This window comes from Lygodium microphyllum, chromosome 6 (genome assembly GCF_053477565.2).
Source record: "Lygodium microphyllum isolate KBCC chromosome 6, Lygodium_microphyllum_v1.1.10, whole genome shotgun sequence".
Taxonomy (NCBI): domain Eukaryota; kingdom Viridiplantae; phylum Streptophyta; class Polypodiopsida; order Schizaeales; family Lygodiaceae; genus Lygodium; species Lygodium microphyllum.
In genome coordinates, this window is record NC_141140.1 from 123,650,950 (window position 1) to 123,795,128 (window position 144,179).

At 38.9% G+C, this 144,179-nt stretch overlaps 2 protein-coding genes across 5 annotated transcripts; one reads left to right on the forward strand and one right to left on the reverse strand.

The window, feature by feature from the left end:
* Window positions 1–30,667: 30,667 nt before the first annotated feature.
* Window positions 30,668–61,397, reverse strand: LOC148035069 (protein SHOU4-like). Of its 4 annotated transcripts, XM_087679985.1 has the most exons (6): window positions 60,896–61,382; window positions 59,083–60,224; window positions 58,745–58,839; window positions 58,056–58,211; window positions 31,475–31,686; window positions 30,668–31,351 (listed from the first exon to the last, which is right to left on the reverse strand). In XM_087679985.1, exons 2-6 carry the CDS (start codon window positions 59,762–59,764, stop codon window positions 31,159–31,161), a joined length of 1,338 nt encoding a protein of 445 aa, XP_087536111.1. In that variant the 5' UTR covers window positions 59,765–60,224; window positions 60,896–61,382; the 3' UTR covers window positions 30,668–31,158. The 4 variants fall into 4 exon arrangements, with proteins under 4 accessions (XP_087536111.1, XP_087536108.1, XP_087536110.1 ...); XM_087679982.1 differs by having other exon boundaries at window positions 58,745–60,224; window positions 60,896–61,384; XM_087679984.1 differs by lacking the exon at window positions 60,896–61,382 and adding an exon at window positions 60,644–60,818 and having other exon boundaries at window positions 58,745–60,224.
* Window positions 37,141–37,830, forward strand: LOC148035070 (uncharacterized). The gene has a single exon (XM_087680446.1). The coding sequence runs from the start codon at window positions 37,249–37,251 to the stop codon at window positions 37,828–37,830; it is 582 nt and encodes a 193-aa protein (XP_087536572.1). The 5' UTR covers window positions 37,141–37,248.
* Window positions 61,398–144,179: the final 82,782 nt, after the last annotated feature.

Below are 144,179 nucleotides of genomic sequence, written 5' to 3' on the forward strand. Positions count from 1 at the left end.
GTTTGGCATTCCAAGATTTTATGTATGAAAAAATTAGGTAGCCTTGTGTGTGAGCTTCAAAAACTAGATGAGCTTGTTGCCAATGTAGTAGCCTTGTTCTTTGAGTAAAGCTTTGGGAACCATCAAGTTGGATTTAGGATATAATGTTTGTGTTGCCACAATACTTGGTTAAGGATTAGTATTCGCTAGGGATGCACATGCAAGCGAGCACATTGCCTTTGTCTATTCATTAGGAATGCACGTGCAAGTGAGCACATTGCCTTTGTCTATTAAGTGTTGGCACCCACTCTTGATGGTTCATATTGAATGGATGTACATGACTAGTTGGTCTATCATGGTTTGGCTAAGCTTTGAGCAATTCCATTGAGAAGAGCATCATTGCTCTTTTTAAGGGGTAAATTGGGATGTGTGGGGAGCATAGGTAGTGCCTTCTCCATTAAGGCATGAGTACCCTTATTGAAAGTTGTGATGATCTTGATGTTGGGTAACTCCAAATGGGTATATTGTAGTTTGAGGTCGACTATACACTTGGTGAGTCGTTTAAATGGGCATCCCAATAGTACCTCATTACCGACTCCTTCGATGTTAGGGAGCATGTAGAAGATGGTAGGTTTGATGATCAAGGTGATGTGACATTTTCCTACTAATGTATAAAGAGGCCCCCCATATGGATTTACTTTTACAATCATTGGCATGAGTGGTGGTTTCCCAATTCCTATCCGCTCATTATATGTTAGGATGTTACAATTAGCACATTCATTGATCAAGTCAATGACATGGCAAAATATCCTTGTAGTTAGGGTGATACTCAAGTAAGCCACAAGTATGGGGTTTTCATTCATAGGGTCGAGTTCGATGATTGTAACTACCCATATAGCAATGGGTGGTAGTGCCATTGGGGCTTTGTATTATAGAGGGTGTACAGGAGGTGGATAATATTTTTTGACTCGGCTTCTATTGAAGATGTCTATGCCTTCACTGTCCAATGCTTCAAGCTCAACATTACCGGTTCAACTAATTGCATGCAGTCGGAAGGGACCTAGACCTTGAAATTTCATTTTCCACTTATACCCTCAAATGAAGTAGAGAAACACAAGGTTTCCCTTCCCAAAATCTTGTTGTTTGATGTGCTTGTCAAACCATGCCTTCCTTTGTACTTTTTTGCAAATAAGAGCATGTGTCGCCAATAATCAACTTTTTGATAATCGTTCCAATTCTATTAAACTATTGGTCCAAGCTTTCCTACCTTCCTACCACTCTTGCACTACCACTCTCAATCTTAGGAAAAATAATTCAAGTAGCATAATTGCATCATTAACATAAGTCAATTTAAAGGGAGTTTGGCTAGTCGTGGTCTTGTAGGCTATGTGATAGGCACAAAGCATTGCTATTAGCTTATTGTCCTAATCTCTTCAAGAGACAAAGATGGTTTTGGTTAAGACATTAATCAAGATTTTGTTTGTAGCTTTAGCTTGACCATTTTCTTAAGGGTCATATAGGGAGGATTTTCTGTGTATGATCATGAATGTGGACAACAAGTGTCGTGGTCTTGTAGGCTATGTGATAGGCACAAAGCATTGCTATTAGCTTATTGTCCTAATCTCTTCAAGAGACAAAGATGGTTTTGGTTAGGACTTTAATCAAGATTTTGTTTGTAGCTTTAGCTTGACCATTTGCTTGAGGGTCATATAAGGATGATTTTCTATGTATGATCATGAATGTGGACAACAAGTGTGAAATCACTTCATTAATGAAGTTCGTACCTTGGTCTCTCACGATCTCAATGTGGTAGCCAAATCATGAGATTACCTACTCCCATAAGAACTTTGCTATCATTCTCACATCGTTTTTCCTCGTGGCCCTAGCCTCAACCCACTTGGTCATGTAATCAGTAGCAACATGATGTATCTAACCTGAGAATACTGAGCTACTACGCTTATAGGTCCTATGAAGTCTATCCCTCACTTTTCAAAGGATTCTCATGCGATCACTGATGTGAGCTCCATCTTATTCTTCTTGATTGGAACTTTCATACATTGGCATTCGTCACCCTGTTTGACAAATCTTGCAGCATTGTGGAATAGAGTAGGCCACAACAACTGAGATTGCAAGATTTTTTGAGTTATCAAATCTTCATCAAAGTAACCCCCTGCAATTTGTGCATGCACTTCAACCAAAACGTCATGCATCTCATGCTTGTCACAAACACATCACCTCAAGAGGCCATCAACTAATACAACTATCAGACAATCAACTAATAGGGTTGTGTTTTGATTATGAGTCGGCAAAGTTGGGCCTTTTCTAATGGTCTATTAGGTATTCAATTTTTTACCAACTCAACAATGTCATCAACCCAATGGGGCTTGAGGTTTTCTTTAAAGGGATCTTCTATTTTAGATATATTGAACAAATGTGTATCTGGCAAGTCATCTACAATGTTGTTGTCTACTACCTCTCCATTAGGTATTTGGGACAAATGGTTAGCCATTTAATACTACTTCCCCTTTCACACCACAACTAAGAAACTTAAGTAGAAGCAACCACCATTGGGCTATGCAATCAGTAGCATATGGCTTATTAACAGATACAGTAGAGTTTGGTGGTCTATGAAAAAGGTGAACGGCATCGCTAGCAAATAATGCCAAAACTTCTCTATGGCAAACACCATTGCCAACCCTTCTCTTTTAGCAATAGAGTAGTTCATCTCGATATCCATGAGTTAGTGATTGGCAAAGCTAATTGGGGTAATCTAGTTTATTTTCTCCAAGTTGGCATAACATTGCTCCCATAGCAAACTTCGAGGTATCAATATGCACGTGGAAGGTTATGTTCCAATCTAGGGCCCATAAAATTGGTGCTATAGTTAGAGCCTTTTTTAGCATTTCATAGGTGCATTGGCACTTTTTTATCCATTCAAAAATAATCAATAGCTTGTATAGAGGTTGAGCAATTAGTGTGTAGTTTAGTACAAATCATCGATAATACCATGTGTGGCTAAGGAAGCATTGAACTTCCTTGTAGCTTGTTGGTGGTGCCAATTCAACAATGAATTTGACTTTCGCAAAGACTGTTGCAATGCTATCCTTTGAGACTATGTGCCCTAGAATGCATTTGTGTTTCACCTAGAATTGGCACTTCAAGAGGTTCAAAGAGAGACCATATTGCCTACAGTGTTTGAATAGTGCTTATAGTTTCTTGAGATGATCTATCCAATTTCTGTGTACGTGGAGATCATCTACAAATATTTTCAACCATTTACAGAGTCTTTGAAAATTGCACACATCAATCGCATTGGAAAGTGGTAGGTGAGTTGGTAAGGTTAAAGGGCATTATGATATACTCAAACGCGTCCCATTCTGTAGCAAAAGTTATTTTATACATGTCACTCAAATGAACTTGTACCTGATTGTATCCTAAAACTTTCTTTATTGCAACTCTTTCCAACATAGTTCTATTTTCATGGTTGCGTTGACTTTCTTGCAATTTATGCACTTTCTAATTTTTCCATTCTTCTCTAACACAACGATAATGGGAGAAACCCAATTTGTGTGCTCGATTTTGTAGATAAACACAACATATAGAATCTTATCAATTTTCCTCCTTAATTGCATTGGCATGCTTTGGATTCATTGTCTATAGACATTGCTTAACTAGCACTACATCAAGCACCATGGAAATGTTATGGGTTACAATATTGGGATCTATTCCCTTGAGCTCCTCGAGTGACCAAGTGAACACATATTTTCTCTCATAAGAGATGCACAAGATTAGTCTCCTCATCCTCAGTGAGATCATCGACAATGAAGATATGTCTAGGTTTATTACCCTCACTGGCTAAGTTAATCTCTTTCGGACCCTTAATAGGTTTAATATCTTATCCTTGATGTTTGGCCCCCAATAATACTACTATTTGATCTCCTTTTTTGAATTTAGTAAATCACTTAGGGAGGTCCTACAACTTTATCTATTTCTCAACATTTGTGTCTTTTGCCTTCTTTCTATTCTCCTCATTTAACCTTTTGCATCGCACATGGATTGGAAGATCGTCTTTGGTGTGTCGGGTTTTAGGCACATAAGGAATTTTTGGGTTGCTATCTAAACTTATCTCCGATTCAATTAAAATTGCATCCTTTTCTAGATGAGGGTGTTTCCTCTGGTGGTCACAACTGAGAAGCAATTCTAACTTCATACAATGCTATTGAATTGGCTTGGCTAAGGCATGTTTATGCATAATCTAATACTTCCAAATATTCTAGCCAAGTCCGATCACAATCCATCTTGACTACATCAACAAGCAGTGCATGCATTTCCCTCAATTTGGAATCAGTAATTATTTTCTCAATTGCGTGCCCATCAATGTCATAGTCTATGGTTTTGAACTCAATGGTTGAGGCCTCTTTTGCTAATTCACAATCCATGTATGTGCTTCTTGTGTCTTTTGCATCAGAGCACTCATCACTCGTAATTGCTTCTTCTCACCAACCCTCCTCTCTGTCGAGGAGCACCCACTTATACAACAAATTCAAGTCATGGACTTTAGTACATTTCCAATGTCATGCTTCCAAAAGCTCTTTAAGGAATTTTAGGTATACGCTAGGGTCACCATGCAGCTTCTCTTTTAAGAAGTCTGGGATCTTCATTAAGTCCAACTTACATGGATCGTAGGACATGCCAAAGGCCACTAAGGGATGTCTTAGTGTGTGCTGCCATCATGCAAATTGGAACCGAAGGTGGTATTTGGTTTAAGTCATTCTTCATCTCTCCTTGTTTCTCCATACTACTAGCTATATCGGCTACTTGCTCATAATCATCATCATCATTCCAAAAGGGAAATTTGATGGTAGTGAGGATATGCATCCAATCTCACTCATTGTTCACATGACAAGGGGTGTATTTAGTGGACCATAGTTTATTGTGGATTTGGTGTCACCCTTCAATAAGGTGAAGATGGCATCCATGTCAATATGTGAGGTCTTCCATCTCAATCCTAACAACTTCTGTGCAATTTCTAAAGAACATCAAGCCATTACCCCCATCCTCGATTGCTTAAGCACTTCTCATCTCAAGGTCAACCCAACAAAATATCATGGTCAACTCCCTTCATGAAAATAAAGTTCATTGAAAATATGACACTTGTAATTTTATAAGTCAGTCCTCCAACACACCAAATGATCTAACCTCTATTCCATTGGCTAATGTAATGTTAAATCACATAGTTTCTAGAGGCGGGTTGTCCCAAGCTTACAATACTATATGGCTGAGGATACTAACTACCGCTCATGTGTCTACAAATCCCTTTCTGGTGGAATCTCTCAATGTGGCAATAGGAAGTATTATGTGCATTCCTTTCTAGAAGGCATTTACTTGAAGTTTCCTATTGTGGGATTTAGATTTAGACTATGTACGTGTGTGTCAACGATATTGCCTTGGGTGATAGTGGTTCTAGCTATTGTGGTCTATGGATCCACTCTTTTAATGCATTCCAAAGTGAAGGGCTTTGCTTCAGTATCAGTCCTAATGGTAGGGACACTAGCAGTAAGGTCAAAGCAGCTAGTAGTCCAACATCCAGCCTCTCATGCACACATTCATTGATGTCTTGCTACTAGTGGTCATTTTGCAGTTGATGTTGAGCTATGGCCTTACTTGCCTAGAGAGGAGTTGTGCCGGGGTTGTGGTTTTCTCCTACTCCTATATAGGTAGTAGGAGAAGTGGGTGGACTCATTGTTTGTTGACAGGTCATGCAATCCTTCGCCCAGGATGGGCTCAACATCCTCAAGGTGTGCTTGAGCCTCTTTTACCCATCTTCTGATTTTATCAATAGCATCAAATTGTTGCTTGGGATTTAGGTATTCCCCCACTTTAGTGCTCCCACCGACATTCATTTTGGAAACTGAAGTCTTAGTTTCAGCATTATAAGGAATTGTTTGCCTCTTGGGTTAGCCCTGGCCGCAGGTCACACGGGAGTGGTTCAAGGTTGAGTACAAATGGGCGGCTAGGATGCAAAATGGTTGACTGGAGGCCTTAATAGGCCACGTTCACCCTTCCTAGGCCAAATCGATTGATTAATGCCGTCTAAGTCTCGGCCGTCATCAGCTTAATCATTTAATTAATATACACCCTGTAAGTCAAAATCGGCCCATTAATGCTCCTATTCCGCTGTTATTACCCCAATCGGCCGTCATAGTGGCCGTATAAAGTTGACTCGGCTCGGGGATGGATCATGGCACTGAATTCGGCCAACTCGATTGTCATGGCACGAATAAGGCTTATCGAATCCCAGATTCGCCCATAAGAACTTTGCAAAGAAAACAAGGTCTAGAAGATGGAAACTCTCCGTCCAATGTTGAGAGGGGAAGGGCAAGAGCATCCATAGCTCCACCACATACAAGATAAACAAGAAGAGCATATCTGAAAGCTTATAATTAGGTGATGGAGTTGTATTGCTCCACCACGTGGAGCAAGTCCCCTCTTTGCCTTCCCTTCCCCTCGTGAATGATTGTCTTCTCACATATCTCACCCTATTTTTATAGCTCCACTACTCGCCCAGTTTATACTAAAGGAAAAGCACAAAAGCATGGATGCACTAGAAAAAGCCAAATGGAAAGCAAACTACTCAACAAACCACAAGCTCCTCTTCAACCCCCTCCCTGTGGAAACCCTTTGCTTCATATTCTATGCTGACTGGTAGGGACTTAAAAGTTTTATATTTTCAAAAGATTTTTCTAAGGTTCAGAACCTTATGGTATTACTTTTTCCTTCCTGCAATTCTCACGAAAAATTCGCTACACCCAACCACAACTAAATTACCAACACACATGGATAAATCAATTACATGTCGATCTGTCCATCCTATGCTAATTCCCGAAGCGTTTAGGAGTATGAGCTCCTATTCCGTCGCATGGCATAGAGAGTATGCACCTAGTTGCTCAATTCTATGGTCCTGACAACGGAACCAAAATCTCATCACTCTCGCAAGCTAGACCATTGGGCTTACGGATTGCTTATTGTTTCAAGTGTTTTGAGCAATGTGGCTATGGCTATCTCTCACCTTATCATTGTTATTCTCCAAACAAGTGTAGCAAACTCACTGATTTACCTTCTCATTCTAGCCTGTCCATGGAATACTCATCAATGGCTCTATGAACCTTGTATTGTGTTGCAAGTGAGCTTCACCTTCTTTGCCTCAATCTGCACAAGCTTTGCAAGGAAGAAGAAGTAGAAGAGGAGGAGGAAGCAAGAGCTTCTCCAATCGGTCCTCTCTCTCTCTCTCTCTCTCTCTCTCTCTCTCTCTCTCAAGCATGAAGCAAGCAAGAAGCAAAAACATTAGGGCCAAAAACGCTTCAAAAATGGCACTTGTAAGAAAGTGATTAAGTTACTAATTAGTTGAGGTTTAGGAAGAATAAAACCTCTAAATTTGGTTGTCCATATGTGATTAATGAGAGAATATTTGGTTCATTGAAGAGGTCGGCCATTAATTGCCCTCATCTTTTAATCCAGGTCAGGGGTCACCTTTTCGACCGTTTTTGTCTTGAAACTCGAGAGATTTTGTATTTTTTAGATTTTTGTATGAAATTTGCATTAGTTTGCTCCCGCGTTTTCTTTCTACACACTATTCTCTTTTGCCATTCTTTTTGTTGCACTTGCTTCCTATCACTGTGAGATTCTTGCTCGGTTCATTTGCTAAAATGTCTAACAATACATCTTCAAATAACACAGGCGCAAGCACACGTAAATACAAGCTAACTATTCAGCTAGATCCGATTTACATATCTTGGAGAAGTATACATCATCGAGTATTGATAGATGAGATCGAAGCCAACAAGTTGTGAACACAAGGAATGAAGTATATAGATTTGTGGGTGGACGGAAATATTTATCCAGGGATCCTTCTACAGGTAAACCACCTCCTTTTTTCAATGTCCATGACTATATAAGATAAGTTGGAGAAGGTTACAATGGGATGCTTGGCTACTGTATGAGGTTATACTCTACATCTTACACATATATAGCTCAAATGCACGAAATGAAAAAAGCACTAGAAACTACACAAACAAATATTTTAGAGTTGACAAGTCAGATTGATGTTTTGAAAAATGTTAACAAGTCATTGCAGGATAAGCTAGCACGCTTGAGAGAAACTCTAGTAGGATTTAGAGAGAGGAAGAGACCATTAAAAAATATAACCACCTTGTGTGAGAGAGCAAAGAAAATGAGACTAAATCTTACAAAGAAATACGTCTCTAACATATTAGGCATCAATATCCGAGAGAATCAGGAAAGAATCAAACTTTTGAAGGAAACCATGAATAAGAAAGATATTTTGAGCATTCTTAAGTCACCAGAAAATGCGGATTTAAGAGATCCAACTCTCAAAGAGTTAGTGAAGGACTTAAAAGGCACGGTGAAAGCAAATGAAATTGTAGAGACGTGTGATACTGTGGGTATAAGTCAAAAAGGTTATCGTGCTATCTCTGGATTATGGTTTAAAAATCTTAAACGCAATAGGTTAACTATATTTGGATTGCCCCGAGCCCTTGCAGTTTCGACTGCAAGATTTGCCATGAATCGCAAGATTCCACATGTTTTTGGAGATTACATTCACATCGAAAGGTCTATGTCCTATGAAAAATTTAAAAAAAAAAGCAATTTTTTATTACAATGCGTTTAACAATATATGGGTTGATCTAAAAAAGGTGCAAATTGCAATGGTTCACATGTATAAAATCATAGTAGAAGAAAGTTATGGTGTTCTAAAGTTTGCCTTGAAGTTGGATGAAGCACAAATTCAAAAGGGACAGAAGATGGAAAGAATTAGCATTTGCCTCATGAACATGGCATTGGACCATAGCAATGGTGAGGGCCAAGCTCCATTGCATAAGATCCAATCCAAGATGGAGATTTGGTGGATTGGTGCAGCCTAGGTACTAATTGAAAATCATCAAATGTTGAAATGGTTGTTCAACCATACAGGTATTCCAAATATCATTAAGTCTCAAAGTGAAGGTGAAATGTTGGTAGTTGATGGGGTTGGTAATTTTAATGTGGAATGGCATATGAGTGCTGATTTAAAAACTATCAAATGTATGCTTGGAATATGTAATGCTGCAAATGCAAAATATCCTTGCATTTATTGCATGAAAAGTATTGGATCCAAAGATTGGAGTAGTTTGCGACCAGTAAGGAGAGCCCCAAATAGAGACTCTATAGATTTGAGTAAATTTAAAAACATAGAAGACATCTAGGATCCCATTCTTTCAATCTCTCTTAAGAATGTTCATATTTGTACTTTGCACGTAGAGATTAGAATAATCGATCAGCTTCTCACGTTGCATCTTGACTACGCATATTCCATTAAGCCATTATCTTTATCAAATGAGTGTATTGATAAATGTGAGGCATTACTATCAAAAATGGGATTTCATGGAGGCCAAGTTCACTTGAGAAAGGATCCAATACTTTCAGGAAAAACAAGAGATATCTTGGCCGATGTCTCTATGGGAGGCTCAAAAGCTAGACGATTCTTAGGAAACCATTCAGGAAAGCAGGTGAATGCGGCTTGGGAGTGTTGGAGAGAACTATGTGAGATCACAACAAATGTTGCAAGCACGCCGACGCTTGCGTTTCTTAGAATGGAGGTTTGGATACACCTTGATGTTTTTCTGAAACTCCTCAAGCAACATAAGACAGCATATACATATGCGGAAGAGTTCAAAAGATCAATCACAAATCTTGTTCAAGTGATAAAAGAGGCATGGGGAGAAAAAGATATCACTTTTTATCTGGTAAAGTAATAATTATTTAATATGGGTTTATTTTGATAGGCTTTTCAATTGGTATAAAATTAGTGTTACTTTGTATTGCAGCATATTCTTCATATTCATGGGCCTTACTTTGTGGAGGAGCATGGCCCCTTAGCAACTTATAGTAACCAAGGCATGGAAAAACCCCACTATCAAGCACGCACAAGTTATTTTTGAAGCACAAGGCATGGGGGAGGAGTTACAAAAAGCAATGCTTTGGAGGAGCTATTCAATTGGTTTTTTCGACGACAACTTCAAAGAATGCAGATAAAAGACGGCAATGACACATGAGCAGTCGCACTTTTATATATAAGAAAGAATATATACAAAGCCAGCTTTCCAAAACTCTCACATTCTCTTCCTCCTCAGGAATCTTTCCTCTATAACGTAGAAATTTTCTTCTCTTACAGCCAGCTATAGATTTTACATCAGTTCGGTTTGCAACCAAGGCGTAGGATGTGAACGCCAAAAAGTATCTTGCTCTAGAAGCAGAGTAACCTGGACCGTAGCCAAAAATCCTAATTGCTGCAGTCTTTTCCAAAAACATTGCTTTGTGGGCATTATATTGTAATCCTGAGAAACCTAGAAGCCTTGTAAGAGCTTTAATACAAAGTATGGGCCGTGCTGCATCCTCTGAGAAACTACTATGAAGTACTAAAAAGGAATCAGGGTCAATCCTAGCCAAGTAGTGGCCGAGTGCAATGTCTTTCAATGTACTACCACTAGCTCTCGATCCTTTGCTACGTTCTAAGAAGTTATCTGAATCAGCAATCTCCAACTGCAAATAAAACCCATACTGAATGAGTGTGAAACTCAAACCTACCAATGTGTAAAAGCAAATTCAAAATCATCTTACCACTTGGTTTTCATCATACTCCAATTTAACTGGATTCCATAAATTTATTGATGATGATGTTTCATTGGTGTTAATCAATTCTTTAACGTATTCAGACTCCTCTCTTCCAAAATTGGAAATCCCAAGTTGGCTTTGCATGCAATTGAACTCCTCATCAGTAATACTCAACTCTTTCTCGGCTTCTTTTGCCTTTTCAAAACAAAGAGAGAGGGCCTCACCAGCATCAATAAACTTATCATCCACAGTTTCTTTATCAAGTTTGAGTATCTCTTCCTTTGATTCATTCTCTGTGTCAACTATCCCATTTGCAGCATCAGAAGCCTCTGCAATAATGGCTAGACAATAATCTTCCCTAAGATTGAAAAGTTTTTGAATATCTAACAATAAAATGTACTCCTTCTCCTTGAAAGGTATAGATGGTAGAGAAGGAACAGTATGGTGAGAACTCTCATTAGTTTTGCAGGGTTTGCATCTCCTTGGCTCTCCTCAATGATGGTCTCAGCTTTGAAGTGAGCAACTGTAAAATATTACACGGCGTAGCGAACAGAATCTGAGAAAGAGATAGAGAGTACACAACAGATAAGAGGAGAATCAGTAAATTCTTTAACTCCAAACAACTGATACAAAGATGGCTCTGTCCACCCATGCGCTTCCACTGTGTGAAGCTTAGATGGCGATCTAGACAGAAGATAGGTGAAGAGCTTAAGGCTAGCTGGAACAACAACTCTGACTATCATATGAGCATATTCCCTTTACCATCGGGCCGGGGGCGCTGCCCCCGGACCACCGCCAGGGGGGCCGCTGGCCCCCCTGGGACCCCCCAGCCAGGGGCCGCTTCCGCAGCCCCCGGACCCCACAATAGGGGCCCCTTTTAACTCCCTTACCACGCAACTCAATGCAATGTGCCTCGAGTTGCTACCAACTTAACCACTCCGTCTAACCCAAAGATTAGACCCACAACAGTCACCTTTTTGCCATCCGGTCACATAGACCTCATCTGATATACAAGTCAGGACTCAACCAATGTCCGGGCTCACATTTGGCTTCTCCTCATAATGGGGGCCTTACAACTTTGAGCACCATGGATCATTGGTAGCACCTAATGAGGGTGGGGCATTGATCATATCTAACAGCAACATCCAACTTCTCAGCGAAGCCTCAAAATCTACATCTACAACCTCCTGTGTTTCCTTTTCATCTGCCAAATCATCTAACATACAAAAGCTAGCAGACTTTGCTACTTCCAACTGTTGCTTATCAGCTCTCAGAGGATATTTGACAAGGGTGAAAACAATAAAAGTAGCAGACTTTGACATAATCTTGCACTTCTTGGAATGAGTGGAGCACAATATGTCTCTTGCATAAAACCTATCTAGAGAGTGGGCACCACACCTCTTAGTAAACACTGACTTTTCATTTTATGTTGACCCAATGGGAACATGGACATATTCCTTTCTACCAACTTCAATAGAAGGACCTACTAGATTTTCAAAATCCAAAAATTTCTCCAAAAAATATTTTTTACAATATTTCAAAACACTTGCAAGGTCCCAATCAGGATTAAAGACATTCTTAACAACTCCATAGAAAGAGAGATCCATGCCATTCTGAAGGATAAACTCAAGAAGCCTCTCTGATGGAGTGACATCAATAAGCTCTGATACTCCAAGACCTCTCATTGCCGAATTTCGCTTCCCTGGAGATGTGCTTGGCATTCTGACACTGGTGGCAGAGCATGGGGAAGAAACAGAATGCACAGGCTCATCACATGTTAAAGCCCTTGAGCCTTTTGAAAGCCTTCTCATTTTCCCAGTTCCTGGCAAAACCTTAGAGCCCAAAAAATCTATAGGTTCAGACATGTTTCCAACTTTTGCTTGATACGGCGCGATGAGACTCAAACGCTAGACACGGATGTTCGTACTCGCGCCGTATCGGTAATGCAAACCAAAACAACTCAAAGCAAAGGGCCGCAACCAAAAGACGCGATAAGACAGAACCAAAATCAGTGATCACGTGCCCTCACGCAGTATCGGGTTAGGAGCCACGCCAAAGGAAGATAAGAATAGGTAAGCCCGAAACGACGCGAACAGGCAAAAGCACAAAAGAGGAACACTCGCTCTCGCACCGTATCAAGAGAAGAATGAGAAGTCCACAAAGAAAGCCAAAAAAGCCGTACGGATGAGGGACACCCTCTTATGTAGGGCATGCAATAATGCCACGTAGCACTAGCCGTTGGGCTTCGACATGTGGCACTAGCCATTGGTCGACACGTGGCCGACAAACACGTGGCAAACATGTAGACCGATCGTTAGTCGACACGTGGCATATGGACGTTAGGCAAACACATGGCACAATCAATGCGAGACATGTGTCTGACACGTGGCATGGTTGACGAGGGTATAGAAGGGATTATTTTGCTTACGTGTACACTTTACATTTCTCGAGCTCTTGCGCCTTGGAGTGATCCCAGTGTTGCGTCTACTACATAACTGTCCTCTCACTCGTATCGGTTCCCATCCTCGATTCAGAGCGAGTGTGCTTTTGCCTCTTTCCCGATTTCCTCATTTCGGTGGTCTTCCCTCGATGGCCCGATACGGAGCAAGGGCGTCCTTCATTGGTCTTCCCAATATCCATCTCGCGTCATATTGGGCTTTTCTATCTCGCTGTCCTCGTCTCCGATACGGTGCGAACGTGACCATCCATCTTGTTCGTTTGTTCCTTCTCGCGTCGTATCTTGCCTGCTGCATTCTTGTCAGATTTTTGAGAAAATTCCTATATCATTTTTGTATTTCTAGCTCTTCTATTTTCTCCTCTGTATGGCAAGGACAAAGCAAACTGCAAGAAAAGTTTATGTGGATAGGAGGGATAGTGGGGGAAGAAGAAAGTTACAATTTGATGAATCTGAGGAGGAACCCTCTTCAAATATTGCTAAGGCTGGGCCATCAGAGGCCCCAGAGCATTTTGCCACAGAGATCCCCCCTACACCAGGTGTTGGCCTAGCATCTTCCATGGAGTTAAAGCATTTCAGTGCAAAGAATGTTTCTTCTCCTAAAGTTGAAGAAGCAAAGGGTGAGACTTGCCCTGTGAAGGATTCATCCCCTCCAATTGCACCTGAGCCTACTTCTGCTGAAGCTAGTGAGCCTCCCAAGCCATAAAAGAAAAAGAGGAAGTCCCGGTTCTTCTACATGCAGAGGTGTTTCAGTGAGATTCGAAAAGCCCAAAGAGCTATAGAGCACGTGATTCCAAAGGCTGCTTTCATAAAAGTTGTTAAAGAGATCTCTGACAGATTGTCTAGAGTGGCGACTGTCTCTGGTCTAAATAAGAAGTGGCAACTCTCAGCAATTCTTGCTCTACAAGAGGCTGCAGAAGATTTTGTTATTGATTTCATGAACGATGCTTACATTGCTGCTGCACATGCTCATAGAATTACCCTTATGAATAAAGATTTCAACATGATCAGCAGAATCAGGTATAGGTTCGATAAAGTGTTGAGGCCCTTGCCTTCCAACGATCAAAAAGCCCTTGAAATCCTTAACATTCCCCCGAAATTGTCCAAGAAATGGAAAAAGCTAAAGGTTGAGGATGTAACTCACCTTTACTCTACAAGGGGTGCCACCCAGCACGAGTCTATCTTGAGTGAAAAAATTCAGGAGGTATTGGAAACTGAAGACGAAGTTTACAAGAAGAAAGCCGCATCACTTGCTCCTGTGTCCATGTTGGAGAAAAGGGATGTCCAACTATCTGACTCCGCTATTTTTTGTTGCATAAGGTAAGGCTTATAGGTTCAAGTATATTTTATATGTAATTTGTATTGATTTTGATCGATTCAAATAGCTTTTTCTATTGACTGCAGGACATTCGTCTCCTCTCTCACTCTCGATATCCGTAGAGCCATATATGTTGTTGATCCACTTCTCTCAATGGAACTATTTGCAAGATCTGGGTCTAATATTGCACCATTCTTTCGTATTTTTGATAGTGTGACAAATTACCACATCTTTTTCCCTTATGTAGAAATGTATTTTTCTTTCTGTAGAGGAAAATTTATATTCATTTGCTTTCACCCTTCTGCTCACCTCTATTTTGAATTTGCAGAGGGCATTGGAGTCTTATCTATATTAACTGTCTTACTAGAGAAATTATCTTTATGAACTCTCTCAGCGGTGTTCATGGCCAAGCACGAATGTATGTTGAAAGAAAATTACTTGCTTTGATTATATTTACAAAAAATATTTTGAACTTACAAAGCTTCCTTTTGTAGTGCTTGTAGACTGGTTTCTACATTTTTGGATACTACATACGAGGATCTTGCTGATCCTCAATAGCCTTATACGTTTCTTCTACAAGAAGTTCCATTGCAAAGCGATGTGCATTCTTGTGGATGGAGAGTTATATCAAATATTTGCAGAACAGTGGATTCAAAGTTGTTACAAATAGAAGGAGTGAATGTAAGTTAATTTCATTTGATTTTTGTGTAACCCTTATCATGATATCTTTTCACTAACTTATAACATTTATTCTTACAGTGTAGAGACTATCCTGATTCGTATGTTTGGTGGATAAGGGAGAGATGCATTGAGCTGATTTTGGACAAGGCAATCACACCATATGATCCTGACTCCCCTCTTCCACCCAAAACTTCAATGGCCAAGGGCACAAGCAAGGGAAAGGGCAAGGGAAAGGGTAAAGGCAATGGTAAGGACAATGGCAATGGAAATGGCAAGGGCAATGGCAAGGGCAAGGGCAAGGGCAAGGGCAAAGGCAATGGCAATGGCAATGGCAATGGTAGTGGTAAGTCAGCCACAAAGACTACTGCTACAGAGTCTTTAAAAAAAAGAATGCCAATGCTTTCTCCTCTGAAATTTGATCCATTCCCTCTTAAACCCCAAGAAAAGAGAGTACCTGTAAAGGTGAAATTCTTTCAACAATCAAAGAAAAGCCCTGTGAGAAAAAACGTCTTTGAAGAAATCGATAAAGAAGCCACAAAGCCAACAAAGGAGAAGGCAGCAGATAAAGAATCAAAAGAGCAAACATAAGCATACACAAGCCTTATTATTTTGGCTTTGTACATTTATATGGCATTTTTGTACCTCATGATGTAATGAACTTTTTAACTTATAAATCGAATGTAATGTACATTTATTTCTATACATTCGAAAGGCAACTTGCTTCATGATAGCTGTTACCGTGTTTCTGCAGCACAAAGGAGCGGAAAATGGAAAAAATGGTAATGTTACCGTGTTTTCGCAGCACAAAGGAGCAGAAAATGGAAAAAAGGGAAATAGCAAAAAAGGTGCAGGATAAAAGCAGAAAAAGGAGCCTTGACCGATAGCCAGTCCCTGAAAAATTCAAATGTTCAGGCACGACCCTCAGAGAGCTTCCGTGTCGGCCCGAGGCAACAAAAGAATTAAAATGCGGAAGCGCCCCCGAATCTTTGTAAAAGAGTGCCAGGCTCGCTCCTGTGTAAAGTGTATACATTAGCCGTGAATAGGATAAATTAGAATGGTGGGAAATGGGAAAAATGGCCTAGACTACGGCTGGCCATGTAAAAGAGGGAAAAGGGGATGACCACCCAAAAAGGATTTAGGGCTTTGTATATAAAGTTGAAAAGTGAATGAGAAGCTCATTCTTTGGTGTGTGGCAAAAAGAGTCTTCTTCTTTTTCCTCTCTTCTTCTCTCCTTCTTGCTTGTGTGTGCTCTTGAGAGAGGGAGTGTGAGAGTGTGAGGGAGTGAGTGTGTGTGAGAGTGAGGGATCAAGAGGGTGAAACTCTTCACCATCTCCTCTTCTCTTCTTCTCTTCTCTTCTCTTGCGCGCGCGGCTATGGAGGATGGAGCTTGGAGATGGAGAAGGCTTGAGGATGCTTGAGCTAGCATCAAGAATCGTGGAGCTACCGAAGTGCAAGAGAAAGGAGGGTACTCGATCGGGCATCAAGGTAAGCTCACTACACTCGTAGGATCGATGGCACGTCGGCTAGGTGAGAGATACCCATTAGAGCTCGCTTGGAACACTTGAACAATAAGCGATCCATGGGTCTTGGCGGTTGAGCGAAAGCTCCCCGCAGCACAAAGGAGTGGAAAATGGAAAAAATGGTAATGTTACCGTGTTTTCGCAGCACAAAGGAGCGAAAAATGAAAAAAATGGAAATAACAAAAAAGGCGTAGGATAAAAGAAGAAAAATGCGCCTTGACCAGTAGCCAGTCCCTGAAAAATTCAAATGTTCGGGCACGACCCTCAGAGAGCTTCCATGTCGGCCCGAGGTAACAAAAGAATTAAAATGCGGAAGCGCCCCCAAATCTTTGTAAAAGAGTGTCAGGCTCGCTCCTGTGCAAAGTGTATGCATTAGCCGGGAATAGGATAAATTAGAATGGTGGGAAATGGGAAAAAGGGCCTAGGCTACGGCCGGCCATGTAAAAGAGGAAAAAGGGGATGACCGCCCAAAAAGGATTTAGGGCTTTGTATATAAAGTTGAAAAGTGAATGAGAAGCTCATTCTTTGGTGTGTGGCAAAAAGAGTCTTCTTCTTCTTCCTCTCTTCTTCTCTCCTTCTTGCTTGTGTGTGCTCTTGAGAGAGGGAGTGTGAGAGTGTGAGGGAGTGAGTGTGTGTGAGAGTGAGGGATCAAGAGGGTGCAGCTCTTCACCATCTCCTCTTCTCTTCTTCTCTTCTCTTCTCTTCTCTTCTCCTCTTGCACGCATGGCTATGGAGGATGGAGCTTGGAGATGGAGGAGGCTTGAGGATGCTTGAGCTAGCATCAAGAATCGTGGAGCTACCGGAGTGCAAGAGAGAGGAGGGTACTCGATCGGGCATCAAGGTAAGCTCACTACACTCGTAGGATCGACAGCGCGTCGACTAGGTGAGAGATAGCCATTGGAGCTCGCTTAGAACGCTTGAACAATAAGCAGTCCGTGGGTCTTGGCAGTTGAGCGAAAGCTCCCACAATAGCTTATGAGTTCCCACTAAGAAATATCTTAAGGACAGTCAATCAAGATATAAATTCCTGCAAATTTTTCATTCTCAAGGCTCAGAACTCACAATTGTGGGAGACAAACAACTCGTACAAGAGAAAAGAGCGCTCGGCTCTTTTACCAATTGTTACGCCATTCACTTTGAACTTATATCTAGGGGATGTATTGTCTAGCAATTACAAGGTATCCCTCACATCTTTCAGACTCCAATTGGAAGTAACATTCACCTTATTTACTTCTTCATGCGGCAAAATGTGCACCACAAGTTTATATGGTGTGCAATCTGTATCGGAATCCAAGGGAACCCAAATACCCAATCTTAGTTTGTATCTCTTGTAATCAAAGCCCAAAGCAAGAGTTTGGCGAGGGATACTGTAAGCCAAAGCCAAGGATTGAGGGCATGCATTGCACCTCAAGTTATCACCCTTATGGTCGCACTCTCTAGATTTCCAAAGCGTCCTTATAGTGTTGTCCAAATCCTCTTCCGAAAAGTTTCTACTTAGCCAGGATACCTTCATTCTTTGTAAATTTGTTGTTTTGAAGCAAGCCACGAAGATATGAAGGGGTACAAACCATGATAAACGTATTCTTCTTGAGATCCTTCCAGTTGTCATGGACTTTTGAATATCCTAAGATATTTTGAATTTGAAACTCTACACCGTTACCTTGTCAAGAATCTCCCAGTTTAGAGATGAAAGGCTTGGCAATGGCAAATCTTCGATATTCCCATACATATCCGCTTTAGAGGGAACCACATACTGTGCATAATATATAAAAGCCTTGCATTCACTAAAAAAAGACACAATTTGATCAGCATAAATAATGTCTGTCAATACCTTATGAATGGCATGGAAAGTCCCACTTAGGCTTTCCACAGGTTGCCATTCAATACTTGTTGATGGAACGATATCTGCAATGACGAATCAGTTGTTAGTACTTGCCTAAATGGAAAAGAATTACATACGTTATTTAACTAATAACTTACAATGTGTTTGTTGGGGAACACGTTCGTTTGGAGGCAAGTGCATATTCCTGGCCATGTAAACGTGTTGCACCTTGACAAACTACCCTTTGGGCATAATTTTGAAGGCAATGATACGCCCCTTCCAGTGATGTTTTATATCATCTCGTTTTCTTCTTTTCACCTTATGTGCAAATTTTGGGTACCCTTCTTTTGCATTTGTCTAGACCGGCCTTCTCTTATTAACATATACCATGTACATTCTTTTAGCAGTTTACTGACTAGTTTGAAAGAGAGTAATTGATATAATGTATATGAAAGCAAGCCCGATGCTCTTATACAAAAACAATTCCAAGTAAATTTCTAATTTCAAAATTTGCAAGTTGTTTTTTTGTTTTTCTTTTTTCCATTTGCCTTGCACCTCCGTAATTTTTTAATTTTTATTTTGCCTTATTTTGCACATCCCTTGGTTGTGGCTTTGTAGATGGGGTTAATAGTAATCATAACATCTAAGCACCAAAATAGCATCACTAAAGCACTAAACTTGCATTATGAAGCTCATTGTTTGTTGTCCATAGGATATACAACATGTCTACATCAAATTGTGAGTCAATGGCTAAGCAAGAAATCTTCAAATGATTCAGGAGGGAGCAAGTTGAATAATGCCAAAACGATTGCCAAGGATTTTCAAAGAGACATTACACTACTCATGTTGTCAAAATGCAATGTGACCTTCTTGTCCATCTGTATACCCAAGTCATATAATAGTTTCAAGAGAGCCAAATTGCTTCGCATACAACTAAGGCTGCACCTTTATACTCTAGATTATGCTAGAGAGAGCAATTATAGGCTGCTTTTTACTTCTCCCAGCTAACCATCCTACTTCCAAGACTGAAAGCATGACCACTATTTGATCATATGTCATATTCACAGCTAATCCAATCAACATCTATATATCCTATCAATTCAAGTGACTTTCCAAACTCATAAAATAATCCATAATTAGAAGTACGCTTCACATACGTTATAATCCTCTTGACTACATCCAAGTGAGGTTTGCATGGCTTCTCCATAAACTGACTAATCAGCCCCACTGGATAACTAAGGTCACGATAAGTAATGGTATGATAGATCAGGTTGTCCACCATCTACATTGTAACATTCTCTATCTCAGTCCCAACATCAAATCCAAGCTTTACATTCTAATCTGGCAATGTTTCCATGGGCTTACAATCCATCATTCCATACTTAATCAACATATCCTATACATATTGTTTTTGTAGTAGCCAAATTCCTTGAGGTGTAGTCACTACCTCAATGCCAAGAAAATATTTTAGCTCTCCCAAGTCTATCACTTTAAACTCAACTTGTAACATGGATTTAATTTCAGCAATACCATGGCCATCATCTCCAATAATGATCAAGTCATCTACATGAATAACCAAGAATACATAACATATTTCTGTCTGCTTAGTGAATAGACTATGATTTGCATTTTCCATCTAAAATCCAAGTTACTATATATATGAGCTAATCCAAGCATTCCATACTCTTGGTGCTTATTTTAATGTATAATGTGTCTTTTTCAACCTACACACACGATTTAGATAATCAAGGTATACATAATCCTTAACTTGTTCCGTATACACTTCCTCAATCAAATCTCCATTTAGAAATGCATTTTTTACATCTATCTACCAAAGCTTCCATCCCTTAGATGTTGCCAAAGCAATAATAATTCTCATGGTTGTCATTTTTGCAACTAGGTTGAAAGTCTCCTATAATCAAGACCATTTTTCTGTGCATAACCTTTAGCAACTAATTGTGCCTTATATCTCTGCAAAGATCCATTTGCTTTTTGCATTTCACTTTGTAAACCCATTTATAATCAGTGTATGTTTTGCCTTCAAGCAATCAAACCAAATCCCAAGTGTCATTTTCAATCAATGTTGCATATTCCTCATCCATGGCTACATGCCAATTCTTATCACCAATTGCTTCACTAAACTTTGTAGGTTCTTTGTGACCCATCACTTTAGTCATGTAAGCAAAGTGTTTGGCTGAATACCCACTATAAGACAGCCTATCAACAAACTTTCTAACTCTCTCTAACCTTCTTAACTACAATGCGCTTTGTGATTCCCTCTCATGAGGTGGTACATACCTCCTTTGCCTAACTCCAGGTGTAGTAACAGACGGTATGCCAAGTTCATTGTCAAGATTGTCACTACCAGGTGACTCATAACCAGAAGTCAATGACCTATTAACATCTTCCAACAACATCTTCTCTTTGCTTTTATCTAATCTTCCCCTCACCAACATATCCATGTCAATAGACATAGAACCATAATTGCACAAGCATATTGATAGTAGAAGACACATCACTATAGGTCCACTTATTGTAGTACTAGTAGAACGATAAATTTCAACATGAGCATTATTGGCTAGTCCATTAGAAACAATGACATTTAGACCACCATACCACATGAAGCTAATTCATCAAACACTGCATCCCTACTAACCAATGTCTCATGGGTAGTTGAATCGTAGCATTTATAGGCTTTTATATCCTGTGCATAGCCAATAAAGACACACTTGGCAGCCTTCGGATCTAACTTCTTCCTCTTCTCATCCTACACATTACATAAGTAATACATCCAAATACTTTAAGATGGCTAATATCCAATTTTTGCCCAAATACTCTCATATGGTGTAAAACCATAAATACTAGCTGTAGGAAATCTATTCAAGACATATATTATAGTTACAACTGCTTTAACCCAATAACAATTTGGTAAATACTTCTCATTTAGTATGGCTCTTGCAGCTTCCATAAGCATCCTATTTTTTCTCTATGCCACACCATTCTATTGTGGTATATAATTGAATGTAAGCTGCCTTTTAATGCCATATTCATCCAAATACTTGTCGAATTCATGAGAGACATACTCACCGCATCCATCAAATCTCAAGCATGAGATATAACATGCAAACTCTTTTTCAGCATGTGTTTTGAAATTCTTGGAAACATTTAGCATTTCATCCTTATGCTTCAAAATATATAGCCAAGTATATCTGCTGAAATCATCAATAAAAGAGACATAATATCTTGCACCATTGAAGGATGCATTATGCATCAAACTGCAGACATATGAATGCACCAACAACAAAGGACTAGTATTATTTCTGACATATCTGACAAATTGAAGTCTTGCTTGCTTTCCAAACTGGCAAGCAAAGTATACATGTCCTAACTCCATATACTTGAATTTTGGCAAACCAAGTACAATCTCCTTCTGCTACATGGTTTTCAACCATTGTATGTTTACATGTCCAATACACTTATGCCAGATTTTCACATCTCTAAATACTCCAATGTCATGACCAAGCTTGGCTACCTTTAACTCAAGAATAGTAGCATCCAACGTAAACATCTTGCCATCCCTTCAGCCTTTAGCAAACAATTGGCTTGCATCCATTTCCATACTCTTCAATAAAATAGCCATCTCACATATTCTACTCTATCCAACAAACAATAAATTTTTAGTGATATCATACATGCGACACATCATACAGACTCTTTTTCTTCCCATCATACATGACTAGTGATATAATAACTATATGCTTGATGTCATGTTGCGTATCATCACCAATACGTACAAACCCATCATCCAACCATTCTCCATGCGGGGTCATATGATTTGAGGCACTTGAGAGTCAATATACCACTTTTCATCAGCCTTGCCTTGCTTGGGCATACCCTTCAATATGTGTCATAGCAAATAGCCTATCTGACTAATCATCAATAGCATTACTAGAGGATGCATAGCTATCATGTTGTCTACCTTAGCTTTCATGTCAGCCTGCTTTTCATCAGCCTTGCCTTGCTTAGGCATATGCTTCCATACATATGTCATAGCAAATAGCCTATCTAACGGATCATCAGTACAATCACTAAAGGATGCATGGTTATCATGTTATTTGTCTTTTGCTTTCATGTCAACCTACTTTTTATGGCAGTCTTTTGTTATATGTCCATACCTACCATAGTAACGATAGCCTTTGTCTCTATTCGACTAGTCATGAGACTGCCAAGGACCGCCTCTACCTCTAGGTGATCCCCCCTACCTCAAAAGGATCCTGATCCTTTTTGGCCTTGAGCATTTTGATTTTTCTAAACATTTTATTGTTGTTGTCCATAAGCATTTTCAATGTCATCATGACTTCGAGAGGCTCCACGAGCCCTATTACCTCTAGCTCTTTGACAGGAGTAAAAGATGGTGTCTCTACTCTAAGAGGTACTTGAACCTGTATTCAAACCAAGTTTGACTTCTTCATGCGGCAACAATGTAAGTAACTCATTCCAATCATGGGGGTTTGGTCATATAGAAATCGATGTGTCGAAGGCTTTGTATTCCTTACTCAAGCCATTCAAAGTAATTGCAATCATGTCATCATCCTTAACCTTTGATCCAATAGAAGCAAGCTAATCTGCAACGTTTGTAATTTTTGTAGTATAAGCATGTATGCTTTTGCCATTTCTTGACATGTTATTGAACTATTGCTTCAGTTGAATTTTTCGTGCATTAGTGACATTACCATAGTTTTTCATACAAATCTCCCATGCATCCTTTGGAGTCTAACAATTAGTGATTTGCATGGCCATAGCATCTAATATGAATAAGGAGAACCAATGTAAAACTTCAATAGCTCTTTCCATCCATTGCTTATGAATAACGAGAACCAATGTAAAACTTCAATGGCTCTCTCCTGCTTAGGAGTAGGATTTCTATTGGGCAATCTCGGTTTAGCTTCATCTCATGTACATAAATCCCAATAACCTCTTCCAATCATGAAGTTTTGCATTCTGAACTTCCATAGAGCGGAATTCTTATTGTGCAGTTTCTCCCCCATAATCTAAGTGATGTTATCAGTTCCTATTGCATTAGTCATAATGCCACTAGTCCAGACAATGTAATACATTTTCAGTTAGGAAACAACAATGATTTCAAATAGTCTCCAAAAACTTGTTACAATTTACTAGTTGTAGCTATAAATATCATCAACTGCTTAAGACATAAACCAATTGTATTTACCACAATCAGTAGTAGTGTAACCAAGCTCCAAAATAGCAAATGCAATTCAGATCTGTAGTTCAAAAACTCCCATAAACATCACCATACATGTACATGATGCCCAAAGATTCAATACACCCCACCATTGGAAGTACTCAATCAATACCAAACTGATTTATGGATAACTTGTCCAAATGAGTGTTGGCTATAAATTAAATTACATCAAAAAAATGACGGTTAAACTGAGCTCAACATAGGCCCAAACCAGCTCAAAAATATCTGAAGACATCACCACAAACCATGTCCAAACGAGCATCAATAGATACACAAAACTCATGCCAACATTTAGTGAATCCTTTCACAGTCAATGACAAACAAGCAATCTATAATAACTAGCAGTGAAAAAGTCTATAATAATTGAGGTATTCTTAGCTCAATAGCACCTCACAGCATCTCAAACATTTTCCATAACATCTAGAAGTTAGAACATATCCATATGAGCATCAATTATTGCATGTTCAACATGTGTACTTATAGGCCTTCACTTTGTTAATAACTAGCAAATGGATGCGTTATACCAGCAATAAAACACCTCTAAAATGAGCAACCAATGCTCAAAGTATCTCTCACATAGCATCCCAGAACAATCAAGCATCATCCGGCCATCAGTGGACATTAACATGGGCCCTAATAAGCTTCAAACACTGAGGTATATGTTGTCCATGTGTGTATGAGAGCACCCTATCTCTGCAACATACATTTAATGGCTGAGCAAATCCATTGAATGTGGAGCTCCAAACCAAGACACCAATGCTTGGAGACTAACCAGTGACTTTTCCAAGGTTGCCAAAGTGTATCAGATGTCAAGGAGCATGAAATATATAATGTTCACTCATCAATTTCAAAAGCTTAAAAAAACAGGCGCAACCAGTGTAAATAGTCTTGCAGGGCATGCTACCAATGTTGCACACTAATGGTTGCTTAGGAAGCTCCAATGCATGCCAATGGAACCCCTCTTGAAGCCTCAATAGGCTTTGACAATTCTAGAGGAGAGAAACTTCAAGTACATCCCTTGCAAACTCAGGCTATGGCTGTCAATGCTTCAATGTATTTCTTCACAAAGCTGAAGGTCATATCTAGTTCCCACCTTCACACTCCAGCTCTCACAAAACCTTACTGTAATACAATGTTCGAAGGGAGGGAAAGAGATGTGACAAAGCCATGAATAGAGAGCATGATACTCTCTCTTCCATGATTCATTCATTGTAACACACAATAGGTACTAAGTCTAAGTCACACATACAATGTATGAAAGTAGGTCACTAATTGACTAGACACCTCTAACCTGACTTAAGTCTAACCGACTCATTATTATGCTAGACATGACTAGTAAAAAAACTAGCTAAAATTATACTAACTAGAGTCAATGTCAACACCACTGAGCTTGATTCTCAACAAGAGTGTATCAAGTGCTAAGAGCAAACAATGGCTAAACTAAGCCAAGTGTAATAGGTAGGGAGTAGCCCATAAAATGCACTAAAAATTATGGGTTCTTCCCTACTCTCTTTCCTACATACTACTAACCATAGTAGGGCCTCAAGCAATGCCCAAAAAATCTCTTTAAAGTCCCAAAATAAGCCTTGGAAGGTCTAGAATAGATGGAGACTCAATGTGTACCTCGGAGTGAATGAACCATGGGTGCCATGAAACTTTAAGTTGAAGCTTTATCATAGGCTAAAGGGAATGATAGATAGGCTCCTTGAATGGTAGGCTCTAATACCAATTGAAGGATGAAGCCTAAGTGGAAGCACGGGCAAGCAAAAGTAAGAGAGATGCGATCTATGGTGAATGGAGCAAGAGAGCAAAAGAGAGACACACACGCAATATGTAGGAACTCCAATAGTCACAATGTGTGACTGGCCTTCCCTTATTCAATACTCACCAAAAGAATAAAGAATGAAGTGATAATGATGGGTGCTCGCCACACTTGCAGTGTACAAGTGTGTAGTCACGATATGTGTAGTAAATACAAGGCTTCATAGACACATGCACCTTTACCCCCAACACAATTACCACTCCCACTTGACATTCAATGTCCAAAGCAACTCCAACATCCATATCAAGCTCCAACAACAACCATTGTTCTTCCCAGAATGGCCACCCCACTATCCCTAACATTCATTGTGTGTGATGCAAGCTAAAGCATGCTACCTCCAATGAAGAGTGGCAAGGGACTAGCACTCCACTAGAAGAGGGTAATATTAACTACAATTGTGAAATGATAAAGGCAACAAAAGCAACTCGTGGAATGAATAAATGGAAAGGCAAAGATAACAAAAGGCAAAAAGATAATAAAGATGTAAATCTAGGACACGTGCAATATGTCAGAATATATTAGAAATTAATCATTTCAGCCACAAGTACGCTCTTGCTTCACACTTTTCTTTTCTTCCCCTTCTTAGGTGAGAGGTGGATTGGAGGAGGGGTTAGATTGCTTCTCTTCTTCTTCGTATTTCCTATTGTGGATCAAGCACTTGAAGATTAGATTAGGAGCTATAGAGTAGTGGATGTAGATTGAGGACCACCACACAAAAATCATGGAGCCACATTCTAGCCTTCATGTTATGGCAACAAGGAGAAGGTGCTTATTATACCCTTATCGATATGTTTGTTCTTGCTTTCATGTGGTTTGAGATAAGGACTAATAAATCAATGAGAGTGAGAGATGTATTGGGTATGTGAGAGGCAGCCATTACAGAAATGGGAGAAACACTTGAAACAATAAGCATTATGTCAAGTCTGGCATCGAGCTTGGAAAAGCTTTGACGAATGTGATAGATCTACTCAAAGAATACAAGATAACAACATTAATGCCATTCCAATCCTCAGTTTAGTCATGAGTTAATTGGTAATAATTACATCAATATGGTTTAATTAATAGATCAAATACCCATCCAATTTATTAATAACTTTTTGCTATCTAGTAATGTGCCAATGTTAAAAGTTATGAACATAGATTAAATTCTATAGACCAAATTATCGAAATTCACAATTGGATATTTGGGAAAATCATGAACTAAAAGATATTATGAATTAAGTGACTTTTACAATAAAAGCCTAGGAATTTCTTGTGTAATATGGAATCACTGAAACTATTGCTTGTTATTGTTATTTCAATTGCAACTAGCTTGAAAGAATTGTTTTGGAAGGACTACTTGCTATGTTGTAAATCCAAAAAAGAATGTCTTTAAAATAATATATTGGTTGCCATAATTATAATTTAAAAAAATAGCTATTGATAAATTCATCCATACAAATGGTATAGGAAGCAAGTGTGGCTATTCCCAAACACACCACGAAGTTCCACCAACAAGATTTGGTTCCTATCTCAAGTGCTAGGATTGATCTTGTGGACAATATATCTCTCCATTATTGCAATTGATTTCAAGAGACTCATGATGACTAGAAAAGCTCTAGGGAGATTGTCACGAGGGTTGGAAGACTATGCCAAAGATCCCTATACTAGTTAGGGGATTGATTAGGTGGCATATCCAATTTACAGATGGTCTTTGGCCCAGTTTTAGGAAGGTTTGGCTTGTTTTGGGCAGATTTATATGTCCAACTCTCATGCAAGTTTGGACTTGGCTCATAATCTCATGAATGAATAATACTACCTTATTTGCAATAAGATATTTGTTTTGAAAGGACTATTTTCATTGTATTTGTGTATGTGGAATAAGTTTTGTGTAAGGAACTTATGCTTAAGGGATTAATTAATAAACTTGGTTTTGAATATCTCCCTTAATTATGATAGGTGATTAGATAACTAAAGAATGCCTTTGGGATGCGTACACGGGAAGTGTGTGTACAACTTCCCTGATGAAAGTTGTCCTACGCAAGGGTGGACCCAAATAGTTGGGTGGCTTCTCAATGAGTTCTGGTCTAGAGCTAAGACACTGACTTATATAGGGCCGAGATCTTAAATCCCAACACAACAATATTTTCAAGATGTCGATATGAGATTATGCCTTATGGGCAAAGGGATTGAAGTGCTATTCTCCCTCATTTCTCACTCATTGAACCAAGTGCCATGTTTAATTGCTTTGAATTCTAATCAATCAGACAAGTGGCTCTCTTAACTCGATGCTACTTTGCTATTTAGGTGACCTCAGTTAAGTCTACAAACCTCAAGTTGATCCTCATAGGGGCAAAGCGATTGAAGTGCTATTCTTCCTCATTTCTCACTCTCATTGAACCAAGTGCCATGTTTACTTGCTTTGAATTCTAATCAATCACACAAGTGGCTCTCTTAACTCGATGCTACTCTGTTATTTAGGTGACCTCAATTAAGTCTACAAACCTCAAGTTGATCCTCATAGAACAAGTTTGATGTCCCCTTTGCAAGGTAGATCCAAAAGCTAACTAATTGACTAAGTTCATGTGCTCCATGGGATTCGACTAGTGTTGCTTATAATACACAACTAGATGACTACTAAACATTACTCCCATGGTTTTCTAGGCAAGTATGTCTTACATGGTATTAGAGGCCAAATGAAAAGAGGAGTTGAAAATCCAAACCTTGTTTGATTTTATTTGGTTAAATGAGAATGTAAATTATGCCTCTTAAAAACTGATACAAGAACTTGGTTCTTTCCATGTCCTCTTCAACTAGCTCATCTACTTGGAATGGAACGATAATCTAACATTGAGTCAAGAAAGCCACTTATGTGATCAATCAAAACTTGAAACAAACAAGCATTGCACCCTTCATGTTTAACCAAAAGTAGCTTCGCCTCATTATCTTTGTATATCTAAGGTGTCTATCTACAAGTGAATCATGTGCTTCCACATAGAATTTTTCTTCGTGAGCTCAAAGTCCTTTGAAATACATAGAATTTTTCTTCGTGAGCTCAGAGTCCTTTGGAATTCATAGTCTATTATAGAAGTACAAATATCCATTATCCACATCACCATCTTTGTATTTGAGTTGCAAATTTGAGTCATTTTCCTTTTCTTGAACAACTTACCAAAGTTGAGCATGGTCTACATCTTTAAAAATAACACCAATGAAACTACTTCAAGAGTTGGATTGCTAGGCATAGAGACTAACTATGCTAAAACTTCTTCTCTAGAAGGCTTTTCAAAGATAATAGGATTTAGCTTCAAGCACCTTATGATTTAAGGCATCTACTACCACATTGTATTTTCTCGGATGATACTTTAATCTCAAAGTATTAGATGATAGCTAAATTGACATGCCTAGACAAGGAATTCTCAAAGTACAACTTGATACGACTCTTGATACAAATGAAAAAATCCTTAAAAATACGAACATATGTGAGCATCTTGTACAATTGAAAGACTTCCCTGAAGAGAATGCTATTTGGACAAATAAAACCACTCCACTCAAAGACCACCTCAAATTTCTCTAAAGATAAAGACATCTCGATTCCTCTAAGGGAAAAAAGATGTAATGTGCTTGTTTATGAGACTATTTTCCTCAACGAAACCAACTTATTTAAAAACCTTCTTGATAAGTTAAAATAATATTATAAATTTATGTTCTTTGTGCGACAATGAGATTAGTTTTATTCTATTTTTAAAAAATTCACATTGTATTTAAGTTATTTGACAAAAATATATAATATATTTATATCTAAACACACTTCATAAAATATTCTCAAAATTATTTTAACCCATCTTAGCTATTAAAAAATCACATAAATTTATTTTATTATGTGCACAATATTATTTCAATAGTTAATCATAGTTATTTAACCCAAGAATTCGTAGAACCTATACAAGTTCAAAACCTTAGAAAGAGAAAAAAAACATTAAAAAGAGAATACATAGGTAATAAATAACCTCACAAATATAAAAAAGATAAATAGTACATACATTATAAAAAGCTTAAAGATAAATATGAAAGATACATAATATATACATTATAAAAAGCTTAAAGATAAATATTAAAATATATGGTATATACATGATAAAATCCTTAAAGAAAGCAAGGCCAACCAAAAAATCAGCCATGCTACTCTGTACCCAAATATTCATGCAATCATTTCCCACATTCATGCAATCATTTACTTTTTTTTTGTCTCCTTAGTTGCTCCTAAACAATTTGAACACTGCATTTCCTATCCAATTGATCAAAATCACTTGGCAATTTGCTCCACAATATCCCATATAGCAATGCACTGCTCAAAGGTGAGATCTTGATGATATAGGACTCATATAACAATGAATAGTAGTAAACCAGGAGCTTGGGCTAATCACAACCCTCCACCACCGAAAAAGAAGTGATCATACTTTGTCTAACTAGCACTAGAATTGATATGGAGACCAAAAGAGAGGGTTAGCAACCTCTATATAAGAGGATAGAAGCTTTCATGGCTACACACAAGTTATGAGCAAAGACTGTATACTGTTGCAGTCAACTTACATCCTGTGATTAGCCTCAATCTAGCCCCTTCATGACTTCCATATCTTGAAACACCCCCTCCCCATAGAACTAGTTTGGTACCCACCATCTCATCCAATTAGATCAGGAAGTAGGTTGGCTTATTTTTGGGCTGAATTAATCTTTGTTGATCCCTATTTATAGTAGGGATTATTACAGAAAACACCCCACTAGATCAATGCCAAAATAGCCCGATATACCTATATCATACATGACACAACCAGTCTATGCCCGCCAATCATCTCCAAAAGATCCACTATATTTATAGCATGTTCTAGAGGTGAATTTAGCTTAAATTCATGAGTATCTTGAGCATCATTATCTGCCAAAAACACTTAATTGAACCATTTCTAACTGCAACACTCATCTCCTCTTGGCTTATGGCATTCATTAGCTATATGTAGTGCAATAATTTCAAATCCTAATGATGTAAATGTAAAACGGATGTATCGAAAATACATAAAGCTTTATGTTGACAATTAATATTTACTCACATAGATTACAAACTATATTTGCACAGGTTCTGGGACTCTTCTTATACAACAATTAAATATTAAGGCACAAGAAATCAGCTTCTGCTTTGATAGATATGCTCAATAATTGATACAAACAGGCTGCACAATGCTACTACTACTATTGTTCCCGTTCAGAGACCTCATATCAATTGCAGAAATGAGACCTAAACTAAACCTACCAATGAGTAATACATGTAAAATGAAAGGAAAAGCTTTGCAAGTGCATTACAATACTTCAATCATGGGGTGATGCGAACAAGGTCTCAAGACACATTTAGCCCCCCACACAAATTTTGCTGATACATGTATGTATACATGCTCCAGACAAAATGTGAACCCCTCACACAAACTTTGCTGGTATAAGTATGGATACAGCCTCCACACTTTGTCTGAAACTTGGGATCGACTTGACTCATACAGCTACGCCACTCACAAAGTTTTCTCGATAGATTTTTGCAAACAATTTACAAAGGACAATAGTCCAGGATGGACCATAGAAAAGAGTGCTTGTTGGCTGGCTATTCAAACAGGTACACCATCAACTTTACACATCTCATCACAAGATACGATCAAGCCTTCCAGACTTCTTGGTAGAAATAGCTTTCTCCAGTGGCAACCAGTAGAAACCGGCTCACACAGAGGAATAATCATCAGTACATTTTCTTGCCGTTGCACTACACCAAAAACAGTCACTGTGGTTCCCTCTTTGATATACCTGCGATGTACAATCAATCAACCATAAAATCATGTATTGCAGCTTAGTATGACTCTTCCACCTATTTCAAGAAACAGCAAAATGGAATAGCTTTAGCACACAGGAACTCTCCTCAAAACTTACCCTTCCTTAAGCCGCATCACCCTGTCGTCACAAGAAAGATTTCGTGAACCCATCCATCGCGTAAAATCTGCTGGTGGCTCTTTGTTTCTTGGGGAGATACTAACTACAGTGCTCTCTTCCACCAATGGTATCACAGTAGCACCATAGCCAGCTTTCACAAGTGCTCTTAAACCAGACTGAAAATCTGATATGTAAAAATCAACTACATGCCTCTGCAACAGCAATACAGAACCCAAATAAGGAGGGTATAGATCATGGTGCATCCAAAATTTTGTAGCTTCTTGTCATTGGAGACTACAAATCCATAAAGTTATGAGCTGTTTGCTAGAGAGCAACAAACAAAGAAAGGGTATGTGTCTATGCATTCAAAATACAATTGTAAGACACGAGTCTTCCAAAACTCACAAGTTAAAAGAGAGAGAGTGAAGCGAAAGGTAGAATATGAATCCTCCTCATTATTACAGCAGTAATTTTACAGGGTCTGCAAGGGGAAAAAGCTGCCAAAAGCGTATCTATGCTGCACTCCAGCCCATGTGCAATACTCCAAATTGATGGAATACTCTGAATGTCCTGTCCACAGCAGGTCCCTCATTAGCCACAGAGTCCTTTTTATGATCCACAAACCTCGAGCTCAATCTCAAGGCTCCACCAGAACACCCTCCTAAGGAACCTTCGAAAGTAAAGTGCAGCCACTATCTAGATCTAATAATTGGAAAAAAAGCAGTTGGACCCTCCGTAGGGTTCTGTAAACAGGGTCTTTTTGCCAACCAACCCATCATTCCTTTTGATGTCTCGTGTCAATACTTGAACAAAAGTGGGACATGAAGAGGTTGAATGTTTACAAGTCTAGAGTCAAGACTCAAAAGTAAGTTACAGGAGTAGCTCCAGTTGTTGCACAGTCATCAAACTTGTAACTTCTGTAGTGTAAGTATGTTGTAAGAGGGAAGTACACAAAGATATCTGCAAGAAGGAACCTCACCCCACAGCCTGTTCACCATTCTCTTTCCAACCAATCAAGCATCAAGGACTACTTTACACCATGGTGAACCACAGGACAGACTCCTCACATATCTTCAGCAATTCTCCTCCATATTTTCATTAAGTTTGGTGGTTGAAAAAATTTGGCCACTGAACCAAAAATAAAATACTTTGCTTGGCAAAATTGAAGATGAAACAGCCATAGGTGTTTTTGGAATGTTAATGGAGACACCTAGCCAACATTGTGAACGCCCCATGCAACATAGTGTGCTCACAATTATAACATTCGCTTTATTTTCAATACCTAACAGTTCGAGAAAATAGAAAGAATGACCACTTGAAGCTGAGAATGACAATTATTTAGAAAATTACAACCATAGACACTTAAAAGAAGCGGAGACAAGTTGATGGTTGAAGTTGGAAGAAGTGCTCCAAAAAAGGCTACTGTAATAAATTACAGGTCTATTGTCCTATAAAACAACATCAAGAGGAGGGAGAAATTGAGGGATATGATGATGGAGATAGCCAAGACAAACTTAGGGGCTATCTCAGTTCCCATACATGATTTCAGTGCAGGGAAAACTGATGTAGAATGAGAGGAAATGATCTCTTTTTATAGGAGAAAGAGAGACCTAGTGCAAAGGGGAAAGTGGAGAAGCACAAGTGTCCAACCACATTGCCAGTTCAGCTCGCTACTTTACAGCAGCCAAATGTTGGTTTAAATGGACAGGGAAACAATTTTCAGGCTTTACCACAGGTTTTCCCACCGACCTCTGTACATCCTGGGTACTTTGGAGGTGGATCTGTATTTCAGAGTATGGCTGGTTATGCGCCTGGAAACCAGATTTATGTACCAGGAACAGTGTTTGGGGGTACACAGGGTTTTATGCCAGACCCCATGTATGGCAATATAGGCATACAGCTTGGATTTCAGGGTGTTCAGGGCAGTTTTGGCATGCCACAGGGCACTTTTGGTATGGCTGGTTATCAAAATCAGCAAGCAAGTATTGTGTCTACAAGCCCTATAGTCAATGGTCCGGCAACTCCTATGTTTCAGGCATATCCTACGGATCCTTTGATGGCTCATGAGAAGCCAAAGCCATACAAGGAAGGTGGTGCAGCCGTACAGTTTGACATCTTTCGAGGATTTGAAGATAGGACTAAGGCTCTTTCTTTCTTACAGCAGTTTGATGCCGCATTTGCAGGAGGGAACTTTACAGAGCCTTCTAAGATTCGGAAAGCTACCACTTTTCTTAAGGATAATGCTAGTCAGTGGTGGTGGAGTACACTATTGATGCAAGGACAGGCTCCTACCACTTGGACTTACTTTAAGCAAGTATTTGCTTCTGCTTGGTTGACCAATGAATTTGAGATTGATGTTATGTCAGCTTGGCACAATTTGGATGCATCTAAATGCAAGGATCTGGAAGATTATAACAAGAAGTTTTGGCAGGCTTTGCTTCCAGTCACTTCTTACAGGGTTGTGCCATTGACTGAGCAGATAGAGAAATATTGCTGTGGGCTACCCAAGGAACTTCGGAATTATTGTACAAAGACAAAGGTCACCACTTTGACTCAATTAATTGAGAATGCTACCACAGGAAATGCATTATTGTTGGGACAGTCAAGTGGTTTTGGGGGCAGCATTAAACAGGACAAATCTGAAAATTTTTCAGCAAAGAAGCCATTTGGTAAACAGGTTTCTCAGATTTCTCAAAGCACAAGTGAATCTTGGCAGTTCAAGAAGAAGCCAGCCAAGTTCTTTGAACAGCAATCAAAGGACCAGAAGAAACCTTTTGTGCGCAAGTCTCCTGAAGAGAGAAAGGCTTTAATGGCTGAGAGGAAGTGCTTTATCTGTGAAAGCAGACTGGTCATATTGTGTCTAATTGTCCGGACAAGAATAAGACACCAACTGATGATGATAAAGAGGACAAGAAAGGAAAGAAGCCCAAACCTTCAGCAAGTTTAGTGCCAGATATGCTGGGAGACAAGCCACACTCGGATGCTAATGAGCTCTGCAGAGCTTGGGGTAAAGTTAGGGATCAACATGTACTCATTTTCTTTGATCCTGGAGCTAAGGCAAACTTTATCTCACGAGAGTTGGCTTCTACTTTGGGCATCAGAGCAGATGAGATGGGCTACACAGCAGAGGCAGGGTTGGCATGTCCTAGTCACTCAGAGTCTGTGACACCCATTCTTGGGAAGCTGCGTCTTCATATACAGTCTTATGTTGATGCAGAAGAATTTTATATCATGCCACTTGAAGGCTATGATGTCTTGTTGGGAATGCCATAGATGTTCAGAAAGCATGGTGTGTTGGATGCCTTTAACAAGACACTGACTTTGGAATATAGGGGAAAGACTCATGTGCTTGATGTGAAGCTTAAAGGAGAGTCTGTCCCTGTTGTATCGGCTTCTACCATTACATCTGTAATAAAGAATCATCTTTCTGCGTACTTGATTTTTGCACGTGGTGTCAAGGATAATGATGAGTCAAATTTTTCTATGTTAGATAGAGACAGGTCCGCTTTCTTGTCTCAGTTCAGTGATTGTTTTTCTGACTCATTACCATCACAGTTGCCACCAGAGAGGTCTAAGGATCATGCAATAGATTTGGTGCCACGCAGTAGCCCACCAAATAGACTTCCGTATAGGGTTAGTGCAGCCCAACAGAAAGAGATATTGAGCCAAGTGAATGAGCTCTTAGAAAAAGGGCTGATTCAGCCAAGTTCATCTCCCTTTTGCTCACCAGTGCTCTTAGTGCAGAAGAAGGATGGCTCTTGGTGCATGTGTATAGATTATCGAGCGTTGAACAAGAGTACCATCAAGAACAGGTTCCCCATTCCATGAATTGACGACATCCTTGACCGTTTGGAAGGAGCGTCAATTTTCAGCAAGATAGATTTGAAGAGTGGATACCACCGGATCAAGATTAAGCAAGAGGATGTGCATAAGACTGCATTTAGGACCACGTTTGGTCTCTATGAGTTCTTGGTAATGCCATTTGGACTTACTAATGCTCCTGCTACATTTAATCGAATGATGGACAGGATTTTTCATCCATACAGGCAGTTTGTTGGTACATTCTTTGATGACATGATTGTCTTTTCAAAGAATGAACAGGAGCATAGAGAACACTTGAAAGCGGTCTTTGATGAGCTTTGCAGTAATAGGTTGCTTATCAATGGCAAGAAGAGTGAATTCTTCTTGGAAGAAATCCAGTTCCTGGAGCACATAGTGTCAAAGGATGGTGTCCGAAGGATCCTGCTAAGGTTGAAGCAATTAGAACATGGCGAGATTTGAAGACTGTCCATGATGTTAGAAGCTTCTTGGGTTTGTGTTCTTACTACGGGAGGTTCATTCGCAATTTTGCAGAGATTGCTTCATCTTTACATGCTTTACAGAAGAAAGGAGTCTCTTTCCAGTGGACACAGAAAGAGATTTCAGCTTTTAATCTTCTTAAAGAAAAGATGACTTCTAGTCCAGTGATCATTCTGCCAGATCTTAGGAAGTCATTTGTTGTCCAGTGTGATGCCCGTGGCAATAGCATTGGTGCAGTGCTAATGCAAGATGGCCGGGTAGTGGCTTATGAAAGCAGAATCTTGCGAGGGCCAGAAAAGACTACGCAGGTCTATGAGAAAGAATTGCTGGCTGTGATTCATGCGCTTTCTTGTTGGAAACACTACCTACTTGGGGCAGATTTTGTTGTCCAGACAGATCATCAGACATTGCGTTATTTCTTAACTCAGACTAAGCTGTCAGGAAAGCATATGCGTTGGGCAAACTTTTTGTCAATGTTCCATTTTCAGATTGTGCATGTGGAAGGCAAAAAGAATGTTGTGGCTGATGCTTTGTCAAGGAAGCCACAAATTTCAGCTGTGTCAATTCCTTATCATCATGAGCTTGATGATATGAAGGAACAGTATGTTGATGATGAAGATTTTGCAAGGATCTTTGATCAGCTTATCAATGGACAACATCATGAGCATTATCTTCTCAAGGATGGTTTCATGTTGATGCATGGTAGACTATGTGTGACTATGCCATTGAGACGGAAAGTTATGACAAAGAGTCATTCTCCACCGTATGCAGGGCATCGTGGTATTGATGCAACAGTCAAAGCAGTAGAAACATTCTTTTATTGGCCTACTTTGAGAAGAAATGTGGATGCTTTTGTGCGGCAGTATTTGATTTGCCAGAAGGTCAAGTTTGACAGGCAAAAAGCACCAAGGCTTTTACAGCCATTGCCTATTCCAGATAAACCATGGGAAAGCATAGCTATGGATTTTATCTTTGATCTTCCAAGGACACAGACAGGAAATGATAGGATATGAACTATTATTTGCAGGTTTAGCAAACAGGCTCATTTCATTCCTGTCAAGAAGAAGATAAAACCAGATCAGATGGCACGTTTGTTTATGTGCAATGTCTTCAAGTATCATGGTATGCCACAGTCTATTGTCAGTGACCGTGATCCACAGATGACAAGTCTATTCTAGAGAGGCATATTTGAGAACATGGGCACAACGCTTAAGTTCTCATTGTCATTTCATCCACAGACTGATGGATAGTCAGAAGAGGCAAATTCTACTGTCTTGGATCTGCTTAAGTGCTATGTGTCAGAACACAAGTCAAAGTGGGAGTAGTATTTGCCTTTCGTCGAGTATGCATACAATAATACTGTGCATTCGTCAACAGGCAAAGCCCCTTTTGAAATTGTTGAAGGTGGTAAAAAGGTTCCTCCCATTTTGCATACAAAGGATAAGATCTTTCAGGCAGATCAGTATGTGCAGAATATGGGTGAAATGTATCAGAAAGTTAAGCATGCCCTTGAAAGGACTCGGGCAAAGCAAAAGAAAGTTGTTGATCATCACCGTCGTGAATTGTTGTTTTCACTTGGTGATTGGGTATTGTTGCGGTTTGAAAAGGCACGCTTAAAGAAGCGGAAAGGCAAGGAAAGTCTTTTCACTAAGCTTAGTATGCGATACTATGGGCCTTTTCAAGTAACAGAGAAGATTAGTGATGTCAGCTATAGGCTGAAACTGCCTGACAATTGGAAGATTCATAATGCTTTCCATGTAAGTCTTCTTAGACCTTATGTGGGTGATGTGCCAGAAGATATGCCAGCTGAGGAACAGCCCGAAGTTGAGGAACTTGATGAAATTCTTGTTCCAGAACAGATACTGGCACACAAAGAAAGAAAAGTGAAAGGCAAGGTTGCTAGAAGGTATTTGGTTAAGTTCAAGAACTATCCAGCTATAGATGCTAAGTGGATGGATGAAGGTAAACTTGCAGAGTCACCTAATGTGTTGGAACTTTACCTTGAAGCATTTCGCTTACAACCTACCTTGACCCCTTGTATCTCTAAGCTGAAATAGATTGTCAAAGTGACAATTGCTTAAGAAAGAAATTATGTACAGAAACAAATTTTGTACAGGTTAACACTTATTGTATCCATATGGTTTTCTCAGTGCTAAAGACGTAAGTATTGCTTACAAGAATACAGTTATTACTTCTATTGAATTGAATACATGTTGTAACAATGGTTACTCGATCGGGCATGTATTTTGTGAATTGACTCAGTGGGGATATCATTTTGATGTACCGGCCACTAGATCTCTAGTCAAGGTGATGTGGAGTCATCAAATGAGAATCTGCCACTATGGGGATATCATTGTGGTGTATCGGCCACTATATCTAGAAACAGTGATGTGGAGTCACATGATGATAGTCTGCCATATTTCACAGTTAGAACATACATGTGTTAACAGTGTGTTCAATACACAATGTTGACTGATAGCATGTATGTGTTGTACATGTGCTGCCAGGTGTAAGTTCGCTGGGTTAGCTGGAAGCATGTATAACATTCATGCAAACGAGGACGTTTGCAATTTCGAGAGGGAGGTATGTCACAAGACTGTGACAACTATTACCTTTTTGTTGATTTCTTTATTATATATTTTATTTGGTTTTTCTTTTTCGAAGGATCCCTCTTGAAATCTAAACGCCTAAGTTGTATGGCCAGTTTGTGAAACGGACAGGAGTGTGTTGAAGAACTAGCTTGGAAGAGACTAGTTCAAAGTGAAGATGGACAAATCTTCAAGAGATTAGTCCATGTGGGGTCATCAGTGGAAATTCACTTTCAGTTGAGCTACATTACAAATTTCGATGTAGCTATAGTCTGCAAAGATTGTCAGAAGACTAGTGGGGATGCAATGGAAGCAACTCCTAAAATTGAGGGAGTTACTATTTTTGGACCTCAGAATTTGTTCGCGTCATTATCTTCGTTTTTGCACGGGGATCAATCTTTTGGTCTGTGCCGAGGTCAAATTCTGCACCGAGGATGGAGAATTTTAGACCGAAAGGTTTAAACAGGAAAATTGTTACATGTATGCCATGTGTCACAATTTGGGCATAAATTCCCAAAAGAGAGAGAGAGGGCAGTACAAAAACGAGTTTCAATGCATGGGGGACTCATTTTGTGAAAGGGAGATGGATTGTTGCAAATGGAGAGCTCTTGAGAGCTGGTCTACCTTGTCTATGATGCACAGAGGCTTGAGCTTGCTTCCTACTCTCTCACTTTCTCTCCCTGATAGTATGGTTATACTACAGAATCAAGGGCCTTTCTTTTGATTCAGGTACAACTGTGTGGAATATGCTGTTTTTGCATGAGGCAAGAGCCTCTTTTCTCCAGGAACAAGAGCAATTGTTTGCTGCCCACAAACAGGAACAAGAGAGGGTGGTAACCTCACCAAGCAAGTATCTGAAACAGCATTAAATCAGTTCTGATTCTGGACTGTTCAGAGGTTTTTTTCAGAGCCCAATTGATGTCAGAATCAAGGGGCACTTGGCCCAGATGATGCAGGACAGTGCAGGGAACAATATGAGCTGAGAACAGGTATCAGAACAGGTCTGAACCAGTAATTACAGTGGGCTGAACAGTACAGGGAACAGTATGAGTTGTAAACAGGTTTCAGAACAGGTCTGGACCAGTAAATACAGCAGGTTGAAATGGTCAATTCTGCACTCCAACCAGAAGATTCAGACTTGGGCAAAGTTTCCCCCCCTGGGCAACTTTATTTGGGTCAATAATTGTATTGTTATGCTGTCAAATTTCACCCAGAATAGGTGAAAGACAGCCCATTGTACTTTCTCTTTTTAAAAATAAAGAAATACCGCAAGGGGCGCCTAACTTAGGGGCCAACAGGGTGTATGTGTTGCAACAGGAGCATTCTAGCTTCCTGTATGTCTTCTTGATTCTGTGTCTTTAAGTTCAGGTAAAGTGGGCGACTGTTAAATTGGGTGAAAGCATTCATTTATTTTGGTTGTACACTACCACCCTTCCCAGTGAACAGGCCGGTTACAGGACTACTGCCCACTCTTGCTTACTGTCTTGTGTTCACACACACACTCTGTGTGTGTGTGTGTGTGTGTGTGTGTGTTTTCAACAAAAACAGCCCCAAAACAAGCTTAATTAGTAGAATTACAAAAACTTTCATTGAAAGAAACACATTCCTAGAGAGTATCTATGTCCCATAAGCCAAACCCTAATTTTTAGCCTAACCCTAATTTGGGAAGATCTAACCATCTATAAATAGACAAGTTGCCTATCACTCAACCTTAGTCTCATTTTTGAAGCTTACAAGTGCCTTCTCACTACTATCCACACCCCGTACACGGAGGATATCTCAACTAGAATTGTTGCCCATCGCTGTCTACCATCATGCGCCCGTCTCCAAGCCTTCTACTATTGTTTCGAACCTCTCTACCAGTTGGCAACTGCTCTCCAAGTTGGAACAGCCTGTGTCTACTACTTCCACACCGTCTCTTGATGTCGTACAAGCTATTAGCCTACCACCCTACTACCACGTCAGCCCTACTACTGCATTTGACTAATTTTTGCATTCACATGACCTATTGCCACATCATCAGCAAACCTGTATTTTGCTGATATGCATCATCTCTTGCCCATCTATCATTGATCCAATCATCACAAGCTGTGTTTGTTGCTGCCAGACACATTCAGAGGCTGCCTACTACATCTTGGGATCCGTCACGGTACGACACTCTCTTCCACTGGTACTCTTTACCCCTATTCTCAAGATACTAGAGTTAGGGGGTCAATTTTCACCTTGCGTAGTGTGTTCACTGCATTTAACATTATATCTCCTTGTTCACTATTCAAATTTCATTATCTACTATGTTCATTGACTCTGTTTTAATGCAAACCCTAATTGTGTTTCTTCATAAGTCCACCATATCCTACGACCACTCATCAATGGTCAGCTCTAATGTACTTTTCTTTATATCTAGTAAAGTGCAAAGGAAACAAATTTAATGAATAATTAAATGTGCAAAATAATAAAAAGGATATAAATTCTTTTGTTGTTTGTTATGATGTACTTTGATGGGTACATCAATGGATATGGCAAATATATTCAAATCTAGTGTTCTATGTCTTGAATGCCAAAGTGAAACCAGCCTTCCTTCTCCAAGGGGATGGTAATGACCCGATTAATCAACAATTACAGCAAGCATAGAATTCATGCAAACCAAAAATGTAAACGTTACCACTTAATCTTGGACAATGGACAACCTGTTGGCCCCAAACCTAGCACCCCTTGCAGTATTTATTTAACTTGTATTGCTAAAGGTTGAAGTACACTAAGATCCAACCTGATCTCCTTCAATCTTCAATGCATCTTAATATCCATAGTAACCAGCAAGCCTTCAAACCAATTTGCCCCTTGGTTTGCTTGGGGCTTGGCCTTCAATTTGCTCCATAGATGACAAATTTTATCCCAAACTTAATACTGGTTGACTGACCTCTTGAAATCCTCTGAACCCCCATATTTCCACAAGAGCGTGCAATGGAAACAGGAAAATAAACGCAAAGAGGAGACAAAGAGAGAACACAAAAGAGAAAAGGAACAATGTGAATGCAATTTGAAGGTACAAGGTTGCAACAGTCAACCCCAACATGCAACTTTACACATCAGTGTGGGTTCCAAACGGTAACAGATGGATGAGAGAATAAGGAGGACTAAATAATCACAAAGGATGAATGATGGATTACGAGAATGGGAGGGCAAGCCACCTATATATAGGCAAACTATGGCCACAAGTGGGAAAACCCTAAAAAATGGACAAAAGTGCCCAAAAAGAAATGCACTAATGTGCCCTTCGTCTAAAGTGTCTAAAACACATAACATGACAGACAAATACAATGTCAGAGCTCCTAATGTCTTTGTCTAACTTAACACTAAGGCTCACAAGTAGGAAATGCCACACAAGACAAGCAACTGCTAACACCCCATCTTAGATCCTAGATGGGGCGCAAGGCCAAAGAAGATGCGGATCCGAGGGTGGCAGAAAGAGTACCAATACCAAAGAAGCCCATCGAATAAAACAGCCAGCCAAGGAGCAAGACCTCTCTCCATGTAAAAATCCGATCAAACCAAAAGCCACCAAAGGGAAAAGGAAACAAAGAGGCCTTCAACAAATCACTCTAGAAAATGCTAATCAAGGATGGGTGAGCCAAGCCTCTAACTCAACTAGGAGACAATAGCGAGGAACTATCGAAGGTGCCATAAGCTACATAGAAACAGCATGAACCAAGAGCCAACCAACAGGGGATGGTAGCTTAATGACGAAGAAAAAAATTTGCCATATAAGAAAAGGCCCAAAGTGAAGTGAAAACCTTAAAGAAACTCCTCACAATCTTCGAAAGCCCCCCTTGAAACATAAAGGGTAAGGAAATCCACAACCACATCACCAATATCATCCCCCTTTGAAAGAAACGGGAGGCATGAGGAAACCACCAAAGATTGTGGGAAATGGATGAAACTTGTGGAATAATTTGTGCACAAACGGAAGCAAATACAGCTATAGAAAGCTACATCACAGGGCCTTACACAATGGAAGGAAAATGGGGCATTGATAGCCCCTTCTCTTGACAACCTATCACAAAAGTGTCTCCTGTAAATGAATCCTTAACAAAAACGACCGGCTCAATGAAGACAATGTGGATCCCGAATCTAAGAAGGCCATGAATTGAGAGAAGATGAAAGCCTAAGTCCAGAATATGTAGGACCTCTAAAGCGGAGCTCAATGGATGTTCAGACAATAGAGGCAACGTGCCAACACCACGAATAGGCACTAAAGAGATGTCACCAGATACACCAACAGTGACAATACCCTTAGACGAACACTTTGCCACTTTGATCTTGAACAAAGAACAGCTTCTTGGCCCCAAAACCCGCATCCCTTGCAATATTTCTTTACCTTCTATTACAAATGGATGGAGTACAACTAAGATTCTCCAATCTCCTCCACTAATCCAAGTGCCACTTGCTATCAAAACTAACCAGCAAGCCTTCAAACTAATTTGCCTATTTGTTCACTTGGAAAATTGGACTTCACTCTAAAGTCTATTCCTTGAAAGACAAATTCAGCCCCTAATCTGATGTTGATTGGCTTGCCTCTTAAAACTCCCCAAAAAATCTTTAATTTCAACTACTGGAATTCAAATCCTAGGCCCTTAATTTTGAGATCGCATCCTAAGGTGTGTCAAAACTCTAATTTTTGTTGCAAATTAGGGTTTATAACAAAGATTCACTAATATCTCTTCCTCTAATGACTCAGACTACTAGAAAATGTAAGGGGTGTTGAGAAATGGCTGGAGAATGAGAGAGCATGCTGAAGAGAGAGAAAATTCATGCTTTCGTCACAGGAAAATGGAAAAAATCAACCACCGCTCTATCTCGACAACCATGAAAGCTGTCTCTACTAATGGAACACACTGAATACAATGTTTAGCTGAAACATCTCTCAAACTCCTGTCACCTACTACTGTAGTCTCTTCAAGGGATGCCACCAACTCCCCAAGGGTAGCAACTATGGCAACCTTCTCTCTATCTCTCTCAGCTTGCACAAGGCTGAAAGGACCCTCTCTCTCTCTCTCTCTCTCTCTCTCTCTCTCTCTCTCAAAAACATCTTTTCCACTTGAATGGGCAAGTTTTGCCGAGTGGAAGCCTTCTAATCCCATGTTCCAACATTATTCAGCTTATTAAATTAATTTCTAGTGCCCAAAAAAACGATTCCGACAGCCAATAATTAAAGTGCCTATACCAATTTGTCTCCAAAGTGTCCCTGAGCAGTTATTGATGACCCCTACATTGGCATTAATTAATTAATCTATACCTAGTCTCAAACGTTACCACTGACATTAGTAGCCAATAAATTGGTCCAGGCCACAATCTAACATCGGGTACTACTTAGAAACTGTCAAACATAACTTATTACAAGTTTTGCCTTTGGCACCAACAACTGATAGTAAGGGATTCTCGATTCCACATTGTGAAAAAATTAACTTGCACTTCACATGAGCAAGTCACATTAGCACATTTGATTGACTTGTAATCAAATGCTAAGCAAAGCAATAGAATTGTATATCCTCATGACAAACCATCCCTTGAAATTCTTGCAATCGTCCACAATTGCACTATATGTGCCAAAGAATCCATTGCCACTACTAGAAATAGATACTAGTATCATAGTCAAACAAAATGTGCATCTACTGCTTAACCATGCTCATGCCATTTGCATGTGAAATTCCAACCACTTAAGCCAGTTATAATCCACACATATGAATCATAACCACTAGCAAAACCATAAGTCATGCATCCACATGCCAAAACCCAACTATGTTTTGATCACTTAGGCATTGTAATGCATAAATTTAAGCATAAACAACAACTCATAGTAGTGATGTACCACATGATAGTCATGTAAAGCATACATCAACTACAAACCACATGTAACTTATGCAATTATACTTCTCTTGCATCACCTGCAAATGTATATCGCATGCCATCAATGTATCCCATACATGCCTTGCAAATGTACATCACATGCAAATGTACATTTCATATATTCCATGCATGTCAATAGCCTTGCAACTATATAGTTTCAAAGCCTAGGTGAAAACCATACACATTTGTATACCAAACTCATAGTAACTAGTATACTGAATAATGATCCCAATGGCAAAAATACTTACAGAGTACAATACCCTAGATGCAAACCAAGTACATTCAAGATCCACTACATAACTGAGCTGTCCATCACTAGGAAAGTGGAGATACAACCTCCCTATCGAGCATCAAGCAATACTCTAGACCTTCTATGCTTTGTTGAGCCTGTAAGAGCCCAATCTAAAACTGGCTCTAATTGAAACACATCAAGGTAAAATGTATCACTGAGAATAATCTACCAAGTCATCCTCCCCTATCCAATTACATGATTTCAAAGGTGAAACAATGCCAAAGCTTCACCAAGAAGCACATGGAAACTTTATCTCTAACTTTACTTGCCTTGAAACCTCCACAAAATTCTAAGTCTTTTTCTCTCTTGAGTATTGTAATGCTTTATACTTTCACATTGCTACAATTCCAACTTAACTAATATGCAACATTGCATCTACTTGACTAGCCCCTCCTGTATACCTGGCATGCTAGAGGCACCGAATGCATTAGGAAAAACATTCTCATTTGCACACTTTGGACCATTGCCATGTGACTATACATGAAAATTTGTATACTAGTAGTCATACCAAGATACATTTTCCCATATATTGCATTTGCATTTACCTCATGCAAGCATTACTAGATACATTTTTCCTCATAACCAGTACTATATGGAGCATTTGCATGACCAACATCAATACCATGGGTCCCAAACATAATGGGCTATATATATGCATTGCCAAACTTGTCACTTTGTGCCCCAACGTCATGCCAACAATGCTATACATGGGTTATGCATATTATCAACCATACCCAAACACATTGGGCCTTGCACACCATGCATTTGGTTGTTGTATACCGTAAGGAGTTATGCTATACATCCCTGTGTACAGTCCCTAACCCATCATAGCATGAAAATTAGTGCCACCACCAAAATACCTTGGCTGCCCCATGATTGCATGCATACCTTGCTATCCAAAAAGCACCGGATTGGCACTTCTAAGTTGGTCTTCTATATGCATCAATTGCCCCATTAGCATCATTGGCTTATACTCACTACCCACATTCGGAACATCATACTTCTGTATTGCCACTTTCTTCGATGCATCTTGCTGTCCGAAAGCTCTTGAAGACGATTTCCTCTTCTTGCCTTTGCTGCCCTATTCTAAGGAGTTCAAAAAGTGCATCAATTCAGGATCTTTTGCCAATTGTACAAGCATTTTAGCTGCTATCCTCGGCTGATCTTTAAACTCCTCATCAAATTCCTCTTCCTCTTGCTGGTCATCAACTTCAAAAGACCTAGAAGGACCCACATTTTAGTCTAAACCAACATTATAGCTAGTTGTCCATGCTACATGCCTTGTCCAAGATCAAGCATTGCATTTTCCCCAACACTTTGTAAATTTTCAGATTGAGAGGCATCGTCCTTGCTTGATCCCATCTCACCATCTAAAGACATTCTTGCTATAATGGTCAACTGAATACAATTTCAACACTAGAGCAAAACTTCTAACCCTTAATCATGTGCCTTGGGCGTACTAAGTCAAGGGATTTGATGGTATCCCAGCAATGGAACCATGAAACCAGCCTCTCTTCTCAAAGAGGGTGGTAATAACCTGAAAAATCAATAATTACAGCAAGTATAAAATTCACATAAACTAAAAATGCACATTTTACCACTTTAATATTGGACAATGAACATCCTATTGGCCACAAAATTGACGCCCCTTGCAGTATTCTTTAGTTGTTATTGCAAATGGATAGAGTACAGCTGAGATTCTCCAATCTCCTCCGCTAGTCAGACTACCTCTTCTTGTCAAAATTAACCAGCAAGCCTTCAAACCAATTTTCCCTTTGGTTCGCTTGGGAAATTGGCCTCCACCCTGCTCCTTGAAAGATAAATTCAGCCCCAAATCTGATATTGGCTAGCTAGCCTCTTTAATCTCCTCCTTGAAATTCTTTGATTTTGAGCTGCTGAAATTCAAGTCCTAGGCCCTCATCTTATGCACATATCCCAATGTGGCTATCAAAAATCTAATTTTTGCTATCTCTTCCTCTGAGGACTCAAACTACTAGAAAATGTTGAGAGGAGTTGAGAAATAGTTGGAGAATGAGAGAGAATCCTTAAGAGAATCCATCACGAGAAAATTGAAGAAATCAGTCACTACCCTTTCTAGACAACTATGAAAGCTATCTCCACTCATGAAACACAACGAATATGATGTTGTTTGACTGAAACAACCGTTGTAGTCTCTTCAGGACATGCCACCAACTCCCAAAGGGTCTCTTGCTAGCTAGAAATGTCCTATCAACTATTGTAGCAGCTATGACAGTTGTCTCTTTATCTCTCTCAACTTGCACAAGGTTGGAATGCCCCCCCCCTTCTCTCTCTCTCTCTCTCTCTCTCTCTCTCTCTCTCTCTCTCCAACCTCAAAAACGTATTTTCCACTTGCATGGGCAAGTTTTGCTAGTGGCAGCCTTCTAATCCCATTTTCCAACATTATCTAGTTTATTAAATTAATTTTCAGAATATTAATTCTAAAAAATAATTTAATAATTATTCTAGTGCCCAAAAAAATATTCCACCAACCAATAATTAAATTGGCTAGGCTAATTTGTCTCCCAAGTGTCCCTCGGCAATTATTCACCCCTAGTTTGGCATTAATTAATTAATTAATACCTAGTCTCTAACGTCACCATTGACAATAGTAACCAATAAATTGATCTAAGTCAAAATCTAACACTGGGTACCACCTAGTATCTATCAAACATAACTTATTACAAGTTTTGCATTTGGCACCAACTAATATTTTGGAGTCCTAGTTCCCACACTATGAAATAATTAACTTGCACTTTATATGTGCAAGTTACATTAGCACATTTGATTAAGTTTTAATCAAATGCTAAGCAAAGCAATAGAATTTCATATCTTGATGACACTCATACCATGTGAGAGTGCACAATGGAAAGAGAAAAGTGAACACAAAGAGGAGACAAAGAGAGAATGCAAGAGAGAGAAGGAACAATGTGACTGCAATGGGTGAAGGGACGAGGTTCCAACAATCAGCCCCAACACACAACTCTACACATCAATATGGGCCCCAAACGATAGCAAGGGGATGAGAGAATGAGAAGGGTTGGTTAATCACGAAGGATCAATGATGGATAATCAGCATGGGAGGGCAAGCCACCTAGATATAGGCAACTAGGGCCAAAAGTGACAAAATCCTAAAAATTGCCAAAATTGCCCAAAAAGAAATACACTATTGTGCCCTCCATCTAAAGTGTCTAAAACACATAAAATGATAAACAAATACAATGTTAAAGCTCCTAATGTCCTCGTTTCTGACATAGACTGAGGCTCACAAGTAGAAGATGACCACACAACACATGATTGCTAATAATTCCAACTACTGGATTTCCAGTACAAGGCCCCCATTTCCGATGACTCTTCTCAAAGTGGTTGGTAAACCCTGATTTCTGCTGTAAATTAGGGTTTAACAACAAAAATTCTTCAATTACATCCACTTGGGACTGAATTTGGCTTAGATCTCTTAAGGGAAACTATGAATTGGCTCAAAGCATGGAGAGGAAGCTAAAAATTTCCGCCATGCTAGAATGAGGCCCAAACAACCTCATATAGTCTTTCCCTCGCTTGTATGGAAAGGTTTTGCCAAATGGCAGCCTTCTAGTTGCATTTTCCAGCAATTTTCAGTCCAAATTTAATTAATTTTCAGAATATTTACCAACCAACAGTTAAATTGGCTAGGCCAATTTGTTACCCAAGTATTCCTAAGAATTTAGCCCTTGAACTAGCATTAATTATATAATCAATACCTACTTCCTAATGCCACCAATGAATTAATGACTGATAAAATGATCTAGGCCAAATGTAACCAGGTACCACCTAGTGCCTGTCAAGTACAACTTATTACAATTTTTTTCTTTGACACCAACTAACATCTCAGGATCCTTGGCCCATCACTGTGAAATAACTAACTTACACATCACATGTGTTAGCAAGTTTGTCAATTGATATGTGAGCCTGTGCATGCCTATCAAGGCTGGGCACATTGTCTTTTATCTAGACATTATTTTAGTGATTTTTCTGCGGTATTTGTGGCATTTTAATACTGGCCAACCAACTGCCATTTTAGGCCTATTTTATGCCTATTTACTCTCTAGCTCCTCCTCCTTCCATTCAGTCATCATCATTCTTCAAGTGGTCTTCGTGTTGGAGAGAAGCCAGTGTCGAAGCCCACACAGCCAATGACTCACTATTGTATATGTTATTTTCGTGTTTGATATATGGATTCCATTTCTTGAGCACATCTCTAAGTTCTCTTCTTTTGTAGTGTGCTTTTCTTTTCTCTTTTGTCCTGTGTTCAACAGTTTATTTCAACACTTGTCCATGCTTCCATTGCTGCATCACTTCTGACATGATATTAGATTGCCAAATCTTGGTTTCTACTCGATTTTTCAGCTGATTACAGGTCTCTCTTCCCTTTGCTAATCAAGCGGCCTGCTGCTGCTGGTTTTCAGCCTATGTGTACTCAGCTACTGCCTACATTTTCAGACTAGCAACCTGTGTTTTCAGCCTACACCTGGATTCCAGCCTGCAATCGTCAGTTTGCTGCATTAAATGCAAGACCAGCCTGTGTTTTTTGGTTTTGTGGCCCTAAACATGGCTGGATGACTATTAGCACTAGCCGTTTTTGCTATTTCTGGCAATATTTGACTGGTTTTTCTTCATTTTGCAGCAGTTGCCCTTTGTTTCTGATCAGATTTTTGGTTGCACTACATGTGAACTCTCATTTTGTGAAGTCTTTGCTGTTGGCTTGGTTGTATTCCCTCTCCGTATTCTTGCTATCCTCTATCTTCTCTTCTTATCCTCTCCTGATGGCTCCTCCATGCACTTCTACAGATGATAAGTACATGGATTTGACTATCTTACACAGAGTGCTGTGATGAAAGCTTGGTTTGTGCAAAAGTTGATTTGGTACATTGTTTGTGGAGCTATTCCTCAATCTCAAGGCCCTTTTTCTCTTTCCGAAGATTTTGACGAAGACAACCATGAGAATGCTATAACCACCTTCCTTCCGTGGATGGGTGGTAAATCCCCGATTACAACTTAATTACGACAGCCAACAATTAATACAAATCTGAAAATACAAATTTACCTACTGATCTTGGACAATGCACACCCAATTGGCCCCAAAATTGGTACCCCTTTCGGTATTTCTTTAGCTTATTGAAGAAAAAGTTGATTTACAATGGGATTCTCCCAATCCCTTTCGGTATTCCGACTCCCCTTGCTGTTTAAAATCACCAGCAAGTCTTTAATCTGATTTGTCCCCCTAATTCAAGCAATCAATTGGCCTTCACCCGCTTTGATGGAGATGGAAAATGCCCAAATTCAATTATTTGCTAGTCCCTCCACTTAAATAGGCTAAAAACAGCTTCAACCCTGTTGAATCCAAGTCTTGGAGCTTTCAATTTCTGGCACGATTCCCAAGGCTGCTATAAATTAGGGGTTTTACAGTAGAGAAATCTTACATTTCTCAGCCTCCAAGGATCCAAATGCTGAGATCTTCAGAGCAAGGCTGTAAAATGGCTGGGAGATGAGAGAGAAAGCTGTAGAGAGAGAAAATTCAGAGTTTTGTCGCGAAGAATGACTGAAAATCTGTCAAATGCAGCTGCTGCCCTGCCACAACAGCTTGTAGATGCAAAGAACTGAAGAAAATCAATCATTATCTGCTGTTGCCCTATCTTAGCAGCTTGTAGATGATGTCTCCTGCTGTTGATTGGTCTTCTCCAACCCTTGGCGACCTCAAAAGGTCCTCCAATGGCTGCAAATTAGACCAACAACCTCAGGCTGAATTTATAAAAATGCCTCTCTTCAGCCTCTAAAGACGTTTTTCAGTCTTGCATGGGCATTTTTGACAAGTGGCAGCCTTCCCAAATGGTTTTTCCAGTATTCTCCATATTTACATATTAATTTTCAGTCTTTAAATACTGAAAATTAATCTAATAATTATTTTGGTGCCCTAAAAAATATTATGACTAGCCAATAATTAAATTGGCTAGGCAACTAAATGTCTCTGCGCCATCTTTGACCATCAAATCGGCGTTAGGTACCATTAAACGCCACTTATGGCCAAATGAATGACCTAGGCCAACAACTGGCACCAGATACCACCAAGTACCTGTCCGACATAGCTTATAGTACCTTTTTCCTTTGACATCCTGTGATTTCTTCGGGTCCCAGGCTCGTAAATTTACTTTAACCCCAGTTGCACCTCACATGTGCAACATTTACTTAATCATGTGATTAAAATTTAATCCACAAGTTAATTGAGGTTTCAAAAATAGGTTTCAAAATACATGTCCTCATGACAAATGCTATGCTTACATGGGATTTGAACAATGCACATGCATATGCTGCACTGCTTCAGTGTATTTCCAAAGAAGTTCTACCGACAATTACCTCTTGCAAGACATCCCCAAAAATATGGTCGAAGTTTCAAATGATGTACGAGGCACCTTCCACTATGCGTGCCATGACTCTTTATGGACAACTTCAATAGATAAAGTTTGAGCCAAACAACACCATTCAATACTTTTTGCTCCGTGTTATACAAACATAGGACCAACCTCGACACATGCAATCTCCCCTTCCAAAGGCCCATCTCGTGGGAGCATTCCTCTACAAGCTCCCCCTGAAGTTTGATGGAGTGACCAACGCTTTGCAAGCACTGATATCCTCTACACTTGTGAGCTTTACACATATGTCCTTAATGCTGCTTGAACATGAGGCATCTTTGCATTTACAAGGGCGGCTTCTGTCTCATTAGCTTCCATCTCATTATGGAGATTCCAATGAGGCCTTTACAACTTCAGACGAGGGTGACACAAAGAAGAAGTCGAAGACCCAATGTTGTCATAGTGGTCAAATGGAACACTTACAGGAGAACTACAAAGAGTTAGCAACCTCAGGGAAGAAGAAAGAGAAGCAAAGGAAGTGGAATGCGGACTCCTCCTTTCTAGTCCAGGGGTTGCGGTTATCCCTCACAACTCTCTTATGCCAAAGAGAGTATAAAAAGGTGGTCAGATAGGGCAGCCAAGCCTCATCTATATAGGTATACAACTGCACATGCTCCAAAGATGGATGTCCCTAACACATCGACAAAAGTTTGAAATGTTCAAATCTTAGAGTTGGGATTAACATCCACGGTTCATGATGGACTGTTATTTAATAAAGAGCAGGATTGGCTCCTAGTCCGAGCTCACATAAGGAGACACTTTGGCGGTAGTTGGCCGGAGAATCCATGGTCACATATGTTCAAAGGCATTTTATGACAAGATGGTCTTGTATGCTACTGCAAGACACAAAGGTCTGTTATGACTCTTCTCTGTTTTCAAGAGCTAGTACGATCGACATCAACATCAAGTTCTCTCTGAGGCACCTTGGTGGTGGCTTGATCACCCACTGCTTAGGAATCCATGGTTCTACTCTGGTGGTTCTTTGTTGTATGGACTATGATTAGCTTTTATTATTGTATCATTGTATTGTATCGAATCCCCCATGATCTGAGAGAGGATGTTAGCAAGTTTATCAGCTCATGTGTGAGTCTATGCATGCATGTCAAGGCTGGGCACATTGCCTTTTATTTAAGCATTATTTTAGTGACTTTTATGTGGCACTTGTGGCATTTTATGCCAATCTGTCAGCATTAAATGTCGGTTGACCAACTACCATTTTAGGCCTATTTTATACCTATTTGTTCTCTGGCTCCTCATCCTCCCATTCAATCGTTGTCATTCTTCAGGTGGTCTTCCTGTTGGAAAGGGGAGCCAATGCTAGTGCTCATGCAGCCAGTGACTTACTATTGTATGTGTCATTCTCGTGTTTGGTATATGGATCCCATTTCCTAATCTCTCAATTCTCTTCTTTTGTAGTGTTCTTCTATTTTCTTTATCTTTTGTCTTGTGTTCAACAATTTATTTCAGCACTTGTCTATGCTTCTGCACCACTTTTAACAATGTGCATCTCACATTGGCACATTTGATTAACATTAATCAAATGTTAAGCAAAGCATCAAAATTTCATGTCCTCAAGACAATGAGAGCAACTTGAGACAAGTTCAAAAGCACTACAAATCTATTGAGCGAAAGTATTGAGTTGGAAAGCTGAGATCGGAGGTCCAATGAGTAAGACTTTCCAAAAAGTTATACAAACAATTCAACAATGATAAACAATGCCACAAGGCCCAAGGGATACCAAGGTTTGGGGTCAATCGAGATTGAGTGCTTGCAAGCTAAAAGTCCTTTGCCCTTTGGTAAATTAAAGGCCGATTTCAGCATTCTTGCAAGACCTAAAAATTGTTGGCAATGGATACCATAGCAAGCCGCAATTGATTTGCAAACCTCCTATTGAAAAAGACTAAGTCCATGTAGACACTATCTTGATCTTTGGAAGTTTCAAGTGCCAACACTGTCCAACATTATTGGAGAAGTCCACGTGAACATCATCTTGGTCACTTGAAGTCTATTGGTGCCAAAATCACCTAATGTGATCCTATTATTGGGTAAATTTATCACAAACGATTGATTATGGCTCACAAGACTAAAAAGATAACATAGGACATGAGGAGAAACATTTCCTAAACATGCATATTATTGCAATTGCGTAACTCTATATGACACATTTTATTCAAGTGCATTGGGAGCAATCTATAAAGTGTTCACATACCTTATAATTCACTTAAGACGACTTATTTACACACATAAGCATAAAACATCCAACCATATTGACAAAAAGAAAAATCTTCCTATTGTATTTGCCACACTTAGACAAGGCAACTTGGACAACTCCAAATGTGCATGTAATGCACTAGAGCATAACCACATCAAGTTAGACATAAGAAGCAACCACATCACACATTGAACAATTAAACATGTAGGTGCGCATGTGGGATACTAGTGCATGAACAACATACCCAACACATTCAACAATATAGCTCACACCAATGGCAACCAAAATGGGGCAATCTTGTTTGTACTAAATTGTAGACTATCATCTTTGAATATTTGTTCACACAACTCACAATTATAACATCCTTGAATACTTGTACTCAAGGCTAGCTATCCCCGAGTGTCCAATCCCTAGGCTAGAAGCCTCAAGGCCAATCATCCCAATCCTCAACGCCAATCATCCCAATCCTCAACGCCAATCACATTGACTTGCTTAATCTCCTACATATTTTTGTCAAAGTACAATGAATGCGCAAGCATATGACCGGACTAAAAGAAAGAAGTGGACACAAAGAGGAGAGAGAAAGAGAGAGAGAGAGAGAGAGAGAGAGATGGTAGAAAGATGATTTCTGCAGACAATGTATGCTGAATACTGAAGGCAGATATATATACCAGCTGTGTCAGTATAACCAGCCGGAGATCTCTCTCAACCTGCACGAAAACTTAAGTGTGCGTGGCATAGCAGCCTAAATAAGCCAGAAATAATACATTTATTTCATCAGGTTGATGAGTCAAAACCAGCTGACTGCCGTAGAAACAGGCTGACTATAAACAATAAAATAATGAAAAAAAATGCTGTGAAAGATGGCACCCTGCCATGTCACAGATCTGTCTGCCCTGCCTGCCCTGATCCACATTCCCAAATCGCTGCCCAACCCTGTCGACTGCCCAAAACTGCTGTCGAGCCTGCTCCTGTACAATGTGACGGTGCACAAACTGTCCTAATCTGCCCTGTACATGCACGTGCATCTTGGAGGTGAGCAAATCTATAACACCCCCTCTCAAATCCTGGATGCAGCTTAAGGCTAAGGGATTTGGAATGCTGATGAAGAACAGCTTCGTGGGAAAAACCTACACAACTATCCTCAGTCTTGCAATACTCCACATCAATGCTTCCATCCAAGATCTTGTCACTAATCAAGTGATATTGTACAAGTATTCAAGGATTGTGCAACTCTCATCGTCGCATAGAAGATTGTGCAACTCTCATCATCGCATAGAAGTGTAGTAGACCCTATCCGTGAACAGCCAAGCTTCTCCAACAACCTCCAAACCCAGACAGTCTCACAAGTGGTATAGCAAGCCCCTCATTACTACTCAACCTCCATAGATGAAAGGGCAATTGCAGGCTGTTTCTTGATTGTCCAAGAAGTCACACTTGTACCTAGAAGAAAGCAATAGCCTTTCGACAATCATCAATGATCATCACCATCAATACTACCCAACCTCCAAAGGGCAATTGCAGGCTGTTTCTTGATGCTCCAAGAAGGCACACTTGTACCTAGAAGAAAGCAATAGCCTTTCGACAATCATCGATGATCAACATCACCTGCCCAATCTGAATCTGTCCAATCTTGCAATAGCAAGACCAAAGCTCTTGCATCTACTAGATAAAATAGGCCTAGATCAGGGGTATCCCTCACAAACCACAATATCCATAAGGCAGCCTGCCAATGAATCTTCTTAGGTTCACTAATAAAACCTACAAGCAAACCAACTGGAAAGCACAAAATCAATCTAAGTATTCAAAAGCCAAATCAACAACCCAATCAAGTGTCTACAGCAGGAAGTATCCCCAACAATGAATCTATGTGAGCCGTCACCTTCCAATTCAGATCCATGGGAGTAAAAATGGTCCGACACTCTTGCATCTCAAAGGTGATCAAGAGCTCCTACATATACTGTTGCAAGAAGAGAAAGATCCCCCTCTCAATCTACTCTATCTCGTGCCCTAAGAAGAAATGGAGAAGACCCATATCTATCTTCTCAAACTTCTCACGGAGTGCTTCCTTAGTATGCTTGACCATCTAGGCATGGTCACCTAGCAAAATGAGATCATCCGCATAAGGCACAAACACTACATACCCCCCAATCGATGTGTAGACGTACAAGTTTGGATTGGAGGTAGATCTCCAATACCCCAACCTATCTTGAAGGAATGAGTCTTATCTTCTCATTTCAAACACAGGGAGCTTGTTTGAGGCCATAGGACACTCATGTTCTTCCGCTTCGATATGCCATTCTCCTAAGGAATGTTGGTGCTATAGCAAACTCCTTACAAATCCCTCAATCTACATAGAAATGAACTAATTCATTAGAGGTAAAATCTCCACCCTTATCAAATCCCACTGTCTTAAGCTTCCGCCCTATGTGGATCTTCTCGAAGATACTCCACAATCAACATAAAGTAAAGACTCCCCTTAGGGAACTCCATCCGCATAGGCAAAATATGCCCATGCATCGGACGCATATGGGCAAATACCATCTAGAGAAGCGATCATGTGGCAAGAAGCACCATTGTCCACAATCCACTCTCAAGACTCTAGGGCCATCAACGCTGCATCAAATGGGTCCTATGTACAAGGCTCGATAACCTCTAGGAGGAGAAAATTTGCCAATGAAGGAACTACCACCACCCTCAAGTCCTTTTGATAGTCTTCTTTTCCTCCTTAGTGTCCTTATCCTTATCAAGGCAATATTTCTTCCAATGGTTTGTCTTACCACAAATGTGCAAGTGGACTCCTTGTACTTTCTTGTTCTTGTCATCTTTCTTCCACTTCTGCTTCCCCTCTTTTTTTGGAAAGCCTAACCTATGGAAGCCTCATATTTCTAAGAATCTGTACCCTTCAACAACTCCTCTTCGTCTAAGACCATAGGAAGCAACTCCTTCCACTTAAGGGTCTCTGTCCACCCTAAAGCAATTAAGGTGAAATAGAATACACTAAATCTAGGGGGCAATTGCAACAACAAAATGAACGCCATGTCCTCAAAGGTAATTGCCTTGCCTACATTCTAAACCTACATTTGTAACTATCGAAGTTCACATGGTCACGCATGGAAGCGGACTTGCTTGGATTCAAAGTCCGCATTTGCACCCACAAAGATACCCTCTTCATGACAGTCATCCTATTATAAAGCTAATCTATCTCTAACCATATCTCTCACGCGTTGATCAAATGCTCAATGTGAGCAATCACAACTTGTGTGCAATAGAGAAATAACACCAAGCAAATGTGGGTATTCAACTTGTCCTAGTAGGCCTGTACCTTCACCAACTCTACATTCTCCAAAGAAGAAAGTTTGGAAGGATCATTGGCCATGGGACGATTAATGGCCTCAATCACAAGCTCCACCAGATCATAAGACTCCAAGATGGCAAGTATCATCACCCGCCAAATGCAATAGTTCTCCCCATCTATATTTTGATCATATGGAAGAGCTGGTATCTCCAAGAAATTATACTCCATGATAGCCTGAAACTCCATGTCAATTTTGAAAGACATGGTCACCCAAATAACCTGCACAAGAAAATGGGAAGTCCCCCTCTAACTCTGAAAGCAAGCTTCCTTTTGCTCGTCACAAACCTGCTTTAGCCACTAGAGGTGATTAAAATCTGAAATCTGCTGCAAAAGGCAGAAAACGCAGCTTTTCCTCCTTCCCAAACAGCAAATTCTACACAAAAACAGCAAAATCACTTCCATTCCCACGCAACTCCGGCTCAGCCTTCCATCATTGTACAGCCCTCCCACTCGCCCTCAAACGCTGAAAACGCAACCTTGGTGTTGTGTTGAAACCTGCTCTCCAAATCAGCCCACAATCAATCAGCGCTTCGACTCTGCTATATACCATGTCAACGTGGAACAAATACAAGAGCCTATGACCGAACTGAAATAAAGAATTGGACAAGCAAGGAAACCAAACCTACACAAAAACTTCAGTGTGTGACCAGGGGCAGGCCAGCCTAAATAGACCAGAAATAATTCATTTATCTGATCAGGTCCGCCACTCAAAACTGGCCAATTGCTGCACAAACAGGACTGAATAAAAGCAATAAAATAAAGAAAAAATGTTGCAAAAAATGCAGCCTGCCGCACGCCAGATCTGTCCGCCCTGCCTGCCCTCATCCGCATGCCCAAATCACTGCCCAACTGTGGCAACTGCCCAAAACTGCCGTCTGCTGTACAATGGTATGGTGCCCAAGCTGCCCTAATCTGCCCTGTACATGCATGTGCCCATCCTGGAGGTAACCAAATCTCTAACAATTTTTGGTTCATCAAACACTTGTTGGCCAATTTCACCTTTATTCATCTCTTAGCGTCAAAAAGCTAAATGTCTTGGGCACCAAATTTGAAAGGATAATGAAGCACTAGCGTACAAAAAATGGAACTCATATTAATATTTCTTGTTTATGTAACATAATACATTTGCATGCACACATTTTACCACCTGACCTTATTCTTTGCCAATGGCTTTTAATGTTAACATGTAAGACTATTTACAATAACATTTTTGCTAAGACAATCTGTATATAATGCTGGCTAACAAGGGGCATACCCAGTTGCGATAAACTCAATAGCTTGAAGCTCATTCTGAATCAACATAATTTAAATTCACCTTGCACTGATGACTCAGTTGCCATGATCCCTCAATGAAACGAACATAAAAGTGAATATCAGACAAGTAAATCAAGACAATTAATATATTACTGGCTCTTTTTACTAGATCGCAGAGTATGAAAATTTGCTAACCAGTAAATGGCATACCTCAAAGTACCGTAGCCCCCATGTAAAAAACCAGTGCCCAGGTTTGGCAGGCTTTGACTTCAACCCTCGGTATTCATAAAGACTAGTAGATGTGTATATGCATCGATTCACCCTCTGGTAAGATGATTCTAATGGCACACTGCCACATGTAACAACCTACAAAAAGCATATGTATTTCTTCCAATTTCAGGAATACATGATCCAAAGACATTATCCTCCTAAAATGGGCACTACATTCCATCCACAATAACACTAATCACTTCATGCAAAGACCCAATGTATGTGTGATTTATGGGCAACACAAAGTTGCTAACCTTTTGACTAACTGCCTGCAACCACAGAACTCTTGGGTCAACTTGCGATAAAATAATTGATGACAATCTCTTTGTCTAAACAGGCCCTCTCTAAATAGGTAGTTCTTCAGACTAAAGGGATTCAAAGATATAGTTTCTAAAGCCCAGACTGAAAGTTAAAGTCCAAAGGAAGAAAGAACTGGTAGCACCATTGACACAGGAAAAAGAAAAGGAAACCCACCAGGAAAACTGACATCAAAAAACAAGCCAAAGACCAATGAAACATCACAAGTATCAGCAGTGTTGGACATGGGCCTTAAGCATAAAAACCAAGATCTCTAGAGCTTTTAAAAATTTAAGAGCACTGTATACATGAAGCTTTGGAAAGGACCTTACCCCTGTTACTTTCACATGTTGGCCATCCTTTGCATTTCTTAAATCTGCATCCTCACGTGAGGCCAAAAAGTCACCAAGAGATGTGTTCCCCATGCCTAGTAGATTCCACCCCACAAGAAGCAGAACACATGCACAAAGGCCACCAACAACAACCAGTAGGATTGCATTATGCACAGTTACAAAGATGAATCCCCCTGCTATGAATCCAATTATAAACAGAGGAATGACAGTCCATAAAATAACCCTTGGCAGGCTTCTCTTTACAGCAGGCCTGTGCTGGCTTATATTGTTGATAGCATGCCGTGCGAATAAACCATTTAACTGCTTTGTGGGTGTACCTGATGCATCTAGTGGCCCAGAATACTTCTTTTTGGGAGTTCCACTAGAATTCAGTGGTCCTGAGGTCACTGGGCCAGAAGTTATAAGGCCTGTTACTGGCAGCAAGCTTCCTGAGTTCTGGCGTGCAATAGGAGTAGCAGATCCACCAGAAAGTTGACCTGAGTTTTTGCGACTGTTCCCTGATGACCCAGGCCTGGACCCACTGGCTACAGCAAAATCCCCACCCCTTGTAAGAGGCCCAGAATGAGACACCTGGCTTCCACCTACCACCAGGTTTCCGCATAGAGGTCCAGAACGGTTTTGAGCTGATGAAGCAGAGTTTTGTCGTGGCAGTCCACTGGTAGTAAGAGGCCCTGAAATTGAATAAGCAGATCTTGCAGCTCCACTGGAGGACAGAGGCCCCGAGTATGATGAAGTTCCCCCTTGACTGGCCTTGTTATTACCAGACACTGGAGTTGTAGACTTCTTGGACTTTGGAGGCTCTATGACTGGTATGTCAAACATCTTGGCCAACTCACCAGATTTCCTGATATCACCACCCGTGTAAGGCATAGCAGATGAGCTGAAAGTTGGTTGCCGCTCCTTATATTGCTCTGGATGACCAGAGACATACAAGCCATTGCTGAGCTGATGCGAAGGAAATCTGGTGGCAGGAATATTTGAACCAGAGCGGGTTCCCATGGTTTTTTACCCTCACTGAACAAAGCTGACTCAGTTACAAGAATACAAGCCCATTGTACATGAAAAGCCAGACTCCCTCCTCTGTCATATGGGTGAGAGGGAGCACAATACCAGACATGCTTGTATTTGATACAACACCCTTACTGCTGCAGAAAGCGAATAAGCTGGGCATCAAAACATTATGCGAAGAGAGCCTTCAAAAGTACTAAGGCTACAGGTAGTCACAGGTAGTCAAAGGGGTCCCCCATCATCTACTTAGGCCATTAAGTCTAATACAGCCACAAGATAACATGGGTACGATGTGATAGATCCCACTGCTTCACACACTATGGTTTCTTGAACCCTTGACAGCAGAAAGATAATAATTAGCCTTTGAGGAAAGGGGAAACATTGCTTCAAGCAGAAGCCTTCCACCAGCTGTTGAGAATTGTTGGTTTATGGAAGCATTTGTTCAGAGATCCTGCACACATAAGCAGAACTAATGTCAAAAACAAAAATGATGTGGGCACACTGCAGCATTAAATATGAAGAGGCAATGAAGTAGAGGAGTGCTTTGTAAAAGATACTTTCATGAACTTCCATACTGCATGGTATTGCATGCTAGTGGAAACTCTCTATATTTTCCACATATAAACCTCATTCAAATTCTTTAATTCCATTCCGAACATATACACAGTGCATTATACTTATCTAAGCATTGCATACTACTATCCTTAGTTTGTGAGCAGAATACTGCTTATCATCCACATAATTTCTTCCTGCTCATGATCCAATAGCTACTGGGACTAGATGCAAGAATGAGCACAATGCAGACACTTGTTTTGCAAGCACAATGTATCGGGTAAAATTGCTGCTTTGCAATTTTACAAATAAACATACCATGTTCCCCTCGCCCGCATTGCAGTCTATGAATAATGTATGCTGGTTCAAGCAATCTATGCAGACATCATATTTTGCTAGATAAAGCACGTCTAATTGCAATCAAGCACATATTGTGCGAGAGCTAGTAACTCTCATACATGCTGATTCAAGCACCCAATGCGCCCACCATGTTTTGCAAATCCGAGCCCTTCAATTAAATTGAATGCAGCAGGAAATCATATTGTGCGAAAGGGCTTTAAGAGATGTTACCTCACAGAAGTGCAGAGGCTTGATCCGAAAACTGTGCTTGGCCGGCGAGCCCACCTCAGTACCAGCGGAAAAAGGAGAAGGGCAGGGCATGGGGAGCACAAAAAGAAAGAAGGGCAGGGACGGAACCTCCCTGCACACGATACCAGTCAGAAGATGGAAAAGAGGAGAACCCGTACCATGAACGGGGCAAGTCGAGGAAAGAGCCCATGTAGACAAAAAAGGGGCAAAACAGAGGCACAGTAATCCCGGATGGGAAAAGACGCCAAAGTCGAGATCTTTTTCCTTTTCTAATGTGGCTTGGGGCAAAAACGGAGGAACAGTGAACCCAGATGCTTTTTCTTACGTAGCCTATGTCAGGAGAAACCCAAAATTGTGGAAAAGCAGCGTCTCTCTCTGGCACTGGAAAAGGCCTCCTCTTAACTGTGGCTATGGCGATGGAGGAGGAAGAAAAGTATGAGAGCGCGGGCGTGTGAGGGCGCGGCGAGGAAGTGAGTGTGTATGCTATTATAGCGGGAATCTCCAAGGAAGGTGACGGTGATGAAACCAAGGCCCGTGTATCTAAACTATAGATATATTAAATAATAAAATAAAGCGTCACATACGCAATGTTGCAAATGTTAGGTCTCTTCACATCGCATCCTTTTTGTAACTAGAAAGGCCGTCGACTCTTGAGTATGGTCGGGTTCTATTTCTTAAGAACAGACGGAGTCAACTAATGGTAAGGACAGTTCATGTTTGTACGTGTTCTTTGCAGGGGTCACTCATAAATATGTAAGTATATCACTTCAATTCAAAAGAATAGATTTGTTTTTTTTTTTTTTAAGACCTTATTTGCATTCAAAGGGGTATTATTTAATGGGAATATTCATAGATTAAATAGGAAAGAGTGCATTTTTTTTCATGATAAATTTACCAATGAAGGATTTTAAAATTAGGTTTTGATAGTAAGGGTTAAGCATGTTCATGATTTTTCATCATGTAAGTGTGGATGAGAATATGACTTTAGCCAAAGGTGTTGGATCTATTAAATGAAAGGCAAAAAGAGTGGATTGAGTAAGAATAATTAATCTATGTACTAAATTTTATTATTTAACAACACTCGTAGATTTCTGAAGCTAATAAGATCTGATGGAAAACATGTCCTACAAGTTGAGATGTTCCCTTGATAAAGAGTGCCTTGCAAAACATAAAACAAAAACAAAGCAAGTTACTTGGTTAAAATGTCTAAAGTGCAATGGCCTTGACATTTTACTATTTTTTTGCTCAAGAATTTGGACAGTCACTCAATTGCATATTCTAAGCAACATCACATAGATCCCATGAAATGCATAGGCTTGGTCAATTAGCTATGAGAGTGAGAAATGAGGGGGAATAGGATGTCAATCCCTCTGTCCATAAGGTATAGTCCTACATTGGCTCCTCAAAATGATGTTGTGTCAAGATCTAAGACTTGGACCCGAGGGAAATCAGCCTTTCAGCTCTAGATCTAAACTCGTTGTTGAGAAGCCGTCTGATTAATCTGGTTCACCCTTCCATATAATAACTTCCATCATGGATGTCATGGAAGTTATTCAGCTTCTTTCCTTACATGCACCCCAAAGGCATTCTTTAGTTATCTAATTACTTAATTACCACAACTATGTGATACATTTAAAACTAGCTTCATTAATTACACAAAACTTAGTGTATGTACACAAATATAAGGAAAACACTCCTTTCAAAAGAGATATTTTATTGCAAGTAAGGTAATATTGTTTATTCATTGGACCATAGAATACCAAATCCAATCCTACCCAAGAATCGAACATATAAATCCTCCCAAATTGGGCCAAAACTATCAAATACTTGACCAAAAACCAACCATAAATTGTACATACCACCAAATCTAGGGAACTTCGGACCTCTTTCGGGGTTGTAGTGCATTCTTTCCCAACCCTTGTGTGATAGTCTTCTTAGAACCCTACTAGTTGTCACGAGTCTTTTCAAGTCAATTACAACAATGGAGAGACCTCTTGACTATGGGGTTGATCCTAATGCTCCAGATGGAGCTAGCTCTCCTAATGGTTGAACTTAGTAGTGTGCTTGGGGATAGCCACACTTGCTCCCCATGCTATTTGTATGGATTAATTCATCAATATTTGCTTTTGCAACCACAATCATGGAATTCAATGCCTTCTTTTAAATATATACTTTTCAAGATTTACAACATAGCAAGCACTCCTTTCCAAAAAAAAAAATTCACTAGTTGCAATTGAAATAGCAAAAATAACAAGCAAGATTTTTAGTCATTTCATGTTACACAATATTTTTTAAAGATTCTCATGGTTCTAGCTTAACCCTTCTTATTAGTTGTGATCCCTAAATATATTTTAGATGTCTTCAATTTCCACAAATCTAGTTATAGTGCTCAAGGCAAGACCATCCACTTGAGTTTAGTAAGTAGCAAGACAAGTCCTAAGTTCTACACTTAATTCTTGTAAGGATCACTTATGTCATAAGATCCTTTGGTTTAGGGTCATCCCTAACTTCTAATTACAAATTTTGGTAATTTGATCTATAGAATTTAATCTGAATTCATAACTTTAAACAATTGTTCCATTGTGAGATAGTAAAAGTTCTCAGTAAATTGGATGCATAGTTTATATTAATTAAACCAAAATGATGTAATGATTGCAAATAAACCCATGACTACACTAAGCCTCAAAGTGGCATTAATGTTATTATCTTATATTCTTTAGTTAGAACTATTATATCACCAATTGTTTTTGTTTATACTGATTCTTATGGCACCTAATGCATAAGTGATGGAGGTGTTACTAGGACTGCATGGTAGTTGCAACAATCAATTCCACTTGTACCAAGGCCATGATGAGCTCTCTTATGTTTGCATGATGTTTTGGAGCCATCAGGAACAAAATCTTCTTACGAACACAATCTCGTTAGTTGTAGGTTAGTCAATAGCTCCACACAATATAGCCGACAACTCCACTAATTTTCAAGCATGGGTACGAGGCCTAGTTTAACTAAAAGGAGAAAAGCATCGTTAGTCTATCTCTCTTAGTGGACCTCTGAGTGGTGTTACAACAGTTCCACTGAGTGAGTGAGTATGCAAACACCAAAAGATGGTTGTATGTTTTGATTTTGACAAAAATGTATGTCTAGGAATGAAGGGAAGTCCAAGTTTCCATGATCAACAAAGTTTTGTTTAGACGTGTGCATCCACTGCAATCAAGAGCTTTGGGTGCTCACCAAGAGGGTATCTTTGGAGTGGTTGCAAGGGGGTTTACCTCATAGCTATGGTGCTTTTAAGACAGGATTTGATGTAAAAAAGGTAGGACAGAGGTAGGATGCAATGGTAAGCAAGCACCTAGCCTCTTAGCTACTTCAATAAATTTGCAATAGTTTTGGCCCCATGCAAGCCAAGCAAGAAGCACATGATAAATTTTGGAAATGGTTCAAGCTCTATGGCCTCTCGTGGTTTATGGCAATTCATGTTTTTGCTTATGTCTTCAAAACCACTAATATACATCATTGTCCCTCTTCATTTGTAAGGATATAAGTAAAGGCTTCTTCATTTCTAACTTTGAAGAAGGATGGGAGAGGTGGGGTGGGGTATATAAAGGTGACATCTTTCCATGTGGAGTATTGATCCATATTGTTGCATTTTGTTACTTGATTGCATGTTTATCATTATATGTGTGCTTCTATTACTGATAATGAATGAAGAAGATGGGCCAATGAATTCCCTTGGAGTCTAATTAAGATATGGGACAAACCTTTGATCTTCAAATTCATATGCTAGATGGAATGATTGAGTTAGTCACAATGAGAGATTGTTGGATCTTGTTGAATTTGCAAGAGCATCATTGACTAATGGAAAACATAAGTAAGTATATAGAGCTAAATTTTGAATTGGTGGGGGAAAGGTGAGCTTGCCTACTTTTTATATTGCTTGTTGAGTAAGGATGATTATGTTTTGGAACCTTTTTTAAAATTATTTTAGATGGGCAAATGGACAGAGACGAACTACATGGCATTAATGCTTTCCAACAAACCACAAATTATGTGGAGCTAGATGATGTATTTGAAATTCACAATGAATAGATTGAGGGCTTCTATTTTTTACTTGATTTCATGTATTTTAATTTGCTAACATTGTATACTTTGTTGTATTTAATTTTCATATGTTTGGGTCTTTTGTTTTTTCTTATAGGAATGCTAGATTCATTGCCTATATAAATCCATGACCAACTCTCTTTTTTACTTTTCAACTTTCCAAATATTTCTCCTCTCTCAACACCTTTGCCTCTAACCTCCCTTTTGCAATGAAACCTACATTTGTTAGCTTCTTATAGTTCCTTGAAGGCATAAATTTGTAAAGATATCAAATGTATACTAGTCCTTTTCTGTAATACTGACTACTATGACATGGTGTTGTGGTATGCTCCCAACCTAGAATACCTTCTTCAATATCCATGCTAGCAATCACCCATGAATTCCCCCTTGTCTTAGACCTCTTGCCCCTTGAGTATTGGAATCTATAGCTTGAAGGCATTTAGGGCATAACAATCTCTCTTGAGGATGCATGGACTCAACAATGCATGTTATAGTTATGGCACCCAAGAGTTCAAAGTTATGCAAGCCACATTTGTGGCTAAACAAGTCCTTATGGAGGATATGTACCATCGAGCACCCTCCATTGAAAAGTCAAAGTTGAGTCAAGACGTTTAACAAGCCTCCGAGATCAACATTGATGAAGAGTAAGAAGTAAGGATGATAAATTTTTAGTTTTGGTTGTATTAATATGTACATAATTTGCATATTTATGTGCTTCAAGGCAATTTGTTGTCGATGATCACAAGTTTCATGTTAAGCATAATAACAAAAATTTTGGTAATTGAAATTGGATATCAAATTTTTTTGTGAAATTCTATGATTTCATATATTTAGTAGCAACCTAGGAGCTAGGAAGGCTATAATACATGAAGAACTAGCAAAAACATGGCCAAGCCCACAAGCATCATATCTGCCACAAAGCCTCAAAGTTTACAATGTAGAAAAAGTTGTATGTGGGGTTTGAAAAGAATTTATTCAGTTAACAATGTACGCAAAAAAATTTAATATCTCTATAATGACAATCAAATGCATATGTACGTACAAACGTAGTGTGGGGAAAGTTGCAATACCTATGTGATTCTTCATACATATAGCAAATTTAAAATACGTCTAAATTAAAGAACAAATTCATGACTTAAAGAAATGGATGAAGTAATAATGATTTGAACTTGAGTGCTTTAAAAAAATACAAAGAATCAAAATTTAATTATATTGTGCAATGTAAGAATAAGAGGAAGATAGTAGAATTCATAAGGGATTAGGAGGACAAAAGAAAATTTAAAAAGAATTTCAATGTGTATTGAGCTGAAGAAGATTGTGTTTTAATTTATTATTAATTATTAATCAATATAAAAGAACACTTAATAATTTAAGAATTATTTTGAATTCTAAACACAGTAGATACAGTAAAGCACATGGTTATACAAAAGATAAATAATTTCAATAAACCATCACTATTGGAAAGGGGTATATCATAAGGAGTACCCTTTGAGAGATGGGGTGAAGATTTAGTGCCTAGTTTAAAATAATAGCCCTAAAATTGAGCCTTACCATTGCATTGATAGGTGATAAGCTAGGAGTATCCAACCCTATCTATCAAAATTTGAAAGAAAAGGATTAACTATCTACAAGTAGATTGTTTGTATTGTTGGGGTAGCCCTTGGCTTATTACTATTCAATTGAAGGGGTGCCTATGGCTTTGGCAATAGCATGTGTGTGGAAGATCTCATTATTCATTATTGGGGTATTATCCTATTTGACTGTTTAAATAAGGCCATAAAATTTTTATTTAATTAGAGAATGATTTTATTTTGTATTTTGCACTAGGGGATTATAAGATTAATGAGAATTAGTGAGAGAGCATGAAGATCATTTCTTGATGAGCTATTTTTTAGAGCTAGCTGAGGATCATCAACACCAGATCTTGAATTTAGCAAGGGCTATTGATTTGGTAGAATATGCTTGACATTTCAATCCAAGGCTTTATGTAGACTTAGAACAACCTTCTACTAGGCAGAGGCACAATCCATGTGTTCCTTTCTATCCATTTCCAAATAGTAGAGGAGGTCCAGTTTGATACCATTGTTTGGCTTATCTATTCCTCGAGATATAAAATAATTTAGTATATCTACTAAAAGACTAATTTGATCCGTAGAGAAGCTCTTGAAAAAACAATAGTTTGGTATTAAACCAATTATTCGAGGAAGCGGCCATGATTGCACACCGATAACTAATGAAAATGAGGTTGCAATTAATATGAATAAGACCAATTGAAAGGCTATAGTCATAGCAGATATTTTCTATCTATAAAAAGCAAAAAGTTTTGTACCATGTAATCCCCATCCTTATCATTACGATTGGTACCATAGGTATTCATTTAGGACTTATAAGTGAGTTGATTGGAATGATACAATATCTTGGCTACAATGTCGAGAGGCAATGCTATTACTTTTGATGATAGGAATTTAGTAAAGGAAGAAATCTTAGGTTTAAGATCAATTTGATTAGAGGAAAAATAAATTGTGATGAGTTGAACTATTATATAAAGAGAATTTAGTCTTACAAGGTGGATAAGTGTAGGGAGAAAATGTCAGCTTTAACCATTTTGAGGTGTAATAATCATTGTGTTGCTAGCTTGTAGCTCAGTAAAAGTGATTGAGCATTGGTTGGTCATTTTTTTGAATGTTTGTTGGAAGAAAAGTAAACTAAAGAATGGTAAAATCCCATAGGATAACTATCTATGTTGGGATATGTGTTAATGGGGTACTATAAGCGAGAGGTCCTCTATGTGTTGCTAAAGAGGTACTAAGTCAAAAGTGATGCTATGTGTCATTCCCAAAAGTGACAATATAGTTAATGCATGTGTTGAGAATAGGAGACAAGCACAAAGGGAACTTGGAGACAAATGAGCAAGAGAACGAGTAGCCAAACAAGAAGCTTGGTTACTAGAAAGATTAGAGAAAGTAAATGCATTTTTTGAGTTAGGGAATAGATGTTGCATCCATATTGAACGAGGTATCTTTTGTACCTAACACATGTTTGGATAGAACCCCTTCTAGTGTGAGTAAGTGATATTGACTCATACTATTGGGAGGGAATAGATGTAGTGAGTGATATCTTTTGTACCTAACACATGTCTGGATAAAGTATCCCCCAACCAATGAAGACAAAGAATCCCCTCTAACCATTGATGTAGTGATGAAGGGACCAACACAAACCTAGGAGGGGGTAATTCTACCAAGATTACCAAACTACCAAGCTATGGTGAAAAGGAGACAGAGGAAAGAAAGCTATAAAAGTCAAAAAGTGAAGGTAAGAAGAAAAGAATGTGAATGAAAGTAGATGCATGCATGGCAAGTAAAATTGAAGGGGGCACCATTGTAAATTTAAGCCATTCAAAATTTCCAAATTTTACTATTCCATGTAAAATTGAACAATGCACTCTCTCTTGTGTAAGTTATATTAGAAAGAAAATAGAGAAATTTTATGGCAAGCCATGAAGGTGAAGACAAAAGATCAAGTGTTATAATATATAAGATGTGTATGTATATGTGCCAACTTTGGTCTCCATTCTTTATTCTCTTCCCTTCTTCCATTGCACTTGAGAGGGTAAGAGAGGGAGCTTCTATATTCATCCTCATGTCTCTTCTTTTATTTTCTCTTCTTACTCATATAGGAGATCAAATCTCACAAAATTCACTTAGAGTTGGAGAGCTTGGAGGCCTTGGAGATTGAAACTTGGAGGCATTGCCTTCGAAAGGCATTGGAGAACTTTAGAGGCCACACATGGATCAATGATTAATGAAATCTATCCCATCCCTTAGACTACAATGGCAAGAGCAATAGGTTTAGTAAGTTCAAGACCTTTCTATTAAGGTTTGACTTTTTAAGTAGGCCTCTTAGATAATGTATAGCTTCCTTGCCTAGGATTAAGAGAGTGGATAGGGAACATCCTAAATGAGAGATAGGACATTGATCTAATGTGGAGAGCTCTCACTTAGGATGGGGAATATCCTAACTGAGAGATAGGACATTGATCTAAGGTTGAGAACTCTTCATAGATAATAAAGTTAGCTATCTAATCATATGACCAGTTGTGTTGAATGGTTTGGAGAGATGCATGACTTGTAAAATTGAGGTTATGTGTAGACATGTGATGATGTTGAAGCTTGGGTTTAGCATTAATCTATGGCCCAATCTCTATTCTTAGAAATGTCCATCACTGTTTCCACTTGCCCTAGATCTCCAGGATGAAGGGTCTATCCTTTTCATCCAATATGTGCACATCGTAAGTTTGACATTATAAAACCTTATTTTGTGATTTCAATTTCATAGCTTCCATGAACATGGAACCTCGATAATTTCTTGATAAATTTATGCACATCACATATCTACCTACCTCAGATTGTCTCAATGCTTAATTATATGAGCACATCAACTTACATTTTGCTCATGATTGCCTTCTTCACAAAGCTTGTAAGACATCAATTGGAGTCATGAAGAGCCTATAGGTTACTTGATCCACTCACAAGGATGCTAAAGGAATCCTTTGATTCACTCATTTTTTCCACATATCATATAGTGGCCACATCAAACAAGTTGAGACAAGTTGGCACTTGTTCTTGGAACCATATAGCTCCCTCTTGATCATGCACTATGAAATATCACATTTCATTTTAGACACCACTTCAAATTCAACATTCTCTATTTGTTGTGCCTTTTTAGCATGTCCAATGTCATTGTTTTGCTTTTTCAGTGACTCTTTGAGCTTGGCCTATAAAGAAAAGAAAATGAAGGCTACTTGTTATGTGTTTGGTGAAGATCATGCAATCAATATCTCCTTTTCCAAAGTGTCATCCATGAAAGGGGTGCATAGATCATGCTATCTAGAAGACTAAAATGGATGACACTTCCATTTGTCCATGATACCTTGTTGTTCTACACACTAATGGAAGTTAGACTAGAACGGTCTTTGTTTGAGATACCTACTACGGTAACAAAGCCAAAAGAGTGATATGAAGAGACAACACCTTTGATCTTTTTCTATACAACATCAAGCTCAGATTTTTGGTGTGGAAAAAAATTGCCAAGTATGAAAGGCACATACATTAATCATTTTTCGTTTTGTTTCTGTCCAAACTTGTTTAGGGGTCAAGGTGTCACATTACCGAGGGTTGCTACCTTGGCCCATTTACCCTATGTCAATAGAACTATGTATCCTAGGGATCTATAGAATGATCACATACCTTCTTTTTAATAGTTTGTTAATAAATACATAGCACTATCTTATTTTTAGTAAAAGACAAGATGGAAAATAACATTGAGATGAGAAAGGAATTAAAATGTGGAGGGATATATGGGATTTTAACTATAGAGATTGGACTTAGATTGACTAGCTTCTTAGAATAGATTGATTAGCTCAAAACACCCTATCACCTCTTCAACTAGGATCTCCATATCATTTAGGAAAGATAGAGGTGCTAGGATCTTCAATTTACCAAGGCCATCTAGCTCAACATGCACTTCAACCCAAAAGGAAATTGCTAGCAAGACGATAAACCCCTACTACCACTCCCCAACATCTCCAACAGGAATAACAAACTCAAATACAAGCTAAATAAGAGATAGAATCTCACTTGGAACCTTGAGCAATGGTTCTACATATTTCAAATGCTCTTGAGTAGGTGTATCTAACAAAATATATTGTATTACATGGCACATACTATTTAAAGCAAATTGGACCATTTCTATGGTAGCTAAAATATGATTGGGACCAAAATATGTCCAAGATGCCCCACATAAATTCACACAATTTGCTATCTCTATATTGATTTATAAAGGTAATCAAAATGTTATGAATCTGTTGCAAGTTCTTATTTCAACATACCATCCCCCCACACCCACCTAGAAGGAAGTATTGATAAGAGAAATCTATGGATTGCCTATCTTCTATTTGAAATTGGTTGAGGAGACTTTTATTGTGGGGTATTTGGATGAGTAGAAATAGAGCACTATTCAATAATGAAAATGTTGACCTTGTTCATGGTTTTAAATTTGACTTTTTGATGTAGGTATGAGTTGACAAAGATGAAATAATAAAGAGCACAATAAGTGGACTAAAGACAAAGCTATCAAATCTGCTACATTGCAATCTTATTGGACATATAATATATGATACATGGTTGCAAATACTAGGACTACTAAATAATGCTAAACCCACTCTATCGAATGCATATAAGGGGCTTAATTATCATGCTTTATATATTAACAATTAGCCAAGGTTAAGCTTTCCCTAAAGACATTATGTGTAATTATCTCGTATTTTTCTTTTTCTTCATTAATACAATTTATAGTTTCCTTTGAAAATAGGAAGATTTGAGGTCTCAAAAATGCCGTGTAAGAGATCTTAGAGAGATAATATTTTAAAAAATCATTTTGTGATTTTTAAAAAGTTTATAGTAAAAAGTCATCACCAAAATATTCTTGTGGCTTGTCTCAAACCTAAAAATCTAGGCTGCCCCCAATAAATGTGACAATGATTGATTTAATGAAGATTTGATATTCTCTTAAAAAAAGTGAAAGTGAATATTCAATTTGTATTTTTTAGACATTTGGTTACCTCCTTCCATCCTCGTTATCTTTTTTCTTTAGTCTTCTCCTTACCAGTTTCTCATTCTTATTCTTTTTCCAACTCACACAATTTTGCCATTCAAAGTTGTTGATCACACCCTTAGCTATGGATCAATCATTTAACAATCTTTATAGCAATGGTAAAAGAGCTCTCTAACATCTTGACATTGAGCTAGAATCTAAGTATGAAGCAATTAGGAAAAGAACAAAATAAAATACTATTTTAGAGTCCATGAAACATGTGTTTAGATTTGAAGGAAAGAAAAATTTTGATCTCTGGCTAGATGGAAGGTTATATCCCAAATGTCCTATCAAAAGTAGTACTCCTCCTTTTTATAATAGCACTTCATTCATGAGGTTTATTGGTAATCATTATAGGCTATACCCTTAATCTTGTTGTAGAGAATGATGTTCTTAGATTTGAGAATCACTTATTGACAAAACATAGAGATGAGTTATTGCAAAAACTACAGGATTGTCAATAGAAGATCCATTCATTTGAGAAATATATCAAAGCTTACCAATGACAAAAAATATTTTAGATCTTCATATTAAGAATCTCAAACAAGAAGGAGGTGGCAACAGTAAAAGAATCAGAGCAACAAGGTATACCTTTTTACTTGAGAAATGTTGAATATAACTTTGGTTATATAATATTTGAGTTGTGATATTGACCTTGTTTAGGTCTCTTATTCAACTAAATGTAAGTAAGAGAAATGCTTCAAAGGCATCTCAAATTTATTATCACCTTTTGTTCTTAATAGTCTTGAAGTATATTCTTGATAAGAAACATTTTTAAAAAGAAAAGAAAGAATGTTGGATTCTTTCATTAAGCATCATTCTTTGGATTTTGAGCTAGTGTAGAAGACTTTAGATAGTATCATATTAGTTGAGATGCATATATACAAATTTGCAAGCTAATGCAATCAAATATGAAACAATGTCAACTACACAATTGTTTACTTCCAAGGCTGTCCATAGTAAAGTGTATCAAACAAAGAGTTAATGATAAAGTGATGGAACTTTTGGGTGAGTCTTTTCATATCAAGGCCAATTTTGAGAGCAAGAAGAAAGAGGTCATTTTTAATGACTTTAACAACATTTTCCTGTATAAGGAATAGCCAAGTTTATGCGATTAAACTTGATGAAAGTGAGATTTTGAAGTGTACAAAATTAGAGAGGGTTTCCATTACCTTCATGAATAGAGCACTTTCATCAAGTCTTTGTAGTGATTCAATGCTATTTAGTGTTCAATCCAAACACAATATTTGGTGGTTATGAGCTTTTAAAGGGAATATAGAGGATTTTGATATAGTATATTAGATTTTTCATCAATCTTCAATACTAGCACGATTAGGAGCTAATAAGTAGGAGAAGAGCTATTTATCAAGGAATTTGGGAGCGACAAAGTCAAATGGCATATAGCTAGTGACTTGAAGACACTACAATTAAGCCCAAGCAACTAGAATAGAGCCCCCTCTAGGTATATCAAAGATTGTGGACTTCAAGCTAGCTTTAGATATTCCTTTGGCCAATGTTCATATCTACATACTTCATGCACTTTATAAAATGATTTAAAAGCCCATTCATCTTTACATAGGGGTCACTTGGAAGCTAAAATTCTTATAAGCTTGATAAGATACTATAACAAAGATTGAGCACGTTTTATTTGCAATTGGTTTGCATAGAGGTAATGTTGTTATTGAATTAGATCCTCGAAAGTCGAAGGATAAAGACTGTACTTCCAAGCCAGTTGTTTCTCAACATCTTTGCGGAACATCTCTGCTTTCTTTTCAACCTCTTTATCTATATATGCAACATCTTTTCCCTTCTTATCTTGCACTTTATCTGAAGAAGAATGTTCCATATATTGAATGTACACAAGAAATCCTATACCTTTTTGGATCCTAAGGGTAGTTTGTTTCACTCTTTCTAAACTCTTCATTAATAAGTTTCTACTTGGTGAGCAAAGTTGTCTTGGGAGATTTGATTTCCTGAATCACATAATTAAAATGAATATAATTGTCAATTGTAAGACTCTCTGCATGTCTAGCATTATATTTCTTGTACATGTGAAGTTTTTCTTCAAGATTTTCCAAGAGCTCTCTTGCAAATCAAAAGGAATATTTAGCATATCCTTAATGTACATAAACTTGGATGAGTTTCCTATCTTGTGAAGAAAATCAAAGAGTCTATCATTGCACGTATTCTCTAATTCTTCTTATTCCATTCCTTCTAGAGAAAGTTTCATTTTTTACATTTTAACCCTACAACAAGTTGTAAAAAACTCAAATAAGAAAGAAAGATATCACCAAATCTTATATAATGGAAAAATGGATGGTCAAATTGAGTTTATGATGGTTTATCATACATGAAACACAAAATATAACACTTAAAGAGAATCACATACAACTAAACTCACATTTTACAATACAAACATAGAAAAATAAATTACTTTGTTGCCTTTAGAAATATTAAATGTAAAATTAGTTTATGTAAGCATGGGTGACAAGAAGAAAACTCGCATTTCACAAGAAATCTAGCAAGAAATAGAGTTGAAATGGTTTTTTACATGTTTTAATTTGTTGATGCTATGGAGGACTAGGTGCTGTGATGTTGTGCTTTTGGTTACACTAGTGCATGAGAGGATTTTGTTGAAGCTTGATGGAGATACAAGAAGACTGAGCCTGAAGATAGAAAGCTAATGTGAGATCTTGCTTTAAAAGGACTTGAAAATAAAGCATTTAATAATAGATATGTTACTTTTCAAACTTTTTTCCAAAAGGCTATTTATTGACTTGAAAAGATATCTATTTTGAAAAAACTTTTTTAGAGGTATCCGCTCATGTGTGGGGCTATTTTTGAGGCGTAAAGAGGGGGTTGCATGAGTATACATGCAATTAAATGCCACTTTAATAAATATTTTCAATGTCATTTGGGAGATGGCATGTTTTGGACTAATCTATTGCAAGGTTCTCTCAAAGCCAAGGCTAGAAGCACAAGCCACATGCAAACACAAAATGATCACCTCAAGCAAGGGTGGATCCAAGGAGAATATTTCCAAACATAAGATATATATGCCAATAGATTCTTAGGATAAGTCTAGCTCAGTGGAATTGGCTATCTTACATGGAGAATTCAACATCCGTCTCTTTGAGCACACTCCTCTCTTGTGCAACAAAAAGAAAAACTTAGTACTTGATGGAGAGGATTGTGGAGTGCATTCTCCCAACTAGGGAGCCACCTTTCCACACTGAAGGAAGCTAACTACTTGGTGGGGAGCAAACTTCTCCATTCCACCAAGAACAACTCTATCCATATAGAGTCTTTTGCTTACTCATCGAAAGCAACAAATCTTGCAAACACAAGGTATGGGCCAAAAACACCTCAACATTTGATTATTATTTTTTGTTTCATCATCTCCCCATGTCAAGTAAATTTTATTTCAATAGCGAAACATGTCCTTGCATGAAACACAAAATGTGGTCTACTTTATCACTTAGGGGCATCATATTTGTGTTCCACACATCAAATTAATGAGTTTACATAGTCCTTCATATGAAATATGATTAAGTTCTTCTTTATCCCTTGCTTAGTCTATTTGTCACATTTCATACGTTTTCTAGTAACACTTGAATTTTCGTGGTGAGTTGGTGTCTTTATTTCCATCAAAGTTGATAGGTAAGAGAGTGTATCATATGAAACTAATAGCATGTGGTTTTGTATCCTTTTTAGGTTTGTTTTCGTATTTCATATGTTGACATAGACATTATGGATTGTTGAATATTGTTGGAATTTTTTCGTTTTGTAGATGATGAATATAGCTATGGTAAGAACAAAAGCCACTGTAAGGATGCAAAAAGTTGCTCTTAGGAAGATTGCTCAAAAGATTCAGCAAGCCTCCAAGCCATCTAAGCCACTAAGAAAATGTAAGAGAAGATTTTCAAAGGGTGAGAGATGTCTGAGAGAGATTAGAAAGGCAATGAAGGCTCTTATCAACACAGTTTCAAAACTGTCATTCCAAAGACTTCTTAGGGAGATTTGTGATAAGGATAGTCTCAAGAGTTTCAAGTGGATGAGAAGTACTCTCAACTATATCCAGGAGGCTATAAATGACTTTTATTTGATTTTTTCTAGGATACAAATATCTATGATGCCCATGCACATAGATTGACACTTGTGGACAAGGACATGATCATCCCAAGGGCAAAATAGGTCCTAAAAGCAAGGATATCACATATGAGAGAGATACGAGACTACATGAGAATGAGAAAAAGGATACAAAAGAATAAGCCGAGAAATTTAGGGAGCATAAGAGAAAGAAAGTAGAAGAAAAAGAAGCAAAGCAACTAGAAGCATTAGAATATGAGCTCTCTGACATGCTTGAGGGGGTTAATCTAGCAAGCTTCAATGTATATTGCTATTTACGTGGTGACATAGGCAAGAGAAATAATATTATTAATTTGGACTCAGAATGTATTCAAATCCTCAAGGATAAAAGAGAGAAATAGATGATTCATTAGGGAGAATATGGACTAAAAAAGAGCCTTTTAGCTTAAGAGTTAATGACTCTCCTAATGACAAGAGATATAAGGTGGACCAACGGGAGAGGGGGTGGTGTATACATTTTATCCACTCCCTTTTTTCCCTTGTTCCTACCACTTATAGGCTTGTCCCCCTATGTCCTCTCCCCCTACCCTACTTTTACTACCCTATGTCAGGTAGGTTCCAATAGGTGTCAGAAAAGGTGACCCAAAATTTGAAAATCCCCTCTCTTTCCCAAAACCTTTTCTTATGACATGCATAATTTAAAAATTTACATTTTTGGTGTCTTTTTGCGAGACATGCTTCCAATTTGGTCATTTTCTTACCTCCATTCCACAAATTTTCTTATCTTTCTATGCGCCCAGCTTCTCTTAGCGATAGCCACATAGTCCCCATTTTCTCTCTACCATAGCCACATAGCACTCGACTTCTCTCTTTCTTCCATGGTCATTCTTTTACCTCCATTCCATAAATATTCTCATCTTTCTTTTGTGCATAGCTATAGCTACACAACCCCAATATTCTCCCAAGCCATATCCACCCAATACCCAACTTTTCTCTTTCTTCCATTCCACAAAATTTCTCATCTTTCTATGTTCACATAGTCATAGACACATAGTCCTCCTTACTTCCATTACCATTCTAATGGCATCTCCATGTCAATAAATTTAACCCCACAATTCCATATCTTTTGTCTATATACACAATACAAAGGATGAACATGGCAAATGGGAAAGAGCATTGTTCAAGAAGCATTCAGGGGTCTACCTATAGCCTTTACCAATAGGGCCTCATCAAGCTTGTTGTTGTGGTGTACTATTAAATCATTGGAAGGATAGAGTGCTTGGGTTTTGGGAGGCTCAAGATGGTGGTCTTGTTGCATCAATTCAACATGTGTGTAGTGTGAAGGACTTCAAGCTATCTCTTGGGACTACTTGATAATTCTTCCCCTCAAATTGTAAGTCATTACTTTTATATTCTTAACTTCTCATATGTTTGTGAGGTTTTTACTTCTTCTCTTTTGTCAATCATTTTTTCTTTGAATCTTGTTAATGATCAACCTTTGGGAAGCTTGTCTAGGACACACAAAGTTCTATACGTGGATGTGGGTGAGACAATGATGATTGGAAAGTCATCACAATATCTTTTACATCGTAAGATTTTCTTCTATAAGTTCATATATATAGTGCCAACATTAGTTGATTCATATGGTTCTCTTGGGATACTTCATTGTCCACCTCTTAATACTTTGGAATGCCCCATTTTGAATGGGTAGACTCTTTAGACATTTAAAAGTAAAGATCAAACATGACATTTATAGCTCATTGAGATTTGAGAGAGATTCAAGATTAGTAGGTCTTTCATGGTTTGTATCAATTCATGTTTTTGCATATATATATATATATTCAAAACTACTAATATGCATCAATGTCCCTTTACATTCACTTATAAGGGCATAACTAAAGACTTTTCTACTTTCAATTTTGAAGAAGGATAGCATGAGGTGGGTGGGGTATACACAAGTGACATCTTTTCCTGTAGAGTGGTGGTCTCTAGTGTTACCTTTCATTACTTGATTGCATGTTCATCATTGTACATGTGCTTTTATTACCAATGTTGGATGAAGAAAGCATGTGAATAAATTCCCCTTGGAGTCTACTAAAGACATGGGACAAGCATTTGATATTCAAATGCATATGCTAGGTGGAATACATAATGAGTGATTGTTGGAGTCTCCTAAATCTATAGAAGCATCTTGTCTTGATGGGAAACTTTTGTATGGAGAACTTAAATATCTGTATTGGTGGTAGAAAGGTGAGCTTGTTTAATATTGGATTTTTTATATTTTGGTTGAGATATAGTATTTCAAATATTATATGGTTTTTTATATTTCAAATGGACAAAAGAATGGAGAATAATTATATGTTATCGATTGCTTTGTAACAAGTCAAAATTTGTATGTAAAATGATATATAAAAAATTTACGAGGATAAATAGATCAAGGGACTTTATTTTTGAATTCTTTATACATATTTTAGATTCTTTAACATTATATATTTTGGATTTTTTAATGGTTTTTTAACTTTTCAAAACGTCGTTTAAAAAATTTAATGGATTTTTAAAAACTAAAGCTTTAAGTCCATGGTCTATAAAAACCATTCACTTGTCCTCATTTTCATTTTTCAACTCTCCAACCAATTCTCCTCTCCCAAGCACCCTTACACTTGCCTCCTACACCCCTTCTTCCACGATGGATCACACTCTTAATAGCTTCATGCAATTCTTTCATAGCACAAAATTCGCCCTAGGGGCTTAGATCTTTACAAGATCTTTTGTCTCAATATGAAGTACTATGATATGGTATTGTGACATGGTCCAAGCCTGCAATACCTTATCGAGTACATAAACACATACTTATGAGAGTGTATCATGGGGTTCAAGGAATGGGTGCCATGCAATCTCCTGAAGTACATTAATGGCACACATGTATTTATAAACAACTACTTCAAGCATCTCACTCTTAAGCAGGCCATGGAATACAACTTTGATCATCATGGCACAAACTACCTCTCATGGCCTGCCACTTTCATTTTGTTACTCAATGAAGGTCAAGAACCCCTACAATCATAGTGGACAATGAAGAGCATGTAGGAGGCTTGCTGAAGGATATCCTTGATCCAAAGCCTTCACTAGTGGTGGACAATGCCATAGAGGAAGTAGAGGTTGTAGAAGACGGAACATCTCTAGATCTTATGGTCGATAGAGCTATTGTTGTTATGGATAGTAAGGTGGCTCAGGTGAGTAGGAGGCCACATCCCTCTCATCGATACAGATTGCTGCATAGATAGCATGAGTGAAGTCTTTGTTGACGATAAAGAATTTGTGTTTCTCCATGATGTGGAGAAATTTTTTGGAGTGAGGGGGGATGAGGTGTTGTTGATGCTAGCAATCACCAATGACTTCCCCCTTGTGTTTGATGATTTGCCTACGAAGTACAACAACTAGAAGTTGGAAGACATAGACGGTGCACTCATAACTGGTGAAGCACGCCATGGTTGGCACCCAAGAGTTCGAGGTAGTGTAGGCTAGCTCGCTAGCAAGATAGGTGTCCTTGGAAGAGTACCAACCCCCCTTGATCAACGAGTCCAAGTCAAACCAAACTCTTGGAGGTTGCCATCGATGCCGAGCAAGAAGTAAGTGTATAAATAGTTTGTCTAGATACTTTATTTTACTATGCTTATTATTTTAAGCTAAGTTTATGTTAATGTGGCCCGTACTTGGCATTAATGATTTTGTAAGTTGCTAGAAGGGCCGAGGAGCATTCAGAAAGAATGCATCGATAGGGCACTACATTGACCGAATTCCCATTGGTGGCATGGCCATTGTCCATGCTATATTCACCCTAGACAAATGGGCCTATCAAAAGTGTTGTGTACATCCACCATCACATCTAGTGCGCACAAGATCATTCTTGTTAAAAAGGAGTTGGTGAAGTACGTTTTTGGTACATGCCTACACGAAAGGATACTACAGTCAGTGAGAATTGGTAAAGCCTTAGGAGCCAGCCAGATCACCGTGTAGGAGAGCATTAAGGTAGGACTGTTGTTAAAGGCCAAGAAGAGATGTAAACAGGCCCAATAGAAAATCAAGCACTTGAAAATGGCCTAAAACTTGTATTGAGCCTTAAGATTCTAAGCTTAGCCTTGTAAAGAAAAAGCCCTTTGTACTTTATACTATAATACAAATATATTTTTCTTGTAATATATCTCTCAAGCATATTTTCTATTTTTTGTGTTCAATTGTGATAAGATTAAAGTATTTTATGAACCGACATTATGTGATACTGATGTTAATATTTCCAGAGTACGACATATGCAAAAAATACATTTAAAATTTTATTGATAAAAATTTATGGTTTAACAATCTAGAGTGCTTAGTTTTGGCTTAAAAAGCCTAAAAATGTCAAAAAAATGGTGATCTAAGTAGTGTAAGATGCCCTGGATGCCATGGTGCATTGTATGTTGTGGCATCTAGGGTATTTTACACTCCTCACATCACCATGTTTTAAGCATTTTAGGATTTTGAGCCAAAACTAAGCACTCTGGCCTATTAAACCACAAAAAATTGATTGATAAAAAATTTAATTAAATTTAATGCTTCATCACTTATATCATGCATACTAACTTGTCATTTGCCAAAGCAAAAATGTTAACTAGACTATTGCCTTGATAATCGACTGTTCATTCTACTTAATTGTTGAGTTTTCAATCAACGTTGCAAATTTAATCATTACAAATTATGAACAAATACAATATGAGACATCAGAGACATAATAAAAAGCAAAGGTTTTTCATTACATATCAAAGCTCACAAAGTACATTACATTGCAGTGTGTTATAAAACTCTAGGCCCTTGGCAGCTCTAATCTCTATCCCCTTTTATCCATCTAGCTAATTCCATGTCTCCCTACATGATGGTCACTTGCTTGATATGAATTGCGCATAGGTATGCGTCCTCAAAAGGGCGACAATATACCCATTTGTGGCTTCCTAGATAGTCTTCACTGCAATCCCTTGTGCATACGGAATTGATATCCATAAGAGTGAAGGATTTCCTTCATTAAGAATTCAAATAGCACTTTCTTGATCAACAAGTATGTACTCTTCTAGTACTTGTGGATCTTCCTAAAAGTCGTTAGGTGATAGCTCTTCCTCCGCTTTAGCCTTTGCCCTTTGATTGGACCTCATTATGGTTGCCATCCTCATGTTCCTTGGGCTTGGGGCTGGGGCTTGGGTGTGGATCGCATAGCAAGGGTTGGTTCTAAAGCAGGAAAGAGGGGTACTAGAGAAGAAGGAGGAAGTTGTCTGGCTCACTTTGTTTTTTGCTCATGGTATCACATGGGGACCTTACCACATGTTGAGTGTCCCTTGGTTGCATGTTCACTAGCCTCAGGCCCTTCTATCTTGTCTTGGGGCCTATTAATATTGTCCTCAATATTGCCCTCATCATCATTGTTTCCACCTTCCTCATCTATAGAGGCATCAGCTCATTGTTCTCTGACTCATTGTTGTTAGCTTCCACATTCTCACTCGCTTCTTCCTCTTTGAAAGAGTCTTCTTGCTCGGGAGCTCTTTTCAAAGTCTCCAAGGTTGATTGAGGGAGGGTATTTGAGTCTTTAGATAGACTCGAAGGGAGGGGGTAGGACGTGGAGATGACAAGGTTATGCTACTATTGGAGTCATCGTGTTGGCTAAAATTGGGGATCTTTTTGCATTGCCACGTTGGAGAAGTCAAATCTTGTCCGTGGCCTTGGCTTGGTAGTGGATGTCATCATGTAGTTTGGTTGGTGTAGGCCATGAGGTGGATTAGAAGAGAATAAGACAACAATAGAAGTATGAAATAAAAAATAAACTTCAAGAGTTCTATTTATATGAAATCTAGTATTAGGGTTTAAGAGGGTTCACACATAGTTTTATCTACGTGCTTATTTTGAACCTTCCCTTTGCCTTGTCATGCACCATGTTGCATGTGTCTTCACAGTAGATGTGTTTTACCACTTTTCCTTATTATGTGCATAGATTTGTTGCTTGAGAGGTTTTGCCAATGTGGTAGCCTTAGCATTCTACATCTATAAAATCAATCAAACATTTCTACAAGGTAGCTTTTCTAGATGCAACCACCTCCATGACAAGTATTCTTGAAATGTGCATCATGAGCTCAATAATGAGACTTTTCCATACCTTGGGTGCCCCACATTTCCAAAGACTCATATTTTTCTAAAAAATATGATCCATGAGCATATAATAAGTGTCGTAAATGTATGGAGCATTGACATTAGATTTGGGATGTCAATGTATCAAAATATTAGAGAACATGCAAGTAGTAGAGTTAAAGGTGTACCATGTAGTAGGTGATGTTGATAACTAGCTTTGTAAAATCATTGACCACTATATGAAATTCAACTTGAGTGAAACGATTTGTTGATGGTTTTAGCTTTATACATACTAGCTTATTAAAAGAAGGCCTTGCGCATTCTTAAGACTAGGGTCTCAAATTTGTACTACATTTGCATAAATATTTTCACAACTCCCACTTTAACTTCAATGGCTTGCTAGTCATATTTCTCAAGAATCTCTTCACCTTCGTTCCACTCATTGATATTTTCTATGCTATGTCACAAGTTAGGTGCAATGTTTTCTAGTCCTTTTGAATCTTTACCTTGCCTCTATGTCCACCTAATGAATTTAATAGCTCGTCAACTTTCTCAATACCTGCTTCACATTTGGAGGGAGGCTTCATTGTATATACATAATTGATATGCAACTTCAATAACTTGTTAAATATGCACATGAGGCAATGCAAAGTGCAAAAATAGACTTTCTCAATGTTAATTGAAAATATGGCTTTCCAATTCTTGTCAAGACATTACCTATTTGGTGGCACCTTTCTATCGCTATCCAATACTCCTACTATCCACACATCATTACTTATAGTCTTAGAATGCTTATTTGTTTTCATGAAAAATGGACAAAGCAACGACTATAATGCCTTGGTGTTACAATTAAACATACGCTTTAGAGTCTTGAGATCACCACCCAAGTGCTAATTAACGTTGAATTCTTTGACTTCTTCCACGTAGAGCTTCTTGTCACTTGTTTGCTTGGAAATTATAGTTAGATATGGAATACATTAGAAGATTCAAGAGAGAATATTATGGTTCTCCTTGGGCAATTCGGCTACTGCTAGCCATCAAATTTTATTTTCTAACTATACACTAATTGGTTGGACAAGCATGCTATCTTTTCCATAGGCCTTGGCGTAATTCATCAATGTAAAGTCCACCATCTCCAACTTGTGTCCCTTTATGATTTGTTATGAACTTAGGAGAAATAAGTGTACTGTATTAAATCAAGCTTGATAATAAACTCCAAGGTTGGTCATAGTTGGTATGAACTTAGGAGAAACAAGTATACTATATTAAATCAAGCTTGATAACAAACTGCAAGGTTGGTCATAGTTGGTATGAACTTAGAAGAAACAAGTGTACTATATTAAATCAATAATGTTAGATTAGGACAAGTTAATATCTTCCAAGCATTGCACCTTGTTGAAATGAGTCATTGCACATTGCAACTTAACTGGGTCAACAAAATTTTTGTTGAAGTTGTTATAGTCATGATAAATCTTTCTAGCTTTAATTTCATCCACTTTCATTTTGCTAATGATAAAAAATTACACTCCTATTGATTTAGTAATGGAAATATTTTGTTATTGTCTTACAACTCTCAACCAAAATGAATGAGGAAAAATCATGTGCTTTATTTTGGTAGGAGCCAATGCAGTTGCTATCATACCACCATATATGGCCTCATAAGCTTGTCTTTCTTTCATTGATATAGTATTAAGAACATCCATAAGAACCTCATTCAAAGTAGCAAGTCGAAGGGCTCGATATCAAGGGTCTCTCAAAATTCCAATTAGATGCTTGCATTTTAAGAATGCTCTTAGAAGCTCCGTTTGTAACCCTTATCTTAGCCTCTAGCATAATTGAAAAAGTCCTTAAGAAAAATAGATACTTTTAGGGAATAAAGTAGATTTAGATTATCTTTCAATAGAAAATTATGAACTTTAATGCTTGGATACATCTTTTTGTACTCCACCATTCAAGGATCGATATTTTTTTTCCTTGTAATCCACGGGAGTTTGCTTTGTTGCTTTGCAACTTTGCCTCTATAATATTGTTATCCTTCTCCATTTGCTCCAAAAGCGATTTTAATGAAACACTTTCCTCTTCCAAGGTTGAATCTCTTTGTGGGTCCTTTGCCATGTCTTGTCCTTTGTCTTTATACTTCTTTAATTCTTCTTCAAGTTTTTGCACTTTGATTTGTTGATGTTATAGGGTTTTTTTGCAACATATTTTAAAAACCTTGGGATTGTAACAAAGATTGATGAGTGGTATATAACACTGATTGATAATATTGATGCATATGAATATTTTCACCTAAGTATTTGTAATAACCTAGTAGACCATTTTCACCATCCTCCATAGAAGTGAGTAACTAAGAAGTGGAATTAAAAGGTGGATTTCGCCTAGTGCTAGGATCATTAGGATACAAGGAACCATCCACCCAAAGATCAATATTTTTCTTTCTCTTTATTCACCTTTCTCTTACGATTGCTTATGTTCTTGAGTGGTTCCATTAGAGTGGGAGAGAAAATGGAGTAGATTAAGTTTTCATGGTATAATGTTCATTTGGAAGGGCTAGAGAAAAAAAGAGAGCATGAAATTTTTTTAGATACATATATAATATGATTAGACACCACTAGAGATGAAAAATACCATGTTTTGAGAAGGGAGAAAAAAAGTTACTTTTTGGGGTCAAAATTAATCCTCTCTACTGATGTGGCAATTAGGAGGAGTAGTGGAGTATAAAGTAGGTATATAACTACCTCTGTAGCACCCCATGTATCACATATGTGGTGGGTATTAAAAAATATGAGTTGGTTTAGAAGGCCTTCAATGCAAAAAAGTGTATAGAAAATGAGTATTTTAACTTGCAATATGATCAGGTGTCCTAAAAAAAGGAACTTATTTTTTGTAAAAATTTTTAAAAACTAATTTTTGGAATAAAAATAAATCCGAGTTGCTAATATAGCACTTTTGGAAGAGTGGTGGTCCCTTCTTGGAGGATAAACTGATTCAAAGGGCTTTTACTACAAAAAAGTATACAGAAAATGAGTATTTCAACTTACAATATGATTGGGTATTTTTTAAGGAAAAGAAACCCAATTTTTGTGAAAAATTTTAAAAATTCAATATTGGGGGTAAAAGTAAAGCCGAGTTGCTAATGTGGCACTTTTAGAAGAGTGGTGGTCCTAACTTGGAGGATGAAAATGGCTAGTTACCAGGGTGAAATGAAAGGGGGACCCCTTTCTTTCTAGCTAGGGTCCATCACAAAATGTGGGTGGAGCCTAGGAACATAGAGGGGCCAAGAGATGAAAAGGCATGCAATGATGACCATTGTAGATGAGCTAATCCAAGATTAAAGATTCCTAATCAATTTCTTACGAGGTCCTTTTTGAGTCCATATTCCCCCTAATGTATTCTTCTTATCGGATTGAGGTATACCATACCCAAATTTAATTATTATTAATAATGACTTTTCTAACAATAATTTTAACCTATATACTCACTATCTTACTTCTTTTAGTAGGCATGTAATACATAAACTCCCTTTCAATATACAACAAAAATTTGAGGTTCTTGGTCCTTTAATTTTCCATTATGTAAGGAGAAATGAGCTCAATACAAGTGGATTTGAAAATCAGCGCAGTTGATTTGACTTTTGAACGATAGAGTCTGAGTGGAAGCACACAAGCAGAAACAAAAGCAAAGCAAAAGCTATGGCATATAGAGCAAGAGAGTAAGAGGAAGAGACACTGTATGTGGAAACTCCAATAGTTACAATGTATGAGCGGCCTTTTCTTATTCAATAGTCATTGAAAGAATAAAGAATAAAGTGATAGTGATGGGTGTTAGGGGTGAAGGCGCTTGTGCCTACGCTGCTTTGTACTTCCTTCATACACCGTGACTATAAAGACCTTATCAAAGTCAACACCATGCTCCTCCTTAAAATCCTTAGCAACAAAATTGGTCTTACATGCTGGCTTGGGGCATCTAGGGGTACTTTTCAACTTGTACATCCACTTGCATGGTAATCAATGCATGTTTTGCACTGGGTAAAAAAACCAAATTCCATATATGGTTTTTTTGCGATGAGTCATACTCTGATTGCATGGTCCTTTTTGAAGAGTGACCATCACCTCTGTGCATGGCCTTCTCATAAGTAAGAGGTTAACCAGAATTTGTCACCATAATATCGTCCACGGAGGGCTCAAATTGATTAGGATAACCTCTATTTCTAATAGAATAGGTTGCTGACTTGTACATCTTGTCCAATATCATAATCATGGGCCACTGAAACATCAATTGTAGGCTTTTTAGTTCATTGTATGGTAATATGAGGCTCCTCTTGAAATATCACCTAGTATACCTTAACTATATGATCATGCTCCTTATGCATCTTCTTCTCATGGAAAACAACATCATGGCTAACGGATGACCTTCTTAGCCTACGGATCCCATAGGTGATAAACCATCCACCTTTATCTCCATAACCAAGAAATACACATTTCACTGATATAGGATCCAACTTATTGCATTTGTCCTTGGAAACATAGCAAAAAGCATCATATCCAAAGACACACAATGAGCACATTTGACGACGAAGGTTTTTCAGACCATACCTTCTCTGCAACCTGATAACCAATAGTAGTGTAGTATGGGGATCTATTGATCAAGTATATGACAATAGTAATTGCCTTAACCCAAAAATATTATGATAAGCCTATCTAGCTAAGTATATCATGAACTCTCTCTTGAATTGTCATGTTCATATGCTCTGTAACACCATTCTGGGGTGCGGTGTAAGTGGTGGTCAATTGATGCTTAACACCCCTCTCATTGTAAAATTGCTTAAATGCTTTAGAGACATATTCAACCCCATTATTTGACCTTATGTATTTCATTCTATATCCAAACTGGCACTCAACAAGAGTAAGCCAACACTGAAAGATAACAGATACAGCCGATTTTTGCTTTAAGGGATATGCTAGACCTTATGCAAATAATTATTAATAAAAGTCACAAAATATTTCACACCCACCTAGTGACTGATAGGGCATGGGACCACATTAGAATGAATAAGAGCTAGAGACTCACCTCTACGCCTAATGCCAGACTTCTTATAAGAATTGCATGTCAGTTTGCTATAAGGAAAATGATCACATGAATCAAATCATTTATAGTTAAGGAACAAAAGATACTACAAACGAGAAAGTATCTTCATTCATTTTAAGGATATGTGCCCAAGGCAATGATGCTGTAAAGAGACATGTGGTATATTAGCCACAACCAAAACATGGTCAATAGACCTAGATACAAGCAAGGGATAGAGGATGCTAGCCTTAGCACCTTGAGCAAAGACAAGATTCCTACAAATAATCTTTCACACAAAATCACTAAAAGACACATGATATCCCACATCATCCAATTGTCCAACAGAGAGTAGGCTTTTGATTCAAAGGTAAAACATGGTATACATTATACAAAATAAAAATGTTTCCTGAAGCAAATTGTAGTCTAGCATCACCAATGCCAATAATATCCAATGCCAAGTCATTTCCTAGTCTCATAGAACCTATCGTACTATGATAGGAATGAAACCAATTCCTATGTGAGATAATATGGAAAGAAGTCCCCAAATCAAGCAACCAACATTGAGAAAAAAGTGGATGAGGTATTAACCGACTGACTAGTATTAAAAGAAGAACCTGCCAAGATATAATCATCATTAAACTCAAGCTCCTAGGCATTTATCTCCTCAATGTTTGCATTGGACTTACTATAAGCAATGTTGTGATCATTATACTTATCCTGCACTTTGTCCTTGCCTTTCTCCTTGTGCTTATTATAGTGTATCTTATGGCACTATGGCCTAATATGACTCTACTTCCCATAGTAATGACATGTAAGAGAGGCCTTACGGCCACGAGACTTACTGTGATATTGCTTGCGAGATTGAGACCTCGATGAGTCTCTATTACGGTGGTCATTACCACTCTTACCATCATGTCTACCCCTAACAGTTAATGCATGAGAAGTATGGGCTACATCCACATTCTTTTTGTTTATCTCCTTTGTGAGTAAGGTATCCTCAATATCCACAAGTTTCAAACCATCCTTAGGCATATTAGTATACATGGCAGTACGAAAAGTGTCCCATGACTTGAAAGGTGTCAGAAGTAAGAATAACAAAGGGAGATTATCCTTGAACTCAATGCCTTGCAAAGTTAATTGTTTGAAAATAGAATGAAATTCATTTAAATGAGTGAACACACTAGTTCATTTCTTCATGCAAAAGTCCATGACATGTTTCAACCAATATTCTTATGAAGCATGACTTCTTGTCATAAAGATTACATATCTTTTCTAATAATTACAAAACATTATTCTCATGTCACAACATTGAAATAAACATGTTTTGATAATGATGATATAAAAGTGGATGTATATAGCTCATCTATCCCAAATATCCTTATTAATGCCTTTGGGCTTTATACTCTTGATTTTCAAAGACCTAACTTACTTTTTTTGAACCAGTACCTGCCATATCTGCATGAAATTTGTGCCATCAAGCTTTTCCTTATTAATGTATTTGGGCTTTATACTATTGGTTTTCAAAGGCCTAAATTGCTTATTTTGAATCAATACCTACCATATCTGCGTCTTTCAATAGGTGAAATTTGTGCCATCAAGCTTTTCAATATTAAAAATAGCACTATCATTCGAAGAAACCAACCATACCAAGAAAATGGGATGCTATAAATGACTACAAATCAACCCACAAAACTCAACCAAAACAAGGGCAAAACATGAGGTAATACCAAAGCATGGATTTTGCCTAACTAAGCCTAAGAGTATCACAAATAAAGAATGCTGAAAAACACTTATGGATTTTTTCCTGAAAGAATGTTAAAAATTATAATTATAGCGATGCTAAAATAAAGATAGTAGTATATATTAATCCAACTATGGGCAAATAGCTAAGAAAGTAGGCTCCCACTACCAGGGATATCCGAGTAAAAATCAGAATGTAAAGAATGTAATTAGCATAAGTGACTAAGTATAGACCATTGGTACTAAAGATTGTCATGAACTCAAATTGTCAATAAGCCATACATTCCATAAGCATATACATTGCTAACAAATTACTAATAGAGCTAAGTGCCAGTGTCCAAAGCATACGGAATCAAATTAGTCTGCAAGCAGAGATAACTACATTCAATCGCATATAAGAGAGCATAAACATGAACCAAGAGTCCCACAATCTCAAAGAACCAAGCTCTGCCAAGTAAGTACAAGTGTCTCCCACCGGAAGCCAATCGAGAATGCAAAGTAAACAAGCAAAGCTTAAGACATATACATCAAAGCATGCGGGAAGCCCAGGTGCATCACAAATACATCTAAGAGCATAAGCATCCAATGAAGCTTTAATATCCATAAGTGAGTAAGCATAAAAGCTCAAAGCAATTGACCAAAATCCAAGCACATCAAATGTAGCTCAAATCTAAATGCCAAGGCATGCCATAACTATATCCAAGCTTATACATTAATACTAGATATCACTATAGACATGTAGCATACTCGAAATACCATGTAAGCACAATAGGCATTGAAAGCATTAGTTCACTCTTGTATGCTTGTTATCCAAACTATTATGACAATAATAAACCTATGCAAAATTGAGCTAATCAAGCTCTAAAAATCCAAATAGCATCTCAAAGCATAATCATACCTTATGGGCGCCAAAATAGCATCCACAAAGTATCAAACATACATGATGAAATTTACTATTTACTATCAAAACTAAAACTATTTTATTCTTGTGAAATATAAAACAAAAAAACACATATAATTAAATCTCTCAATGCTTAAATCTAGAGCTCTTATCGCACTCTTTGTTTCTAGCCATAGAACATCTAAATTCGATGTCGTATGCAAAAGTTATAGCCAAAATACGAAAGTGTTGTCAAGCTCCCATAGCTATCCACGACTTCTATAACATGCTCTATATCCACTCAAAATGGATAAAGTGGCTACTCCTTAGCTTAATTAAGCACTCAATAAGGATCCATTGAGCCCTAGAAAGCTCCTCAACAAGTAGGGAACGAGGTGGAACAAGTCGGGAGAAGAAAAGACTCAATGCATACCTCGAGAGGAAGAAACAATGGCTGTAATGAAACCTTGAGTTGAAGCTTTAAATCTGAGTTGAAAATTCCTCAAATATCTACTCTAGTACTAGTTGAAAGGTACAGCTTGAGTGGAAGCACACAAGCGGAAGCAAGAGCAAAGCACGAGTTATGCAGATGGAGTAAGAGAGTAAGAGAGAGAGATTCCGTATGTGGGAACTCCACTAGTGACAATGTGTGATCAACCTTCCGTTATTGTCATTGAAGGAATAAATAATCAAGTGACATTGATGGGCACTTGCCACCTGCAGTGTACATGTGTGTGGTCATAGTGTGTGAAGTAAATACATGGTAGTATAGACATAAGCGCCTTTGTTCCTAATAATTTTGACACTTAGAGCTTTGTTTGATTTTATCTCGTGAAAAGTAAATAGTTTACTATTTTTAAAATTTCAAGAGAGTTTATTTTTAAAAATTATTAGGCTATAATTATTTTTAGTTTTCATAATATTTTTTCATAAATTATTAGAAAGAAATATATGGAAATGTTAAGATATAAGTTAAATAATCAAAGACCTCATTGATCATTTGAACTTTTATTTATTATAAATACTCTAAATTTTACTATTGTTAATATAAAGGTATAAAAAGATTGATTAAAATGCTAGAGAAAATGTCTCTTACATCTTTTGAACTACTTGTACAAATGGAGTATAAGCAAGTTATGGTAAGGTTTTGATCAATCTATATCAAGATAATTGATTTTATAAACTACCATAATTAAATTGTATACTTTTGCTTTGTGTTATTGGTTATAGAGTCCTCATCAAGATGATAGCCATTCTTATGGTTGGAGGGTAATTATAGATGTCAGAAAATTGGTTAAGTTTATTTATCTTAACAATGACAAACTCATAAAGGTAATGTGGAACATGCTTAACTTTAAGGCATAGTTTCACCAAAAGATAGTCCATTATAAAATAAAAATAAACTAACACACTTTTCTTTTAAGTGTGTGATAGTTTTTCAAGGATTGCTACAATAGTGTGCATGTTTGGTATGTAGAAAAAAGTTTTTTAAGTACATAATCATCAATTACATACAAGAAGAACAGGGACATAAGGAGGCCATAGAGAGTGTAGAAGTGGAGAAGAAAGGATAGATTTTCACAATTGTAGAAAGTGAAGGCATACCATCAACACCTAAGGCAACTAAAGTATAAAAAACAACAAAATAACTTCTAAAAAGAATATTCTTGCCTCTAAGAAAAGCCTCATAAAAAGAAACAGCTTTTGTATATTGCCCTGTAAGACCTCATGTATGTAAATCATGAAGAAAGTAAATATAAATTTGTTACAATATTCAAACTTGTATTTATATTGAAAGTAAAGAGATATTTTCTCCAATATCCTTGTATTGCACATGTTTCTTTCTTCTCTTTGATATCTATAAAATAATTAACATATATGTTTGACATTCAAAAAGTAAAATCAAACATACACCTCTAGTATATATAATTTCATGTAGAAACTTATCCATTTTTGTTAAGTCTAAATGCAAATGAGCATGGTAATTCAATTTCTTCATTCTATAAATCGATCCTCATTGATGCAGTATACATGATAATCTAACATTTAAGATTGTACTAATGCCCTCATTGAATTGAACATTAACATCCACCATAGGATCTTTGCTAAAATCCTCAAGATTTTGATCCAAAGCAACTAAACTGCCACCAATATAATACCATCTACTATAATAAAGGCTAAGGATGGAATTTTGAGTAGAATGTATTTACAAGCAATAAAGTCTTGATTTATCTTACAAATTATCATGGCTTCTAATATGTCAGTCTCTTGAGACTGGCACCATAACCTTTGATCTTTTCATCTTAGCATTGAAAAAGAAATCAATAAATAAATTAATAGGCATAAACAAAGTAATCTTACTTACTCTACGAGATATTAGGTTTCAATACTCTTTATATCTCAGAAAAGATTTTATATTTGTAGCTCATACTGTTGGTGACTTGGCAAAGACTACTTACAACTTGTAAAATTAAGTAAAGAAAGAAGGGATATTGCTCCCCATTGGTTGTGTTGCACAGGGACAATTAGCACAGGGACAATGTAAGAATGGTTTAAAAAACATTCTACTCTCTACAAGCTATGTTTTTCTCCTATCTTTGTATATTTCTTTTTCAATCAAACCACATATAACATCAATAATAGACTCAGTTGGCTACCATTCACCAAGATTAAAAGAATAGATATCTACAAACAAAAAATAAGTTTATCATTATGAAACCTAAGACCAAGTTTATTCAAAGAAAAGCATTGAGAATGAAATGCCTACAATTTGGTCTATGCAATGGAAGATTTGAAGTTTCAAGTTCCAATTGTAACTCTCTCTATGTAAATACGTGTTGTATTAAAATCTCTTTTATGCTATTCTTATTTGCTCCAAGTCTAAAATCTTTGATCCAAAAAACAGAGATGAAAGAGCTCTCACATCTCTATCTTTTTCTACATTTTGCTTATTGCATGGTAATCCTGCTACCTTTACTAATATTAGTGGAAATCTATCTTCCATCTATTTGGAATGAATTAAACATAGATATGGATGTAATTTTAGAGTTTGGGTGCCTTATTTGAAGGTTGAATTTTTGTATCCATATAAAGAGAGGGGAGAGAGAAACAAGCTACTATAAAGGAAGAAAAGAGGTGAGAAGAACAAAACAAGGGAGGGAAAAGATATGACACTGAGCTTTTTGGTAAATTGGAATTAGATTTAATTGTCATTATCATATAATCTCACATATGTTATTAAAATAAAGTGATTAAGACCTTATATCATTAATATAAAAATATGCCATAATCACAGTTACGAGATGTTGAAAATAGATATTTAAATAAAAATTTAAAATACTATTGTATTTATTTTTTAATAAAATATATTTTTTATTTTTCAAAAATAATTTTTATTATGGAAGCTTTTCTCCCATTAATCTAGAGCACTCTCTCTATACCTTAAAAATCCCCTAACACCAATAGCCACGTGCATAAAACTTTAAAAGCAAAACTAATCTGATTTTAGTCAAAGAAATAGAGAATATTCACCTATTAGGATAATGGGGAGTAGTTGTGAAATGGTCACTCAAAACCAAATACCTTGGGGTAATAATGAACGAAAAAAGAGAATATGCTTATAATCTTACTTATATGGCACTCATTCATTTGCTAAAAAAGTGTCATATTATTAGCTCACAAGTATATCACTACTTTGAGAAACCCCCAAAATTTATACTTTTTAATTATATAAAATAGTAAAAAAAATATTAGACTTGTTTAATTCATGTTAATGTTGCATCTACACTCATTAGCTAGCTTGGACAACATTGTCGGCCATGCTTGCTAATCACATTTTGTAGGCTTGTGAAGCTTGCAAGGCTACACCTCACTCACTTCACGTTTTTGTGAGCAAAGGGAAGCAATCATGTTATTGCACAGTTTCTTCTCTTTGCCCACAAAAAAGGATAGATGGAGGACTTCCTGCATAACAACCAAGGTGCTTCGCACATAATATTGTGTAAAACCCCACCAATCTCAAGAGGCAACAAGTTACACTTTCACAATGACCAATTGATTCTTTACAAAAAAAGATTTATTTGATGTTAAGAGATCACATATTTAAAATGACTCATTACATATTTTTGTGAAAGAATTGCACACAAGGCAACATAACTGCATTGAAATAATTCAAAGTAGAATGTCAAAAATAAATTATTGCAATGGAAAAGTAGACATGAATACTTGAAACACATACTAACATTAAATTTTAGGCTATCCTAGATGTAAGAAAATAAATCTTTTCGTGTAAATATGAACTTAGGAGAAATACTATGATTTTTATATAGATATCTTGAAATTATATATTGAAGCAATAATATTTTTCAACCCGTGCTTCTCCATATTATAACTTGTTAAACTAATCAACATCTATTTTTTCTTCTTTTTAATATTGAAGTTGTAGCTAATGTTATAGGTGGTCATGGTTGATGCATTAGCTAGATAAATAATGGAATTCTCTCTCCCCCTTTCTCTCGTGTTCACTTTTCTTTCAATCTTGTCCATACGCTTCCACATTTGCTGTAGTTTGAAAAATTGCCTATTCGAGTTAGAACAAACTAATAGAAACTTGGCTTTTATCCACTCATGCACTAATCATGGAAAAAACTTGTATGAAAGAATCACTCAAGGGGCATAAACAAAAAGCTAAAATTTAGATGGATGGACCTTATTGAGTTTGCACTATTAACCGAACTAGGAATGTAGAACTTGAAACCCTTGATGGCAAGTGATTGGCCACTTTAAGGATAGTTGCATCAAGAACAACAACCCCCCAGGGCATTCAAAATATGAATAATAGCTAGGACTCACTAAAGGTATTGGTGATCAACACTTGCAAATAGAGTCCTTTGTAGCCACACCATGAGAATACAATGCAGATATAGAAAGTCAAAGTAACGGTAGTCATATTCTTAGATGATGGCAAGGAATTGGTTGTACCACTAGCCTATCTTTGAATTAAGCTCATTATCATTAAGGAAGTCCTAGTAGATACCCTCATTGATGAAGGCTCAAACTTTTCAACACATTACATTGTGAGGTTTTGGAACCATGTGAGCTAGCCTTCATTGGTACCATTGAATGCTACAACTATATTCATACAATTATCCACCTTATTGAGACTTGGGAAAGTGCAATCTAATGGTGTCCATAAAAGCTGAGATTGTATTTATGATCTTTTACGTTCTTCCTAATAGAGAACCTAACAAAGAAAATGTCAGACTCAAGATTTTGCTAGGATGACCTTTCAAAGTCAAGACAAAGTGTCAAGTTGACCATGTAGAACAACCTATCCATTAACCTCCCTAGAGCCAAAGTGATCTCTACCTTCATCAAAGGAGAGTTGGCTAAAAAATGACCATCAATGAAACCCACTTGGCCATCGACATCTATAAAATAGAAGGAAGTCCCACTATGCCAATTAGTAATGGCCTAAGAGCTGAAGTTTTTACCCATGAGTGATCTAATAATTTACCACTCAAAATAAACTCACATCAACCATCAATGACATGCTAAAATGCAAAGACAAACCGTTTAAACTCTTTTAGGTCATGAAAGCAACACAAGTAGACAAACCTAAGGAAACATGCCACTATCAAATGGGTACCTAAGGCTCTACTTATAGCTCAATGATACTATGAAGACAATCATCACATATTGATCCCTAAGCAAGCCTCTCAAGCTTTCCACAACCACCACTGATCAATTCCTCATAATACATGATGTAGAATCTTGCACAAGTGTAACACCTTAGCCCACTAGTCTAGGTTCTTTATAGGAAAATCTCAGCCTAAGTAAGCACCTTAAAGCAAAGAAGTTTTGAATGCAATCACATCACTAATGAGTACAATAAAGCTCAAGCCACCAGCTAGGTTGAAACCAAACAAACACTTCTCAATCTATGTGTCAAATGACAATATCATTGGTTAAACAAATTGGCCCCCCAATGCTTGATTGTCTTGTTCAAATAGACACAATGTTTAGAAAAGCACAACTACTAAATAAGGCATCTTGAAAATGCTTTCAGAGAAGAGTGACAAAGCAATGCCATGACACAAAGCTATTTATAAATAAGACACCTACCTTGTGCGCGCGCGCGCACACACACACACACACACACACACACACACACACACACTCTCTCTCTCTCTCTCTCTCTCTCTCTCTCAAACCTGATGCCATTAAATCCCACCTAAGAAGCTATCCACCATTTCCAAGAGGGGGTGGAATAACGAGAACAAGTGAAACAATGAACCAAAAATTGAAGCAAACCAAAGTGTTAGATAATTGAGGCATAGTCAAATAGCTTATATTGTTGTTAGGTAAAAAGGTCTAGATTGAATTCTCCTCAGAAGTGCATTAATTCCTTGCTTGTTTTCATATGATTCTCTTGGTAGTCTATTGTTGTAAATGAGTAGATGGTAGGATTCCCAGCTCTATTCAAATGAAGATCATAGGTACTAAGTTGTCTTCACTAATCAATGGCCTTAGCAACAAAGACAAGATTGCCTTTATTGTTGAATAATGTAGGGAGTATGGCCTAAACCTACAATGTGGGACATATGTGACCTTAAGTTTTGGCTCTTAAAACAATTTGAGGAATTAGTTAACATGGCCAAAGAGCTAGTGGAACAATATGGCCTACATGTCAAAATATGTAGGGGATCCATTCATTAGACCACATGTTTCAACTTTATTCAATGCTATGAGCCCAACTCAAAAACTAGCATATTAAGCTATTTTGTAAAAAGGGGGGGGGGGGGGGGGGGGGGGCGAGGGGGGACATAAAGTCTCAACTGATAGAGTTTACCCTAGGAATCAAATGATAGGAGGGAATTTACAAAAGACTTGCATGAACACCCACGATCTCACAAAATTTGAAAAAACCTACGCTAATCAAAATAAAAACTTATTTAATTAAGGAGGAAGAATTACATGCAACAATCCAAATCTTCCACCGTATATTTACATATAACAAAGCAACCTATTTCATGATGGGGATTCCTAAGGGCCTTATGGTAGATATTCTAGTGGAGGACATAGTGAATAGGAGTTTAAATGACCTGTGGTTAGAGGGATGTAAGATTCTCATACAGGACCTTGACATAGACATCATAAAATGAAGGCAATAATAATTAGTTTGGCAATGCCCTCACTAGGGTAATTAAGGTAGTATTAGGACTCACTATAGAAGCCCCATCTACTCAAGGAATTGTTACACTATCAGACAAGGCTACGACCTCATAGAGAACAAGACATGAACTATCACACACAACGGAGTCAAGTGAACAAACAAGGGAATAAGAGAAAGATAGGAGGAAAGAAGAAGCCAATATTCTAGTAGAGAATAGAGTGGCATGGGAGCGAGAAGAGATAAAAAGAAGAAAATTAAGGAGAGTTCACATTTTGAGGATTCTAGTAAAGGAGATATCCCATAAGAATGAGCAATAGTTCATGCTACCAGGAAAAGGTTTGAAAGGAACTTGAAAAGATTAGAAGATAAAATGAGAAAAGAAAAGAAAGACTTGGAAAGAACTCTCCTATAGTCCTATGAGGAGGATAAGTAGAGAAGCGATTAATCCCTTCCACAATAGGTGGAGGAAATAATAGCCAAAAGAGGTGAAGGTAGCTCTAGAAACGAGCTCATGTGAATCCTCCCTTATTTGGTGGAAAAGGGATATGCATTTAGACCCATAAGAGAGAGATAAATATACCCATGTGCGGCGCTAGTTGGACTCCAATGTGACAATGAGGTTTTGTATAATGTAAGCTAAAGCAACTTGTCCATGCCGATAAAAGCGGCTCTATCCCACATTATAATCACTTAAACTCGATCATTCTCTATCAACATAAATACAACATTGTGTTGTATCTAACTTCTATCTTGCTCTCTCTTTTCTCTCCACATATACATTCTTTCTCTCATCCACACAACATAAGCACTCTAAGGTACCATCCTCCATAGCTATGTTCTCAAGATCATGAATACATGGATACACACAATCCAACGTGATATCAGACCACATGGCTCTAGGCTTGTGCATACTTAGTTCACCATTATGATATAATTGGATGTACTAATCTCTCATAACACTTAATCTTGTTTTTAATTGCATTAGTCCCCTAATCATTCTCATTAATCTACTATCTCATCTTATCTTCTTCACTAAATTTGGCACTTCGACCTATTTACCATTTTTGGCATTCTCTTCTACTTTGTCCTCTTTATTCTCACTCTTTGCTTACCTCTCATAGATCTCATCTATTTTATCTACGCTTATCCTCAACTACTTTTCTCACCTACCTTGTGAGAGAGGGAGGGAGGGAGGGGGGAAGGAGGAGAGATTCCATCTTTATTGAGATAGATTCCTTCTCTTTATCTTTATTATCAACAACATATGGCAGACTTAGCCAACCATTGCTACCTATTACCCACTCAATCTAAAGCAAGCTTTAAGTCGCATTAGCATCCACCACGACAAATATTAGTGCAACAAAAAATCACATCATCTTGGCTTCTCAATTGAGCTACAAAAGAGCACCTCAATCAATTTGCGCTAAGCTGACAAGTAACATTTTATCATTGGTGTCGGTGTTAATCTCACACATTAGCCATAATCATAAACGAAGAAAAAGGTGGCTATTGCTCTATCATAGTTAGCAAGTACCATACTCATTAATGTCATCATCCATAATAGAAGATTAGCCCCAGTTGGTCATCTTCAACATTGCAATGCGACAATCACTAGGACAAATCAAGTCAATGGGCTCTTGTGCAACCAACAATGTGGTCTTAGGTGATAGGATACAAATCATTGGTGTATCAAATAAAAGCTTGTAATTTTACTAAGGTTTTCAATCTTAATACCCCTCAAAGCCCCCATTCACACTAAAGCATCATAAGCCTTAGTTCATTAACTTGCATATTACCTTTGGATTTAGTACCACAAGCCTTGATTCATTTGCTTAGGTTGATACATTCATATTCACATTTGGACTAGCATTTGATCAAGGATTCTTTAAAGCTTCTATTAAGTCGCTAAGAAGAATATCTATGGCCAAGAATCGGCAAGTTTCTCCTAACCCCTTGTTCTCATAAGAAGGAGCATAAAGCTTTAAGAATCAACAGGAGCTTCTTGGTAATCCACTCTTATCGGGAGAAGGACAAGCCTCATTAGTCCTTCTATTCTGATAGACTTTTTTAGCCTTGTATTGCCTACCCCTAATGCTTTTGACATAAGCTTCTAAACTCCTCATGTAACCTTATACTACAGCCTCTGTACACTTTGTGAGGTCCCTGTTACAGCCTCTGGATGTCCACCATGTCTTTGATACCCACACTTAGCCTTTTCTATGACAGCCTTTGATGTTTACCATGTTTGTGGTGTGCACGCACTTTGCAGGTGGTTGCTCACTAAAGCCTCTACACACTTTGTACTTTTCTAGTTGTGATTGAGGAGGGGTGCTAAGATATTGGCAATCACACCCAGCTTAGCCTCTTTGTATGGAGCAATGTGGGCTCAGGATGTAGAATCCCATGTGCACAATGGTGGAAAGTACAAACTAGTCTATTCCTATAAAGTATTGTACTTGCTCTCCTTTTTAATGCAATATAATGATGCTTTCCGCTTTTAGTTAGTGTCATTGTTAGTCTACTACACAAGATTGTGTTTATGAGTCCAAGCTTCCATCTTGGAACCTAATTCACTTGTGTAATAGTTGTCTACTCATTGTCTATGTCAGCATGAATCTAACCTTCATCTTCTATCCACCATAGCTTCTGCCATGCTCTAGATCTGACATTCTAACAAAACACTCTCATTAGGATCAATATATTTTGGATCCTTTGCATGGATTCTCTTTCTGTTGTTGAGAGTCACATTATATGCTTGCCATTAAGCATAAACAACTATGCTTGGCCTCTCACTTGGAGAATTTGAAGATTATGAGTTAAAAACATTATTTGGTGTTGGTTAGGTTCTTGTTTATGGACATCTCCTCTACTTTCTAAGTGTCTATGTTAATGTCTTTATCTTACATTCCTAGGTGATGGAGAGAACCAATATACTCCATACATACTAGATGTTTGATTCTTTGTAATCCTAATTGAAGGAGAGAACCAATATACTCCTTTTATTACAGATGTTTTGTGTTAGTTTTGGTTTAGGGAGTAAATGCCGCTGCCTAGCCAACTTTGTTTCGTTTAGCTTGTTATTTGAGCCAGGGAGGGTGTTGAAATATTTAACAAGCTCATGTGAACCCTCCCTTATTCGGTGGAAAAAGGAGATGCATTTGGACCCATGCTTGATCTCCTACTATTCCCAGATAATATCCTAGGTTTTGTAAGGCATCTTGTGTTTCTTCTACCTCCTTTGCATCTAAGTTAGGGAGTTTTGGTGTTTCTATGATTTGGGTGTGATGATATGTTGCTTGATGCATTTGGACCCATGCTTGATCTCCTACTATTCCTAGATAATATCCTAGGTTTTGAAAGGCATCTTGTGTTTCTCCTACCTCCTTTGCATCTAAGTTAGGGAGTTTTGGTGTTTCTATGATTTGGGTGTGATTATATGTTGCATGTAGACACTTGCTCTCTACAATGGCTTTCTTGGAAGAGGGCATTGGTAAAGTATGAGGCCATATGATGCATCATGATGGCGTTGGTCCATTCCACCTTTCTCTTTATTCTAGCTATGGCCTTGTGAGGTTGGATCCATAAGTGTCTTGTAGTCTTGTGAACACCAACTTGATGTATGCTTGGGCCTATTAGCTATTGTGTGTTACCCTTGCCTTTACTCACTTCACTTGTTTTTGGAGCACAACTAATAGGACTTTACTCTCTTGTTCTTGTTACAGTGTTGTTTCAAGGTTGTGCAAGTGAGCTTTCACCTCTTCCAGCACCTTGATCTCCTCTTCCAAACCTTATTTTTCTCCTCTAATTCTTTGCCTCTATTTTCTAATTCTTTATCCTTCTCTTCTACTTGATCTTGTAGATCTCATCATTCCTATCTAAATGGTATCGAGAATCTTTTATAGGCCTCCTTGGTCTCATTTAGTTGTGCTTGTAGTTCTTGCCTATTTGTAATGGCTTGGGTCTTGTCTCTACGAAGCTCCTTGCATAGCTACTCTAATGTGTTCATGCCACCCATTGTACCAAATTGATGTGCTCTTGTGGGCATGTAATAGACTTAGTAGGTTCTTGTTTGTCTCCATGTGTAGTGATAATTACCTCCTTTGTTATCTCTTTTTCTAGCTACGAGCTTGGTTTGCATGGTTTGGATGGTTACAACTAGTTGTTGGAAGGTTTCTTGATTAAAAAATGGTATGTTTTCAACTTATTGATGACTCTTGTTAGGGTGATGCCACTAGTATACTACTATGCCATCCTTTGCTTCAATGCTTGTGAGTTGTTTGCTTGGTTTTTTGTGAAGTAGGCTTTGGACTCCCATGATTGATTCAATCATTGCATCAATTCATAGACCATTTAAGTTTTATTTCATTATTCCTCTTGTCATATGTCCTCCACTTTCCCTTTGGAAATCCTATTGGGTTGTGCATTTGGCCTAATGTATGTGAACATTGTGTGAGAGACTTGCATCATAACTCAAAAATCTTCATGTGGGGTGGTGCTAAATAGCAAGTCATCATTGTTTATTCAATCTGGTCATGCCACATGCTTGAGATAGTTAGTGCTTTCTTTGTCTTATTTCATTTATCCTCTTAACTCTTCAAGCTTGGAGCATGTTCTATTCACTACATTGAGAGCGTTACTAGAGAGCGTTCTATTAACTACATTGAGAGCGTTACTAGAGAAGTTCTTTTTTCATTGCCTACTATGAACTTGATTAGAGCATATTTTATTTTTGATCTAAAGTTTCTAATGTAATCTACACACTCATGATTCAGATTGGTCCACACACAACTTTCATAATCCTTTTTGGTAGTGGGCTAGGGTATTCCACTTATCTAATGGCCTAGATAGGGACTCCTGATCTATAGCAATGACTCTTATGAGAACATTGTTGTAGTTAATGTTGCATTGTTTCACTTCTACATTTGTAAGCTTAGCACCTAGGGACTTCTACAAACTTCGTGAGCTTGGTTGAGAGATTCACATATGTAGTATAACCACATATAATTTAGATCTTGTTTCACAATATTACTTGACATTATATGTTCTACCAATCACTTTGGTAGCCTTATTGTGTGGTTGGTGGGTTTATTGTATGTGAACAAGTGGTGGAAGATTATTATTTTGACTTTTGATTCCTCCTCTGATATAGATGTAAATTGTAGCCCATCTTGGTTTACATTCGGTATATCATCCCATCTTTTTGTCACATGGTGGTTCCTTAGTAGCTTTCCATATTTTCCTAAACCCATTTGGATTTCCAAGGTATCTTCTATTAACTTTGGAGTGAGAATTATCTTCCCAACTCTCTTCCCATACTATTGCTCAATCTTCATCTCATATATCAACGTGTCTGGACCTATTGCCTAGATAATAATTTCTAATGAAGTCCCAACATGTGATGAGGTGTGTTGCTATACTTATAGCCTTAGCGTAGTTTGCTAGTCCACAATTTGCCACTAATTCTTTGGTCATTTAGTATCTATCAATGGTGTTCTCTAGGTTTGGCAGCTATCAAAATTTTAGTTATCCCACTCCCCACATTTTTGCTTAAAGGTTGAACTCATGCCATTGCTTTTGACAATGAATATAATTGCACATGTCCTTGACTTGGACAAGAATTGGGGGTGTGAGTTACAAATTGAGAGGGGCTACCATCTATGTGTGTTATAAAAGGCTACTGTGAATAAATTTTAAAAAAAGAAAAGATTCATTCCCATTTTCTTATCTTTATCTTTCTCTTTTACAAAAAAATCTTACTAGAAATTGCACCACTTTATTCCACCTTACAAAAAGAATGATAACAAGCTTCTTAGTTGGCAATAAGGTTTTGATGTGATATCATAGTAAGGTTTGTATGTGTGGATTAAAAAAAAAGGGATCATACTCCAACTTAGTAAAATCATCCAAATCAATTGGTTGAATGGCCAATCCACACAAGTATTGAAATCACTGAGCAAAGAAGGGCCTAACTACACATCATGGCTCAGTGGTCATCATGAGCTAACTATCAATGTGAGCGAGATCAAGTCAATGACCCTATCAATTTCTTAAGAATAAACTTGAAGTATTGCATCTCACTTTTAGCTCCATGATTTCTAATTGGTCATCACATCTTGTGAGATAGAAGCACATGATGAAATAAATTAGTGTGATTATAATTTCTTTTGAGTGAAGGTTTTTAAGAACTCATTTTGGATGAGGGTGATTTTGTGGAGGAGATGTCCATTCTCTTCCCAGGTGGGTTTCCATTTTGAAGAAAGTTGAACCATGTTATTATCATGCAATATGGTCCATGTTGATCATCATAAACATCTTGGAAAATGTATCAAATATAGTGTTGAGTTGCAGTAAACACTTTGTTTCAAGAAAATCATTGTTTTTGGTTAATTTGATAGCCATGCTACTAAGAGAGCAACAAAGGAGTAGTGATTTAAGATCAATAGGAGGGGTGGGATTAGTAAAACTCCTTTGCAAATGAGTTTAAACAACAATTGAGGCTTATCCTACTTGGCTTGTCTTGATTTGGCAGCTTGGTGAGATAGTAGCTCTGCGAGCTATTGTCAGTGGTGATGCTAATGTCTTGGGATGGGAATAGAAAGTACTATTCTCACATGAAGATGGAAGGTTGGCCTTGGTGAGATCAATGATCTCATGAATGAGTGATTGCTTGAGAACTAGAGTAGTCTAAAGGATGGAGATAGCTTCATAGAGATATGGGCTTATGGTTGTATTGTTTTTAGTTTCTACTAATAACTAGTTTTTATCCTTGGTTGTTCAAGAGCTACCTTAGGTGAATCTTTAGGAGCAGAATGTGGTTTTTCGCATTTGTGAAATGTATAAATTTTCATTATAGTATCCTCTATGCCTCTAGAAGTTTTTGTGATACTTATCTAAATGATATTTTGAACCCAAGAGAGGGCCTTCTACATTGAAGTGGTTTCCTTTCAATGGTCTAGAATCTTCAACAACTCAACTTTAGTATTGGGTGAGATTTTAGGTCTTCATTGTTTTTTAATAGGTTTATCGAGAGAAGTTCTTGTCAATGGGTACTTTCTTATGGGCTTGGTGTTGAAGCAACAAGTGAGGAAAACTATTCCCTTGTGATGGGGTGTGACAGAGTGAGCATGGAATGCAAGCCTTCTTATTTTCCCTATAACAAGGTTCCCTATACTAAAGGTGACTTGGGTGCCCAAGAGTTGCAAATGAACGTGTTTGTTAAAGTAGTTGGCATTGCATTAAACTTGGTACTTAAATAACCTTTGCAAGAGTAGTTTCTTTCCCTCACCCTCATGGTTCGGAAGAACATTGAAGAGAAGTGGGATGCTTTAGGTTATTAAATTTCCCCAACAAGGAATATGGATGGCCACCATATGGGTTTAACATCTTTACAATCGACCCAAGTATCTTTCCACCTAGATCTATTGCTACAATGTACAACACAAAGTGTCATCCACTCTCCTTGCAAAGCATATTTCCACCTAGATTTATTGTGAGGATATTAATGACTAGGACCAATGAATTCCATTGTGATATTTGACCTCATATTGTTGGTCAAGTGAAATAAATGTTCAAAGGTAATGAATACATGGTAGTCAATATCCTCACTTGAGAGTTGATTTTTTTAGTTTTCCCTTAATGATATTGTTGAGCAAAGTTATCATTCACATGAGGGAGATATTACAACCTTGGACATCATGGATGGGTATCCACAACATAGGTCATTAGGAATCACTAGTGTGAACATGGTTAAGGAATTTTGGGGTTAGCTAAAGAATCTTGTAGCATGACACATTTTAAGGTTTGTGAACTAAGTTGTACAAATACAATGTAATGCAAAACTTTTTGTGTAATGGTTGTTGGACTCTATATCTTAGGTAAGCTCTTGGACTCTATACCCTAGGTAACATCCACACACTAAAATGGTTTGAGCTAGTAGTATGAGACAACAATCCTTGTGATGGGAGCTTGGCTTGACATGCTACTAGCTTCCAAGCTTGTGGGTGAGCCCATTTTGGCTCTACAATTTAGAGGTGAGCTTGATGTATATTCTCTATATTCTTTATCATGCTTTTGTGGCTTGTGTCATGTCGTGTGCATGCTGGAGATCGATCTATTTAGGTGTATCACACTTGGATTTTATCTTTGATCTTCTTACGAACTATAGATTGTAGATTTATATAGGCATATCATCCTTGGACTTTATATTGAATCTTCCTATGAACTATAGGTTGTAGATTTATATAGGCATATCATCCTTGGATTTTATCTTGGATCTTCCTAAGACCTACAAGAAATGATAAGGTTTCATCTATTCTACATATAGAGGATAAAATCTTTAAGGTTGATGAGTAAGTTGAGAGTATGGATGAAGTGTACAAGAAATTGAAGCAAGCTCTTCAAAAAGTAATAGGAAAAGCATAAGAAAGCAAGAGACCATCACCACAAACATGTGGAGTTTCCTGAGGGGTGATTAGGTTCTCTTGTGCTTTGAAAAGGCCATGCTTAAAAAGCTAAAGGGAAAACATCTATTCTCTAAGCTAAGCATGAGTAGTCTTTTGTAGCTAATAGCTTGTTGCCATTACCTAAAAGGAGCTACCACATATGCTTTTGCCTCTACTCCTCTTGCTAGCTACCACCCATCATTGGTGGCTCTTGCCCATCCTATCTAAAGGTGTTACATATGCATGTTTTCATTTTGCTATCCTTGGAGATTGCTTTCTACATCATTAACCATGGAAGACTACTCAAAGGACAATGTTTCACTCCCTTGTAGTGCACACTCCTAGAAGTGCTCTTACCTTGATCAATGAAGACATTGCAACTATCTCAAGACACTACATCTACAAAAGACTTGCTTGACTCACCCCTTAAACCCAATTCTAGAGACATGAAGGTTGAGGCAATTTTTAAGTTCATTCATTCCTAATAATTGTTTTATACTCTAGTTTTACGTGGTATCAAATATAATTAGTACAAATCATGTTTTTGTTTTTGTTTTTTGAGCCGGGTGCCTAAACAGACTCAAAGGCAGAACCCTGTGCCACTAGCTTATGATTTCGCTACTTCCTTCAGAACCAAAGTCCTTGGAAGACTCCTCCCAATGAGTGGAGCGTGGGTAGGCACCTAGCACCCCGGTGCCGGGGTCCAAGTAGTGTTGGACTCTCACCAGCTAAAACCGCCGACCCCGGCGGGTTCCCTCAAAGGGATACCATACCCCAAGGTTGGGCGTCGGCTCAAAGGTGGTGTCCCGTTGCACTCAAGCAAACACTGCCTCCCGACAGCATTCGCTTGCTTGAGCGAGGCGGTGCCATCATTGGTACGAGTACGAGCTTGCGCACAAGATCGCAAAGGGAGGATGTCGTCATCTCCCTACCCGCGAAGGGTAGGGATCACGAATATAATGCTCCCAACTACCTCAGCATCGCCTCGCCAAGGAATGCTGCCACGAGGCAGTGCCCCGAGACCACATTCCTCGAGTGCGGACGAGTGCTCACCCAGTTGGGCAAACACACCCTGCCGATCTCCCCACCAAGGAGTAGCATAGCTTCATCCTCTAAGGTACACCCTTGGGACAAAAGGTCGCGAGTTTCACTTATAATACCCGAAATGTGCTTGTCGTGTTCATCGGTCAACGCAAGACAGGAAAGCAGGATGTGTGCATAAGAGGTTCCTGCTTCACGAGAGCTGCATAGAGGGCAAATTTGCTGACGAGAATGTCGATAGCTATCCACCATCTTCACCCCTCCAACCCGTGCTAAGCACAGAAACCTTTCCTCGGAAGCCTTGATGTTCTCTGATAGGTTAGTGCGAAAGAGGTAATTCCTTGAGCATTCGAACTTGTTCTCATTATAGGAGGCAAGTCTCACACACTCGTATTGCCGTTCCCATTTCTTCCAAACATGATATCTTACAGTGAGTAGAGGTGCTTCAGGGACGTACTTCTCTAGCCAATGCACGGTCTTGGAAGCCCAGGTCCATTTGTGGACTCTTTTAGTACATGACAGAGGTTTCGAGAGCTCTTGAATCCACGTCCTAACCCCTGGGTACTTTTTGAAGGCACGTGCATGTTGCTCGCCGCAAAATGCTGGAATGGGGGGGATATTGAATTCCTTATGCAGGGTGGCTGCTCCGACTCTGCTGTCGATTTAGCCCCTTTACCCAAGATCCACTTCATCCCTGTGACAACCATTGTCTCCAATGGCTGAAGGAGTGTTTGACGATGCCCTCCCATAATTTCGGCACCATACGTCAAGACCGGTAACACGCACGCCTTGAAAACATTGAGTCTTGTCCACATGGGGGTCGAGCGGGAAGAGAGGAATGCCTAATAAGCATGAAGAGTCTTACGGTCCTTCTCAATCCTCTCCTGAATTACTGTTTCAATCGAGAACTCACTATCCAGCACGATGCCCAAATAGGTGTATCTCTCACAGACTTTGATCCGTTTTGCCCCCAGGTGGAGTGGTCAATCCCTCAGAGCTTGCAAGTCGTCAAAGAAGACCATGGTGTTACACTTTGATAGGCCAAAACTCATTCCCCACTTGGTAGCCCACTCACTCAACCGGTTCAATGCTTCTTGCAGCTCCTCGGCGGACTCTGCAAGGAGAATCAAATCATTTGCAAAAAGTAGCCCCTGAATTTTCTCATGAAGCCCAGGAATGCTAACTCTGAATCCGTCACCCTCGTTTATGCTATCATTAATAAATATGTTAAAGAGGATGGGGGACTCGGGGTATCCTTGGTGTACTCGTCGCTTCACTGAAATGGCTTCGGACAGGAGGTCCCCTACCCTCACCCTTATCTTTGAAGCTTGGTACAGCCCCTCTATGAACCGTATGCAACGACCTTTCACTCCGCAAGCTCGCAGCTTGCAAAACAAGGCTTGGTGCGGCACCGTGTCGTATGCCTTTTTGAAATCGATGAAGGCGACGTAGGTGGGTTTGCCCTCCACACGACGCTTCTTCACAATCTCTTCGAGGCATGCAACTTGTCCGATACACTCCTCGTGCTCTCGAAATCCGGCTTGTGCTTTGAGGAAGAACTTGTGGCTCTCTAAGGCCTTATAGACCCTAGATACCACAATTGAGGTTAGCACCTTGAGCAACAATGATATCAAAGATATGCCACGGTAATTGTCAGGATCGGTAAGATCACCCTTCTTCGGGATGGACACCACAATGGATGACTCCGCCTCCGGAATCTTGCCAGCCTCAAAAATCGTGTTCAGTACCTTCAACATTGCTATCCCATAGGGGGACTTCGGGATTTCCCTTTGTCCACGGCATCCATTGTCCTTGTATGCGATCTTGAAGACCTCTGGGGGGATACCGTCTATGCCTGCGGCTTTATGCCTCTTTAGTTTCCTAAGCACATGTTGGACCTCGTACCACACAATAGGAACGTCTAAGTCCTTAATATGGGGCCTTAGGCGCAAGCCTGTATCCATTTGCTTCCAATGGTCGGCATTGTTACTTGTTCTTAGAGGGTCATCATGCACCTTAGAGTAGTGGCTCTCCCATATCTTCATGAGTTCAGGGGGTTCCGTCTGTAGAGTTCCGATAGCATCCTTAAGTGGTTGAGCCTTTTGCCCAACCTACGATGCCTTTTTGGAGCTTCCACCACTTATAAGCCAACCTAGCTCGATGCAAACCCTTCCCCTTGGCAATTATGCGAGAGAAGCTCTGGCTCTCGCTATCACAACAGGCTTGTTCGACTCGTTTCCGAATCTCAGTGTACTCCTTGAAAGTCTTGGGGTGAAACCTGAGTCGCTTCCAAGCCTTCCTTTTCAGGTTGACAGCTCGCCGTGCCTTGGGGTTGAGCCTAAAACGATTCCTGGGTGGTGGTGGTGGCCTAACTGTCATGACTCTGTTTTCTTGTGCAATAGTATTCACTGTTTCCGTAAAGGCTCTCGCCAAGCGATCTGGGAGTGGGTCCTCCCCCTCCGCCTCCTCATTGAGGCCGACCAGTGCTGCCCATCTATTGCTAGATAGGAAAGCACTTGCCGCCACGTCTACCCTGCTCGCATCGATACAGAGCACACGTGGAGTAGGAGGGTTTGGACTTGTTTCCACATCGTCCACTGTTTCCATCTTACAAGTGATAGGCCAGTGGTCGAAGATGTCGGTCGCTCTAAAGACATGCGCTGCTGAGAGTTCTGAAATCGCGACGTCATTCCCGACAAAGAAGTCGAGATCTGACTTTCCATGGCCCATCTTGGAATGGTATGTAAGCTCGGAACCAACAGTGCGCAACACAGAGAATTCGGGAAAATGTGCTTCCAGATACCGACTTAAAATCCTTTGCTTGCAGTTCCAATCGCCCCCGACTACGATTGGAATTCCTTTCCGATTCAGGGTCCTCAATTTCTAGCACACGTCCTTCAGCACTTCTTGTTGTGCACAACTGTTTCTTAGGGATATACACATTCCCATGGATCCATGGCCCTTGCTTCCCTGCGCCACATGGCAAAAACTGCACTAATAGGTAGTTGGGAGTCAATTGGCAAAGCTCAAATGCTCTATATTCCCGAGAGATTATGGTGACCAATCCTCTCTCGACAGGAATGTTCGAGCCCCATGCGTTGAAATGAGTCGTAACCAAATAATCGCAGGGGCCATCCCCCTTGAAAAATTCGAGTCTCCTGCAGCCCAATCACGCGCCAATGTTCCTTTCGAGCCAGCATATCAAGCTCACCCCGTTTGGAACGGAGAGAGTTGATATTAAGACTCGCCAGGATAGGTCTCTTATCAAGGCCTTGGCTTGGCCGCGACGGGGCTACAATCTTGCGTTCACCAAAGGGAATCGACAGGCGAGCGTGCCACCGACAAAACGCACGTCCCTCTTTAATACAAGTCAAAATGCTCAAGGATGCTTCACAAGACTCGACCATTATGTCAAACCGCACAGATCGGTTTCGTAAGCACCTAATTCTATCGCACTTCTTAACCTTCCTATATAAATCTGACCGGAGCATTCGTCTCAAGGCACCCCACATAGACCGCTCTGTGAGGCTTCCAACCCCCCATATTACAATTCTCGGGTACGTACGCAAACTCATGGACCTTAACGCTATAGCCATGTCTATGTCCCTCCCACTATGGCGTTGAGAATCCCACTATGGCAGAGGCTATCGTGTCGCCATTACCGACACTGGTTGAGCTGTGCTCGATCGAGGCGTCACTGACGCACGCTATTACAGGGTCCCTCCCTGTTCCTCTCATTCCCATTGTGTCTAATCACCTGGATGTCGTGCGATGACCGAGGCATATGTCACTGTGCTCTGTCTTCTCCCGCGATAGAACCCTTGATCGTGGGCTAATGCACCTGTCTCGCTTCTCACGTTTGGTAACGGTATAAACACGACCCCCATTGGAATCGCATATCCTCCATCCCGAGAGGTCGCTAGGGTAACGACGCTGGTTGGGTACCTAGGACTTCCATTCCGATCTTGGTACACCTGGGAATTAGGGTTTCCACCCTCTCCGTTGCCCCGGTTTAAAGTCTTGGTTGGCACGACTATCTCGTATGCTTTTCGAACACTTCTCGTTCAAGGGGAGCGCTGTGTTAGGCAAACCCACCCCTAGGCCATTTACCTCGCCCGGCTCCAGGTTTTCTCTTTTTAGTTTAAGGGACTGGTGAGTAGGCGATATCTAGTCCACCACCCCGGAGCATTGTCACCTCTCAGGGGCCAACACCCCCTCGTGGCTGGAACCGGGGCCTCTTGTTCCTCAACGCGTTGAATGTCTACTCCCCTATGACGGGTCCCTAGATCATGCCGATTTGTCTCAGGTTTCAGCAAAGCCACACACGGGACCTTGAACTCATTACAAGAACCAACACCCACCCGCTTAAGTGCCCAAATCTATGCAGGCACATAAGCAAAGTTCGGGTCCATGCGGCAAGCGAGTAGCATCCCTATGAAGCATTTGGAGGGAATGAAGTCAAGTTCTCGCCCTCACTTGAGCTTCATAGCTCCACGGGACCATGTGTGCTCGAGTCCCTTTCCTTAAAAATCATCAATCACCCCCGAATGTACTTGTGCATTAGGCAGTTGGATCGCCCCCTGTCTCAATCCGATCGCCTAGGTCGAGTGCTATGACGCACGTTGGGATCTCATAGCATCAACCCTCTTCTTGAGGGTTAGCCTTGGTTTCCTGGAGATCGTGCCTACTTGTCATCTATGGCAATTTTTCTGGGACTAGGTCCTCACCCTTTCGAAGGTCGGACTTGGTTTCCCAACATCCCGGGGTTGCTATCCCCTTGAGCTCCTGGACGGATCATGAGGTTTCGTGTCGCCCCTCACCCTTTTCATGCCGAATCCTGAGGAAGCATTTCATGCTTGACCCACCCAAATTCGTCTCGCCACTACTCGTGGTTGCAGGGCACTTCACTTCGGGCAACCAAAGCTTGTCTTTTTCCTCACACGACGCACTGGCACCGTTCCACTTATTGGGTATCATCTTCTCCCCCAAGGAGCCTCAGCAGGAGTGGAGTGTCAATGCGGGGGGTTACCACTCAGTTGCGTAACGATGTCTTGCCATGGGACATTTTTACGGGTCCTCCCCTCCCGTCATGGGTTCTCTAACCCTTTGGCCTTGAGGCCTCACTTCACATTTTACGTTCCTTCCGTATTTGTGACAAGATGCACACTATCTTTCACCAAGAAGTCATTGGCATGTTGAGATCCATTCTACCCGCTCCCACAAGCCAGCTCTCTTGTTTGTTATCATCGAGAGGGTGAGGGTCCTGCATACTCTTGGGTTACCAAGTTGGTTGCACAACTCCTTCACCTGACGTAACTCATCACTTCTCGGATACATGGCTTTCGTAACAAGATGACCCTGTAGGGGCATCCCAAGTCACTATGGCCTATCTTTGAAGTGCTTTGGCATAGATGCGCAAGCCCCGCAGCGAGTCTCCGGCTTCAACTTCCTTAAGATCCCAATGGTCTATTCAACTTATCGAGGTACTTGGAGTTAGCCTAAGTTTCCCTTGGAGAAGGAAAAAACCCTGCTAATTTTCCAATATTTTGGGTAAAATACGCCCAAGTAACCATAATCCACCTCTCTGCAGTAAGAGTATACAAAACCCGATGCATACATCTTGCAATAAGGTAAGAGTGGGCATCAAACATGTCACCACAAACACTACCTTACTTCTTGAAAAGATGCATTATGGTACTCGTCGTATTTTGAACCCACCTCGTGCAAAGCACAAGTTGAGACCAAGTTCAAAGGAAGGCACGAGTTCATGGCTCACCGAACTCTTTCGCACGACAAAGAATTCCCCTTGCGCGATTCGCATTAGGGCGTGAGACCTTGGCTGCACGACACCGCTTGCTTTCTCGCTTGCCTCAAAAGTGACCGAATGGAGTCTTCGTCGATTCTTCAAGCTTATTCCTTGCCTCCTACAAGAGTGTCTCGGGTAATTCCCCTTCGTGGTCTTGCCGGCACCATGCCACTTAGAGGGTAAAACACACACGCAACACATACTACGCTCCTCTGTAGCAAGTGTATACGGGTACCGGACACATCACCGTATACTCCTTGCAATTGAGCAGGTGTGGGCATCAAACATGTCACCACACGCGCTACTCAATTTCTTGAAGGGGTGCAACATGGCATAGCCATATCTTGAACCCACCTCGTGTTATCACGAGTTGAGACCAAACTTGAAGGAAATCGAACCTCATGGCTCACCATTCACTTTCATGCGGCAAGAGAGAACTCTTGCGCGACTAGCATTAGGGCGCGAGACCTTCGATACACGACACCACTTGCCTCCTCGCTCGAGTCAAAAGCAACTGGATAGAGTCGCATTGTCATTCCAACCCGCTTGCTTCCTAACGAAATGTCTCAATATGGTGATCCTTTAGTTTGGGCTTGTGAAGCCTGTGAGCCAGGTGGCCGCGTCATTCCCGACACATAATGAACTATTCATGCACGAAAAGCAAGAAAGAGAGACAGCAAATTTGACCAAAGACAAAGCAAGCTTTAATTGTCAATTAGGTTGCAATATTTGAAGGTACATCTAACAATAAAAGCTTTATGGAGCTTTGCAAGCTATCCCATCACATGCACTATTTAATTTTCACCACATGCAAACCAAAGCTCACAATCACTTTGATTTGCAAAATAGAATATTCTGTCTTCTCCAACACCTGTGCAATGGGTCTAAGATTGGTCGATCACTGCCAATCTTATCATCAAGGCATTACGAGGACTATGAGGCATTCCAAAGGCCATGCCTATAATTGTATTGTTAAATTTCAGTTTTAAAAGAAGGTTTGATTTTCCCCTTTGGACTGAGTCATCTCCCCACTATTGAGAGGCATTCCAATGGCCAAGACTATAATTCCAATGAAACTGCATGCCCACACTCCACACTCTAGGCAAGGGTTGGGAATCCCATCATTTGTTGTGTAACCCACCATAGATTATGTGGGGTATTTCTTTCTCACATTCAAACTACACTCATCTTTATCACACTCGATTCTCGTTTTAGTGCCACTAATCACATCGAACGATTGGAGGGTGTCATCATTTTCAGCCATTGCATCATCATCCACCTGGCGTCAAATCCCCATGCTGCGTTTTCTCCCAGCTGCATAAGTTTGGTTGCTGCACCTGGGTCCTGCCTCCCATTAAGCTGCCTGCGTTTTGATTGCTGCCCACCTTCAGAGGGGCTGCTACTTATCATCAAATCTATTGCCTTACTGCGTGACATTGTGTCGATGTTCTCCCTACCTTAGACATCCTCCATTGATTAAAAGCTACAGCCTTCTGATTGCCAGCTGCTGCATTTTCAGGAAGAGACTGCTGCCAGGCAATACATTGTTGTGTTTGGTTGTTCCAGCCCTACAAACAGCTTTGTCTCGACATCCAACCTACTGCCCTATTGTTTTCAACCCTTTGCATCAGATTTCTTCTCATAGAACAAAACTCTCCACCGCTCCCTCAGCTCACTCACACAAGAGACACTGGCTATTTGGACAGCCTCCACTCCTTGAGCTCCCTCAATTGTATCTCATCCCTTAATTGTTCATTCATTTAGCGTGCGTTCATTCTTCAGTACCTTCTTCTTCTTTTGTGTTTTTGTTTGAGCTAATTGTGGGTCACTTGTGTCCATACACTCTCAGTATTTCTCTGCAGGGAGCTGAGATCTGTTCAAATGGTTTGGTAAACGAGCTAGCCAAAAACATGTGTGCTGCAGCACCTTTTTGATCTTTAAATTATAGAAGTCAGCCTCCATTACCCTACCTGAAGCATCACCTGCACTCAGTAGCTTGCCAACTCGTCGCCTCCCATTTGCTACAGCTGATGCTTTCTGCTTCCATCATTTTTGCAATTTGTATCATCATCACAGCCATCTGCAGTATCCCGGATGCCTTCCATCTCAGATTTAAAACTAATAAAATATAGGTGCTAATGTCAAAAAGTTAGGCGCACAAGAAAGAACCAGATTATGAAGCCTGGTCAACTTGTGTATTCCTTAGATAATGACTTTCATTTGCGGACTCTTCACCTCCCATTTGTTGCAGCTCATGCTTTCTGCTGCCATCATTGTTGCATGGTGTATCATAGAGACAGCCATCTGCAGCATCCTGCACGCCATCCATCTGAGATATAAACACTATTAAAACATATGTGCTTGTGTCAAGAAGTTAGAGGCACCAGAAAAACCAGATTATTAAGCCTGGTCAAGTTGTCTATCACTTAGAGAATGACTTTCGCTTGCAAATTCTACGCCTTCCATTTGCTGCCATCATGTTTGCACATTGTATCATCCACACAGCCATCTGCGGCATCCTGGATGCTGTCCATCTCAGATTTGAAAACTATCTAAACATATGTTCTTATGTCAAGAAGCTAGAGGCACTAGAAAGAATCAGATTATGAGGGCCGCTCAACTTGTGTATCCTTAAGAGAATGGCTGTAAGAGTCTGAAAAGCCCCATTGCCAGTGTAAAAAATACAACAAACATTTGCATTCATGTAAATGACCTGGAGTAGATTAGCCATTTCGTCTGCTACTCATTACACATGACGGAGTCCCTCCCTCCCTCCCTCCCTCCCTCCCTCCCTCTATGACGAAGCTGGAGCACCGCTGCCTCCTCTTCTGCGCGCAATCGAGGTGAGATAGCTAGATCCAGAACCAGAAGTTTCATCCGGTGTACTTTTCACCTTGACAGGCACCAAAACAGAGCTTCCAGTAGCATCTGTGTGCCTCTCGGCGAGGCGCCATGCTGCATACGCAATGAGGCCGCCATGAGCGAACAGCACCACAAGCCAGAACACAATCTCGGGCCAACCACCCCAATTCTCACTGTCGTGCGAGAGCAGGCCGCTCAAGTAGTCCCACCATGAAGCCGCCATAGCTACAATTGTGTCAAATGCCTGCAGCCTCGGGCTAGGGCGTGTCTGACGTTGAGCTTGGGTGAACAGGTAGGGCAGGGGAGCAAACCGTAGAGCGATATTAGATATTGCATCTCTTTTAAGATCTGAAAACATCTACTAGGAGCTGTTCCCATGAGGTTGCCCTCTTTTGAGCTTGAAAACCCGTTTTTGAATAATTAATTAGATCACATGGCAGGTTTTTGAAAACCCTACTCAAACTAATCGTAAGTCAGTGCTCCCTTTTTCAACCAAAAAAAGGGTCTGGTGTCTTTCTCTCTCCATCTATAAAGTAGCCAAGTTTAGTGGATTAAAAAATCTTTACTATTAGTTAAGGGGAGGTTGGGGGCGGTGCCATGTGGCAGCCCCCAACGTCCCCACAAAGAAACATGGGGGTGGGTGCCACGCGTCCAGCACCCGCCCTCGCCGTGAAAATCGCGCCCGCCCCGGCGCGAAGCATCGGAGCGAGTCTAGGCACGGAGCGCCTAGTATCTCTTATTCAAATTGGAATGTGAAAACCTCTCAATGTGAACACATTCTTACTACAAAACCACCTACTTGTGTGAAGATTGTTTTGTGTAGGAAACCCTCCTGAGAATAGCTCCATGGTGTTTCCAATGAAAACCCCAATTTTTCATAAAATCCAAAAACCATGGGCACAATTTTTTATTTCCTATGAAAGCCTTTCAAAACACCCCTACAATACTTTAGAGTTGAAAGATTTACTGAGCCTATTATCTAGCTTGTATGTCACGAGTACAATGCATCCCAAACCTAAAAATACATTGAAATATTATAGAAGATTACATATGTTAATCTAACTCTAAAATTTAAATCCAACATTCATGAATGCATTCAGTGCTACATGGCTTCAAGAAAATGCAAAAGAAAACAAGACTCTCTCTCTCTCTCTCTCTCTCTCTCTCTCTCTCTCTCTCTCTCTCTCTCTCTCTCTCTGTGCACGAGGGAGGATCCAATTGATTTCTAGTTAGGTGTTGCGAATGTGGTAGCACAACCCTTCACTTTTGTGCTAGAGTGCTAACAAAAGAAGGAATTGGAGCCTGACAGAACATAGGAGACTGTACTAGTAGATAGGCAACATGTAAGCTTCGGTAGCCATTAATCTTTTGCCACATCATCATCTTCTTCCCCTTTGCAACTTGAAAAACAATTATGTAATGTGTGCCTGCATCTCTCACCCCTCTTCAAGAAGGCTCTGTCAAAGTTCAGCTTGTCATATGCCCTTGACCCCTCTTCAAGAAGGCTCTGTCAAAGTTCAGCTTGTCATATGCCCTTGATTGCGTCAAGTAGGTTGAGGTAGCTTTTCACTGCCAATCAAAGTGGAACATGGCATGTGCCCAGGCTCTGTATGCATTGAAGGGGGGTTGCCATATTTGTCATGATGCAGGTGAGGGCGGAGGCATCACCATCTGGAATCATATGACAAAATGTTGTGACAGTGGTGGCATCTTAGTTCTTTGTGATCTCACCAAAGGCTTTGTCGATAATTATTGTATTGCTATTGGAGCTGGTGTTGATGAATCGAATAAGGGCAAGAAGGGGAAGACGCAAGATATTGATCTCTTGTCGGAAGCATTTACAAGTTGGTGTTTGATGGTGACAGTAATGTGAGGGGGCAAAGCAATGACGAGGTTGCACTTCTAGAGCTTGAGAAGTAAAGGAGGAGAACCTAATGGTGGACGAGCCCTAGGCAACTCCAATGCCAATGATCCCACCTAGTCCTTGCCTTATCCTGCATCAGTACCATCCATGACATCCTTAGCATCCCATCACACCACCCACAAAGGCCATTAAGTGCCCAAGTGAGCAACAACACTGTGCTCACATGCACCCCAGGCCTCACAGTCACGTCATAGGGCAATGTTCAAGAAGCCTTGCTCCTCCGCCTTATCCTGCATGCATAGCTTGCAACACACCTTGACCTCTCCTACAACCACCGCATTGTCGTACTAAGCATGACCTTTTCTAACCCCCCCCCCCCCCCCCCGCGGGTCTAGTTCCACTAGGATAGCCTACAGTACTCCATCCCTACCCCCTACAAATAGTGCTCTATCAGCACACACTTCCATCCCCAATGCACCCCCAATCCTTGTAGGCACTATCGGCACATGGCGATGGGTGTTTGATAGTGGCAACGCCTTCGCTTCTGAAGCTATCTTTGTGGCTAGCTATATTGCCAGCACATGGTTGCCATTACATTTGGAGCCAATTTGTGCAATATTGTAATTAAGAAGTCAAACACAAGGATGCCACATAGGATGTTGTGATTAATGTACTTTATAATGAAATGCATTTTTAAATAATTGTAAATTTTCTTTTTCTTTTGGAGAAACATTGAAGTATGTTGGAAAAGCAAGGAAGAAAAAGGGTTGGGTTACAAAAAGTTGTATCCTTTCATTCTACACTATTTGGAGAATCCTAGAGATGATTAGTTGATTTGGCTAAACAGTGGTAACTCAAAGTGGGGCTTGAGTCATTTTTTCCTTGACTTAAATGGCCTAGGGCAGGGTGGGAGATTTTTGTCAACAACAATCTTCACCTTTAGCTCCTCTATCATCACTTGAGCATTGTCCATTCCCTGACTATCTTCTTCATTTTCCTTTTTCCTTTGCAAACTTTTTCTTAAAGCCAAGATTCATGTTGTTGGAATAGATTTTCTTTCTCTTGTTTCACTTGCGCCCGTAGGTCAATTTTTAACATGTTGAGAGGATCAACTATTGAATTTTCAAACACAGTTTTGTTAGCATTGCTCGTTAGGGCATTACAATGGTGCAATGGAAAGATGGTGTGTTCCCCAAAAAATTTACCCATAGTTAACTTCAGTGAGAGTTGAGTCCATTGACCCACTTTTTGAACTTGTTTTGCTTTTTTTTTACCTTGATGGGTTTTTTCTTTTTGCTCTTCGAGGATCCATGTGTTTAGCATCATTTCTCTCACTTTTCCATGCAAAAAGACTTGACCATGATGAGTCTCTCTCTCTCTCTCTCTCTCTCTCTCTCTCTCTCTCTCTCTCTCTCTCTCTCTCTCTCTCTACATGTGTGTGTTGTGTGTCTATCCCTATAAGCATTCCCATCATGTAGATTAAGTTGGAGAAGATGGCATATCCTACCATGAAAAGTTTTATACATGTTCACCTCACCTGTTATGGGGCTCCTTTCGATTCTTTAATGCCAACCAATTCACCATCTATGGTGATTCTTCTTTCTACATCGGTGCAAGTAAGTTTAATGTACTTCTTACATCTTTTGGTAGCGTCAGACTTGCTAATAATTAGCACGCATACATGCTATTGTCAATATAAAGGAGCTTTGGTAATAATTAGCAAGCATGTATACTACTATTGATATAAAGGAGCTCGAGAATGCTATATGTATTAGCGTTGTTGTTGGCCATGGTAGTCATGTTATCGATAGGAATGCTTAGATTTGTATTACATTGACCTTTGGCAAGTGTACTATTGTTCCACAAATTGATAGACAATGATAGTAAAAGATTATCATAAATTTGATCATAGATAACCAAGCAAGCTATGCTTGTGTTTTCTCAACAAAATAAAATGCATTTGCTCTAACAATTAGCAGAGTCTTTGTCTTGCTAGTCACACTATGGACAACATTGGGAAAGTTCTTCTCTTTCCAAATATGAGATGTAAGTACTCTTCGTGATAAGCATGGGTTTGTGTATAAACATGTTTATAAGTATAAAATTGGATGCTCAATCAACATGCTTAATGTGTGTGTGTGTGTGTGTGTGTGTGTGTGTGTGTGTGTGAGAGAGAGAGAGAGAGAGAGAGAGAGAGAGAGAGAGAGAGAGAGAGAGAGAGAGAGAGAGAGAGAGAGAGAGAGAGAGACTAGCATCTTGATCTCTCATTGTACATGTCTTTGCTAACTTGACATCGTGTTGTTATAATATTAATATTCATAGGCTATAAAATATAGTTATACTTCTTTGAACTAATCATATGTGTGTATAAGTGTGTGTACAAGTGTTCAGACTTCCAATACACACACATAAACACATGCACACATACATATGCATATATTAATGATAGAGAGGGAGAGAAAGAGAGATTTTTAGTGACAATAGTTTTTGAAAAAGAGAGAGATATAGAAACAAGTTCTTAATCACACACACACACACACACACACACGTGTGCATGTAGATACACATAGAGAGACAAATCAAGGTAGGTTTGTCTAGTGTATATTACAAAATAAAGACATAGCTTTAAAGATTATTGATCATACCAACTCTAAACCACCTTGACTAAGTAATTCATCAATGGTTTGCCTAGTCTTTAAAATCAAAAACATATTCTAGATACTTTAAATGTAAGGAATTTCAATTGGAAGGGTATTAGGGCTCAATGGAGAAGAGAGGGAGGAGAGAGAGATAAAAATAACTTTTGGATGAGAGAGAGAGAGGAGATAAAAATAATTATTGATGAGAGACAAGAAAGAGGTGTCTTTTTAAAAATCATTGATAAGAGAGAAGAGAAACAAAATATGAAAAGTAGTTTGGATGGAGAGGTACCTTTTTCAAATTAATGTAAGAGAGGCCCAAAAGTAGTATTGTAGTGTTATAGGAGAGGGTGTTAGAAATTTTTGAAGCCAAAGAAGGGGGCACTGATGATGCTCTCTTGGTACCATGGGTCCGTAGCACGGATTCCACACAAGTAACATGGTTCGCGGGCACATAGCACCGCGTCGCATCTTGAACACGCAGTAGAAGCCAACTTGCAAGATATGCCAAGATGACGCCGTCACGTCACAGCGTGCACCCCCCGTGTGGTGTCGCATCATGGGCCGTTACACCCTTCATATCCATCCCACATCGCGGCTCACTCATAGTATGTGTAACACATTTGTCTAACTCGCACAAGGGTAACTTGGCGCTTAGAGTCACTGGATTGCGCCATGGAAGAGTTCCAAGCTCACAAGGATCCACATTCAACCATCTTGGACCATGCCGTCATGGAGGCGACACGGGTCAAATCTCACCTCTCCTCATAAAAAATCATTTTGACTTGAACTCGGAGCAGGGGGCTCGGCTGCCTTGCTCAAAATGAGAACCCTACACATCGGGATAGGCAAAGACGATGGTTGCTCCATGAGGCACGGCCACCATGGAGGAGGGAAGGGAGACCATTGCCCCCCTCTTTGGCTTCGAAAATATCTAGCACCCTCTCCTACACACTAATATCCTTGGATTTTTGTGCGCGCGCGCACACACACACACACACACTCTCTCTCTCTCTCTCAATACTACAATATTATCTTTGGGCCTTTCTTACACATTAATAGCTTTGAATTTTTATCGAAGTGCATGCGCGCGCACACACACACACACACACACACACACACACACACACATACACACATAATCTCTCTCTCTCTCTCTCCTTGTGGCTTTAAAAAATTCTAGCAACTCTCTCCTATAATAGCATAATACTACCTGCTGGCATTTGTGTTTAGCATCTAGAGGCCTTTTCTCTGCCACGTGTCAGCTTCCTACACTTGGCGACATCATTTTGCAATTGGTGACTGCTTTCTTTACCCCTGCTCTAATCCGACACATCTTAGGTATTCGTGTTTTGCAGCCTAGAGACTTCCTTTGCATCTCGTGTCATCACCTAGTTCTTAGCGCCAACATCTAGGTTGCTCTCCATGTGCTTGACGACTTCGACACTTTGGGATTTGCACACCACATATTTCATCTCTTTATATGTGTGTGTGTGTGGCTTTAAAAAATTCTTTTAACTTTCCATTACAATATTACATTTGGGCCTTTCCTACACATTAATAGCTTTGGATCTTTATCAACACACATGCTCTCTCTCTCTCTCTCTATATATATATATATATATATATGGCTTAAAACAATTATAGCAACTCTCTCTTATAATACTACAATACTACCTTTGGGCTTCTTTTACATTAATAAATTTGGACCTTTATTGAAACACACACACACAGACACACACACACATTCTCTCTCTCTCTCTCTCTCTCTCTCTCTCTCTCTCTCTCTCTCTCTCCAACTTGATATCAAATTCCTCTATTTAAAAGTTTTTGGCCCAAGTACAATTAGACTAAAAAGTCACAATTTGATTATAATTTCAATAGTATAATTTTTTAAGAAACTTTGATAATGTCTTTATTTTTCCAAATACATAATGCAAAAGACAATAGCCATTATACATTATGTTAATTATTAGTTTTCTATGTTAGGAGAAAAAAATGTGCCAAAGGAGAGGACTGCTTTTTGTTTAAAAGGTCCAAACATTTCAATACATTTCATTTAAAAAGTCTCAATCTACTATGTCTCATATTAAAACATATCATAAGTATATACATAATTTGATCTTCCTAGCTAGTAATTATTTTTTATATCTTCTTTCTCATGAAACATTATTTTAAAACTTCCATCTCCTCTTCTCTCTCATAAAAAAATTATATATATATATATATATATATATATATATATATATATATATATATATACTCTCTTTCTCTATTGTGACTCTATTGAGTCCTAATGACGACACACACACACACACACACACACACACACACACACACACACACACACACACACACACACACAGTGAGAAATGAAGATAAGAGCCATGCACAAACACATACACATATACACGCATATACATAGAGAGAGAGGCCCGTACACATGTACTTAATTTATTGCTTAGTTCATAATTTAATTGCTAATTATTTTTAATAATTACTAAATAAAAGAGGAGAAAGCAAGATAAACGAGAGAGAGAGAGAGAGAGAGAGAGAATATGTGACTTGCTTTGACTTCTTTTTGGTCGAGAAGAGGGTTGCTAGCAAGTCGTCAAAAAGAGGGTTGCTTGCAACCTCTTCTCAAGATGAAAAGTTTTTCACAAGTATCCTCTATCATTTCTTTGAGGGGACTTGTGAAATTTTTTCCCATCGAACACGGGGTTGTTGGCAATCTCCCTGCTCGGCGAATAAAATTTCATAAGTCCCCTTAGAGAGATGGAGGTAGCTTGTGAAATTTTTTTTTTGCGGAGAAGGGGTTGTCGGCAACCCCTGTCTGTGACGACAATTTTTTAATGTCCCCTTAGAGAGATGATAGAGAGGAGTTATGATTCAAAGCTCTCTCTCTCTCTCTCTCTCTCTCTCTCTCGTCGAGAAGGGTTTGCCGGCAACCCCTCGACAAAAAAAATTTCACGTCCCCTTAAGAGAGATGATTATAAAGTCACATAATCTCTCTCTCTCTCTCTCTCTCTCTCTCGTTTTTAATGAGAAAAGTACTATAACATTCAAGTAGACAAAGATTTGTTCTTCTAGTTCACATAGGAGATAAAGAGAATTTCAAACCAGATGATGATATTGAGTCTTAGAAGTCATGCAAGTTAGCAACATGGAGACTTCTCTATAAATATAACTTGGTATCCTTCTATAGAAATATATCTGCAATGATATCTTGTCGATGTATTCTCTATATATAATAGAACTATGAATGGTAGGTTCATGTGTGGGCAATTGAAGAAGGGGATGCTACAAACTTTACCAAGGAAATGCACAAATTAGATGCACTTGAAGGAGGAGTAGCTCATATATATATTGATTACCAGATTGAGTAGCAATGAAATGAGGATGTATACCATAGATGTCCTATCTTCCTCAACTACCTAAAGTGAATTCCCCGACAACAAAATGGCATTATACCAAAAATACTCGAAGAAAAGAATGTTCAAGAGACATAAGGATCTAGATTCCTAGTAAGTAATTCCACACGTACTCTTTAGAATATGTCATACTTTTATGTCTTCTTCTAAAGAGAATATGCATGATTGTATGAAAGTGATACATCCAGTGGATTTGTTCTCATATCTCATTCTTTGCTAAGGAGTTAGGGTGAAGCCAGAATTTTTGAAATGTTTTGATGATATTGATTGGCCACACTTTAGCCCTATAATGATACAATTTGTGGAAGTAGCATAAAGAAGATGCAATGTAACCCATCTAACTCCTTTACATATCCATTTACATTTCAAGAAAATCCCATGGATACCATCCTCTTCAAACACATGCTTCCCTATTTGACTGAGGAAAATCCTTTCAATACTATCCTCTTGGAATACATGCTTCCATGTTTGATTGAGCTAGTAGGTTTTCATGGGGGAGTCTAGGAGTTTGTTAGAGAATATCCATTTCACCCTCCAACAAAATGGACAGATGGATTGATATTTAATGTTTGCAATAAATATGTTCATTTCCTTTGCGCATAATAGTTCACTAACTTGCAAATGTATTTGTGGATTTAGTATAATTTTTTGTAGTTTTTGTAGTAAGTTCATGCATTACAATGTGGAATATATCAGTATATTAAAATATTTGATTATTGAAGTTTGGAGTTTAAAATGAAAAATTCTTGAAAGAAATAACAATTACAAGTAATGAATCAACATGGAGCTATATTTTACGGAGATTGTGAAGCAATTGCTTGTAAGGGTCTCTTGTAAACGAATGCATAACTTTACTCCATATATGTAAGCCTAATCAAATGAGGAAGAGAGAGAGCAATGTGCAAGTATAAGTGGACATGTCTATAGTTTGCTTGTATGCGCACATAATTAAAGTACCACCACATCAAGATGTAATTATAAAATAGGTGCAAAAGAGAGAGAGGGGGGGGATGTGAATGTAGATATAGTGTGATATCCCATATGTATGCATAATTGAACCATTAACATTCTGATAGTAGGGTTTTAGATTTAAGGTATAGAGTCTATAGTTTAAGGTTTAGGGTCTAAGGTTTTAGATAAAGGGTCAAGTGTTTAGGGTATTTGGTAAAGGGTTTAGGATTTAGGGTTTAGAGTTAAGGCTTGAGGGTTTAGGGTATAAAGCCATGTTGGATTAGGCTAGGAAGTTTTGAGACCTATGCAATTGTGTTCTTGTGATGGCTAGGTAGATTTAGCATCCAGGAAATAAGGTTTGAGTTTAGTTTGGTGACTAGGGTGAGCTAGAGTTGAGGGTTTCGATTCTAAGTTTTAAGATTAGGAATCTATTTATTGAAACTAAGTCTTATACTATCTAGAATGTTTTTACCCTTCTAGAGAGTCAAAATTAAACTACTGTTTGACTGAATGGTCCTAAATTTGAAGAATGGTTATATGCATTTCCTTCTTACTTGAGATTTCTCATAGAAGTTTGTCACATTGTCTACCCTGAGATTGTAGGGCCTCAATGAGCAATTTTGATTTACCATTTCAAAACCATTATGCAAAAGTTTCAAGAAAACTAGTGATGAAAAAATAGATCACACTCACAAAAGAATCTAAATTCTCCTAAAATTGCACAACTATGACCCACATATACTTAAACATTTTCAAATTACAATCTCTTCTCCAACCAATGCATTAAATCTAGTGGAAGAATAATTCAAAACACATGTGTCTTTTACTTTCACAATCTTATGTATGTACTCTAAAACTCACATTTTTTCTCAAATATTCATACATCTTTAAACGGGATGCCAATATGCACAAATATTTGAGTCTGTCATTACTTATTTCAACTTTCAACCTTATTTTGAGCTATTCACCATGAAAGGGTTGAGGACTCTGATTAATCGGCCAATGAGACACTCAAGAGAATGAGCTCCCATGTGGGAGATGCCATGGAAGAGAGCCATCATGGAGAGAGCACACTTTTGCCCTCGCCCACTATTCTTCTCCCTACACAAAGGTGAGCTTGTTTTGCTATTCTTCCTCTTCTCCTCTTCATGTCTCTTTATCTTCCCTTTCTTTTTCTTCTCAATCTTCTTCTTATATTTGTAGTTTCCAAAGGTCAAAGAGGAGAGAGCATATCCATCCTCTCAAAGTAGGTGAGGACATTTCAATTCTGTTTTAAATTTAGGGTTTAAGATAATCTCTTTATGCATATCTATAGTTTAGGATTTTGCATATAGGGACCGTTTACGGTGCCATGTAACATCCTGTGCATTTTGTAGGTTTAGGTACCTTTTGTTGCTTGAGTAAACATGCTAGGATTTAGGCTATAACTACCTCTTTTTGGGTAGACTCTCACTAAAGATTATGCACATCCAATACATATTTAGTGGTGTGTAACAAAGTGTGTAAGTTATAGAGAAACACATTGTTTCATATGCTATTAAACACGCTAGGGTTTCTATTGTCCATTTTTTGTTTTTGCAAATGAGTTTGCTAATTTTCTATTAATTTTTATTCTACCTCTATTAATAGGAATAAAGGAGAGCATAAGAAGAAACAAATACAAGAATAGATGTTGACAATTTGGTTGAGCTCTTGGCTCTACTAATTGCACTACGAAAAGCCTAGTATTTTAGTAGGCACTCATATTTACATTGATATTCCACATGGTCGCACTCGTGTCCGTATTGACACTATCGGCCAAGGCTACATGTTGGGGGTTAAAGGCCACTTGTGCCTAGCCACCTATATTTTCTTGTACTTATTGCCAGCACACTTGTACAGTACTGCAGGTGGTGGCCACCTCAATATCACTTTATTCTTTATTTTTACATGACAACAGAATAAGGGAATGCATGTCATATTTTGTGACTATTAGAGTTTGCACATATTATCTTGCACTCTCTTGCTAGAATCTTTATATCTCTTACTTCTCTCTTGTTTCAACTCATGCTTTCACTTCTACTCCATCTTTCCATTGGTATCAGCGTGGGCATTCAAAAAACTTCCTTAGAATCACCTTCAGCTCAAGGAGAGAGCTTGAATTGAAGCTTTCATGGTAGCCACACACCAAGGTATGCACCACTCCCACTGAGCCGCCCTTCATCAAGCCTTGCCTTGCTCATCAGGACCTTCCAAGTAGTGATTTAAGCCCCAACAAGCATATATTATTCTCGATTGTAGTAGTAAAAGTCTGTAGGATAGCCATCATGATTTGTGCTAGTAGCTATCTTTGTTGGCTTAGTTCTCCTCAACCATTTCATTCTGCTCCAAATCTTGGCTTCCTTTACATCACTTATTTGCTTGGGCATACTCCTTGGCATTGAGGGCTAGCATTTGGGCATATAATGAGGCTAAATACCTTCAATCGTTGACTGTGATTGAGGATAGACCTCTTGTGATACCATATCGCAGCATGTATTTGAATGCCTATGTCTCATATGATGCTTATGCTATATGCTTTTGATGCTCAGATGTTGGTTTAATGCTTCAATAACCTTCTTGGATCAATTAGAGCTTGAATAGCTCAACATTTAAAGGGTTCTTTATTGTAGCAAAGTTTGGATAGCAAACATTCACAATGAATGTCTATGTATTGAAGGCCTACATGCTATTTGGGTATGTTCCATGGTTATGTCAATGCTTGGCATTAATCATTGTGCCTAAATATGCATATGGTAAGCCTTAAGCCTTGGATTTGTGCTTGGTCAATTTTTCTTGGCAATGGGAGCTTACTCTTTTGTATGTTTGCATACAGTTACATGCTAATTTACTACAATTTTATGAATAGCCATGCTGAAAATTAGTTTTGAGCTGTTTCTTTTTTAGAGCAGACACTTGTGTTTACTCTACTACTTCTTGCTTATGAATAGCAATGTATTACCTCCATCTTCCTCTTGTTGCACACTTTTTGGCTTAGTTTTGGGGCTAATTTGCTATTATTATAATAGTCAGTATTCTCTTTGTTTGGCAAACATAATGGCGGGTGCTTCAAATGCTTTTAATGATAGTGCTATCTTCAACATAGAGAAGTTGGATGACAATAATTTCCAGTATTGAAATACTCAGATTTGGCAGGTATTGGTGCAAAAGAAGCAAGTCAAGCCATTGAAATTCGAGAAAATAAAGCTAGAACTTTATGATATAGATAATTGGAAAGAGATTGATGAGCTATGTAAGTATACCATTATTTTTCCATTGTCAAAGCATGTACAATGTCATTGAGAGTCAGGGTGGTGTTTATGCATTATGGAAAAAGGTTTGTGATCTCTATGATAAGCAAAGTCCTACAACACAACTATATTGCCTTAGGAACTCAAGGACCTTCATATATAGAAAGGGACACCTATGTCTTCTCACTTAAATGAGTTTCATTCCATTTTCAGTCATGTTACTTCGTAGGGTCTTAAGTTTGAGGAGAATGTTAAGTCTCTTTTCTTGCTTATCACATTGCGCAAGCCTTGGGATACATTTCACACTACTATGAGCGAAAACCCTCTTGATGACACCCTTAAGCTCAAGGATGTAGAGGATACTTCACTTACCGAAAAAGTGAGTAGAAGGAATGTTGATGTAGCCTTTATTTCTCATGCACTTACAATGAGAGGTAGACATGATGGTTATGGGAATAACAATCATGGTAGAGACTCATGGCTCAACAAGGGTAAGTCTAAGTCTTGTGGGCATTAGAATAAGGGAAAGTAGGTTACGTATTGTGATTATTGGAGTTCCCACATACCATTTTGCTCATTTTTGCTTGAACCTCCATAGCTCTTCCTTCTGCTTGCGCTTTCATTCCTACTCCATCTTTCACTAAACTTATGTCTATATTGATACTCCGCCATAGCCAAACAAGAAGCCATGAGTAGGCACATCATTACCAAGGAAAACCCGTCTTAGCAACAACTTCCGTCTCCCTCTTTCAATCACATGAATCTCACATTCTCTCAACATCTCTCTTGCTCATGACAAGAAGAGAAATGTCTATAGGCATGTTGTGGGAATGGGATAGGATGTTGGTAAAGTAGTGCTTTCTCTTCTCTATTTGGAAAGCTAAAGTTCACACTATCTTAACTTTTCCCTATAAACCTATTGATTTCTACACAAATGAATAAAATAATCAATGATCTGCTTGATAAACTGACTATACAATGCAATAGCTGAAAATGCCCACAAACTGACACGAATAATGAATAATATCTTCCAAGAGTGCTTTCAAGAGAACTAACTTCACCAATGGTAACTTGAGAAATGCTAGGCTAGGGATAACTGACTGATCTCTAACACAATTAGCTTAGCCTTTGTTTCCTTTCAACACTCTTACACTACAATATGCAAGCTCGGGATTAAGAATTCTACAAGTATGATTATGACAATACCATAGGTCAACTTGAAAAGGGTTCAAATCAAGCTATTCTCCCAATATATCTCTCCTCTAACCCCTATCCATTTTCTCCTTATCCTAAAGGTCAAAACAAGCATCTATTCCATGGTGAATGTTTAATCAGGTCATGTTAGGGATTAAAGGTTGCATGTGCCTAATCATCTAAATTTACTTGTACTTATTACTTGCACACATATACACTATAGGTGGGAGCCACCCATCACTATCACTTTATTCTTTACTCTTTCTATGACAAAGCTTTTATGGCAGTCCCATTTCAATTCATTTGAGGTATGCATTGGCTTCTCTACCTTCAACACTTGTTCTAGGCTAGTTGAGAAGCTTCCTAGGGCTTAGCTAAGCTTTGTTGAGTAGTTACTAAGCTCAGAAGAAGTCATTCTATCTATTTTGAGTGGATGCAAAGCATGCTGCAAAAGTAATTGAAATTTGTGAAAGCTTGATAACACTTTTGTATTTTGGCCATAACTTTTGCATACGATACTAGATTGAGGTGTTCTATAGCTAAAACAAAGAGCACAATGAGGACTATAGATCTAAGCACTCACACAGTTAATATGTGCATTTTTTAGTTCTTTATGTTACACAAAACAAAACAATTCTAGTTTGGATAGCAAGCTTACAAGTTGTAGAGCTTTATGTATTAGATGTCTACATACTATTCATGTCTTCCATATGCTTATGTCAATGCTCAGCATTGATATTTATGCCCAAATATGTTTATGGTGACCTTTTAAGCTTGGATTTAGGTGTTAGCCATTTGCTTTAGTGATTCTTCACTTGTAGGTTGAAGACATATTGGAAGACCTATGTGCTCTCGAATGTATCCTTGATGCACTTGGGCTTCCTAAATATTATATGCTTGATGTGTTGAGCCTTGTTGTACTCTTGGGAATTTTGGATTGACTTCTAGTGGGATCCATTTGTATTTATATTACAAAGCTTGGTTCTTTGAGTCAATGGGAGACTCTTTATGCTCTTTTGGTTTATGCTACACTTCTCATTGCAAAGATTCATGACTGTGTGCTGATTTTCTTTTGGGCTTGGATACCTTGTACCTATCATTGTAGTTGGGTTGTTAGTGGTGGATACATGTTTGATATGCATTGTTGTATGCATCTATGTGGTTGACATCCTGTATGTTTTGATAGTTCTTTATACTTGGTTGCTACACTTCTAGTTGCATTTTATATATAATCTCGGTTGCCATCTGAATACTCCTAGTAGTGGGAGCTTACTTCTTTGGTCATTTACCTACAAATGTATGGTCATTTACTCTGTTTTATGGATAGCAATGTTGAAATTATTTATGAGTTGTTTCTTTGATAGCAGACATGTCCTTTAAGCACTCTATAGCCTATTGTTTATGGAAAGCTATATACTCTTTAGTTCCCCACTTCTTGCCCTTGCTTCTAGCTCAAATTTGGGGTTGCTCTATTGTAGTTATAGCGACCCATACTCTTGTACTTTGCAGCCCTTTGTAGACATAATGTCATGTACTTCAAATGCGTCCAATGACAAATGCTATTTTTAACCTTGAGAATTTGGATGGTAACGCGGGGAACTTATTATATGTATATCCTCTACATCACGTGAATTCAAGGCCTATTTATAAATATCCTTATCTATGAATTTTTTATAAATAAAGCATAACCCTTTTCTATTTAATATGTAAATAATCCCTTTATATTATAGCGTTCTGTATGTAAAAAAATGGTATTTTAAAAATACATTATTTTGAACCCACGTGATGCACACATATATTCATGAGTAACTTACCCGAGGATGGTAATAACTTCTAGTATTGAAAGGCATAAATAAGTATTGGTGCAAACAAAGCATATTAGGTCATCGAAAGCCAAGTGTATAAAGCTAAAAACTTGGGATAAATATGATTGGGACGAGCTTAATGAGTTACTACCATACTATTCTTGTCTAAGCACATGTACCTCAATGTTATTTCAATTGATAGTGGTGGATATGATGTATGGAAGAATGTGTGATATTTATGACAAGTCGAGTTCAACATGTCAGTTGTATTGGTTAAAGAAGCTTGTGGACCTTTGCATGAAGGAGGACATCCCTATGTCTACTTATTTGACTGAGTTCCACACTATTTTTAGCAACCTTATCTCACAAGGCATTCAGTTTGAGGATAACATAAAGTATTTGTTCTTTCTTGTCACACAACTAGAGTCACGGGATACATTTTGTATTTCTACGAGTACTAATTCTCTTGAAGATGGTTTTAAATGTGGTGATGTAGAGTGCTTTACTTACAGAAGAAATAAATAGGAAGAATATTAATGAAACTCGTACTTCTCATGCACTTACTAATAGAGGTAGAAATGGGAATAATAATAACCATGGTAGAGACAACCTAATAGGATCAACAAGTCTCAGCCTATGAGTAATCATGTAGTAGGTTCTATAGTAGTAAGTCCTCTTTAACATGTCATTATTGTGGGCAACAAAGTCACATAAGGCCGTAGTGCCATAAGATGCACACTGATAAGCATGAGAAAGGCAAAGAGAAAGAGCAAGATAATACCAAAACTTATGACAATCGTAGCATTGTTCCTAAGTCGAGTATTAAAATAGCAGAGATAAATGCCTTGGAGTATAACTTAGATGATTACATACTAGTTGCTTCATCACTTGATACCATTCAATTGATCAATGCTCCATCTTCTTAGTCTCAGTGTTGGCTTCTTGATTCGAAGACTTCATTTCATTTTATCCCACATTATCATTAGTTTTTTACATGCCGTATTATCACATGTTCGGTTAGATTGGGAGATACACTGCATTGGATATTATTGGCATAGGCGATTTAGATTGTAATTTGGTATTGGTGCTCCATTTGTGTTTCTTGATATACATCATGTCTTGGCTTTGACTAAAAGCCTTATCTCGACTAGACAATTGGATAATAACAAGTATCATGTCTCTTTTGGTGCTTCTGTGCAACCTTGTTTTGGTTGAGCTGCCAAGATTAGTAGCCTCTATTCTTTGCTTGTATCTAGATGTCTCAATCATGTCACCTTCCTCATGTAGCTCTTTGGCATCAATGTCTTGGATTTATGTCTCTTAAAGGAATGAAAGTACTCACTCATTTGTAGTGTTTGCCGCCTCTTGGCTACTCATGTTTTGACTCTTGTGATAATCATTTATATGGTAGGTAGACACGTAATTCTCATAAAAAATTTGGCTCTATGTGTATCAGTAGGCCTTTGGCTCTTATTCATTCAAATGTTTGTGGTTCCATATCTTGGCATTAGGTGGTGCTAAGTACTTTGTGATATTCATTGATGATTATTTGCATAAAGTTAAGGCCTATCCTATTAAGTAGAAATAAAAGGTGTTAGCTACATTTCAACACTTTCTCGCTATGGTTGAGAACCAGTCCGGGCATAGGCTGAAATGCCTACAATTTGACAATGGGAGTGAATATGTCTCTAAGGCATTTAAGCAATTTTGTGATGAGATGGATATTGAGTATCAATTGATCACCCTGTACACCCCATCCCAAAATGATATTGCAGAGCACATGAATAGGACTATTCAAGAAGAAGTTTGCAATATGCTTAGTCCAGGCATGCTTACCACAATACTTTTAGGTTGAGATAATTACTACTGTTGTTTACTTGATTAATAGTTCCCCATGCACTACTCTTGGTGGTAGAATTGCAGAGGAGATATGGTCTAGTAAACCTCCCTTATATGCACACTTGCATGCCTCTGGATGTAAAGCTTTCTAGTAATGTCTTGGAATAGAAAGAGAAAAAGATGCATGTGTAGATATCACAAATAGGCATATATATCAAAGACAAACATAATAAGCTAGGATTCAAAGTTTGTCAAATGTATCTTGCTTGGATATGGTGATGCAAGTGAGATGGCTATCGTCTTTGGGATTCATAGGCTTTGAAGATTATCCATAGCCATGATGTCGTATTCCATGAGGAAAAGATGCATATGAGACCAAAGTAGGTAGTTGAGATACACAAGGTGATCATTTGGGAGGAGCCTCTCATTACAATATAGCTAACCCCAATCTGTTTACTACAACTACTAATAATATAGTGGCCCAAGACTTGCCTGTTGTGTAGGATCTTGATGTTTGACAAAGAGCACATATCATGTAGACCCTACAACTAGCTTTGAGATGCTCCACTAGAGCATCACATCCTCATGATCATTTTGAGACCTCTATGCATTATGTCACAATAACAATGCTAGTGAACCTCTCACTTATGACAAGGCTATGCGCACACAGATGATAGTCACTCTTCGAAAAGGGCCATGCACTCTGAGTATAATTTACTATAGAAAAACCATATATGGGTTTTTGTTTCTTTGCCTGATGGAAAACATGCATTGCCATGCAAGTGGGTGTACAAGTTGAAGAGTACGCTTGGTCGCCCAAGCGAACATATAAATCTAGATTGATTGCTAAGGGTTTTAAGTAGGATAAGGAAGTCAATTTTGATGAGATATTCTCTCATGTGGTCAAGATGACTACCCTATGTTTGGTATTGGCCTTGGTTGAGAAAATGGATCTAGACTTGTACCAAATGGATGTGAAAATAGTTTTTTTTCATGGGAACTTACATGAAGACATTTATATGTAGCAGCCTTACGGGCTTTGAGGAAAAGGGTAGGGAACACCTGCAAGTTGAGAAAGAGTCTTTATGGACTTGGCACCTAGGGAATGGTATCACAAGTTTGATACTTCCATGTATTCATAGGCATATTCTTGTAGTGATATGGATCCATGCCTTCACACAAAGAAGGTATCTGTCATTAGTCTTATCATTTTGGTGTTATATATTGATGACATGTTGATTGTTGGGAGTACTCATAATGAACTGGATGCTTTGAAAACTTAGCTCAAGAAGAGATTTGAGATGAAGAATATGGGATATTATTCTCATACACTTGGTATGCACATTATGCACAATCGCTCTAAAGGACTCCTCTACCTATCATAAAAGGAGTGCATTCCTAAAGTCCTTGAGTGGTTCCATATGCAAGGTGGTAAGTCTATTGGCTTCCCATTACCTCATCTTGTGAAGGTTAGTCAAATAGATTATCCTAAGTCAGATGATGAGAAGGTGAAGATGGCCAAGACTTGTATGCATCCACGGTGAGCAACTTGATATATGCCATAATAGCCACACTAGACCTGACATAGCATTTCTAATAGGAGTTGTTGCTCATTATATGGCAACACCTTACAGACAACATCAAGATGCCCTAAAGAGTATCATGAGATACCTTAAGAGCATTGAAGATATGTGCATTTGTTATGGTAGCTTGGATGCTAGAGTCGTGGGCAATATAGACTTTAACTATGTAAGATATGTAGATAGTAGGAAGTCCACTTCTCTGGCTATGCCTTAACTTTTGATGGAGGTGTCGTTTCTTCGATGTCCATTATGTAGAAATACACAGCCTTGTCTACTATTGAGGTCGAGTACATTGCAACCACTAAGGCTTGTAAGGAGGCCCTATGGTTAGGTCATCCAATGGCAAAACCTTGGTATGACTATGACTTCTCCATTACATTCAAACTAGGTCATTTGGTTGGCCATTTGCTCACTAAAAGTCTCCTAGTGAAGCAAATATGCATTCCTTTGGAAGATGATGGGTGTAGGATGAGATGATATCTATTTCTCATCATGTTTTATTTATGTACATGTTGTACTTTTTCTTTCTTTCTTTTTTCTCCTCACTCAAGGAACGTTTACTTTTAAGTGGAAGATTGTTGGGAGTTAAAGGCCGCCTATACCTAGCCGCTTACATTTACTTGTATTTATCACCCACACACATGTACACTACAAGTGGTGGCAACCCGTCATTGTCACTTTATTCTTTATTCTTACTATGATAATAAAATAAGGGAATGAAGGTCACACATTGTGACCGTTGGAGTTCTAACATGGCGTCTTGCTCTCTCTTGCTTGAACCTCCATAGCTCTTGCTTATTTCTTGCTTCCACTTGTACTTCCACTCTTGTTCCATATTTTAGGTCACACTCTTCCAAGCCCTAGTCTAAATAAGTAAGCACATTGAGCTTAATAGCTATGCTAGTCCTCCTTTAACTAGTCTTTAGTATACTTTAAGCCTTTGGAATACCACTTTAATTACACTCTCTAGTTGTCTTATTGGTCTCGCTCTTTAGAGAACCATGGCTTTAGGTCACATGTTCAAAGTTTTTGAGGCAAAATCGAGAAGAAATTGAAAATCTATAAAGTGATATATAACATTTCTACATTGGTAGGTTTAGAAAACCATAGATTTTTTGCTTTCTTAATGATATCAAACATTTCTGCATTGGTAAGTCTAGAAACTATAGCTTTTTTTCTTTCTCTTGTTCTCTTGGGTGCCTTTTGAGAGAGAGAGAGAGAGAGAGAGAGAGAGAGAGAGAGAGAGAATCGTTGCTTGCTTCTTCGTGACCCCCTTTATGGATTCTTGTTAGCCTTGTGTTTTTTAGCCCTTGGGATCTAGTTGTTATCTTTGACTATACCTTGGTGCCTAAAAGGCTCTAGTTGTTCTTTTTGACTGTACCTTAGTGCCCAAAAGGCCCTTTGCTTGGCTACAACTATATTGTAAGGGTGGAGAAGGAGGGGATGTTGGGGGTAAAGGCGCCTCTGCCTAGCTGCCCATGTATTACTACACTGATACTACTCGCACCTCCACACTGCAAGCGGCAGGCTTCCATCACTATCACTTCATTCTTTATTCTTTCAGTGGCATTTGAATAAGGAAAGGTCGGTCACACATTGTGACTGTTGGAGTTCCCACATTGTGTATGTCTCTCTCTTGCTCTTGCTCCTTCCACCATAGCTCTTGCTCCCACTCATGCTTCCACTTCAGGAATCACCTCCCTTCAACTGATATCAGAGTCTTATTCTTTGTGAGCTCGAGCTCAGCTTTCATTCAAATAGCTGCAACAGTCATCTCTTTGTTAGTAGCCATAGCCACTCTGTTCGAGCTTCCTATCAGTTGCATTCTTCTTGGGCACTCTTTGAGCATTCTCGAGAAAGTTGGAGTAGCCCCCCATACCCTCACCCTGGTACAACATCACGTTGTGTGAAACATGCCCTTTTTTTAGTAGCAACTCACGTTTTTAATATCCTACAACATATCTTCTTCATTGGGCAACTATACAAGCACTTGTACACTTGGTTTTGATGCTTGGCAATGATCCTTCCACTCTTAGCATTCAATTTGAGTGCTAAGCTTTAGTTTTGGACTATTATAATAGTCCTCAAATGATCATAAAATAGGGCAACACTTATCTTTGATGTCTACACTCATTGCTATTAATTGGATGATACCCGATTGACGATTATGCTCGGTTGATGCTTATATATTCGGGGATGCTATGTCATTGCTTGGATTTGATTTTGGACTGATTTAACCACTTCATTTACTTTGTTTTGACTTAGGTTTATTGGTTGGAAATACAAAGCAATGGTCTATTTGATGCTTTTATGGTTAGCTTTGTTGGTCTTATGCTGCCCGATTGTACTAGGGCAATGCCTACATGTATGGGAATGCTATACTCGTGTTATGGATTGGATTTGGAGTTGATTTTGGTATTGAAATAGCTTGGTTTGATAGTGTATTCATTGCTGTATACAATAGGGTTGAACCTCTTTTAACATGGATTTTATATGCCTATTACTTTTGGCTATGATTTGGGTGTTCTATATGCACTACTAATGTGTACCATTGATGCTAGTACATTGGTATATCATATGCTTGTGATTTTGAGGTGGCTTTGAGCTTTATTTGAGGACTCATTTACTCAATTTTGATAGTGAATTTATTGTTGTAATAATTAGGGTTGAAGCCTATTTGGTTAGTGTATGCTCTACCTATTGCCTCTTAGGTGACTCATATCACTACATCGATGTATATGGAGGTAGGCACATGTCTTGTATTGCTTCGGAATGCCTTTTGAGCTTTGATTAAGCTCCATCTTGGTTGGCATTTGATTGATATTTGTCTACAATGGCATGCTTTGTGATAGTCATTATGCCTATGGTCTGTGCTTGACCCTTCGGTACATGCTTTGTCACATATGTCAGAAATGCATGCTCCTTACATTGTCTGTGTTTGATTACCACTTGGAGCTTCATTTGGGATTTTATTTGCATACTTTGGAGCTCTTGAATGCTTATTTGGGTTGTCAGAGATTTGACATTGACTGTTACATGATGTGCTAGATGTTATAGGTGATGTTTGACCGATCCCTTGCTTTGGATGCTTCGTTGATATATAGTCTTGGCTCCATGATGCCTTATGTATTCACATGCTATCTTTGAGCTTCATTGAGCTTCATTGAGCTCAATTGACATTGATCTTCCTGCCAGTGGGAGCTTCATGCTATCTCTGGATATTGCAAAGCTTGTGGTTTATGCAGTTGAGCTTCTTGAGTAGATGAGACTGGGATATCTTATATGTCTATGCTCTTGATAGATACTTGTCTACGTTGGATGCTTTTGGGCTGATTTGATCCATCTTCTTTTTGAGCACACAATGATCCTTGTTACGTTCTATTAGTTAGGCATACACCTAGCTTGGCTTACTCTCTGAGTTCTTTATGCCAGGGCTTGTATCCTTCTACTGACATCGATTGCTCTAACACATTTGGATGTTTGGCTCATGGTTCTTGGTTGCTATAGTGTTTGTTACATGCTTGCTTCTTCATGCAAGATCTAACCTGACAGTCATACTTGACTTTGGATTATTGTTAGCTCATTGTTTGCTCTCTTTTTCTCACTACTGTGATTTATTATAGCAAGTTGTTTTATGCAGACTGTGATGTATTTACTGAGCTTAATCCTATCATTTTGATGTACTTTTAGTACTATTTGGTGGCAAGCTGGTCACTTTAGTAGTTTCTCTTATTTTCAACTTGTTTTGGCAGTGGTTTTGGATTGTTTACTGCTAATTGCAACATGATGTTTTTTGCATAGTTTGCCTCTGTTTGACTCATTATGACTGGTCATCCCAAAGATATGGCTTTGTTTAACATTGCCAAGTTGGATAGCATCAACTATGGCTTTTGGAAGTCTCAAATATAGTAGGATTTGGTACAAAAATTGCAGATTAAGCCATTAAGAAACAAAGATATTAAACTTGAGAACATGGATGATGATGACTGGGCTGATTTAGATACACTATGCAAGTCCACTATCATTTTATCACTCTCTGGAGGTTCACAATAATGTTGTTGAAGATGAAGATCAGAGTGCATGGAATCTATGGAAAAAAGGTTCAAGAACTTTATGTAAAGCAAAGCCTGCTTTGCAAATATATTGGCTTAAACAGTTGATGGATCTCCACATAAAGGAGGGGAGTCCATTATTTGCTCACTTTAGCTAGTTTCATTCTATCATACAATAGGATGAGAAAAAATGTCATCTCATCCAACGCCCATCAACCTCCTAAGGAAGACAAAGTGCTCTGTAGAGAGGCTTTTCATGAGCAAGTTTGCAGGATTCTGGTCACTTGAGATCTTGATAAGGTTAGCAGACCTATCCTCGATGACCTCATGAATGAAGTGACACCTCACCTCAATGTGTTTCATCTTCACATGGAAGATCATATTCTTGGCTAATTGGATAACATTTATAGAATCCGAATGTAGTGTAGGGATAGATCTGTAATACCAAGGTCAGCAACCAAACAACCCAACCAAATGGCCTTCTTGTAAGCCTCAGTGGTTGCAACATATTTTATCTCTATAGTAGTAGAAAGAGATGTACCTTTCTGCACCCTAGACATCCATGAAACAACATCTCTAGCAAAAGTGAACACATAGCCAAAAGTGGACTTCCTACTATTTGCATGTTCTGCATAGTCAGAGTTAGTGTATCCCACAACTCTTGTACCTTGGCTACCATAACATATGCACATATCAGCAGTGCCCTTCAGGTACCTCTCATGATACCCTTCACGGCATCCCAATGCCTCTTGCCATGTGTAGCTATATAACGTGCCACAACACCAATTGCAAATGCAATATGTGGATGGGTGGCTATCATGGCATGCATAAGATTGCCCACTACAGATGCATAGGAAATCTTGGCCATCTCGTTCCTCAGCTCATCTGTCTATGGAGAATCGGCCTGTGATACCTTCACATGAGAAGGAAATGGACAGCTAATAGGCTTCACATCCTACATACGGAAGCGCTCAAGGACTTTATGGATATACTCCTTTTGTGAGACAAATAGAATAGTCCCTGATTCCTGTCATGCGTAATGCACATACCAAGTATATGAGAGGCATGTCCTAGATCTTTCATCTCAAAACTCTTCTTGAGCTGAGCCTCTTAAGAGCACCTAGCTCATCATGAGCTTTCCTTGCTAAAAGCATGTCATCCACATAGAGTACCAAAATCGATAATGAACCATTACGGGCTTTCTTCGTGTACAAGCATGGATCCTTAGCACTATGACTATAGCCCTGTGATTGCATAAATGTATCAAATTTTTGTATTCTTTCCTAGGTGCTGCTTCAAGCCATAAAGACTCTTTCTCAATCTGTACACTAGGTGTTACCTGCTACGCGCTCTGCAAAGCCCTTAGGCTGGTCCATGTATATCTCATCATGCAAGTCCCCATGTAAGAAAGCCATCTTGACATCCAACTGATACAAGTCCAAGTCAAGCTGTGCAGCCAAAGCCAAGACTAAGTGTAGGGTGGTGGCCATCTTAACCACATGGAGAGAAGACCTCATCAAAGTCAACACCATGCTCCTACTTAAAACCCTTTGCTACCAATCTGGCCTTGTATGTCACCGGCATGGGGTGTCTAGAGGTACTTTTCAACTTGTACACCCACTTGCAAGACAAAGCTCACTTGCCAACACTAGGCAAGGAAACCAAATCCCACATACGATTCTTATGCAACGAGTTAATCTCAAATTGCATAGCCCTCTCCCAAGAGTGACTGTCACCCATGTGCATAGCCTCATCATAGGTGAGAGGTTCTCCTACATTTGTAACCAAGACATAATTTATGAAGGAGCTGACTCATAGCGGTCAGGAGGCCATCTATCTCTAATAGAACGCCTCAATGTAGGCTATGCTGCCTGCCCAACATCATTTCTAACATCCTGGCCATGAGGATTGGCTGCTAGTGCAGACTATCTAGCTAGTTGTGTGGAAGCAGGGGCTCCTCTTGAAAGATAACCCTGCGTATCTCAACAACTTTCTCAGGTTGGATACACATTTTGTCCTCATGGAACATAACATCATGGCTGCGGATCACTTTTCGCACATGCGGATCCCAAAGACGATATCCCATCTCACTTGCATCTCCATAGCTAAGGAAAATGCATTTTACACTTTTAGGATCTAGCTTATTGCGTTTGTCCTTGGGCACATGGTAGAAGGCCTCACATCCAAAGACACACAAATGAGCACATGAGGGAGGCTTTCCCGTCCATACCTCCTCTGTAATCTGAAAGTCAATACCACTGCAAGGTAACCTGTTAATGAGATGCATGACAGTAGAGATTGCCAGCCCAAAAATTTTATGCTAAGATTGCTTGGCTAAGCATACTATAGACCCTCTCTTGGATATTCCTATTCATAAGCTCAGCCACCATAACATTCTGGGGAGGGGTATAAGGGGCGATCAACTATTAATACCCCGCTCATCACAAAATTGCTAAAAGGCACGTGAGACGTACTTACCCTTGTTATCGGTCCTTATGTATTTCAGCATATGCCCAGACTAATTCTTTGCTAAAGCAAGCCAATGCTGAAATACTGCCAAGACATCAGATTTTTGCTTTATGGGATAAGCCCAAACCTTATGTGAATAATTGCCAATAAATGTGACAAAGTACTTTGCACCCCCTAATGATGACTGAGAGGGCATGGGTCCACATACATCTAAATGCACAAGAGCCAAAGGCTCACCCATGTGTGAAATACCAAACTTTTTATGCAAATTCCTAGTCTGCCTGCCATATAAACATGGAGCAGTCTAAGGGCTTTGTAGAGGCCTAGGAGAGGGAACACCTAGTGTGTAGATTGAGGAAGATTATTTATGGCTTAAAACATACACATAGGGAAGGGTAACACAAATTTAGTGCATTCATGCATTCATAGGACTATAGTCATAGTGCTATGAATCCGTGCTTGTACACGAAGAAAGCTCGTAATGGTTCATTACTGATTTTGGTACTCTATGTGGATGATATGCTTTTAGCAAGGAAAGCTTATGATGAGCTAGATGCTCTTAAGGCTCATCTCAAGAAGAGCTTTGAGATGAAAGATCTGGGACATGCCTCTCATATACTTGGTATGTGCATTATGCATGATAGGTCTCAGGGACTACTCTATATGTCTCATAAAATGAGTATATCCATAAAGTCCTTGAGCACTTCCGTATGTAGGATGTGAAGCCTATTGGCTATTCATTGCCTTCTCATGTGAAGGTATCACATGCCAATCATCCACAGACAGATGAGCAGAGGGCCAAGATGGCCAAGATTTCTCACGTGAAGGTATCACATGTCAATCGTCCACAGATAGATGAGTAGAGGGCCAAGATGGACAAGGTTCCCTTTGCATCCGGAGTGGAAAATCTTATGTATGCCATGATAGCCGCTCATCCAAATATTGCATTTGCAGTTGGTGTTGTGGCACGTTATATGGCTACACCTAGCAAGAGGCATTGGGATGCCATCAAGGGTATCATGAGAGGTACCTGAAGGGCACTGCTGATATGTGCATATGTTATGGTAGCCAAGATACAGGAGTCGTGGGATACATTGACTTTGACTCTGCAGGACATGCAGATAGTAGGAAGTCCACTTCTAGCTATGTGTTCACTTTTGCTAGAGGTGCTATTTCATGGATGTCCAGGGTGCAAAAATGCACAGCCCTTTCTGTTAGAAGTGGTGCAGCAATGGAAGTGTAAACATAAGCTGTAATAAACTGCTGAAACACAAGACAAAAGAGAAAGGGAAAGAAAGAAAACAACACAGATGAGAACTTATATGTATGCTTGGAAAATGGAATCCATATATCAAACACGAGACTTCCCATACAACAGTGAGTCACTAGTTGCGTGGGCACTGGCACGTGCTCCTCTCTCCACGGGATCTCCAGGTGGTGAATTGACCAACTGAGGAGGAGACCAAAATAAATAGGCACAAATAATGCCATAAAATATGTCAAGTCGGCCAACAATAAATGCCTAATATGACCATAAAATAACACAACTAAAAAATATCTAAATAACCTAAATAATGTGCCCAAGCCTCTGTAGCTTAGCCTCACACATGAGTTGACATATCTGCTAACACCCTCTCTCTCAGATCATGGGTAATCTGATACAATACAATGGTACAATGAGAATGAATAAGAAACCATACAACATAGAACCACCAAGTAGAACCATGGATACCCAACCTGCGGGTGATCAAGCCACCACCAAGGTGCCTTGGAGAGAACCTAATGTTGATGTCGATCGTACCAACACTTGAAAATAGAAAAGATCATATCATATCTCTGTGTTTGTCCAAACGTCTCTCAGTAGCATACATGACCATCCTATCAAAAATACCTTGAGAACATACATGACCATGGATTCCATGTTGCCAAAGTGTCCCCTCATGTGAGCTCCAAACGAAAGCCACCCTCGTCAAATAACTAGCCCATCATGAACTTAGATGTTAATCTTAGCTCTCCAGGATTTGTACCTGCCAGACTTCGGTCGATGCATTAGGGATGTCCCTCTCTGAATCTTGTGCATTTGTATAGAGATATAAATGAGGCACAATTGCCCCATCTCACCACCCTCTCACACTCCCTTTTTGGCACTAGAGAGTTGTGAGGGATGACCTCATCACACCACCACTAGAAAGCAGCTGAGGAAGGGGCCACCGAGCTTGTCCCACGATCTGAAGAAGAGGATTCCTTCCACGCCTAGGACTTTACCTTGGCCGGAGCATCTAAGTCAAAATCTGAGGCATATGATGGCTCGTTGGAGGAGTCTACATCCCGCTTTGTCTTCTGCTCCTTTGTCTTCCTGGAAGCCGCTAACTCTTTGAAGTCCTTTTGTAAATGGCCCTTCTTGCCACAGTGGTAACACTAAGCCTTTGACTTCTTTGTCTTCAAACCCCTCTCGAAAGCTGTAAAAGCTTTACCTGAACCTCCATAATGTGACGGAAACCACCCCTATAGTCGCAAAGTTGCCTCATGCTCAAGCAGCATCAAGGACATATGAAGAAAACTGACAAGAGTCTCAGATGTTTGCGCTCGTAAAGCATTTGCCACTCCATCAAACTCCCAAGAAAGCTTGTAGAGTACCATACCAACAAGATGTGCCTATGATAGGGCAGACTGCATAGTGCAAAGCTGGTCTTGGATTTGGGTAACTCGAAGCAAGAATGATTGGATCGTATCTTTGGTTTCAAACCTCAGTTGCTGGAGCTAGTCGTAGAGAGTAATGGCCCTCATGGTGGAAGGAGCCTCGTACATCAATTGAAACTTCGACCATACGTCTGAAGCTGTCCTGCAGGAGGTGACCGTCGGTAGGACTTCTTTGGAAATACACCGAAGTAAGGGCGAATAAGCACAGAAAATCCCATGTAAGCAATGCTTCCTCATGGTTGTCTTCATCAAAATTAGTTGGAATAGAATAGAGCTATTGATGGTGTGCAAGAGCTCCGCCATGTACTATAACCACTTTTGGATAAACCACGCCTTCATCACCGCACTCCACGTGTAATAATCAAGTCCATGGAGCTTGTCCTCAGTGGATGTGCATGGAGGAGCCATCTGTAGAGGATTTAGAAGAGAAGTAGAGAAGAGAAGAAATTTGGAGAGGGAACACAGTCAAAACACAAGCACAGACTACAAAAAACAAGAGTTCACATACAGTATAACCCAAAATCTGACCAAAAGAAGACAAAAACTGCTGTAAAAAATCAACAAATCAGTCTAAAACTGCCAAAAATAGCAGAAATGACATGAAAGTATAATCGCCTAGCTAGAAAGGAGTCAGGAGCACCAAAATGCAGGTTGAGTATTGCCACAAATAGGTTGAAAAACTGTCATGATAGCCTGAAACTGAAAACGTAGGCAGTAGAGGGGCTGTAGACAGAGTGATGGCAAATCTACAGAAAACACAGGTCAAACTGGTCGGCTATATGGAGCAACAATCAACAAGGGTGAAAACAGTCATGAAATCAGCAAGAAAAAACAACATGAGCACAAATCCTGAAATCTGATACCATGTTAGAAGTGGTGTAGCAATGGAAGCGTAAACATAAGCTGTAATAAACTACTGAAACATAAGACAAAAGAGAAAGGGAAAGAAAGAAAACAATACAGATGAGAACTCAGATGTATGCTCAAGAAATGGAATCCATATATCAGACACGAGACTGTCGCATACAATAGTGAGTCACTGGCTGCGTGGGCACCGGCACCTGCTTCTCTCTCTTGGGATCTCCAAGTGGGGAACTGGCCAATTGAGGGGGAGGAGTCCAGAATAAATAAGCACAAATAATGCCATAAAATATGTTAGGTCAATCAGCATTTAATGCTGGTGGGCCAGCAATAAATGCCCAATATGACCATAAAATGACACAATAAAAAATGCATAAATAATGTGCCCAAGCCTCTGCAACTTAGACTCACACATGAGTTGACATATTTGCTAACACTTTCTACTACTATAAAGGCCGAGTATGTTGCAGCCATTGAGGCTTGCAAGGAGGCCATTTGGTTGGATCGTTTGGTTGCTGATCTTGGTATTGCAAATGCTATCCCTACATTGCATTTGGATTCTATGAGTGCTATCCAGTTAACCAAGAATCCGGCCTTCCATGTGAAGACAAAA

Excerpts from the sequence above, each read along its gene's own strand:
- LOC148035069 (XM_087679982.1), bottom strand. The coding sequence starts at position 59,764 with ATGGGAACCCGCTCTGGTTCAAATATTCCTGCCACCAGATTTCCTTCG. Across the intron at positions 58,212-58,744 it reads AACATGTGAAAGTAACAGGG|GTTGTTACATGTGGCAGTGT; the intron begins GTAAGGTCCTTT and ends TGCTTTTTGTAG. Across the intron at positions 31,352-31,474 it reads GTGATGCGGCTTAAGGAAGG|GTATATCAAAGAGGGAACCA; the intron begins GTAAGTTTTGAG and ends TGTACATCGCAG.
- LOC148035070 (XM_087680446.1), top strand. The coding sequence starts at position 37,249 with ATGGGTGAAATGTATCAGAAAGTTAAGCATGCCCTTGAAAGGACTCGG.